General features: G+C 38.2%; 2 protein-coding genes across 4 annotated transcripts; one reads left to right on the top strand and one right to left on the bottom strand.

The window, feature by feature from the left end:
* Nucleotides 1-1,247: 1,247 nt before the first annotated feature.
* LOC136875698 (zinc finger protein 501) lies at nucleotides 1,248-64,913 on the bottom strand. Its single transcript, XM_067149259.2, has 5 exons — nucleotides 64,815-64,913; nucleotides 54,558-54,646; nucleotides 26,689-26,817; nucleotides 3,640-3,671; nucleotides 1,248-3,485 (listed from the first exon to the last, which is right to left on the bottom strand). Exons 2-5 carry the CDS (start codon nucleotides 54,624-54,626, stop codon nucleotides 2,684-2,686), a joined length of 1,032 nt encoding a protein of 343 aa, XP_067005360.1. The 5' UTR covers nucleotides 54,627-54,646; nucleotides 64,815-64,913; the 3' UTR covers nucleotides 1,248-2,683.
* Nucleotides 64,914-65,111: 198 nt separating this feature from the next.
* LOC136875699 (zinc finger protein 677) lies at nucleotides 65,112-114,099 on the top strand. Of its 3 annotated transcripts, none has more exons than XM_067149260.2 (5): nucleotides 65,112-65,201; nucleotides 101,667-101,749; nucleotides 101,877-101,978; nucleotides 106,553-106,611; nucleotides 112,109-114,099. In XM_067149260.2, the coding sequence occupies exons 2-5, from the start codon at nucleotides 101,681-101,683 to the stop codon at nucleotides 112,710-112,712; spliced, it is 834 nt and encodes a 277-aa protein (XP_067005361.2). In that variant the 5' UTR covers nucleotides 65,112-65,201; nucleotides 101,667-101,680; the 3' UTR covers nucleotides 112,713-114,099. The 3 variants fall into 3 exon arrangements, with proteins under 3 accessions (XP_067005361.2, XP_067005364.2, XP_067005362.2); XM_067149263.2 differs by having other exon boundaries at nucleotides 101,877-101,915; XM_067149261.2 differs by lacking the exon at nucleotides 65,112-65,201 and adding an exon at nucleotides 65,265-65,401.
* The last annotated feature ends 30,080 nt before the right edge of the window (nucleotides 114,100-144,179 follow it).

A 144,179-nucleotide genomic window follows, 5' to 3' on the forward strand; every position in this document is an offset into this window, starting at 1 on the left:
CGGCCAGTATCTTCCCATGCGCACACTAGCATTTCTTTGAATGGAAGATGTCAGAACTTAGGTTTTTGCCCTTCCTTCATTTTCAGGGTTTTCATCTCTTGAGGAAGTCCTTTGCGGCTACATCTCACTATCCCACAGGCACCTATGTTCTTCTCAGAAAGCTGGGTGAAAAGAGCTGGGCTTGAAAAAAGATTGTCCACGTACACAATTCTGCCAGTATTCTCAAAACCCTCTGTCAGGCTTCTTACCACATTCTCTCCCAAAGTTTCCCCCCCAGGGACTGATTCATCACTGTCCTTTCCTACACAAGTCTGAAACATGCAAAGGTAACCACTTTTACTGTCGCATAGTGACCACAATTTTACACCCCATTTTGTCGATAGCCTTGAAGGAAGGTATTGCTTACACCACAACCTTCCTGTAAACTTCAGCATAGACTCATCAACTGATAAGTATTTTAAAGGTGGAGAGTGCTCCAGGTACATATTTTCTGCAATAGAAATGGCAGGTCTTGAATAATGGATCATAACCTGGCAACCCCTCAGGAATGTGGTTTTCATTGTTATTGAATTGTATGAAGTTCAAAGAAGACAGTACTTGACTCATGACATCACTTGGCCAAAATTAGGCATAGCAGTAAGCCATTATTGTTTGGAAAAGCAAGTCTGTAATGTTGATTTACAGCACAATCCCATCCCAATATCAATAGCCACCATTGCCTGAATATCTTCTATTGTGCATTCAGTCCATCAATTATACCTTGAACGTGGAGGAAAATCAAATGTTTTATCTAAGCACTGCTCAGCATATCTATTTGTTTGCATTACTGTATGCTCAAAAACTGAACGCGGCATAAATTGAAGAAATGTCTTGTATGTGTCATCAACATTTGAAACTTCACTTTTCACTGTCATATCAAAATTAGCCCCAACATGTAATTTCAGTTTTGTAATTCTTATGTCATCACTAATGTCCCGCCAGTCCAATACAAAATTAAAATCTTCCTCGGCACTTTTTTCTGAACAATCACTATGCACATCATCACTTGTTTCATTGTCCAAATTTACTGAACAGTCTGAATCAGAACCGGCCACTAAAAGATTGAAGATTTCTTCACTGTCAATACTAATGTCGTTCTGCACGCTCATAGTTGCTGTGTGAAGCCTGCTCTCTGCCAGATAGCTGACAGGAATGTTGGCGGGTGGGCAGGTGAAGGATAAATAAACATAGGTCCAGTATTGGGGGCAACGTTTTCAAACAATGCTTCGTACATAGACAATACACAACTATAGATGTTTGTATTATTAAATGCACCTTTATTAAAGAAGCACACAGAAACTATAGCAGGAAAGTACCAAGTTGACAAAAGTAAACTTCCGCAACAAAAGAGTTAAGGAACATAATGTCACAATTAATTTTCCAACTTCTATTGTGGTATACTGTACCTAATGGTTAATCAGGTGGAGAATAAACACGGGTCAGAAATATATTTTTGCTTTGACTCAAAGCTGTACAACATGATCATTGGTGGCTCCTCTGAAAGATAAAGTATCTAACACATTCAGAAAAAAGTGCAGGGATTCTTTATGCATTAGACCCTGACATATATCCTAATCCAAGTCAAGATGACTACTGCTGAACCAGCATGATTAAAATCCTTGGGCAAGCTGGTAATTGAACTTCGGGATCTATCAAACTCATTAAATGTGTCTCTATAGAGACTATATTTTTATGTTACGACTCATTTTCTACCACTCTGAACAGTACATTAATCACAGTAAGCACACAGGAACAGAATGTACCAGCATACTACACAAAACCTGTTTTTACAGGAATTGTTCAAAATGCCCTCCATCAGCATTGATAAGTGCATCAAACCACTGTCACATCCAGGATTCAATGTGATGGCAGGTATGTGGCATGCTGGTACATTCCGTTCCTTGTGTTTCCCATGATTGATGTAAGAGTTGTTTTGAGATGGAAATAACATTTATGGACCCCATGTCCATATAACACATTTTCTTCATCTATATGTGAGGAATGTGTACTGAATGGCTGGCCATACCTCATTGTCACACACTGTATAAAGTCAGTGGGATTAATATATTTAACTGTTTGGTTCCGAGTACCTTTCAATAATATAACTTTGTTAAAACTTATTCTAAGCTATATATCAAAGATGAAAGGGTTGGTGGGAGAAGAGGATAAGTAATGTAACTGTAATAGCCAAGAAGTAACCAAAGGATAGGAAAGGGAAGACAAAAGTCTTGAGTGGAAAGACTGTGGGAATGCACTATTATAGACAATTCTTACACCAGCAACTGTTCAAATTAATATTAATCCATTTAATAGTTTGCATTTGAAACCAGAAATCTTCTGAAATGCCCAAGAGAGCATCTCAAACTCAACAGCTAAAATGCTAATGCTGGCTAAAATGTGCACACCTGCACGCAACCCTGCTTTTCTGAATCTAACCCAAACAGCGTATTTTATGGAACTGAGAGTAATGCTGCCAGGAAGATGAGTTGGGTCCACTGCAGACACTTCAATGTTAGCAATAACATTCTGCTAAACAATAACTCTGCACCTCTTGGAGACATCTGGAACATCCTCAAATACCTGTCCAAAGAACTAAACAATTTTAAGATTTATCAGAATGTACGGGGCAAACAACCTCAGCAAATTATGTGTTATGCATTTTCATATGTCTGTTTAAAGAGCTTTTTAGAGCAAATAATTTGTTACATGTTGGACAAGATAAAGAATCATTATTCTCTGTGTGCATTGACAAATGTTTTGTAAGTTTCTCCTCACGGTTGAAGGTCATCTTGCACATTGTGCACGGGAAAACATTGTGAATTAACATATGTCGCTTCATATGATCACGGGTGACAAATGACTTCTCACAGACAGGGCATGAATGAGGCCGCTCCCTTGTATGAACAGCAGCAATATGTTTCATCAGATTTCCTCTCTGAGCAAACGATCTTGCGCACATATTGCAGGAGTAACTTTTATCTCCACCATGAACTACCATATGGGATTTAAGACCAGAACTCTGAATGAAACCTTTACCACACAATTTGCATGAAAAAGGACGTTCACCATTATGTGTTAACATATGCCTTTTCAAATGATCGTGCTGGTTGAAATTTCTACCACATACCGTACAGCAATGTCGCTTTTCTCCAGTATGTATCACCACGTGTCGTTTCAAACTACATTTCTCTGTAAATGCCTTCTTACATACAAAGCATTCATATGGTTTCTCTCCAGTATGCACTACAAGATGTTTCCTTAGGTTACTACGAAAGCTGAACCTTCTACCACATACATCGCAAATATAGACGTGAACTAACATGTGCTTTTCCAAGTCTGCATACTGTGAGAATGATGCATTGCATATAATACATAATTGAGACTTTGGCGCATAGAGAGCAGTTGTGTGACCTTTAGCACTGGTGGAAAACGATGAATCTGGTCCACTGCAAAAGACAAACTGTAATAGGATTGCATTCAAATATCACTTCTAACTGATCCAAAAGAAATTTATAAATCAAATGTAAGTATATTTTTAAATGATATTGTTCTTATGTCCTCCTAACTATAAAATGTATATGTAGCACATGATTTGCTTACCTATTGCCAAGAGGAGATTCAATCATCACATCCTGGGGAAAATAAATATTATTTAGGGTTATCTTATACTGTTGGACAGATGCTGACATAATAAAGCAGGATGTGTCCAGAAATACACAGAACCATATAAACATCTACCAATCTAATTTGAAAAATTCTAATTCATTTAAACAAATTTTAATATTAAATCACCAACAGCAGAAAAATGAATACTTTCCATTTTGTGCCTCTATCAACTTCTGATGCTGACACATTGACAGAAAAAGTTCCTCAGAAATACAGAAGGTATCATAAGTAGAAACAAATCAAAATCAAGGTGATACGAAGAAAGTTGATGTAGAAGATAGGAAGATCAGATGGAAGAGTAAGGAAGAGATGGGAAGACAAACAGATGACGATGTTGGAAGGCATTATGACATTGTAAAAGTCTTCAGAGGATTGGTGGAAGAAGATGTAATTGATTAATGCCATCCTGCTAAGTTTTAGGACAGGTACAGCAGACGAAAAAGAAAGATAAGGGAACTAAATAATTGTGAATGAACTACGGTAACATGGTCAAAGAAAAATACCCACTAGCACTCAAGTAAGGTTATATTATTTCACAAATAGAAATTATTATCATGATGATGATGATGATAAGGTGCATTTATATTCAAAAATGATATTTCTCATTTCATGTTAAGCTAAGAAATCATAGGGTAAATTTGTTGCAGATAAAGTAAACATGTTATTAAATACTTGAAGCTATTTACATTCAATAACTGCAATGTTATTACAATCTGCATATCATACAGTGATGAAATGCAAAGTACTATTAAAGGGATTATCATTATTATTATTATTATTATTATTATTATTATTATTATTATTACTATTGTACCGGGCGGTACACCTCCAGGCCGCTAATTCAAACATTGCGCCAGTTGAAACTCCTCTATTGGAGGAAGCCTGAACTTTAACAACCACATTAATTCTAAGATTTCTCAGAAGATGTCCCTACTGTAAATTTTGAAGTGTTCTGAACTATGTCAGTTTCGATTCGTTTTTGTTTTCTCTGTAGCAAGAAATGTGAACATTCTCTTCTAGATGACACCACTTAAGAACTATAATTGTGACCCTAGTGCAAATTGAAGGAACTTCTTTTTTTTTTAAAGAAATTTTGTAGTCATAAGTTTGTTCTTTGTTAAATTTTTCTGTCATTGTTTGAGTTGGCAATGTTAATCCGTTCGTTCCGCCAGTTTCGAAATTAGCCAATCCCGAATTTCTTAAATTCATTTTCGACCAATCGAGGTTTTTTTCCCCAACCTGCTCTGTAACTGTGTTTGGTAACCAATAAAATTTTGTGGGCGGGTTGTAATCATTCATGAAACGTCTCGAATCTTCCACGAGGATATATAAACTGCTGATTTTTTGGTCTCGGGGCCACTTCAGTAACATCTTTCCTAGTGTGATTATATAGCAGGGGGCGGGAAGCGCCCCTTTCTTCAGGCGGCAGTGCATCCATCATGTAATGGCCTTTTAATAACTTCTTTGTTTGCTAGCTCAGCAGTTTAACCCTCAGGGCAGGTTCGAAACTTTTATCATGTAACCTTCCTTTAAAATGTAAAAGACACTTGGTATAAAGTTCTGTCTCTTTAACTACAAATTGGGATAGAGAGTGCCTTACCCTCTCGAGCTCCCACTCATATTGTTTTGAGGTGACTACATTTTTATAACAGTTTCCCATCTCTTCGTAATGTAATAAAGTTTTATTTTGTGTCACCTCCGTAGTATGGGATTAGCCCTTGCATATGCGGCCTAGGACCAAATTAGGTTTTAATAAAGTGTATTAGGAGTGCTGAGTACGCCTCCATTCAAGTTGGTATTTTGGGGCCATGTCATTGTCCTGTTTCTTTACTGAATAGGCCTCAGTAGGTTGGGTATTTTTACCCCTGTCTTTATGTGTCCGGAGGACAGCTTGAAGGTGGAGTTTGGTGTGGCCGTTGATGGGCTTGAACTTTGAGAGCGGGTTGGTCTTTCTTAAATTTGGGTTCTGTGTGCCTCGAGGAGGCTTTACTGGGTAATTAGGAGCTAGTGCTCCTTGGTATGATTGGGGTTTTCTGCCCCTTTGTTGAACCTTATACATAAGTAAAGATGGGCTAATTGCTCAAGAATTGTGAATCTGGGGCTCGAAGCCCAAAATCCATTAATAAACTGTAATTGTACTTTCTTAACTTGTTGATATACTACTGAGTTCCTGTTATACTTGTTATTTCTTGACCTTGAAAAGAAAATATAACCTTTGTTAAATTTTAAATTAACTTTAATTTCGTAAGTTGAGACCTGTTCATCCCAGCACCTTCTTTCACCTCTGACTACCACGGATAACTCCGTAACAATTATTATTATTATTATTATTATTATTATTATTATTATTATTATTATTATTATTATTATTATTATTATTATCATTTACACAGACATATTTAAATGCATGAAATGTAATTTTCTAAGGTTAATAAGACATTTTTCCAACTAACTCTCATGGAAAGGACAACACAACACCGTCTCTCTGGAAAGTTTTTTTATGAACTACTGAGGAAAAGGGCACATTTCATTGTAAAATTGTTGGATATTAGTCAAAATATGAATTCCTAAAAAAATTATATAACTCAGCCTTTATATTGGCCAAATAACAAAGCTGGGGCATTACTAATAGCATTTACAGCAAGATAGGGAAATACTACTGAAAAGAAAGCAGAAAAGAATTCACTTTTCCTTTCTGATAAATCTGTTTAACTACGCACCTACTACATTGACGCCTACCACATGGAGCAAAATATACCTTTTTTGCACTCTTCTTTATTTATATAACTACTCAGCTGTCAATATATCCAAAATAACAAGACTTGCTGTATTCTGATAAGGTGAATGGAAAATGATGTAAATAAATCAATAGCTACAAATGATATTTTCTTGAGTTGATATACACAAAAAATAAGAGGGGATATTTTGTTACTGGATATCATTTCAAAGCAAATCCATATGTATCTGCAGAATTTCTGCTTCCACTAATTCTTGCTATCTGAGAAAAGGAGACTTTTCCAAAAGAATGGAATAAAGGGCTGCTTATCAAACTTCCAAAGAGAGGGGACCTATCGTTTTGTGACAACTGGCATGGTATTACACTGCTCTCTGAGCCTAGCAAGGTTCTTTCATGAATCATCCTCACCAGAATTAAAGCTTATGTGGACAGTAAGCTGGGAAAAGAGCAGACTGGGTTCGGAGAAGGTCACTCCTGTATCAAACAGATCAATACTTTATGGATAATTGCAGAGCAATCAGCAGAATAACAGTCAGTTTTGTATCTCTTTATTGACTTTAAGAAGGCCTTCCATACCATTTTTAGGGCCAAGATCTGGAGAGTAACAAGGATCTTTGGCATTTCCAAGAAGATCATCACAATGATTAAGTGCGTGTTTGATAAATAAGGATTTTTAGGAGGTATAAACCTTTGTTTTACATTTCTTGTATGCTTAGCCAACGGCCGTAGCCGTGTTGAAACACTGGATCGCGTGAGATCTCCGAAGTTAAGCAATATTGGGCGTGGTCAGGAGTTGGATGGGTTGCCAAGCACTGTTGGTTGGGGGTAAGGGAATGGAGGAGCGGAAAGGAACTGGCCACCCTACCGCACGTAAACTCTGGCTCAGGAACACCTCTGCAGAGGTTCGGACCTGCCTTTGGGCAGAATAACCCTTACCTCTTGTATGCTTAAAATGGGTTTCTTTTAGGTTCCGCTTCATGGATGGGGCCAGTGATGTCTTCTAAGAATGTTTTCATGGTCGGGTTAGTTAGCACATACCACAAGACGTTTGCACGTCCCAACACCTGGCATAGTCATGAGTTATCTTTAGGATTGCCAACTGTGATATAAATGAGCATGCTGGCCCAGGTAGCCCAGGTGGTAGAGCACTGACCTTCTGAGTTCAAGTTGGCGAGTTCGATCCTGGCTCAGTCTGGTGGTATTTGAAGGTGCTGAGATACATGAACGGTTTGTCTGTAGATTTACTAGCACAGTAAAGATCTCCTGCGGGACAAAATTCTGGCAACTCGGTGTCTCTATAAACCGTAAAAGTTAGTTTTAGTTAGTAAATTAGTGGGACATAAATCCAATAACATCATTATTATTAGTAGTAGCAGGAGTAACAGAAGTGAGCATTTGCTTACTGTTGTTGCTGAACTTATTTATCCCAGCTACACTAGCAAAGTGTGCAGCTGCAGATTAATGCTGCTCAAGATGAGATTTCTGCTCATAGATAGAAATTGTACATATACTTCAGTAAGTATGCTAGGGAATTGCAGTGCAGTTTTTAGGTTAGTTATGGTAAACTTACTTACTTACTTACTTGGAGCAGAGGACTCGACAGAGGACTCAACAGAGGACTACTCAACCATCCATAGTAAAATTTAAATCTGTAGCAATCCCTTTTTTGATTTAGGCATTGTTTCACTGAGCAACAATTAAAGTTAGAAAAGTATTGCACCAACCATTCACCAAGCTATCTGCCCACTGTACTCTCTGTGGAAGACTGGATTAGTGGTGGAAATAGTTTTACGGTAAGTTTCAATGGGAAAAAATAATATTATTTATTAGAAGAAAGCAAAAGAGCTATTTAGGTTATTTTAGGTGTCAACCACCCTTTTAGGTATTCCTTGGAGCAATGAAATGCTCATATTCTGCTTCAGAAAGGGCAAAACAAACACGAGGGTTGGGGCAAAACTCACTGCAACTATTTTTTTTCTTGAACATACCAGTCCGGTTGGAAAATGTGACACATACAGATGAAAGGACAAGGTGTTAACTACATGTGTGGACAATGAATAGCACTGAAATATCGTAACACACTAATTTTGTTATGGTAGTATACAGGGCAATATGGCCTTCCCGGTGCAAAACAATAACAACACAGTACATAAATAAAGTTGACATGACAAACCTGGGCCTAAAGACCCTCAAAGTAGTCCCCTGCTACTAACACCACATGCTGCCAACGATGTGTGAGGCACTGAATACCATCTACCTCAGCATTTGCCGCACCATGTGTAAATCGGGTCACCTGTTTGCGCACAGCATTAGCAATGTCCTCTCGTGTTGCAAACCGCCTACCACGTAGTGATTCCTTAATCTTTCGAATGAAATCAAAGTCACAGGGCAAAATGTCAGGAGAGTACGGTGAGTGCTTCAATTCTTCCCATCCCCAACGTCGCAGTAGCTGCCTTACACAATCTGCTTTATGTAGTTTTGCATTGTTATGCAGGATTATTGCACTATCCCCAAGGTCCGGATGTTTCTCCCGAACGCAACATCGTACCTGTCGCACCAGGAAGTCCCTGTAGTACTGTGCAGTCACTGTTCTGCCATATGGAACAAAGTGGCAAGCAATGACACCCCTGACGTCATACACGATGATCACCATCAATTTGACTGGGGAAGGAATCTGATGGACCTCCTACCTCCTTGGTGATCCAGCATGTCGCCACTCTGCGGACTGACGTTTCAGTTCCGGTTCGTATGCCCTGGCCCAAAATTCATCGATGGCGATTATTCGTGACAAGAATTGATCACTGTCCTGTTGCCAGCGTGCAAGGTTGTCAGAGCATATTGCATATCGCACCCACCTTTGAACTTCCGCCAGTGCATGCAATACCCACCGCGATGCAATTTTGCGCAGTTACAGCTCATTACGCAATATCCTGCAGACGGTGCGTTTCTCGATGCCACTTGTCCTCTCTAACTCCAGTAGTGTACATCGTCTGTCTTCATCCAGGAGCTGCTCGATGACGGCAAGTGCCACATCGGTGTGCACAATAACAGGTCATCCCAAACGTTGCTCATCACTGGTTGACACACGTCCTTGCTGAAACTTTCCTACCCACCGTGCTAATGTACGGAGTGGTAGGACATTATTCCCAAGGGCTTCCACTAATTCACTGTGACATTCCATCGCATTTCTCCATTGGAGAATGGCTGTTTTGATGTAAGCGCGCTGCTCCACATGGATTACTTCCATCTTCCACGACACTCACCACCTGACTGATTTCACAGCCCTCGCTGCGCTACTACCAGCTATCACAGAGCCATCTGTTTTTCTGCATACACACTATGCCTGCAGAACTTCCACATGACCATATACGTTTGTGATCCATTCACATACCTACAAGAAAAAAAATAGTTGCCATGACTTTTGCCCCAATCCTTAAATATGACTTGAAATTTGTTCATTAAATAGCAAGGAAGAAAATAGGTTAAAACCTAAAAATCCAGACCGTAATGATGAGTACACATACAAGTGAAACATAAAGGACGTTTGAGGGAACCAACTGAAGTTATGACTGGTGTGAAACAAGGATGTCTACTTTCACTCTTACTGTTCCTTAAAACTCTTGAAGTTGTCATGAGAAGCGCAATGAATAAGCAACTGGGATCGTGGAATCTTACTCAATGACTGGAAGATTTCTACTTTGCTACTGACCTATGCTTACTTGCTCATAGTTGTAGACATATAGAAACTAAGCTTAAAGACCTGGAAAATGAAGCACAGGAAGTTCGACTTCTGACTGACATTAAGAAGACAAAGGAAATGAGATGGAGGAACCTAAATAATACACTGTTGCAACTGGATGGGCAGGTTATAGAGAGAGTGAATAGCTTCCACTACCTAAGCAGCATTGTAATGGTGAGGCAGACGTAAACATAACCAGCCATTTGAACAAAGTTAAGAGTAGGTTCACAACACTCCATCCCATATAGACCCAGTTCTATCAACGAGGGTTAAATAAACTATAACCCTGGGTTTGTTACCTAGGGTTAATATTTTAACTCGTTCTTACAAGTCACGCTTTTCACCAAGCAATCGGCAGAGGGTTGACTAACACCGTATTAACCCTCGCCAGAAACAGCTGCCCTTACCGATCAAGGAGGCAGTGACTAAAAATCAGAGATTATGAACACATTTCTTGCATGGTTCTTTCGTTTATTTCTTGTGCAGTATTCTGATTTCTACCTCATTTCTGTGGTAGATATTATTCTTTACTATTATTCTTTTGTGATCATGATAGAACTAATTGCAGTGAGCTAAAAATGAAGGAAGTTCAGAAGAGAAATAGGGGCACAAATATTTCTGCTTTAGAAAAACATTACTTACAGAATTATCCACCGAGTACCAAAGCATTATAAAATGCAAGAAGACTGACAAGATAAAACTAAAAGAAAAGGAGGACATATGGAAAAAAATAACAGGCAAATTTAACAGCACTGCCCATGTTACAGTCCACCTTGCAACTATATCAGAAATTTTGAGATTAGAATCACAGATTACTTGACAATTGACAGAAATATAACCCTTGTTGTCTCCGACCATTATATGAAATGACCCTGTGGTATAAAACTTTAGTGCAATCAATACCTTTAGCATATGAGAGAGAGACCTGTTTCGGTCTGTTGTGTACTGTAACCTCTCGCGAATTTCACCGACGACTTTACCGACAACGGTTTTTGACAGTTTATACCTCTTCAGAAATTGTTCCTCAGATAGATTTTGAAAGTCATTCCTTCTTATTATAGGCTTATTTCTGTTAGGAACACCATTTAACAAGTCTAAATAAATCAACTCTGCATCAAATGCATGATTCACAGTGGACATTTGCTTTTAACATCAAGTTCAACCTAGATGAAAAGAGGGGTCAAGTTAACTTCAGCCTCAACCTAAAGTTAGAATGAACCCTATTTGATGAAACAGAATGAATAGTCAAATTCAGAGTTAAAACTGTATAACACAGGGTTAAGGTTTATCCACATTGATGAAACCGGCCCACAGAGGTCTAAAGAACTCAGTATGAGAAGAAAACTGTGGATCTTCAATAGCAATGTTAAGTCTGTGCTGTTGTACACATGTAAAAATTGGAAAGTGACCAAATCTTTGAAACGGAAGATTCAGACATGTGTGAACAAATGTCTTAGAAACATCTTAGGGATATACCGGCCAGACGTGTTGTCAAATGAGGAATTGTGGAAGACAACGCAGCAATTACTGATGAACAGCAGATCAAGACAAGAAAATGGCAGTAGACTGGTCTTACAATGCGTAGACCTGATGACAACACAGCAAAACAAGCTTTCGAGTGGAATCCTCAGGGCCAGAGTAGGAGAAGACGACCTAGACCTAAGATGACATGGAGGAAAACAATGGAGATAGAGAGTGAGCAGCTTGGGTATACATGGGGAACGCTGAAACACATGCCACATCACAGAACCAGATGGTGAAACACCGTCATGGCCCTATGCTCCTCAACAGGAGTTTAAAGAATTAAGAACAGTTTCCTGTTTCAAATTTGTTGCTAAAGTTGTATTTTCTAATTAATATCCATTTACCTAGGTATATTTTAAATTTATTGATTTATTTATCCTTTTGTTTGTTGCATAATTAAGTCAATTAATTAAGAATGAATTGTATTAAATATATTTTGGAATTCATATTACTTTAGTATTACATCATCACGACCTGAAGCCTTGCCACTTCCCAACCCTCTGCACTGCTACAGAATATAATTTGCCAAAAATCAGCCTGAAATAGACAAGCTGATTTTCATAACACCAACTTTCAATGCATGCTCAGAGTGAAATGTTGTCACATCAAATAACACAAAGCTACAGAGAAGAACAGATATTTACACATTATTACAAATGGCATGTTGAATTTGGTTCAACCATAGTTCTAGGTAAATCAAGACCCCTCCACTGAAAAGTGAAATTACTTGTGATTTTTAACAATCATCGTAGTTGTCATCGACAGTTACTCGTTTCCGAGTTTACATACTTCCTGGATAATAGCTCGCTTCAGTTCACGGCAGTTTGTGTTTAAACTTCCAATGAATGTACAGGCCAATTCTTGCATAGAACATATGTCCACACATCGCGCAGCTGAGGAGCGGGGAAAATCTTGGCTGGGTTTGACGAAGTTTGTGTTCCTGTTGCTTAATATATTCATGCCTGTGGCTTTCTTGTTTGAAGTGTTGAACTGAGGCACAGACAATGTGCTGCCAAATAAATGGTCCTTGGCAAGTGTTTCCCAGGTTTCTGGGTTTATTTCTGACATTTTTAAGGATTGTTTCAGTTAGTCTTTGAAACGTCTCAGGGGGCCACCCTGTGGTCTTAAACCGGAAGTAAGATCACCATATAGAGGACCTGGCGCGGTAGTCTATGGTGTAATTCATACAGCACACATGTCCTGCTCATCTGAAGTGATGGCCAATGACCAATGCTTCTGCACTCTTAGCGCAAGCTTTCTTGAGAACTTCAATATTAGAGATGTAGTTTTCCAACTTTATGTTCATAATGGAGTGTAGTTTTTGCTGGTGAAAGGGCTCCAGCTTTTCGATCTCACAGTCGTATAAGGTCCACGTTTCACAGCCTTAGAGAAGTGTAGATATGACTACAGCATGGTACACCATTAGTTTTCTGCGTGAATTGTAAGGTTTTTATTCCTGAAGACTCTGTGTGATAGTCGGCCAAAGGCAACATGGGCAGCACGAAGCCGGTTTTCCACATCCTGTTCTGAAGTACAACTCTTTGACAAGATACTCCCAAGGTAAGTGAAGTGGTCTACTTGTTCTAGTTTGGTGTTTGAGATGGGAATGTTAAATTCTGGAATGATAGTCCCTGGTGGACAGCCTCCGTGGCTCAGATGGCAGCGCGTCGGCCTCTCACCGCTGGATACCATGGTTCAAATCCCGGTCACTCCATGTGAGATTTGTGCTGGACAAAGTGGAGGCGGGACAGGTTTTTCTCCGGGTACTCCGATTTTCCCTGTCATCTTTCATTCCAGCAACACTCTCCATTCTCATTTCAACGCAATCTATCAGTCATTAATAAATCACTTTGGGAGTGGCGACCCCATTGTACTAACAGCCTATTTATGATTCATTCATCACATCCCTGACCCGGTCAAAGACTGGAAAACAGGTTGTAGGTTTTCATTTTCAGTCCCTGGTGGAGGCTGAGCAAGTACCTGGATTTTTTGGCATTGATGGTGAGGCCAAAAAGGTCATATGAATCCTTCAAACTGTTCACTGACTGTTGCAGTTCCTCAGGTGTAAGAGCCGGTGATGCGGTATCATCAGCATACTACATTTCAGTTATAGTTCCGTTTTTATGAGTTTCGACTTGACAGTTAACCGGAAACTGCTACGAATACAAATACAAATACAAATACAAACGAATACAAACAGCTGATTTACGATACACAACACGAACGGAAATATATATACTGGAATATGTCCATAATCAATTATTCTTTGTAGCAACATACATAATTCACATAAGATGAACAACAATACAGAACACATTTAGGATAAGACTACAAGACAAACATATATCAATGCTCGAAAAGATAAAGATAAAACATGAGTAAATTAAATTAAATTTCTACTCACCATGTAGAAGAGCTTGCGTTGCTGTTAGATTCAATTTCCCCTAATGAAGGAAATAATCCTACAAAGGGAACACACCACTCATTTTTGAGTCACTATCGGCATTGTAATCGTCTGTTGAGGTGTCACTCTCGCCTGACCCTAAAGAGATAATAAACTCTTCAACATAATCGTCTGTAAGACTTTCTTTCTCCCAAGCTTTAATCATCTCTGATTTCGTGTGTCTCACAACGTTGCTCCAGTCCTCCGCACTTATACGGCCTATGGCTTCTAAAATAAGTCTTTCAACTTCCGAAACTGTGAAGAGTCGGTTATTTTCAGCTACATAATCCTTCACTTGGGCCCAAATCAGTTCTATCGCATTAAAGTGGCAATGTATGGTGGAAGGCGAACTACTTTATGGCCATGCCTCTTAGCTATTTCATCCACCACATAAACTGGGCGCTGGGGCTTGTTTTGTTTCACAAGTTGCATGAGATCCCCCTTCCTCATGTCATCGCGAACCGAAATATCGTGCTCCTTCAACCAATTAATCAGCTCATTCTTTCTAGCCGCCATTGTTGGTGCTTTGTCAAGAATGACGGAGTGGTAGGGGGCATTGTCCATGATTATAATGCTCTTTTCAAGCAAGTTGCTCAGCAGCCTTTCCTCAAACCATTTCTGGAATGTGCCACTATTCATTTCTTCGTGGTAATCTCCGGTTTTCTTAGATCGGAACATGTACAAGCAATTTGGCACAAAACCTTGCGAAGTACCGGCGTGAATCTGACTCTGCCCCCCTTTTCAACAGGTACTGGCATAGTGCCTTCTACTGAATCATCTGTCCAGCCTTTGCTCTGGGAATGAGAAGCATTAACCCAAGTTTCGTCCAATCATACAATAGAATCAAAATTCTCCTTTATAATCTCTCTCAGAAATCTACACCGCCACATCACGATATCGCTTCTCTCCATCAGCACTCTTCGCCTGTTAAATTTCTTGTACCTAAAACCCAGATTTTTAACTACTTTTCTAAGAGAAGATTTGCTCCCACTAAAAAGTTCACTGCTTTCAAGAGAACGACCCAATTTCTCACGAGTAGGATATTCTTTCCTACGGTAATAGGCGTAAATATGCCGGCGAATAGCATCTTGTTGAAAAGAGTCTAATTCCGTTACAGATTTAGGCTTCTTCCTATTCTTCCCTGGAGTTTCAAGTTTGGACGGCCCCGCTGTCTGGTAATCGGCAGAGTACTTCTCCTTCCCTATGCTTATAACTGTGCTCCTGTTGATTTTGGTCGCATCAGCTGTTCTCTGAACTGCTTTCGCAACAGGCAAGAGAGGCGCGCCGTTATCTTTCTCCTTCTAGAAATACTCCCTAACATTGCAAACAATTTCCCGGGCCTGGCTCCTTAGTGGAGTACCACGTCCGAAAGGCTTTCTTCTCTTGGGAGTTTCATCCTTAGACGTAGGCGTCGACATGACAGAATATCAAATTCACACACGGGCCTAAAATTAACCTACAATATAACTACCGAACAAAATATTAAACTAAGCTACTATATAAATTAGATCACTTGTTACACACTATTCACTACAATATAACGCGCTATACTATTAAAAATACTAAACAATACTTTTATAAACTCTACACTACGAAATATAAACGAACAACAGCCTAGCACAAAGACACACAAAGACCGCGAAAAGAACGGAGCTCAATACAACACACAGCTGATAGCTTCGGTTTAAAAGAGTGGAGAAGTGATCCTTCCAGCACTTGCATAAGGACCACAAAATGCTCAAGACAGCCAAAGCGTTTCAGAACTGCCCACACAACGAGTCTTGGAACACTGATACCAATATAGTTTGTCTGTTATTGGACATTATAAATTTTACAGCTAAATCATTCCTGGTTGCCAGCGTTTTGCCCCAGTGTGCTAAGTTGGGTTCATCAGTTGGTAAATAGCACACCCACCAAGACACATGACTAGTGCATACCGTAGAGGCCACTGTGTAGGCTACTTCGAGCCACCGGCAGTGCCAATGCACTATGAGAACTTTGTCTCATTTTCAAAAATTGATGCCTGCCTGTCCATCAGATGATGAAGATGTTGATTCCCATAGGAAACCTGAAATATTTGTTCTGAATGAGTAAATTTATAATACCAATATAGTTGGTCCGTTAATGGACATTATAAATTTTCCAGCTAACTCATTTCTGGTTGCCAGCTTTTCGCCCAGTGTGCTAAGTTGTGCTCATCATGTGGTAAATAGTACACCCACCAAGACGCATGGCTAGTGCATACTGTGGAGGCCGCTGCGTAGGCTACTTCGAGCCACCGGCAGTACCAATGCACTATGAGAACTTTGTCTCATTTTCAAAAATTCATGCCTGAACCTTTTTACTCTTATTTAATCATAATGTTATAATATTTTGTGTAATGATATGTTTATATCTATGTACTTATGCTCATTTCTCACATTTTGGCTGAAGATGACGCTAAATAGCGCTGAAACTAGTTCCAAGTAAACATGTTATAACTTAACCATTATAACATTTATTTGCATTGAAAAGGTGGACCTCCTAAGTTACCTCTCTTACATTCTCAGTTCAATATGGATATAAGATGAAATTCTTAAATTTAAATTCCTCAGCTGACTCAATGATAGCCCTTTGGAGTGTTGACCAATCTTTGTCCACTTGATTTGTGCATACTGGATTGCTTGCCAATCAGCTCATGATCGCATTTTGGAAGTCTGATGATGTGGATTTATCTGAGAGCTTGAAAGTGGCAATCTTGCATCGGGGCTTACTGGGGTAATGCAGTTGGTTTCCAATGGAAGGATATTCTGAGTCGACAGATCAGAAGTTTGTGATCTGTCCAACAATCATCAATATTGCTTGCAGTCTTAGTGATGAGAACATCCTTCTTGCCACACTGTCGGTTGATGATGAAGTGAAAGATGTGCAGATGCTTAGATCATGGGTGTATCCATGTAGTCTTGTGGCAGTTAGGTAGGCAAAACTGATTGTTAGTGATGAACAGCTCATATTCTGCAAACAGGCCGAAAAGTAGCAGACCACAGGCATTGCAATTAGCAATACCATGTTTGCCTGTTACACTTACCCACAACCGATTATCCCTTCCCACTCTGGCATTGCAGTCTCCAGGCATTGGCAGTTTGTCTGATGGTGCAATCTTGGTGATGATGGAGTTCAGCTGGTGGTAGAAATGGTTCTTAGTTTCATCATCAGCTCTTAGGGTGGGGGCATATGCAGAGATGAGTGTGAGGAACCTATCTCCGGAGAGTGGTATACGGAGTGTAATTAGCGTTTCAATGAATGCAATGGTTGTGAGCTGATGATCATTTACCAGTTTTGCCTTAACTGCGAATCCAACCCCATGAATATGGTTCTCTCCATTCTCCTTCCCTTTCCAAAAGATGGTATAAACTAATCCAGACTCAATGATCCTCCCTTTATCTGATAGTCTGGTTTCGCTCAGTGCAGTGACGTCTATGTTTAGTCTAACAAGCTCATGAGTGATGAGAGCTGTTCTTCTCTCCGGTCTGTCACTGTTGTTGTTATCAAGCAATGTTCTAACATTTCAGGATCAATTATAATTTTATATTCGTCTGCCATATTTCAACCGCTTGTGGGGTTACCCGCTGTGTGCGGCTGCCCAGCCAGGCGAAAGGGTGTGCGATGCTTAGCCCACATTTTCTAGGGCCTTCACCATTTGGGGTGGGCAGTGATGGTCCTAAATAGGCCTTCCCAGACATAGACGCAGGACTGAATTCTTGATTGGCCACCAGGTCTCGTGAAGATGACCATCACACATCTGCAGCCAACGAGCAGGTCCGGACTAGAGGCTCCCAGTTCACCCTAAACCTGCCTCAACCATCCTTGCCCCATCCCCGCTGGACTTGATCGAAGTGATGAAAGTAGCAGGAAAAGTGCCACTGGTGTGGATTTGTTCAAGCAGGATCCCAACTTGCCAGGAAGTGACAATCACACTATGGTCTGGAAGCCATATCCTGCAGCACATGTGAGATGAGATGTGCAGGGTTATGCACAGAGATTGCAACAGACTGCTGCAGACTCCAGTTATGAGTGAGTAGCGCCTTCACAGCCAGTAATCTCATCCACCTCTACAACTGTTGGGAACGGAAGTGAGCGGTTCCTCTTGGGTCTTCCACTGATGGATTCCAGTGTCATTTCCTCCACTAAGGGGACCATCACCCCACCTAAGGGAGATCATCTGCCCGAAGCTGTTGGCCCCTTTAGGGGGTCAGGTTACTTACCGCCTCCCAACACTCAGTGTTAGCAGTTTTACAGCTGGGTGCCAGACCAAAACCCTCCTTCTTTCTCATTCCAGACTTGTGAAGCTGATTCCTGCTTCGGAATTGAATTTCCGTTACTGAACTGAACATCAGCATTCCAAAGGCATCATTAAAGTACTATCCGAAATGATTCATTCTAGTAGGGAAAGGCTCTTATAGAGTCCAATTTAAAAATTATTTCCCTTAACAAAGAAGGACTGACTTCTTGTAAAGATCTTTTATATGAAATATGCCCAAAACATAATTGTGAAGTTTTATGTATACAAGAAACTCATAGAGATGTTAATCAACGATGTCCTAAAATCCCTGGAATGAGATTGGCAGTCGAACATCCTCATGGCCATTATGGAAGTGCCATCTTCACTAAACCAGATATCAGGATTATTGCAACCTCCATCACAGATGAAAATGACACAGAGATTATTGCAATAGAATTGAGTAACTCTATCGTTTTTTTCCCATTTCTAAACCCCCAAAAGTAAGCTTTTCATTCAGACAACCTGATAATCTGCATTTGCAGAATGTGTCCATCTTCGTGGATGATTTCAACAGCCACAGCATTACATGGGGTTATCCATATGATGAGAATGGAGAAGCTGTTATGTATTGGGCAGAATCACACTAACTGTCCCTCATTCATGATAACAAACTTTGTTCATCCTTCAACAGAGAAAGGTGCAAACGTGGATACAATCCAGACCTTATTTTTGTTAGTGAGCAGATTGCCCATCAGTGTGTTAAATCTCTCTGCCTTCCTATTCCTAACACACAGCATCGTCCCATAATGTGCCAGATATTAGCCGCAATTAGACCACACAGTGTTTACTTTAAGAGAAGATATCATTTCAAAAAGGCAAACTGGGAATGTTTCACTTCCTCTTTGGATAAATTTATGAGTATGATCAGTCCCATACCAGAGGCACATGACCAATTTATTGATGCCATTAGATTGTGTTCTAAAGAAACCATTCCAAAAGGATGCAGAACTAATTACATATATGGTCTTTGCCAGGAAACATCTGTCCCACTGAAAAACTACTTCAATTTGTATGAAAGGGATCCTTTTAGTGCTGAAACTATTGCAAGCAGACAACAACTTCTCTCTGCTATTTCAGAGACTAAACGAGAACAGTGGTTAAAATTGATGGAAGAGGTTAACATGGATAGGAGTAGTCAGAAGGCCTGGAGGCTAGTCAGGCATCTCAGTAATGATCCTAATAAAGCATTATCGCTTTGTAACGTATCTGCAAACCAAATTGCTCACCAACTCGTCCAAAATGGCAAGTCTGTAAACTCCAGTTCTAAAACAAAAGTGGATGTTACTAAGTCAGAATTCATACCAGAGATCAGTATGTTTTCTAATCCCTTTACCATAGCAGAACTGAACGAGGCTATAAATATCAGTAAAAATGGAAGGGCTCCTGGTGTAGATAAAATCTGTATTCAACAAATCAAGAATTTTGAACCTGTTACCAGAGAATGGGTACTAAATCTACTTAACAATTGCATTTAAACATGCAGAATACCCAAAATTTGGAGGAAATGTAGAGTTATAGCACTCCTTAAATCAGGAAAAGATCCACATGATCATAAAAATTACAGACCAATTCCTTGCTCTGTCATTTATTCAAGATCTTAGAACAAATGATTCTGGTAAGGCTTACAAAAATAGTTGAACCACATTTGATCCCAGAACAAGCTGGTTTTAGAAGAGGGAAGAACTGTACATCACAAATCATCCATTTGCCCCAATATATTGAAGATGGTTTTGAAAATCGGATAATAACCGGAGCAGTCTTCATCAACCTAACTACAGTGTATGACACAGTTAGTCACCAAATTCTGTTGAGTAAACTTAATAAGATGGCAAAGGACAACAAGCTGACTGAATTTCTTTGATGTCTTCTTGAAAATCGAAGATTCCTTGTATATTTCAAAGGGTGACATAGTCGTTGGAAGAACCTCAGGAATGGTCTAACCCAAGGTAGTGTTTTGTCTCCAATATTATTTAATATTTACACGAATGATCAACCCTTCCCAAAAGGAACAAAAGGCTTCATTTATGCAGATGATCAAGCTATTGTCATCCAGCGTGATCAGTTTGAGAGTGTTGAACAGGGACTAATCGAAGCCTTAGATGAAGTAAGTCCATAGTCCATACTACGGAGAAAACCATCTAAAGCCTAACGACTCAAAGATGCAAGTTTGCGCTTTTCACTTAAAGAATATGAAAGCAAGAAGAAAACTGAAGATTTTCTGGGAAGGTGTTCTCTTGAATCACTGCCCAAGACCTAAATATCTAGAAGTAACTCTGGATCGGCACTCTGGTATGAACAACATTGTGTTAACACGAAACACAGAGTATCTACGCAAAATTCCATTCTTCGCAAGTTATGCAGTACTAGCTGGGGAATGCAAGGTCAAACAATGACAACTACTGCTTTAGCACTGAGATACTCTGCAGCAGAATATGCATGCTCTGTTTGGTATAGGTCATGTCATGCCAAACAGGTAGATAATGCTTCAAATGAAACTTGCCAGCTTATAACTGGTTGCCTAAGATCTACACCTTGTGATAAGGTATACTGCTTGGCTGGCATTGCTCCCCCCAGGCATTAGACGTGAAGTAGCTGCCAAACATGAAAGATCTAAAGTAGACATTTCCCAAACACATCCATTACATGATTATCAACCTGCTCAACAATGACTGAAATCGAGGAAAAGTTTTCTTCATTCTACTGAGTGCCTTTCGGGGTCAGCTCAATCATCAAGACTAACTTCCTGGAGATCCAGAAACCTTCATCTCAAGGGATGGACCGAACCATCTGAAACTCTTCCAGCCAGTTATGAAGAGTCGTGGTCTACATGGAAGAGTCTGAACAGGCTGTGGTCTGGGGTCGGTCGATTAAGAACAATATGAAGAAGTGGGGTCTATTTGATGATCTGATGAGTCAACCCTCTGTGCCTGCGGAGGAGAACAAACCATGGCACACCTCCTTAATTGCAACTCTTGCCCTCTCGTTTGCACCATGCAAGATTTAGTTAAGGCCACACCAAATGATCCAGATCTAGCCAAAGTCTAGTCCAATATGATATAATTGCTACTCTGAATGTACCTCTAGTATGTTTTTACCAGTTAGGCCTATCTAATTATTTCTCATTCTAAACTAATAATTTATATGATATATTGCTTCTGATACGAATAAATAAAATTCCGGACTTGGGACCGGACAATGGCAGAGTTACGGAAAAATTACAATTTAACAAAATAGTAAATGAAATAAAAGGACTAGACAAATGGTTTAGATATATAGATGACATATTTGTGATCATCAATGAACAAGTAAAACCTATTGCAAGCTGTCCACTTCATGGCCGTATCGATGAGTTTAATCAACAAATTAATATAAAAAGCCACCTAATCGATACTTTATTTCTTTTGCCTTTGGCAAACTTAAAAATACATTAACAAACACAGTACATGTTTCGACCACTCAGTGGTCATCTTCAGCTGTATATAAAAAATCTTAGATGATAACATTTAAAAAGCAAGCACATTGGATCTTAAAACTATATCCCATGGGAATCCAAAAACTATTGTTCTAGATGCTTTAAATGAAATGGAAGATGGGGAGGGGGGTTGGGGGTGAGGAGATTTATGTGAATGATACTTAAATTACAGTATCGTTTACAATTGTGTTTAAAAACTTAAATGATGAAAAACATATTTAAAATATTTAAAAGTGTCTATGGAAAAATTCTTTTTGATAACATTAGGTGGCGTGAATAAAAAGTTCGTGTTTGTAATAATCTTCAGGCATTTGTGAGAAAATAATAACTTAATTAAAATTCGCGTCTGTGGTGCTGTTAAACACTTTGTTTTTAATAAACATACTTTAAAATATTCTAAAGTGTCTATGGTAAGGCACTTATTCAAAAACACGTGTGCTTGAATGAAAGTTTATGTCAGATGCACCAGTCTTCAGGTATTTATTGTTTATATTTAATAACTTCCTTGAGTGATATTCTTGTGGTTAAAAGGCCGTGTTGACTGTTTAACTTCCGAGAATTGCTCTTCGGAATGTGATAAAAGAAATTGTGTTAGTCGTTTAACTTGTTAAAACCCTGTGGTGGCTTCTGTTATACAAAATGGCGATCTGATTCGGGCACCTTGCCTCGCGATCTGTAACCAGCAGGAGATCGTAATATATTAAAATATGACATATGATAAAAGTAAAAAGCTCCAAATTCTAAATAGATAGCGGGAAGATATTTGAATTCGAGATTGCGTGGCCCTGACTTATCTTATCTGGCAAATGTTTAATCCGCCACAAGAATATCACTCAAGGAAGTTATTAAATATAAACAATAAATACCTGAGGACTGGTGCATCTGACATAAACTTTCATTCAAGCACAAGTGTTTTTGAATAAGTGCCTTACCATAGACACTTTAGAATATTTTAAAGTATGTTTATTAAAAACAAAGTGTTTAACAGCACCACAGACGCGAATTTTAATTAAGTTATTATTTTCTCACAAATGCCTGAAGATTATTACAAACACGAACTTTTTATTCACGCCACCTAATGTTATCAAAAAGAATTTTACCATAGACGCTTTTAAATATTTTAAATATGTTTTTCATCATTTAAGTTTTTAAACACAATTGTAAACGATACTGTAATTTAAGTATCATTCACATAAATCTCCTCACCCCCAACCCCCCTCCCCATCTTCCATTTCATTTAAAGCATCTAGAACAATAGTTTTTGGATTCCCATGGGATATAGTTTTAAGATCCAATGTGCTTGCTTTTTAAATGTTATCATCTAAGATTTTTTATATACAGCTGAAGATGACCACTGAGTGGTCGAAACATGTACTGTGTTTGTTAATGTATTTTTAAGTTTGCCAAAGGCAAAAGGCAAGTAAAACCTGACAAACATTTAAAACAGCTGAACGCTCTAGATAAACATATTCAGTTCACGTTAGAATTGGAAGATAATCAAACTTTAAATTATTTTGATTTAACAGTCATTAGATGTAATAACCAGTTTCAATACCAAGTAAACAGTAAAAAACAAGTCTTACAGTACTGGTCAGCCTGAGGAGGTTAACACTGAAAAGAATAACATCTAAACATCTACAATCGAATTTTACCAGGGTACAATTTAGAAGAAGTGGAAGTATTGGGTTTAATGGTAGGGGCATGTGGCAGTATAAGTAGGTTTTTAATGAACTTCTGGTACAGATTCGGCTTACAGAAGCGCAGAATCAATCTTTTGGTAATCGCCACTTTACACGGATCTTTATCAATTTGAAAATCACACCTGTATTCACAGTAGTTCCATTTAATGTCCTAAGTGTATTGTTCCTTAATTTTTGTTTTGTTGTTAACAATCATGTTTCTTGAAAAGTCATGCAATTCTAGCACAATAGAGGCAAGCACAATGAAGTGGGAAAAGAAAGTAGTTAGACTTCAGTCAATGATGATCCAGCTGTGGTTCCAGAATTAATGCATAAGTTATGATAATGTTAATTAACAGTTTATGATCATATTTAATAGTTAATAAGACTCGCACTAAGGAAGGCCTTAAAGAGGGCAAAAGATGAATACATAATATTGTAATAAAACTTTAAAATATTGACTGGCTGATAATGTGTTAATTTTATTTTAAGTTTTACTGATCAATATGGATTAATAAGACTTTCTTCTATAATATTTGTGTGACATGAATTAAAGCTACCCTCATTTATTGGACCTATGTATTTGTGTACGGGGAATTTAGCTTCAACTATCATCCCTTGTTTGAATTGCCGATAATTAGTGTGACCAAACACATCTGCATATCTAAGACTGTTATCTGCTATTGTTATGTCAATAGCTTCGTTTATTCTCATTCGCTCATTAAGCGAGTTGATTGTGCGCGCGTGTGCAGATCTTTCTTGAACTGTGTGGTGTGCTGCTCTTTGCTCACAGCAAGTGAGTCTTGACGCAGCCAACCTCCATGATGGATGCAACTACTCGTACCCGTTGAAAGACCTTATGGAAGACACGATTGAGAGTTGGTGGGATGGAGTCTGATACTCCAGGCTAAGAGCCATGTAAATTACGGCTTTTGCCTTAATTTCAGTATGATTCGTATTTTACTATTTTACTATTTGCCATTCATTTATAATAAGTGTGATCTCTGAGTTACTGGGAGCATGTGCTTCATTTCAAAAATGACCTAAGAATGTAAGCTATGGGATTATATTAAATTGGACACTCAAGGATGTAAGTACAAATATCTTTTTAATTGTTTCGAAACTGTTCTACTGCCAGATTATTTGGAGAAGAAGAATCTGAGTAACACGCTATCATTGACATTAATATTGTGGGAAGTTTTGGCAATGCTGTCAGAATTTTATCAGGCCAACCTCGCAACTGTAATTTGTAATTACGCCTACTTTTTCATAGACCTGTCAGCGATGGTTTATTTATTAAATTAAACTGGAATTCATTCTGCATCTGACATTTTAATAATATAATTTGAATCCTCAAGATATTTAAAATGTAATAAGATTTTGCAAAATTCAACATTCCAATTGTAATTGATAATGGGGTAATTCTGGAACTCAGTATATGCACCTATGAGAAATAACTTATTCTATTAGTTTTATTTAATTGTGATTATCACTGCATTAACTTTTCTGTTTCTTAATGTTGTTGGGATTATTATAATTATTAATATTATTAATTTTGGTAGGTTGATTTCTTTCTATTTTTCCTGGTTCATGTTTGCAGTCTCTATTGCACTGCTGTTAATGTATTGACTGATGCTGTGTGCTAGTTTAATTTTCATGATGGAATCATTCTTTTACTCCTTTCAGGGATGGTTTATTTTCTGTCTCATTCGCACACTATCGTATTTCCAGGGCCTCCTAAAATTTAAATTAAATAACTGGCATTTTGGTCCTCTATTAATATGTTGATAGACGAAATGACAAATTAAAAAACTATACATTATTATTGTAATATCGTGGTTGTAGGGAACTGAAATTTGTTTCTCCCATTCCTTAAAGATACTTCCGTTTACGTTTCTCAATCTATTCATGTCCGTGTTTTCTTTTCTTTTTTTCTTTCTTTATTGTGTTACATTTATTTTATCTTATCTCCCGTGTATGCTATATTTAGTTGGCTTTGCCGGTTAATGAATTATGTTAGTTTGGGTTTGAAGCTGTAGGCTTCATTGTGTGTACCATTGTTCAGTTACTTGTGGAATATTAATATTGTTTTCCCTTCGTAATTTGTAACTTATTTGGGGAATATTATTTTTTGGTCTCCTGCAATTCTCTTGTCTGTTCATCTAATTATTTATGCGTGTAAAATTTTATTTGCTGTTGTTGCATTTTAAATTTTGTGTGTTACCATGTTTCTGGGATGATTGAAATGTTTATGTAGAGGGACTGGAAACAAACTTCAGTTTAGTCAGATTAATTGTGGACTACCTAGTTAAACTTACTGGCCAGTGGTATGATTAACTCTTAATTTATGGATCTGTTTAACATTTGTTGGTTCTGATGCGAGCTGCAGACTTCGCTTATTTTTCGATACACTGTAAGAATTACAGTAGCTTGTTATCTGAGTTTGTGTTCATAATTTTAATTATTTTAATAATAGACAATTGTCTCTTATTTGAATGAATTCATTTAACAAGAATAATTTTTGGGTGTAAGTTCCTCAACTTGCTTATTTTTGTTACATTGTAAGAATTATTTTAGGTTGCTATCTGAGTGTACAGTCATAATTTTAATCATTTTAAAAATAGATATTTAATACCTATTTCAAAGAATTAATTTTAACATCAAATTATTTGTTCTTGATTTTGTTGATTTTTCAACATATTGTAAGAAATCTTAAATCTTATTTCAGTATCATTGATTTTTTCTTTCCTAATTTTTTAAGTAAAGTTTGATTTATTGATTTTTTAATTTCATCTCTAACTTGGTAGCTCGCGATATTGACCTGGCAACCCTTCAAGTAGTAATTTAAGATCCTGTCCTCTAATTCTTTATTGTTCTCCACGTGGAAAATTTAATGCTACTGCCTCCAAGGTAAGTAATTTTGTGCCTTGTGCTCATATTGCCATATCATGTGTGTTTATTGTTGTGACTGTGTACCTTGGGTGTTGCAATTTGTGCTTTTGGTGATAGTAGGCCATCATTAAACTTGAAATTTTAGACTGAAAACAAGCAGTTACAAGAGCAATTACCTCAATTTCAACTTCCTCTTCCTTTTTGCTAAGTTCTTCATCTTCATTTGATTTTGGGTCTTGAGTTATATCAAGCAATTCAGTCTTAACCTCTCCCAGGTCATCAGTATGTAGTTGCACATCTGGCTCCTGGAAAACCGTCATCCAATTACTAATAAATAAAGCAAGTCAATATGAAATGAGCTATGAAGTTCTGCAAAAGGAGCTAATGTCCCAAACTATGGTAAGTATATTTACTCATTTCTACTCTGTACAGATCTGAGTAAAAAATCAGTGCATGCATTACAATGGATGGTACACAGGGTCAGAACAAAAGTTTTTCTAAGTATAATATCAATTCAGACTGCACTGCTGTGCAATGCTGTACTTTGACTTCATTATGATTACCAGTACTACTTCAGTCATGGTTTAATCATATAATTTCTATTCGATAAAAATAATTGTGTATCGCTCCTATCATAACAAACCACTTGACCTGGCTGCTTCAATATACATCAGTCAATCAACTGAAGAAGATTACTCAACTACAAATCAATCCTCAATAGACCTATACTTCACAGAATGTGCACAATTGCAACTGTTATGAGAACTGGATATCAGGATACTGTTCTATAAAATGATTTCCTTATTCTATTCAGTTTTTCATTTCAAACAGCTAATAAATTAACAAAGGTTATTTACAATAGGTACAAACATCATATCACAGTCTTTACAGCAGTGATGCCCAAACATTTCTGTTTTGGGAAAATTAGAAATATTTAACTTAACCTGAGAGTGGTGGCGCTGGGTATTTTGTGACCTGGCACAAATTTATTTTGTTTGATTGTGCTTATTTTTAAACTTAGAGAACTTGGCTGCCGCATATCTCTCCCCACATTAATTGCCTTTTATTTGAGGTCAGTGGCATTGTAGTGAAGGGTGTTCATTCTTAGAAAAAGGGATTATTGTCTAGCAATGCAATGAAGTTTCTCTTTAGAATCCGCGTCACCAGTCCCGTACACCAGCAGCAGTGTTGAGTGTATCCAATGACTTATTTTGTAACCATGTTAGGAATTCATTCAGTCAATCCCTAATCACCGAAATGATTTATCAAGAGTAGAGGCAAGGGTGTTATGTCTTTTACAGACTGTGGAGGAGAAAGAAGAAGTTTTAGTGAGAGTGAGAACGAATTTATTAGAAGTAGACTCTAACCGATACGGGACAGAGCGCTAATGAACTAGCAGAAAATATTAGTGATGATGATTTATCTCTTTCTCAACGGGTTTGGACCACAACAGGAAAGGACGATATTACAAACTGGACAAAAGATCCTCCTGCTAAAAACTCACGTACTCGAACCCACAACATTGTCACTCATTAACCATGAGTGAAACTTGCAGCAAGAAGATCCTGTCCTCTAATTCTTTATTGTTCTCCACGTGGAAAATTTAATGCTACTGCCTGAAGAAGCCTTGAGCATTTTTTTCATGAACGATAATATGTTACAACTCATTGCAAACTGTACGAACCTGGAAATTGAAAGAGTCAGGGGAAATTGTACTCACAAACGAATAACTTCTCAAGATATTGATTGTCATAAAGAGGATAATTATTTCCAGTAGCATAATTATTTTGGATGGACCCCTCCCCACCACCCAGGGATATACTGCAGCAAAAACATTACGTAGTTAGCAGGATCTAAGCCTGTCAGCTGAATTATGCAAGATAATGTGTTTAATAAAAATTATTCCTAACCATGACAAGTTTTTACTTTTATATGCTGTGAAGCTTATTAGTATTGGATATTTACATTTATTTTCGATAAAATATCATGCTATTGAGTTAATAAATCTAACACATCAATATATAATGGATAAAAATTCATAATTTTGTTATCGAAGCTAGTTCAATCATAGTAGACAGCATGTACCCCACGCCACCTCTCACATTGCACTGAGCGCCACCTGTCCAAGGTTAACACCGGGGAACCCTTGCTGTATGGCAAATATTTTAACCTAGGGCAATATATAAAATGGTGTTGTACGAAAACAAACCAAATTACCATCTATATATTTTGAAAGAGTCCTTATTTAACACCCTTCAAAGCAAGGTACTCAATTTTTTACTACTTGCAAAATTTGTTATTAACAGAAGCAGTAATTTTTATATTTATACAAAAGCATTTTCAATAATGATATTTATATTAATACCGTCTCTGCAAAGCACTTTTCAAGGACTCACTCTGAGCCAAAAATATAAACAGTTCTTCAAATATATAGTTCTTAATACTGGCAGTTCAATGTGATATTTGGGTTTATCTCTGGGAATATGAGAATTTGTTTCCTGGTCACAACTTTGATAGACAAACATGAAGTTGTTCTTCAATGGACAAAAGGTTATTTTGTTGTTTAGTTTGAATGTATCTCAAACATAAAAACACTTGTTCACATAAGATACAGAGAAATCAGAGGAATATATTTCGTAGACCACCAATTGGAAACACTGACATATGAATACAAAAGAGAAGTGTTTATCCAGAAAGCAGAGGGGCAGAGATACACCCTATGCATTTCAGTTTAGTACATATAAGAACAGGGAGTAAAGGAAATTTAGCATACATTTACAACAGGAGTCACAGTTTATGTGGAAGAAATTAAAATACCATAAAATCAATGATAATATCATATTATCAAAGTCTGTAGAAGAACCAGTCCTGTGAAGTAGGGATAGTGTGCCTGCCCCTTATCCAGACACCCTGAGTTTTATCCTGGCCCGTCCAAAGAATTTAACTCTGCAATGAGGTCTGAAACAGAGCATACTTAGCCCCAAGAGGCCTCCTGAGGAGCAGGCTGATATGACAGGCAGAGAACCTGATTAATGAATCCAAGCAATATGGGCTAAAGATGTTGACACATTGACTAAGAGATATTCCAATATCTGCAGGCCATCCAGTAAGTCAAGGTACCTTAACTCTCAAATTAGCAAGTACCTAATATCAGGCTTTTGTTCCATTGGTCCACTGGCACAGCCTTATATCAGGCATTTGGAAAGGCTCTTTATTCAATCACAATAATCAAACTTTTATATACAGTATCAAATTTATTGTACTGATTTGTGAAACACTGTCAAAAAAGTATAACACTTCTGCCCTTGTGCACTGCTTTCCCCTGTTGACACTGTGCTCTATAATGTTTCATGTTTTGTCTCTCTTTCTACATCTTGCTGTAATAGAGTTATACACAGTTTAGAGTTTCTGAGTGTGAAAGTACCTTTACTATAACTGATTATTTGTGAGATTGTATCACTGCTATTCGAGAAATATTCAATGCCAATTTCAGTGATGATGAGAGGCCAGATTTTGAGATCAACTGGAGAATATATCTTCAGGAATAGGTGAAGAATATATATTTTCTGCGGTGTAAATTGGTATTCAACAGCACTATTATCACAAACTAGAACAGTTCTGAAGGTTTGACATACGAGGAAGAAAAAGAATGACTCTCCCAACAGATTTCGAGTGAAGTGTAAAAGTAGGAACACAGTTGCTGTATACATTAAATGTTTTTCAGCTCAGAATGGTACTATACAGTGTATATAAGCTATGTTTAATACAAAACAATGCTCCTTTTATAAGCCACTTTTTTATTATATAAATATACACATGTAAAGTGCAGTGGATTTTTTAAAAGAATAAATCATTTAAACAAATTCAACTGTTTTTAGACAAGCTTTTTGGAAGACAGATAATTTTTTAGTAAAGTAAAGTAAATTATTACACAATTTTATAAATACAATTATTTATATGTATATATGTTAATGTCTTTTGGCAGAATTTGCACTAAGAATCTGCACTTAGAATGTGCAATGTCTGTAAAAGATCACTACCACTACAGGATAAATGACCACTAGCTTGAAGGTTAAAGCCAGTATGCACCTTATTTCTTTTTGGTGAAGACTGGAGAAATTATTGCAAAGTTCTCGAATGATATGGACAAAAATATCAGTTGAGGATCTCACGGCTGGTGTTAAGAAGAATGTCTGTATTTTCCAGGCTTACAGGCCGTGGTCTAGGAGCACGTGTTGGTCTCGACGTTTCACCACAGATTGCGTTCAGCATCTTCAAGGGTTCTGAATGACTTTGATGGCTACAAAGCTCTCAGAGAAATTCTAGTGAATCGCCAAAGTCACAAGGTCTATAAGAGACTATATCATAACTGACTTCGAATTCAGAAAATTCATTAACAATGTACGGGTATGTCAAGGATTTTTCGATGATACAGATCTGATCTGTAATGACCTAAATATCATTAAGCTTAGAAGACATACAGACAGACAGATAAGGGTAGAAAATCTGCAGGATGAGAAAATTAGAAATATATGCAGAATATTAGTGAAAAGTTCCAAAGAGTAGACAGTAAGTAGGTTCAGGACACAGAAAGAGAATGAGTGCAGAAATGCTGTAGTAGGTCAGCCTCATAATGCCCAAGAACACCTGTGTGCAAAGATAGGAAGAAGTAAACACTGCAGGTGGTTGGTGAATTGTTAGAAGAAGGTGTATCAAAACTTAATCCAAAGAAGAACTGATGCAGGTGGAAAACTGTATGTAGATGAAAGAAATAGAGCAAAACAAGTACTATAATAATAACAGGAATCAGAAGAAATCAGGGGAATATTTAGGAAGTAATTTGGAAAGCAGAAGATTTTTCCAAAATTAAACACACATTCTGCTGCACAAACAAATCCATTCAGAAGTTTAATTTGCAAATAGTTTGGAGAGTTCTCTAAAGCATAATAATTGTCAGAGACTAATAGGTATAATATAATTTAGTAGCTAGGGCTTTGTTCCTCATACTTATATGAACAAAACTGATATATCTTTGCTGAGATGAGTGGCACTGGCTTTTTGATCATAAATTCATGGGTTCGATCCCTGCTCAGCACACTGGAATTTGAAGGTGCTTAACTGGTTCGGTGGGTGATGTGGCAAGATCCACGGCTAAAAGTTGCATGCTCGGCAGGGAACAGGGACATATCCGCTGAATCAAAATTTTTTTTCAGTTGCCTGCCTCCAGAGGTTTATTTCTTTTTCAGCTATGTGTTCTGGATGTGTCTGACCTCTGATGTGAATTTTTTCAACTATGTTCTTTCAATATCAACACATAGCTGCCAACTTTTAGAAATCAAAAATAGGAAGATTTTTAATTCTTGGATTTCATCACATATATTGCGTCAAGGTCTAAGTGAAAAAAGGATAGGATAAAAGGCACGCAGACATACAGTTATAATGTGATTTGATCATTAAATTTAAAACCTTAAACTAAAAAAACATTAAAATGGTTACAAGAAAATGTACCTAATCACTCTCATTTATGACACATGCATACGAACATACAGTCGAACCTTGATATCTCGAAAATCCACGACTCGAATTTTCAATATCTCGAACTAACTTAGATTTTCCGGCCGTTTGTCCTATTCTTCATGTGTATTTATTTCTCTACTCTCTATACAGTTATACGAATTTCTAGATTTCTAGAAGCAAATAGTTCCTCCATTGAAGCAAAAAATACACAGTAATTCAAATTTTGTGCAACATTAACTGTGCAATACGGCATTTGCGGTTTGTGAGGAACAGTTAACAAGTAAAGAAAGGGTTCCAGTGGAGCTGGAAACTAATATGACGGGAACCAAAAAACTCGAACTTCTAGTGATCGGCAAATCGGCCAAGCCTCGCAGTTTCCCGGGTGTCAATTCCCGGTCACATAAGGAAGCAAGCCCAGAAGTCAAGGATAACAAGCTCCATTTACGAAACTCGCCTGCGTGGTATTGACGAAAAGTTTCAACGTGAAGGGAGGAAAGGTTAGCCGCAACAAGTAGAAGAGACTAATGGATTTTTTCCAAACGTGTTAACGGAGCTGTTTCTTATTTCACTACTGTGTGTACTGTATCCTGTCTTTTAAAAAAATTACTATAATAAGGATTATAATTTATAATTAAAGTGATGCCTAAAATAGAGTTTCTTTGTATATTTTAAGTACCGGTACCATTAAAAATTATGTGCTAAACGTGCACATAAACGGTATTCTCTATATCTCGAAATTTCAATAATTGAAATAAAATTTATCTCCCGAAGTGATTCGCATAATAGTTTCCTTTATTAGACCGTAAAATAAACAGAAATAGAATTTTATAGGTATCTCTGAACACTTGGAGGTAACGTTTGTTATGTTTTTGGGCCATAACGTGAAGAGAAAATACCAGAAACTGTCTGTCACCGACACAACTCCCTGAAATATATTCAACTCATTAAAATTATGAAGTAAGAATAAACAAAAATGCAGTGAAATACGCGAAACTAGCACATACAAAACAGATAGGTATTTCTAATACATTATTAACATATGACTTTGACACGGAGAAAAGCACAGAACTGCTAGAAAAAACACGTGGCATATAATTCCAACGAAATTATGCACAGAAACGATGTCAATCGTGCGCGAACCACACAATATGAAATGAATCGTCCCGATTAACTGAGTCTCTAGCCTCTCTTGCTTGTAGGACAATTGCCGTCCCGAATCCCCAGCCGTAAAGCACACATGCTGCTGTAGCGAGCAGGAAACACGATACACAAAGGCGACGGACGATACACTCGCGAAATAAAGCATCCAATAAAAACGCTTGAAAATGAGCTTGGGTAAATTACACAAGCACATAAGAATTTATCCTTTATCCTAGAGGAAGAGTATTGACTGTACTGGAGGTTATATTGGTCAAAAATAGGAAGAATTAAAAATAAATCGGAAAATCGGAAGACAAGTTAAAAAACGGAAAGTTTCAGGGTAAACTGGAAGGGTTGGCAGGTATGTCAACTTGTCATCCACGAGATGCATCATAAGGAATGCAACTTACCTCCGGGCAAGAATGACCTAAAGCCTATTAACCTCGTGCTGAAGGTTTAGCTCATCCCTTGGATGCAATAATATTGTTGTAGAAGGGATTTCTGGTGATACGATACTATATAAACAGACTTCTCTGATGCCACATTAGAACTCTGACCTAATTTATAATTCTCAGTCTTGAGTTCTGCCTTCATGACAGGAGTGTGTGTTTTCCGTGAATCATGAAAGTTAAATGGCATTTATTACCATACGCGTGTGTTCTGTAGTCCAAGCACAATTCATTATTTCCTTCTAAACTGAAGGGACCAGGGTTCAATTCGATTGTTTTCTTTTTCTTACATTCTTTCCTCCAAAATGTCTAAAAGGAATTACCGGCCCCCACCGTTACAGGAGTTTGATTTATGGGCTTATGGTAAATGAAATGTGGGAATTTAGTGGGGAGGATAGCGATCTTAGTGAAGTAAGTTCTGCCAAAGGGGAATTCGTAAGTGACAGGAATTTACCTGGAACAAATAATGCAGGCTTGAATGTACAGGGTTCGGGCCCAGCAAATGCGAATGTTCAGCAGTCACGAAAGAGACAACACGTGTTTGAGTCCAGTTCAAGTAGCGATCATGACAGTGACAGTAGAGATGAAATGAAATGGCATATGGCTTTTAGTGCCGGGAGATCCCAGGACAGGTTCGGCTCGCCAGGTGCAGGTCTTTTGATTTGACTCCCGTAGGTGACCTGCGCATCATGATGAGGATGAAATGATGATGAAGACAACACATACACCCAGCCCCCATGCCAGGGAAATTAATCAAAGGTGGTTAAAATTCCCGACCCTGCCGGGAATCAAACTCGGGATCCCTGTGACCAAAGGCCAGCAAGCTAACCATTTAGCAAAGGAGCCAGACGTAGTGATGATAATACTGATAATATGCCAACCAATGCTACTTCTTCATCAATCTGGACTGAAAAGGAACTGAGAAGATCCTACTTTGAACCAAAATTCCATCATGGTGTAAAGGGAGAGTTTTTAGGGTAAACAGAACCGAGCAAAAAATTTGCATTATTTTTTGATGACAAGATATACCACAACATAGCTGAGCAGGCAAATCTTTATTCCCTGCAGAAAATCGCACATAAAACCCACCTTAGTAAGAGGAAATGAAGAAGTCGAGACCAAGACTGGGTCACAGAAAATAAGGACGAGATAAAGCTTCTTATGGACATATTGCTGTTGCAGGGGACTGTACAGAAACCTAAATTACGACATTATTTTTCTCGCAATCGCCTGTTGGCCACATCTATTTTCTATGAGCTGATCGCAGAGAAGAGATTTTTGCTCCTACTCTGCTTTGTACATTTCTCTAATAATGAGGCATATAATGGACGAAACACTGGCAACCATGAATGAGTTAGCTGGAAAATTTATAATGCCCAATAATGGAGCAACTATATTCATATTATAAATTTATTCATTCAGAACAAATATTTCAGGTTCCCTATGGGAATCAACATCTTTATCATACTCCTTGCCATTGGACAATGATGTAGATATCTATATAATGTGCCATTTCACTGTGTACAAAGGTTTATCCGGAGCAAAAATGGCGGCTATGTCGTACGAACACCAGACATAGAACGTCAACATGTGCCTGAATGATAAGAGAATGATACTCCCGTCAGGTAAAAGAAGGGAAGAAATTACAGAAGGCGGTGAGAAAAGATGACATCAACATACCTGCCAACTTTACAAAACCAAAAATCAGGAGATTTTGATTTTTAAATCAGGAGAAATCAGGAGATACAATTGGTCAAAATTGCTTATTCTACATATCTTGCGCAACACAGTACTACGATATATTTATAACACTTATTGTCTCAAAGCCCGACTGTTGCTATACGAGGCTACAAGGCTAAAAATTACACATCTCTATTCCCTCACAGGAAGTGCGTGAGTGGGATGATCGGTCTCTGATAAGCCTACCGAAAATAGTATGAACTCATGCTCCAGATGTGTGAATCAGTCATGCACTTAGATGCCATTACTTAGCAAATGCATAGATTAATATATTGCATCAAGCACCCGCGCAATTATGCGAAGCGCAATGCTATTTGGATCAAATAACTAGCTGATGTACCCGTGCTTCACTACGGAATTCTCAGGAAGACTGTCCTTATAGTTTTCCCAACTGAAGTCAACATCTCATTACAACGACGCCAGTATGAATGTCGTGATTAAAAGCTATGATTTCATACGAAATATTCGATAAAATGAAAACAGTACATTTTCTCAATTTTTGCGAAAGGTACTACAGTGTCAATCTAACAGTTCAAAGTTTCAGAGCTAGAATGACCAGGCTGCAGACAGCCGCAAACACTCTTGTGTAATTATTCTGTTTAAGTGTGCACACTGCTCATTCAAATCACTACCTCCGAGTAGGGATCGAATAGCTGGAATACTATGATGATCCAGTGTGTAACGTACCAGTAGTATCAGAAAATTTATGAACCAGAAGAATGGCATGCTAAAGAAGAGAGATATAACTCCCCACTCCCCAGCTTCTTCCCGCCAGTATTCAGGCAGGCTGTTATACTTGAAACCCAGCAGTAATCCCGTCTATCGTAGATAAATGGCAGCAGAATACACAAAGCACATCACAACAAACAATGGTCAATGTAATGCTATTGTTGATCAATTTTATGAACTTTCTATATTGGAGGCCTTCACATTTAGTTTTCTTCTGAATCTGTGATATTAGAGCATCTAATGTAAAGTGAGTCGTCCTTTCTTTCATGACTCCCTCTTGTGGTATTATTCAAGCGATCGTTCCTTCATGACTTTCTTCATTATTATAATCTTCAAAATTTAATCACCATCACCACCAATATTATTGTAGTCAGAACAGTAAAACTGAATAAGCAAATTATCACAAAAATAATTTATTCTATTATTACCACCTATTCAATACAAGCCACGTGCTTCGTGGATGAAATCTACATAATACTATATACACTTCTCAGGGACATGTTTTGCCCCTTGTTAACGGCATCATCAGCCTGTAGGTAACCTTAAGGTCAAATGTCTGAAACATTATCTATTCATATATGGATTACAATGAAAAGTATGTTACACATTAATCCATGTATGAATAGATAATGTTTCAGACATATGAACTTAAGGTTACCTAAAGGTTGATGATGCCCTTAACAAGGGGCAAAAAATGTACCTGAGAAGTGTAAGTTATACGAATCAATCATGAGAAGTGTCTCTTGCAAAACTGAGTAAGACAAATAATCGGAAATTGCATTCTCTGTAACTTTTGTTATGTAGTATTTTTCAATATGACCACTAAGATAGGTAATTTTAAAAAAAAATTGGCACCTTCCCCTAAACTACCATTTCGAACAGAGTGAATAAAATTATTTATAGCATAGACTGTAGTTCCTTATTCCGTGACTTTACATACAATTCTGTTCACCCATTTTCTCGTACATCGGCGCTGATATGGACTAAGCAAAATAATAATAATAATAATAATAATAATAATAATAATAATAATAATAATAATAATAAAATAAAAAATCTAAATTCATAAATATCTCTGTTATTACAGGCGGTACGGTAAAAATGTATAAGACATAAATGATAGGAAATTGAATAATATATAACTTTAGTTATGTAGTATTTATCATTAGGGCCAATAATAACAAATATTTGAGAATTAAATTTTAGGCCTTCCCCTAAACTACCATTTCACTCAGCGCGAATAACATTATTTATGGCAACTTATTCCCCGACGTTATATACCGATTTTCATTAAATTCTCTTCAGCCGTTTTCTCGTGATGAGCCTGCGCACGTACAGACAGACAGACAGACAGACAGACAGACAGACAGACAGACAGACAGACAGACAGACAGACAGACAGAAATTACGGAAAATTAAAACTTATTTCTCCTCGTTAATATGGCCACGACCGGTACGGAAATATCATTCTTTTTAAATTCTGAGCAATGTACAGACAAAACATTTTATTTATATTGAGATAAATTAAAATTAGTCAGAATTGTCTCCAAATGGCTTCTAAAATCTCTAGAAGTCACCCGTCGTTATCATCGAAATTATGTCACTATATTACTAAGAAAGCGACTAGTCTCTAGAATCGACCAAAGAGGATGGAATCGACTAGACTGACGTGAACGAACACGAACATAGCACGCGAGAACGAGAGATTGACAATCGATATGCGCGTCGCGATATACAGGTTTCAATAAACATCGCACATTCGCGCACATTTCTCGCATTAATAAACTTCGATATTTCGTTTGAAAGTGGCCATTGAGCGAAGGACTTCCGGCCACTGACGTAAAAAAGCTGAAATGGAGGGATTTGAAAACAAATGTTTGAAGTTCACCAAAAAATCGGGAGAAAAGATATTCGGGAGGCGGGAAAAATGTCGAAAATCGGGAGTCTCCCGCCTGAATCGGGAAAGTTGGCAGGTATGCATCAATATATTGTTAAAATATACTTACTGAAAGGAAAAAATTTGTTGAGGAATACACAGGACTTTTGGAGGAAACTGACTGAGAAGAGTAAAATAGATAAGAGTCGGGATAACTAATAACAAACATCTTCACAAGCAATAGAAGCCATCGGCGAGATAGAATTTCTAACATTTCTTAATATAAAGCTACACAATTTAATTGGCAGAGTACCGTAGTACTACGTCACGGGAGACCAGCACGAAATTGTATACAACAAAAGGAATTCAATATTAAGAAGTCACCGAAGAATAATAATTGTTGCGCAAGGAATAGAAAGAATTATATTGCGGTTTAATGGAAGCTTTAACAGGCGTAGAGAAAGATTCTAAAATATCATAAGCCACATAAGAAGCAACAATCAGACTAATAAGTAGCTCATAGTAGGCTTTTTCCCAGCAGATGATGAAATTGACCATGTTGATATGTTTTTCCGTGTTCACCACACAAGAAACCAGCTACGTCATGTGCTAGACGTACAGAGGCAGAGGCTGCCTAGATTAAGGTATCACGATTGACAAGTCCAGCCCCATGAGAGTTGGAGATGAACGAAGACCATCCCAAAACATTCCCAACAGGCTAATGTGATGCCGTGAACCCGGAGACCACATGTCCTAATCAATTGGACATGTGACAGCAGCATCGAGAGCGGGAGGAAAAGATAAGTCTTGTCACTCTTTTAGTAAGTAGTTTAGATATTTGTTATTTGGAAAGTGCCATGTATGTTTGCATTCTTTACTCGAAAGTGCTATTTTTAAGTGTCCTATAAGAGTGATGTTACATGAATGATTATCTGAATTCACAGTATCAGAGACTAGTAGGTGATCTTCTAACATGCACGGCAAATCCATTCGTATAGGAAGTGATTATCCAGTGATAACTTATTTTCTTTTTGCATTCGTTATGTTGCCCTTGGTGAAGGAAAGCAGGTTAGTTCATGTAAATGCGATATTAAGCCATATTGTGTTTGACATTAGGTCTATTATAATGCATCTATAATCAAGCTGAGGTAAGATATGATCATGGAAAGGTTGTTATAACATCGTTGCAACACATAATGAGATAATTTATGGAATTCGAAGAAAGTTTGAGATTAAAATAGGATATTTGATGGATGAATAACGGCAAGGATGTAATGTGCATCAAGGTAAGGTGAACTGTGATGTTGTTACAGTATTAAGATGAGACATGAGGCGCGTTATATGAAATAAATGAATTGTATAGGAAGAATAGTAATATAGGAGTGATGATGATTATTATTATTACATCGCAAATGAAGAGATAGATGCTATTCGAGATAAATAATAACATAATTGGTTCTCAAACATATGTTAATCTTTCGGGAAGCTTTATACAATGTCCGTTACAATCCAAACATCGTAACTAACTTAGCAACTACTTAGATGATATTAGGAAGGCAACTGATGTCTGTAGAATTTCCTAGCCATAGGTACTTTTACGCTGGTAAACTAAGCTCAGAAGTTTATTTACTTACATGATATGATATCACTGGTGACATTCATAATTAATGGTTGATGATAACAGTTAGAGTCTTCTCACAAACCCGATTGCCTAGTACTTAATTGAATTAGTTTAGATGCTTGTTAGATGTGAGTGATGGTTTGAATATTAGGACACATATAACCTCTGAACTGGCACTTAAGGGTATATATATAAATATTCTTTTGAAATTAGTATTTCTTTAACGAGCAACTTAATAATTATAATAATATTTTGATTATTTGTGTTAAATAGAAGAATGACCATGAGTTATCTTTTCCTCAATGCCTACGAGATACTGTATCGAAAACCCAGGAAAGTTAGACAGGTGAAATGCTTGGGACACTTGGAAAGAATGTTTTCCCTGATAATTGATTTCCCTGATAATTGATATCCCTGATAACCGAATGTGATAATTACTAGCAAAATGAGTTTATCATACCGCGAATTAAGTTGGGAAATAATTAACTAAATCGAGTGAAAGTTTGTAGGAACAGATTATGTAATATTGGAAGAATATTGTAAACGTGATCTTAATTTTTTTTAATGTGAATATCTTGCGTCAGACTTTTTCAAATTACTCCCAATCAAAGATGTAATGTTTGATTTTCCTTTCTTGTTAATTACTTGGAGGCCTCCAAATTTAAAATACTTTAAAAAGCATTTGATGAGATGCAACATTGATGAATTATTGTTCATTACTTTAATGGTATTTCAACGCATTTAAAGTTCTTTTTCAAGATTTCATTCATTCTTGTTTTAATAAATAGTATTGTTTAAAACTGCTAATTCTTTCAATGACTTACTAGATTATGGACTTAGTTTGTAAGTAAACATAGATTAAGAATTGTGCTACTTTATTTGGATACGAACCGATTTCGCGATTTGGAGACTCCATTTGCGTAGGTTTGTTCATCCGATGGTTTACCACAACGGTGTTTTCTCTAGTTTCAGAACTCATAGCCCAGAATTTTTCATTATATTTCGGAAATTGACATTGTCTTCAAGCTAGCCTGGATCTCACACGACCCTACCTGGACGCGGGACGGTGCAGTATATTAAATAAGAGTTTTGTCAGTACATTGCTCAGAATATGAAAAAAATGGTATTTATGTATCGGTCATGTCCACAGAAACAAGGGAATGCACTTTTCCCTTTTCCGTAATTTCTGTCTGTCTGTCTGTCTGTCTGTCTGTCTGTCTGTCTGTCTGTCTGTCTGTCTGTCTGTCTGTCTGTCTGTCTGTACACGCATCACGAGAAAACGGCTGAAGAGAATTTAATGAAAATTGGTATGTAAAGTCAGGAGATGAGCCACTACAATCTAGGCTATATATCATTTCATTCACGCTGAGTGAATTGTATAGTCCTAGCCGCCTGAGCACAAGGAGCCAGTATGCACCTTATTTCTTTTTGGTGAAGACTGGAGAAATTATTGCAAAGTTGTCGAATGATATGGACAAAAATATCAGTTGAGGATCTCACGGCTGGTGTTAAGAAGAATGTCTGTATTTTCCAGGCTTACAGGCCGTGGTATAGGAGCACGTGTTGGTCTCGACGTTTCACCAAAGATTGCGTTCAGCATCTTCAAGAGTTCTGAATGACTTTGATGGCTACAAAGCTCTCAGAGAAATTCTAGTGAATCGCCAAAGTCACAAGGTCTATAAGAGACTATATCATAACTGACTTCGAATTCAGAAAATTCATGAACAATATACGGGTATGTCAAGGATTTTTCGATGATATAGATCTGATCTGTAATGACCTAAATATCATTAAGCTTAGAAGACATACAGACAGACAGATAAGGGTAGAAAATCTGCAGGATGAGAAAATTAGAAATATATACAGAATATTAGTGAAAAGTACCAAAGAGTAGACAGTAAGTAGGTTCAGGACACAGAAAGAGAATGAGTGCAGAAATGCTGTAGTAGGTCAGGCTCATAATGCCCAAAAACACCTGTGTGCAAAGATAGGAAGAAGTAAACACTACAGTTGGTTGGTGAATTGTTAGAAGAAGGTGTATCAAAACTTAATCCAAAGAAGACCAGATGGAGGTGGAAAACTGTATGTAGATGAAAGAAATAGAGCAAAACAAGTACTATAATAATAACAGGAATCAGAAGAAATCAGGGGAATATTTAGGAAGTAATCTGGAAAGCAGAAGATTTTTCCAAAATTAAACACACATTCTGCTGCACAATCAAATCCATTCAGAAGTTTAATTTGCAAATAGTTTGGAGAGTTCTCTAAAGCATAATAATTGTCAGAGACTAATAGGTATAATATAATTTAGTAGCTAGGGCTTTGTTCCTCATACTTATATGAACAAAACTGATATATCTTTGCTGAGATGAGTGGCACTGGCTTTTTGATCATAAATTCATGGGTTCACTCCTTGCTCAGCACACTGGAATTTGAAGATGCTTAACTGGTTCGGTGGGTGATGTGGCAAGATCCATGGCTAAAAGTTGCATGCTCGGCAGGGAACAGGGACATATCCGCTGAATCAAAATTTTTTTTCAGGTGCATGCCTCCAGAGGTTTATTTCTTTTTCAGCTATGTGTTCTGGATGTGTCTGACCTCTGATGTGAATTTTTTCAACTATGTTCTTTCAATATCAACACATAGCTGCCAACTTTTAGAAATCAAAAATAGGAAGATTTTTAATTCTTGGATTTCATCACATATATTGCGTCAAGGTCTAAGTGAAAAAAGGATAGGATAAAAGGCACGCAGACATACAGTTATAATGTGATTTGATCATTAAATTTAAAACCTTAAACTAAAAAAACATTAAAATGGTTACAAGAAAATGTACCTAATCACTCTCATTTATGACACATGCATACGAACATACAGTCGAACCTTGAAATCTCGAAAATCCACGACTCGAATTTTCAATATCTCGAACTAACTTAGATTTTCCGGCCGTTTGTCCTATTCTTCATGTGTATTTATTTCTCTACTCTCTATACGGTTATACGAATTTCTAGATTTCTAGAAGCAAATAGTTCCTCCATTGAAGCAAAAAATACACAGTAATTCAAATTTTGTGCAACATTAACTGTGCAATACGGCATTTGCGGTTTGTGAGGAACAGTTAACAAGTAAAGAAAGGGTTCCAGTGGAGCTGGAAACTAATATGACGGGAACCAAAAAACTCGAACTTCTAGTGATCGGCAAATCGGCCAAGCCTCGCAGTTTCCCGGGTGTCAATTCCCGGTCACATAAGGAAGCAAGCCCAGAAGTCAAGGATAACAAGCTCCATTTACGAAACTCGCCTGCGTGGTATTGACGAAAAGTTTCAACGTGAAGGGAGGAAAGGTTAGCCGCAACAAGTAGAAGAGACTAATGGATTTTTTCCAAACGTGTTAACGGAGCTGTTTCTTATTTCACTACTGTGTGTACTGTATCCTGTCTTTTAAAAAAATTACTATAATAAGGATTATAATTTATAATTAAAGTGATGCCGTAAAATAGAGTTTCTTTGTATATTTTAAGTACCGGTACCATTAAAAATTATGTGCTAAACGTGCACATAAACGGTATTCTCTATATCTCGAAATTTCAATAATTGAAATAAAATTTATCTCCCGAAGTGATTCGCATAACAGTTTCCTTTATTAGACCGTAAAATAAACAGAAATAGAATTTTATAGGTATCTCTGAACACTTGGAGGTAACGTTTGTTATGTTTTTGGGCCATAACGTGAAGAGAAAATACCAGAAACTGTCTGTCACCGACACAACTCCCTGAAATATATTCAACTCATTAAAATTATGAAGTAAGAATGAACAAAAATGCAGTGAAATACGCGAAACTAGCACATACAAAACAGATAGGTATTTCTAATACATTATTAACATATGACTTTGACACGGAGAAAAGCACAGAACTGCTAGAAAAAACACGTGGCATATAATTCCAACGAAATTATGCACAGAAACGATGTCAATCGTGCGCGAACCACACAATATGAAATGAATCGTCCCGATTAACTGAGTCTCTAGCCTCTCTTGCTTGTAGGACAATTGCCGTCCCGAATCCCCAGCCGTAAAGCACACATGCTGCTGTAGCGAGCAGGAAACACGATACACAAAGGCGACGGACGATACACTCGCGAAATAAAGCATCCAATAAAAACGCTTGAAAATGAGCTTGGGTAAATTACACAAGCACATAAGAATTTATCCTTTATCCTAGAGGAAGAGTATTGACTGTACTGGAGGTTATATTGGTCAAAAATAGGAAGAATTAAATATAAATCGGAAAATCGGAAGACAAGTTAAAAAACGGAAAGTTTCAGGGTAAACTGGAAGGGTTGGCAGGTATGTCAACTTGTCATCCACGAGATGCATCATAAGGAATGCAACTTACCTCCGGGCAAGAATGACCTAAAGCCTATTAACCTCGTGCTGAAGGTTTAGCTCATCCCTTGGATGCAATAATATTGTTGTAAAAGGGATTTCTGGTGATACGATACTATATAAACAGACTTCTCTGATGACACATTAGAACTCTGACCTAATTTATAATTCTCAGTCTTGAGTTCTGCCTTCATGACAGGAGTGTGTGTTTTCCGTGAATCATGAAAGTTAAATGGCATTTATTACCATACGCGTGTGTTCTGTAGTCCAAGCACAATTCATTATTTCCTTCTAAACTGAAGGGACCAGGGTTCAATTCGATTGTTTTCTTTTTCTTACATTCTTTCCTCCAAAATGTCTAAAAGGAATTACCGGCCCCCACCGTTACAGGAGTTTGATTTATGGGCTATGGTAAATGAAATGTGGGAATTTAGTGGGGAGGATAGCGATCTTAGTGAAGTAAGTTCTGCCAAAGGGGAATTCGTAAGTGACAGGAATTTACCTGGAACAAATAATGCAGGCTTGAATGTACAGGGTTCGGGCCCAGCAAATGCGAATGTTCAGCAGTCACGAAAGAGACAACACGTGTTTGAGTCCAGTTCAAGTAGCGATCATGACAGTGACAGTAGAAATGAAATGAAATGGCATACGGCTTTTAGTGCCGGGAGATCCCAGGACAGGTTCGGCTCGCCAGGTGCAGGTCTTTTGATTTGACTCCCGTAGGTGACCTGCGCATCATGATGAGGATGAAATGATGATGAAGACAACACATACACCCAGCCCCCATGCCAGGGAAATTAATCAAAGGTGGTTAAAATTCCCGACCCTGCCGGGAATCAAACTCGGGATCCCTGTGACCAAAGGCCAGCAAGCTAACCATTTAGCAAAGGAGCCAGACGTAGTGATGATAATACTGATAATATGCCAACCAATGCTACTTCTTCATCAATCTGGACTGAAAAGGAACTGAGAAGATCCTACTTTGAACCAAAATTCCATCATGGTGTAAAGGGAGAGTTTTTAGGGTAAACAGAACCGAGCAAAAAATTTGCATTATTTTTTGATGACAAGATATACCACAACATAGCTGAGCAGGCAAATCTTTATTCCCTGCAGAAAATCGCACATAAAACCCACCTTAGTAAGAGGAAATGAAGAAGTCGAGACCAAGACTGGGTCACAGAAAATAAGGACGAGATAAAGCTTCTTATGGACATATTGCTGTTGCAGGGGACTGTACAGAAACCTAAATTACGACATTATTTTTCTCGCAATCGCCTGTTGGCCACATCTATTTTCTATGAGCTGATCGCAGAGAAGAGATTTTTGCTCCTACTCTGCTTTGTACATTTCTCTAATAATGAGGCATATAATGGACGAAACACTGGCAACCATGAATGAGTTAGCTGGAAAATTTATAATGCCCAATAATGGAGCAACTATATTCATATTATAAATTTATTCATTCAGAACAAATATTTCAGGTTCCCTATGGGAATCAACATCTTTATCATACTCCTTGCCATTGGACAATGATGTAGATATCTTATAATGTGCCATTTCACTGTGTACAAAGGTTTATCCGGAGCAAAAATGGCGGCTATGTCGAACGAACACCAGACATAGAACGTCAACATGTGCCTGAATGATAAGAGAATGATACTCCCGTCAGGTAAAAGAAGGGAAGAAATTACAGAAGGCGGTGAGAAAAGATGACATCAACATACCTGCCAACTTTACAAAACCAAAAATCAGGAGATTTTGATTTTTAAATCAGGAGAAATCAGGAGATACAATTGGTCAAAATTGCTTATTCTACATATCTTGCGCAACACAGTACTACGATATATTTATAACACTTATTGTCTCAAAGCCCGACTGTTGCTATACGAGGCTACAAGGCTAAAAATTACACATCTCTATTCCCTCACAGGAAGTGCGTGAGTGGGATGATCGGTCTCTGATAAGCCTACCGAAAATAGTATGAACTCATGCTCCAGATGTGTGAATCAGTCATGCACTTAGATGCCATTACTTAGTAAATGCATAGATTAATATATTGCATCAAGCACCCGCGCAATTATGCGAAGCGCAATGCTATTTGGATCAAATAACTAGCTGATGTACCCGTGCTTCACTACGGAATTCTCAGGAAGACTGTCCTTATAGTTTTCCCAACTGAAGTCAACATCTCATTACAACGACGCCAGTATGAATGTCGTGATTAAAAGCTATGATTTCATACGAAATATTCGATAAAATGAAAACAGTACATTTTCTCAATTTTTGCGAAAGGTACTACAGTGTCAATCTAACAGTTCAAAGTTTCAGAGCTAGAATGACCAGGCTGCAGACAGCCGCAAACACTCTTGTGTAATTATTCTGTTTAAGTGTGCACACTGCTCATTCAAATCACTACCTCCGAGTAGGGATCGAATAGCTGGAATACTATGATGATCCAGTGTGTAACGTACCAGTAGTATCAGAAAATTTATGAACCAGAAGAATGGCATGCTAAAGAAGAGAGATATAACTCCCCACTCCCCAGCTTCTTCCCGCCAGTATTCAGGCAGGCTGTTATACTTGAAACCCAGCAGTAATCCCGTCTATCGTAGATAAATGGCAGCAGAATACACAAAGCACATCACAACAAACAATGGTCAATGTAATGCTATTGTTGATCAATTTTATGAACTTTCTATATTGGAGGCCTTCACATTTAGTTTTCTTCTGAATCTGTGATATTAGAGCATCTAATGTAAAGTGAGTCGTCCTTTCTTTCATGACTCCCTCTTGTGGTATTATTCAAGCGATCGTTCCTTCATGACTTTCTTCATTATTATAATCTTCAAAATTTAATCACCATCACCACCAATATTATTGTAGTCAGAACAGTAAAACTGAATAAGCAAATTATCACAAAAATAATTTATTCTATTATTACCACCTATTCAATACAAGCCACGTGCTTCGTGGATGAAATCTACATAATACTATATACACTTCTCAGGGACATGTTTTGCCCCTTGTTAACGGCATCATCAGCCTGTAGGTAACCTTAAGGTCAAATGTCTGAAACATTATCTATTCATATATGGATTACAATGAAAAGTATGTTACACATTAATCCATGTATGAATAGATAATGTTTCAGACATATGAACTTAAGGTTACCTAAAGGTTGATGATGCCCTTAACAAGGGGCAAAAAATGTACCTGAGAAGTGTAAGTTATACGAATCAATCATGAGAAGTGTCTCTTGCAAAACTGAGTAAGACAAATAATCGGAAATTGCATTCTCTGTAACTTTTGTTATGTAGTATTTTTCAATATGACCACTAAGATAGGTAATTTTAAAAAAAAATTGGCACCTTCCCCTAAACTACCATTTCGAACAGAGTGAATAAAATTATTTATAGCATAGACTGTAGTTCCTTATTCCGTGACTTTACATACAATTCTGTTCACCCATTTTCTCGTACATCGGCGCTGATATGGACTAAGCAAAATAATAATAATAATAATAATAATAATAATAAAATAAAAAATCTAAATTCATGAATATCTCTGTTATTACAGGCGGTACGGTAAAAATGTATAAGACATAAATGATAGGAAATTGAATAATATATAACTTTAGTTATGTAGTATTTATCATTAGGGCCAATAATAACAAATATTTGAGAATTAAATTTTAGGCCTTCCCCTAAACTACCATTTCACTCAGCGCGAATAACATTATTTATGGCAACTTATTCCCCGACGTTATATACCGATTTTCATTAAATTCTCTTCAGCCGTTTTCTCGTGATGAGCCTGCGCACGTACAGACAGACAGACAGACAGACAGACAGACAGACAGACAGACAGACAGAAATTACGGAAAATTAAAACTTATTTCTCCTCGTTAATATGGCCACGACCGGTACGGAAATATCATTCTTTTTAAATTCTGAGCAATGTACAGACAAAACATTTTATTTATATTGAGATAAATTAAAATTAGTCAGAATTGTCTCCAAATGGCTTCTAAAATCTCTAGAAGTCACCCGTCGTTATCATCGAAATTATGTCACTATATTACTAAGAAAGCGACTAGTCTCTAGAATCGACCAAAGAGGATGGAATCGACTAGACTGACGTGAACGAACACGAACATAGCACGCGAGAACGAGAGATTGACAATCGATATGCGCGTCGCGATATACAGGTTTCAATAAACATCGCACATTCGCGCACATTTCTCGCATTAATAAACTTCGATATTTCGTTTGAAAGTGGCCATTGAGCGAAGGACTTCCGGCCACTGACGTAAAAAAGCTGAAATGGAGGGATTTGAAAACAAATGTTTGAAGTTCACCAAAAAATCGGGAGAAAAGATAGAATATTCGGGAGGCGGGAAAAATGTCGAAAATCGGGAGTCTCCCGCCTGAATCGGGAAAGTTGGCAGGTATGCATCAATATATTGTTAAAATATACTTACTGAAAGGAAAAAATTTGTTGAGGAATACACAGGACTTTTGGAGGAAACTGACTGAGAAGAGTAAAATAGATAAGAGTCGGGATAACTAATAACAAACATCTTCACAAGCAATAGAAGCCATCGGCGAGATAGAATTTCTAACATTTCTTAATATAAAGCTACACAATTTAATTGGCAGAGTACCGTAGTACTACGTCACGGGAGACCAGCACGAAATTGTATACAACAAAAGGAATTCAATATTAAGAAGTCACCGAAGAATAATAATTGTTGCGCAAGGAATAGAAAGAATTATATTGCGGTTTAATGGAAGCTTTAACAGGCGTAGAGAAAGATTCTAAAATATCATAAGCCACATAAGAAGCAACAATCAGACTAATAAGTAGCTCATAGTAGGCTTTTTCCCAGCAGATGATGAAATTGACCATGTTGATATGTTTTTCCGTGTTCACCACACAAGAAACCAGCTACGTCATGTGCTAGACGTACAGAGGCAGAGGCTGCCTAGATTAAGGTATCACGATTGACAAGTCCAGCCCCATGAGAGTTGGAGATGAACGAAGACCATCCCAAAACATTCCCAACAGGCTAATGTGATGCCGTGAACCCGGAGACCACATGTCCTAATCAATTGGACATGTGACAGCAGCATCGAGAGCGGGAGGAAAAGATAAGTCTTGTCACTCTTTTAGTAAGTAGTTTAGATATTTGTTATTTGGAAAGTGCCATGTATGTTTGCATTCTTTACTCGAAAGTGCTATTTTTAAGTGTCCTATAAGAGTGATGTTACATGAATGGTTATCTGAATTCACAGTATCAGAGGCTAGTAGGTGATCTTCTAACATACACGGCAAATCCATTCGTATAGGAAGTGATTATCCAGTGATAACTTATTTTCTTTTTGCATTCGTTATGTTGCCCTTGGTGAAGGAAAGGAAATTAGTTCATGTAAATGCGATATTAAGGCATATTGTGTTTGACATTAGGTCTATCATAATGCATCTATAATCAAGCTGAGGTAAGATATGATCATGGAAAGGTTGTTATAACATCGTTGCAACACATAATGAGATAATTTATGGAATTCGAAGAAAGTTTGAGATTAAAATAGGATATTTGATGGATGAATAACGGCGAGGATGTAATGTGCATCAAGGTAAGGTGAACTGTGATGTTGTTACAGTATTAAGATGAGACATGAGGCGTGTTATATGAAATAAATGAACTGTATAGGAAGAATAGTAATAAGGTAGGAGTGATGATGATTATTATTATTACATCGCAAATGAAGAGATAGATGCTATTCGAGATAAATAATAATATAATTGGTTCTCAAACATATGTTAATCTTTCGGGAAGCTTTATACAATGTCCGTTACAATCCAAATATCGCAACTAACTTAGCAACTACTTAGATGATATTAGGAAGGCAACTTATGTCTGTAGAATTTCCTAGCCATAGGTACTTTTACGCTGGTAAACTAAGCTCAGAAGTTTATTTACTTACATGATATGATATCACTGGTGACATTCATAATTAATGGTTGATGATAACAGTTAGAGTCTTCTCACAAACCCGATTGCCTAGTACTTAATTGAATTAGTTTAGATGCTTGTTAGATGTGAGTGATGGTTTGAATATTAGGACACATATAACCTCTGAACTGGCACTTAAGGGTATATATATAAATATTCTTTTGAAATTAGTATTTCTTTAACGAGCAACTTAATAATTATAATAATATTTTGATTATTTGTGTTAAATAGAAGAATGACCATGAGTTATCTTTTCCTCAATGCCTACGAGATACTGTATCGAAAACCCAGGAAAGTTAGACAGGTGAAATGCTTGGGACACTTGGAAAGAATGTTTTCCCTGATAATTGATTTCCCTGATAATTGATATCCCTGATAACCGAATGTGATAATTACTAGCAAAATGAGTTTATCATACCGCGAATTAAGTTGGGAAATAATTAACTAAATCGAGTGAAAGTTTGTAGGAACAGATTATGTAATATTGGAAGAATGTTGTAAACGTGATCTTAATTTTTTTTAATGTGAATATCTTGCGTCAGACTTTTTCAAACTACTCCCAATCAAAGATGTAATGTTTGATTTTCCTTTCTTGTTAATTACTTGGAGGCCTCCAAATTTAAAAAACTTTAAAAAGCATTTGATGAGATGCAACATTGATGAATTATTGTTCATTACTTTAATGGTATTTCAACGCATTTAAAGTTCTTTTTCAAGATTTCATTCATTCTTGTTTTAATAAATAGTATTGTTTAAAACTGCTAATTCTTTCAATGACTTACTAGATTATGGACTTAGTTTGTAAGTAAACATAGATTAAGAATTGTGCTACTTTATTTGGATACGAACCGATTTCGCGATTTGGAGACTCCATTTGCGTAGGTTTGTTCATCCGATGGTTTACCACAACGGTGTTTTCTCTAGTTTCAGAACTCATAGCCCAGAATTTTTCATTATATTTCGGAAATTGACATTGTCTTCAAGCTAGCCTGGATCTCACACGACCCTACCTGGACGCGGGACGGTGCAGTATATTAAATAAGAGTTTTGTCAGTACATTGCTCAGAATATGAAAAAAATGGTATTTATGTATCGGTCATGTCCACAGAAACAAGGGAATGCACTTTTCCCTTTCCGGTAATTTCTGTCTGTCTGTCTGTCTGTCTGTCTGTCTGTCTGTACACGCATCACGAGAAAACGGCTGAAGAGAATTTAATGAAAATCGGTATGTAAAGTCAGGAGATGAGCCACTACAATCTAGGCTATATATCATTTCATTCACGCTGAGTGAAATGGTAGTTTAGGGGAAGGCCTAAAATTTAATTCTCAAATATTTATATCATTTGTGGTCCTATCGGTAAATACTACATAACTGAAGTTATATAGAATTAAATTTCCGATCACTTATGCCTTATATATTTTTAATCATACCAGCTATGATACCACAGATATTAATGAATTTGTATTTTTGTTATTAAGTCCATATCAACGTCGAGCCACGAGAAAATGTGTTAACAGAATTTAATGACAATCAGTATATAGAGTACGGAAATAAGAAACTACAATCTAAGCTATAAACAACTGTATTTACCCTGGATGAAAATGTAGTTTTGGGGAAGGCGCCTAAAATTTAATTTTTAAATACATATGTTATTCGTCCTATTGAATATTACTACATAACAAAAGTTATAGAGGATACAATTTCCAATCATTTATGTTTTATTCAGTTTTACCGTACCAACTATGATTAGAGTGATATTTCAGATTCGGAAGAAAACTAAATGTGAAGCCTACAATATCGAAAGCGTATAACACTGATCAACAATAACATTACATTCACCATTGTTTGTTGTGATGTTCTTTGTCTCTTATGCTGCCACTCTACTCCGATAGATGGGATTACTGCTGCATACCGAGTATAACAGCCTGCCTGAATATTGGCGGGGAGTTAGAAAACTTTCTTCTTTAGCATGCCATTCCTCTGGTTCATACATTTTCTGGTACGTAACACACTGGTTCATCACAGTATTCCGGCTATTCGATCCCTACTCTGACGTGCTGTTTTGAACACTTACGGCAGAGGCTCACTTAGAGTAGTAGTAGTAGTATGACCTGGACTAGAATAACAATTTAGACCTATTCCAAATTATAGTACAACAATTCACTAAATAACTCAAAATTCAACCCTGAAAAGAGTCGTTTCTTAAGAAAAGCTTCTTCTTATTCACTTTTATTACATTCTAAATTCATTTTATTACCAGTGAAGCGAAAATTTGCCTTCAAATCAGATAGATTTTTCTGCCGCCAGTGCAGAGAATTTAGATTTTGGGACTCATCGGGTACTCCTAGGAAAGAGATTAGTAAAAGGGCATAGTTTTTGCCCTGGGACTCTCCAATATTCGACCCCCAAACGCTGTACCCCCACTGCTGAAAAATAGACAAAGAGTGTTCACGGATCACGGCTGTCTGCGGCTTGGTCATTCCAGCTCTGGAACTTTGGAGTGTTAGATCAGTAGCATAATACCGTTCATTAAAAGTGAGAAATTGTGTGGTTTTTCATTTTTTCGAGTATTTCATATGAAAGCATTGCTTTTAATCACACCATTCCTACTGATGTCATTATAATGACCCATGTTCATTTCAGTTTGGAAAACCACTAAGTCAGTCTTTCTGAGGATGTATAAAGGCTGGTGGAGAGTGACTGTCTGCCATTGTAATGAAAACTCCCCCAACCTGATTGTGACTGATGGTAGGCAAGTGGGCCTACCATTATGATGAAAATTCCCTAACTTAGCCTTCATATGAGAAAAGACATTTGGTGACTTCCCCATCGCATTCTGGGGTAACGTTAAGAGCTATGCAATTTAATACAATCTTGCTCACAACGTGTAACTACCTAACCTAGAATTCTGCATACAAGCAAAGCACGGGTACATCAGCTAGTTTCTAATAAGATACTGAAGTTCAACAAATCCATAGGCACACTGAACTCAATAATGAAGCCATCCTAGTACAGAGAGACACAAGACTTTGAGTCTACAAATCACTAGCTAGACCAATTCTCACATATGAAAACGAAGCGTGGACAATCAGGAGACAAGATGAAACCAGGATCACAGCTGCTGAAATGAAATTCATGAGATGCACAGCAGGATATACCCAATGGGATCACAAAAGGAACGAAGATATGATAAAAGAACTAAAATTAGAACCTTTATTAAATTACATAGAAACCTACAGGAAAAAATGGCAAGACCACATCAACAGAATGCCAAAACAGATAGTATGATACCAACCTACGGGGGACACAATCTATTAGTGATTCAGTTAAAAGATTGATTGAGACCATAACAGGCCACCTGGCCTAATAACTGACTGGCAAATGATGATGATGATGATTATTATTATATTATTGTTATTATTATTGACTAGCATTTATAGCCGTACTTCGATACTGTATTCTACCTTGTATACGTAGTTCTACGTAAATTACTGTACACGCAGTGAGTAAGATTATATTAATTTGCATGTCTCTTAGCGCTATCCAAGAAAGAAAACAGGAGGACCCCATACTTTGTTTCCAATGTAAGATGCACGTTGGGGAAATTTTGATGGTAATGGCAGGCCATGTTTCCCTTTAGTATCCACAATTGAGTTCAGGAGTTTCTTACAATAACGGCAGGCACACATGCCAACTGCCATTCACAATAGAGATGGATAGTTGCCATTATAATGACAGATCCCCTTTTCTAATGCCAGTCACAATAGAGTAGGAGAGATCTGATTATAGTCAAGAAATGTAGTGCTATCTAAAGCATAAAGAATCGAGCTACGAAAATAAAGCATAGGACAAAAGTTGAAGATCTCTCCAAATTGAGCAGCGATTGTGTAATCTGCTTTATGAAATGACTTAACATTTAAAATGCAGTTACCACGAAATGAAGGTCTGCACTGTCATTGAAATTGCCTCCATATTTTGATATTTTCTGGGGCCTAAAAGTAATAAATTTCAACAGCCTGGAATTTTCCCTCAAAGAAAATAGTGTCCAGTGACCAAGCGAAATTATGTACATAACAAAAGTTGTTTAATATGAAGCAATGTTTCACATATAGCCCACGGATTTTACAGAAAATCAATAGTAAAAGACAAAATGGAAGCAAACTGTTCTGGTTTCCCTTAAACCCCCAGTCTATTCAAGGACTTTTAAATCATTTCCTTATCTAAACCTTCCCCAGGATGCGCATATTCTATATATGAAGTTTTGTCGAGATCTATCCAGCCGTTTTGCCATGATGGTAGAACAGACAGACAAAGAGACATGAAAGCTAAAATATTGCTGATTCAGTCTTGAGTTGACCTAAATCAAATAAATATCTGAGAAATTGGCAAAACAAACAAAATTACAGACAGCGGACCCCCTACAGCTTTATTTATATAAATCTATCTTAAACCTTTCACAATGATACCAAATTGAATGAAACAGCATTCAGGTCTATAACATGCACAGAAACCTGTAACATATAACTGACATATGTGTATCATGCAGAATAAAAGAAGTACCACCTACAAAATTTGAGGATTCTTCTTCATCAGGTATCAGTCCTGGTTCACACTTGATGAAATGTGGTTCTTCCATACTCTTGAACAAAGACAGATCTGTAAAATGAAAGAAAAGCAAAAGTTAAAACACACAGTACCACATAACATTTTCTGGTCTGGACTTTGAAATCTGCACCATTCACTCTGGTCTGAGGTTTCTGAGAGGTATTTCAAACATTTTTTTTCTTTGCAACTATCATAATTATTTGTGAGCTTGTTTATGCGGTAGATTGGGTTGGCTCTCTGTAATAATTTGGAATATAAAGGTCAAACACAGTTTGCACAGTTTACCAGTATAAGCTGTTTTTTAATAATGATCATGAGTGTTTCGTTGCAAAAAGAAAATGCCAGCTAAACTGGGCATTTTAATGACAAACACTACAAATAAACAATACAATTGATAATTACTTGGCTGTAAGGATTTCTTGAGTGCAATTTTACAATTTTATCTTGCATATCTCCACATTGCACAGCCATGTTTCAAAAGCAATGTTAGAGATGATTTAAGATGGAAAATCTCAGACAATTTCACAAATCATTGGCTTAAGCAACATTACTGTTATCTGGTGAATTATAACCCTACCTAAAACTTCATGGAATCCTATACAACATTCTAATGGCACGGCTTGTTACCTATTTTTAATGTCTTGTCAAAGCCCACTATGGGCTACATTCGCACTTAGACCAGAATGAGTTAATGAGGTGTGTCTTTCGTAATAGACTACATCCAGTCAATAATTCTGAAACAAAACTATATAGCCTGGATTAATTTTTTAATATTCACCACAACAATATAAACATTTACATATAATAAATCTCATGATGTTTCCATATTGACTTACAAATCACATGCTTCTAAAAGAAGAATTTACTTGGTCCACCTTTCAATACAACATTGAGAAAAACTCTACATGATGGATATATAATGAAAAAACATTTTCTGTTATTACACCAGTACATGTTTCAATGCCTATTGTTGGTTCATAGTCACATTGATCAAAGACAGTCCATAAAATTACTGAAAGCAAATACTACCTAAAAGAGATAATGTGTTGTGAGTAAATATACATTAAAATGTGGTGCTACATTATAAAAAACACTTGTGATATATCTTAATACTAATGTAATAATAATTTTGTGTGGCTATTTCTAGCCGTATGCAGCCCTTGTAAGGCAGACCCTCCGATTAGGGTGGGCGGCATCTGCCATGTGTAGGTAACTGCGTGTTATTGTGGTGGAGAATAGTATTATTTGTGGTGTATGAGTTGAAGGGATGTTGCGGCAGCACAAACACCCAGTCCCTGAACCAAGGGAATTAACAATTTAAGGTTAAAATCTCCGACCTGGCTGGGAATCGAACCCGGGACCCTCTGGACCACAGGCCAGCATGCTAACCATTTAGCCATGGAGCCGGACAATACTAATGTAACTGTATAACATTTGGTGATGCTAATTGAGGATACAACCAGCCTCTGGGATTAGGACTTGACTTACTAGTTACCCCTTCAAACTGTTATTTACTTCACAATTATTTTGCAGTAATCTAATATTTTGTAACATAGGTCTACCCATAAAAATAAAGGCACTCCTTCATATATACACTCTTATTCATAAAAATCCTAGCACCATAACGGAATCATGAGAAATGCTGAGTTTTGAACAACTGGTTTGCTATTAAATTGTTAAACACTCTCAACTGTACAAGTATAATAGTTCTAAGCCTATGAGATGATGCAATGTCATATGATGTAAAGTACCCTCTTTTGTGGCAGCTCTACTCAAGGAGTGGTGACCCACCCATGCAACTCCCAGAGCATACTGACCCGGTGTGCAGCATCTGGTAAGGGTCCCAGCTCAGGGTTACGAGTAAAGACCTCAACGGTACCTACAGCAGAGAAGAAGGGCTTTGGTATGGTGTCAGTGGCAGAAGAGGCAGCCCAGTGCTCAGGTTAATTGAGTGAAAGGTTATCTGTATGCAAATTAGAAGCACATACCAGCCGTAGTGTCTGTTCTTCAAAGAGGTGGCTACAACAGTGACTGTTCCCTATGATAAGGGCAGCTGATGAACGGTCCAAAATGGCATTGAGGAAGGCAACGGAAAACCACTTAAATTAATTTTCCCCAGGATATCACCAGTATGGCTGGACAAACAAATAACTCGGCTCCCAGCCCCTGGAAGGCCTTCAGTGGCCAGGGGTTACTAAGAATCTCCAGGTCGGACATAATGAAGAAGTACTGTATGTATGAAGGAGGAAAGAAAGAGAAATGGAAAGACTCCAAATAAACATCTTGGGAATAAGCGAAATGCAATGGCCAGGATCAGGTAGTTGCAGAATCAAAGATCATTTTGTCTATTACTCAGGAAACAATGAACCAAATAATTTAAATGGAGCTGGCATCATATTGGGTAAGCAAAAAAAATAATGCAGTCAAAACCGTCATTCCATCATCGGACAGATTTTTATTGATCAAGTTTAACTCAAAACCTTCTGATATAAACATCATACAAGTATATGCTCCCACATGTGATGGGAGAGATGCTGACATTGAATGTTTTATGGAGACATGGATGAAACCCTAAAAATAACCAAAAATTCAGAAATGACCATGTTAATGAGAGACTGCAATACAAAAGTGGGAAAAGGTGTGTGTGAGGACATAACTGACAATTACAGCTTGGGTGAGAGAAATGATCGCAGGAAGAGGTTTGTTCAATTTTGTCAACAGGATAGCTTTGTTGTGACAAATACCTTCCATAAGTTACCAGCATGGAGATTGTACACCTGGAAATCAAATACTGAAACTGAGTCAAGAATAGTGAGGAATCAGATTGATTGCATTTTGATTAAAAAGATATTCAGAAACTGCATTAAGTCAGTGAGGACTTATCCTAGTGCTGATGTTTCATTGGATCATAATCCATTAGTTGCTAAAATAAAGCTGAAATTAAAAAGAAGATTTTTTAAAAAATGTTTGTCAGTCCTAAATTTGATACTGCTAAACTCCAAGGTGCAAACATTATGAGTAAGTGAACAGCTATCCAACCAGACTGAAATGCTTAAGGGCAACGAAATTATTTGGAGTCAATTCAAAACAACTGTAATAGATACAGGAAATTGTCATCTAATACAAGACAAAAGAGTTAGAAAAAGCACATGGATGACTGATGAAATCCTTGATTTGATGGACCAATGGAGGATGGTAAAGAATAAGAACTGGGATAAGTATAAAGAACTCAAGACCAAAATCTGCCAAATGATTAGAAGGGGAAAAAATTGAATGGCTGGATAATCAGTGTAAGGACATAGAATAATGTGAATCTAAGCATGACACTTTTAACATGCACAAAAAGATTAAAGAAGCTATAGGATTATATACCAGGGGACAAATGAACTGTTATATAACAATCAAGGGAAGGTCATCATCGAACATGAAGAAATTCTATGGAAAGTCTATGTGACTGATCTTTTCATGATAATAGGGGAGCATGTCCTTCTGTTTATGATACAGATGAAGGACCATTAATAACTTGCCAGGAAGTAGAATATGCCCTCAATAACTAGACCAATCACTAGATATCCTAATAGAGCTATTCAATCTGGTATACACCAATGAATCAATCCTTTCTGACTGGTTGACATCAATTATCATCCCTATTCCAAAGGAACCAATGGCTAAATCTCGTGGAGATTACAGAATCATGAGCCTAATGGGCCGTGCTCAAAATCTTCCTAAAAGTAATACATGCAAGAATATACAGCAAATGTGAATCCTACATAGGAGGCACCGGTTTTCATAATGGATCTGGCAGCAGAAAGGCATTACTGAGGATGCAGATTTTGGTAGAAAGATGTGTATATATGTCTATGAATGTATATGCTTGTTTTATTGATTATGAAACAGCTTTCAACCATGTGAAACATAAAACATTGCAGCATATCCTACATGATATTGGCATAGATCAAAAACAATAAAGGTGTTTTTTAATCCACCTATTCAATACTTTTATTTTCACTTATAATGGTTATATAAACAGACTATCAGTTAAATGGGACATGTTTTGCCCTCAATTTAGGGCATCTTCACCCTGAAAACAATCTTCATGAGTACGTGTAATATTAAATATGGAAGTAAAAAGTTTAGCTAGTTACTAAAATTCGGGACATAAAAATGTGAAAAATGATACATTATACAAACATGTTAATGGGAACACTGTCAATGATTAAACTATAATCTTCTAATTAAAATAGTTCGTATAAAATGGAAGAAGTTTTAGTCTTCGACAAGATTATGATTTAATCATTGACAATGTTTCCATTAACATGTTTGTATAATGTATCATTTTTCACATTTTTATGTCCCGAATTTTAGTACCTAGCTAAACATTTAACTTCCATATTTAATATTAAATGTACACTTGAAGATTGTTTTTAGGCTGAAGATGCCCTAAATTGAGGGCGAAACATGTCCCATTTAACTGATAGTCTGTTTATGTAACCACTATAAGTAAAAATAAAAGTACTGAATAGGTGGATTAAAAAACACCTTTATTGCTTTTGAACTGTAAATTTTCAATAAGGACCAAAAATGAGATTTATAACTTGTAATAATAATTGGCATAGATGGTAGAGATATCCAAATTATTGCCAACCTGTATTGGGATAGGACTGCATGAGTTAAGGTTGACAGCACAAACACATGTGCTATTGAAATAAAGCAAGGAGTGAGGCAAGGCTGCGTTCTATCTCCACTCCTCTTCAATATTTACTCTAAAAAGGTATTTTCTGAAGCACCAGAAAGAAAACAGGAGGGCATTGTTATTAATAGGATCACAATAAATAATCTGCAATATGCAGATGATACCGTTCTCCTTGCAATAAGTGCTGAAGATCTGCAGACGTTACTAAACCGTGTGTTTAAACATGAAAGGCCAAAGTAATGATCATAAGCAAAATATCATTCAACCTGGTAACTTGACAGTAGCTGGCACATCACCGGAACAAGTCCATATCTCGGCAGCATACTTGATCCCACCTGGAACAATGCTGCTGAAATTAGATCCCAGATTGAACAGGCAAGGACTGCATTCAAGAGAATGGCAAACTTCTCTGTAACACAGACTTTAAGATCAATCTATGTCTCCACTTACTTCAGCGTTATGTATTTTCTATCTCATTTTATGGTGCCAAGACTTGCCCTAACACAGAACACCACCAAAAAACTTTGATCTTTTGAGATGCGGTAATACCACCACCTGCTCAAAATATCACGGATTGACAGAATTTGTTACACTGAAGAACTCCAATATCTGAACAAAGAGCTAGAGGTCATGCACAACATCAGAAAGGAGAAACTTTAGTACTTTTGGCCATATAATTCGAAATGTTAAATATTGACTCCTTAAGCTTATCTTAAAGGTAAAATTGACGGAAGAAGAAGTAGGGGAAGGAGGAGAACATTATGCCTATGGAATCTACGAGAATGGTATGGGCTCAGTACCCCCATTCTTTCTGAGTTGCTGAGAACAAGAACCAGATCACCCTGATGACAGCCAACATCGAATGAGGATATGGTACAAGAAGATGTATATATAAGAAAAATATATACATATATACTGCAGATTTTGGTCAAACTTACAGAGCCTATTTAATAATTATATTACAATAACATTTCTCCTTACAGATAACCACAATGTGAGCTCACAGCAGAGTAAAGGTTCAAATAAATTATGTAAACACTGACTGTAAAGATATTTTCATAGAAGTTCCCCATTCTGGTCTGGAAAAAAGTGACAAGTACTGAGCAAGTTGGCTGTGCAGTTCATGTCACCTGTACTTGGGAGATGCTAGTTCAAACCCCACTAATAACAGCCCTGAAATATGTTTCCTTTGGTTTCCCACTATCACAACAGGCAAATGCTGGAGGTTTGTATAAATTAAGGCCATGGATTCTTATGGAAAGCTGATAGAAATATGGCTGTGTGCAGAGTATTTGTACAGTAGTAGAAGTTACAAGAGATCATACCCCGAATATCTAAGCAAATCTCATAGCAAAACTGCCAAGCAGACATGAGGATACTTAATACTCATTTGCATTCCAATTTGTTTCTGCATGAAATCCTTACCTCTAATAAATAAGGGAGACAGTTGATTATTGTTAATTATATGTGAGCAGTCAACCATTATAAGAACAAGCATCATTTCTGTCTTTGTTTTATTATTTTAAATTTAAAGCCAGTTAGGGCATGACAAGAAAACATGCTAAACACACTGCAAAATATGCTAAGAATTTCAACAACATACACAGCACACTACTGCATACTACTGCTTTTATAGCTTACAATTATTTAACAAACAAGTTGCAATTCATAAACACACCTGTATGTAATACTTACGAATGCTTGACAATACAGAGATTCTTCCTAGAGACCGTCAAACTAGGTCCTTCCAATTCAGAGTTCAGGGGTTAAGAGCACAGATGCTGCCCATTGTCAGCTCATGCCTGACATCCACACTGCGTTGCTGACATTGCCCTTTACTTCTCGAAAAAATATTATGTATTCAAACATCCTTCATTTGCCAGCTGGGGACTAATCCGTTCGATTCGTGCTACGTTTGAAACATGAGCTAGCTGTTGACATAGAGAGATTCTAGGCAGGTATTCTTTCTACTGTGCACATAAATACACTATGATACAATGTATGATTCAAAGCCTTTAACCCTGGAGTGGTCGCATGGGTTTTGTCAATATTAATGGTCGCACTGGGTCTCTCAGACCCATTTTTATACTTTATTTCCAATTACGGTATTATAGGACATTATTCAGTTTATTTTAATGCAGTTTACATGACTACAATATTTCACTATCCTGTTTCTTAATTCGAAAGGTGTATTTTTATAATTACACTGAAAAACCGATTGTTTTCCGTTAACTTGTGAAAGGTAAAACATGGTAAGAGTAAAATGTATTTTAAATTATTTTTCTAACTTTTTCCTGCATTTACATGCACAGAGCAACACTTTAATCTATTTTCTACACAGTCATAATAAAACATATTTTTGAGAATTTCACACTTGAACTATTGGTACAAAAATATGGATTTTTTTTAGGTATGTGTGATTTATGTGTCATAATTCGTAAAATAAAAATCAAATTAGTTTTAGAAACACATCCAAGTACAGGGAAACATTACTTTAATCAATTTCTATGCACATCCTAGTTGTCCATGTTCTCTGCAAATGAAATTTTGGCACTTGGGGCAGATGAAGGATGTCTTCCTGTCTTTGTTTGTTGTGCAGAAATGGCATCTCTTTCTTACAATATTCCTCTACTTGCTTCAAGCCTTAATTTCCCAACCTGGTATAGCCTGCGTTTAATTTTTTTTTTAAGTTTTTATTCCCCACCCTGAAGGGGTGGGGCGGGCCACCTTACGCCCTTTCTCTGGCCAAGAGATGTGAGCGGGTCGAGGAGATGCGATGGAGAAGGAAGATGGGTAGACAAAGTGGGAAATGACAGGAGATGTGTGCATGCAATGGGAGAAGTTTAGAAGAGAACGCCAGGGGGAAGATGTATAAAGAGCAGGTGGAGAGTAGCGGTGATGTTATTAAGAGTTGTGGTGAGAAGGCGGATTATATCTAAGTTGGTAGGGGTAGGAGGAAGTGACTAGATTGGGGAGGGGGTGGACCAAGGGGTTGAGGGGGTGGAACAGGAGGAGGGCCAGGCCGGGGGCGACGATGTGGGTTGTTGTGGGCTTGGCGAACTGCTGAGGGTGGGGAGCGAGAAGGCTCCACTCGGTATCGATGTCCTTGGATTCAGGCGCCAGTGCTAATGAGGTTGTGGACGTCATCTGGAGTGGGAAGATGGAGTCGCACCATATATGTGGGGCCGTTAACGTTGTGAATCTGGAATGCGTGTCAAGCTGGAACGCCTTCTGCTTGTAGTTACTGTATGATGTCCCGTTCAGAGATGTCCGGTGCTATCCCACGGAGAACACAACTTGGCATGGTGTGGAAGGCTGGTGGTGGTTGCTGGGGCGAAGATGACATGGCGGCGGCTGTGATGTTGTCCTGTGTAGGTGGTAGTGGCGGAGCGGTGGCGGTCGAAGTCGCAGGCACTGAGGTGGTAGGGAGTTGCTGGGGTGCAGGAGTCGAGGAAATTGGGAGGGAAGATGACATTACGGGCGAAGGGTGACAGATCGTGACAGTAGTAACTGGAAGTGGGGAGGGGGTGTAGGCGGACGTTGTGGTGGTCGTGGTGGTTGTAGTTGTAGAGAAGGAAAGCAATGATTGCTGGTATGATGTCCACGGTTGAGACACGTTGGCGAAGGGAACAATAGAGGGGTTTGCGGATAGCTGGGCTAGGATATATGAAGGAGTGGGCACCACTGCATAGGTTCTATCGTTAATAGTCGCTCCGGAGGCTTGTAGTCGTCGCAGGTCGTCATCGTTGCCTGGATATACTAGAATCTGCGATGATGGTGTGGAAGTTGCACCATCCTCCAGTCTATAGATGTTGTCAACTGGAACGCCGGATGTGCGGAGGTCGATGAAAATGTCGTCTTCAGAGAGCTCCAGATCCACATCGGGGATTAGACAGGTATGCATGTTTGTAGGGGAGGTCGACTACCGACTTGGTGTCAGGCCGTTATGCTTTATTACGTCGGCTAGGTAGCGAGATAAGAGATGAGGGCCACCCGGCCGGGCAAAAATATTTGGAGCTGCTGCGGAGTTTCGTAGTCCGGAATGGAGAGTGAGAGCGCTGCGTTTGACTACATTCCACGTTTTTATTTTGTAACAATCTCTACAGTACGTTCATAAAATGCATATCTCGACTATAGACAGGTCAGCGTCATCGAGAAGAACGTATCTTTCATGACAAATTTTGATACGACTATACCGTAAAGTTAAAAGGTGGATAGGAAACGAAATAAAATATGATAGAGTTACTTGTCGTTTTCATAGTGGAGTATGTTTTATCAAGAAAATCATCACCCATGCATTTATATCATGAAGATTAAAAGAAAATACTCCTTACCTTGAAAGGAACTTCCTCTCGGGCTAGTCTCGTTATTTTCAATCGGTTTAATGCTTAACGCCCAGATGATTAACGAGCTTGCACCTTGATCACAATATAAAGCACACAGGGGTTTGCCTTAAATCCATTTAACCTTTCAATAATTGCACTATTCACTTACAAGTATTAACTGCATACCACAACAATCCATTGTACAGTAAATTCGAAGATATCAAGGAAGTTAACAGCTATTGCTTGGTCTGGAATATTTTCTTTCTTTTTAGGGGTCCATTGTCATACGTATTAATTCGAATTATCATCTACGATACCCAATTTGAAATTTGCCGAATTCTACGCTTCAAATTTCCGTATAATACAGAATATATCACTACCACATCAATAGTTATATTATTTAATTCCCATTGTTTACGGCACACTTCAAGAACAAATCAAATAACTATCATAGAAAGATGATACTTCATGGGTAGAAAAGAAGTGCAGTCAGTCAGAATGTGAAAAATATTTTTGCTTAGAGTGGATAACTTCTGTTCTGGGGAAGTGAATTTCCCCTCCAAGACCCTCCAAATAGTATTTCTGCTCATTTTCATAGCTCTGGAAGTATGTCCCTCTACTTTGTTGAGTGGGAAATTCTACAGCTAGCCACTGCTTACATAACAAAATTAATATTTCGAAAACAAACACATAAAGTACCGGTAATCAGAACTAACGCAGTACCGCTCCGAATATCACAAAAGCGATTATCCGAAAACTGTAAAAGTAGTTAATGGGACGTAAAGCAAATAACATTAACAAAAGCGATTGAGAGCAAGCAAAGCCACGCGCACGTGGGGATAGCATCGCGTCGTTGCGCCCAGAAAACCCGTTATGTGATAATATGTCAGAGAACTCTCACCAGAATGGTATTGCGTGCAGTATTGCATAAACTGTATCAACGAATTTTCGTTAGTATTTGTCCCCTCAACATTTCATATGGTATGAAATTAAAATGAAAATCCACAGCCTGTTTCCAGTCATTCGACCGAGTCAGGAATGGAATGAGTGAAGCCACATCTAGCGGCGAAGATAGGAATTGTGCCGGCTGCCGAAGCCTGTCGCACTCCTCTGGGGCAATGCTTAATAAAAGACATGAAATGAAATTATATTGGAGAGTGTTGCTGGAATGAATGATGACAGGGAAAACCTGAGTACCTACCCGGTGGAAAACCAGCCCCGCCTTCGCTTTGTCCAGCACAAATCTCACATGGAGTGACCGGGATTTGAACCACGGAACCCAGCAATGAGAGGCCGGCGCGCTGCCGCCTGAGCCACGGAGGCTCTGCTCGAGGCGCAAAGACGGGTCCCTAAAATAGCATCGCTTGGTTCGTTGCCATGGCAACAGACAATTCTCGAGGGCAAAGCTATGTACAGTAATCCTTGCGGAGCGGACTCATTTCTTCCTTTCGACATTTTCGAGAAGCGTTAGTCAATTTTTCTTGTCTTAGTTCTAAACGTCAGACTCCAACTCTAGTGCGTAATATGTTTAGCTTGAAAAATATTTAAATCCATCCCCACAGCTCGGTTCAGTATCCGGCTTCGAAGTGTAAGTTTCTCCTCATACTTTGGTTTCCTATCAGAATTAATAATAGTTTTATTGCAGCCAAATGGCCATTTGACACAGGTTTGAAAGAGAGGGCAGTGTTCAAATAAGGCTGGACGGTGAAGGAATTACTGCTTCTAAAAGCAACATGATTTTTTTTTTTTTTTTTCCAAAATTTATTATATCAAGTTATTTGGTACAAGGTGAGTTAAATATTTTTGTGGATTTTGCACATTTACTAACAATCGACAGGACAGTGATACTTATTATCCAGTTTTTAAAATGTGACATATTGGTACCTATAGAGAGTAAAGTATATTCGCAGTTATCACTGAAAATGTTACTGGACAGAAAGCCTTACTCGCCTTGTAGAAAAATCTGAACGGATGAAAAATATGCGATTACGTGGTCATGACACTACTTTCTATTATAGAGTAATCCTACTTGGATACAAGGTACTGTACTATGGCAGTTTAGACGTTTTTGTGGCAGGAAATGCAACACGAACTACTGTATGGGCGAGGAAATGTTGTTTTATTCTTTATAGGCTCTCGTGCCACATCGAAATGAAAGGTAAGTCTTAGTCTTGAACTGTGCGTTTTGAAAAACATATATATACTAGCTGATGTACCCGTGCTTCGCTACGGAATTCTGCATTGTATACAGAATTCTAGGTTAGGTAGTGTACACGTTGTGAGCAAGATTGTATGAAATTTCATAGCTCTTAACGTTACCCTGGAAACGCGACGGGGAAGTCACCAAACATCTTTTCTCATACGAAGACTGAGTTAGGGAATTTTCACTGTAATGCAGTGGCGGCTCGTGGATATCAGCAGTGGGGGGCGCGCCTTAGTTTCATAATTCCACAAATATCTCAAGTTCTTCAAACTATTTTATCAAGATACACACTTCGAACACTATACGGTGCAATGCATATGCAATTATGATGATTATGATGATGTTGATTATTATTATTATTATTATTATTATTATTATTGTATGTATGTTCAGTCTTCAGCCCTAAGGATGGTTGGATCCTCAACAGCTCCGCAATCAGCTGTCACAGATAGCCTAGGCATCACTGAAGAGGCGTACTAGGGAAATGAGGAGTGAGGTAGTTTCCCGTTGCTTTCCTCACCGAGCCAGAAGTTGCTATTACATATCAGTCTGCCAAGCCCACTGAAATGTATGCACCAACCGACCCTATGAGCAACATTTTCACACCATTCATAGCAGGGACTGGCTGCAGAAGGAATGGCATTACTTGCATCGCTCATACCTCAGTCACTTTCATATTGTCAAATCCAAGGACAAGACAGACACAGATCAATGAAAGTAACAAAATTACTCTAGCCCATACCAGAACACATAGTGCACTGTAAACAATAGGTCCTGCTGGCAAAGGCAATACGGTATTATTATTATTATTATTATTATTATTATTATTATTATTAATGCAATTTAGTACAATATAGTGCATACCTTCATCTTCTGATCACGTTCTGGTCCAGCGGTTACCGTTTTTGGTTGCTCTACAGGAGGTCCCGGGTTTGATGCCCAACTCAGCCAGAGAAATATGAAGCATTGATAGCATTTGGTTCCTACTACCCCATCCTCGACATAAAAAGTAGAAAATCACCTAATGCTGTGGGTGGAAGAGCGTAGAAGAACTGACCACCCTGCCGCAAATAAAGTCCTGCACAGGCTGCCTGTTCTCTGCATGTTTCTTGTTCCGATTCCTGGCGCTCAGTATGAAGATACTTGCCGAGAAATTTCCAACGTCTCGCGAAGAGGTTATTTCTATTTCACAATTTCACAATAAAATCACGACACTTTTTCCTAACATAATTAACGTGAACAGATGGTTTGATATTTAATTAAATTATTTACACAGACCTAATAAACTAACCCTAATTTCTATAGGAAAAATCCATTCGCCGCTCTTTCAATTTCACAAATTTGTCCAACACTTTCTTGTCAAAGTCTGGAGTTGATTGTATCATATCTTTGCTTATAGACATCATTGCCAAAGCGTTCAACCTCTCGTTTTTCATTGTGTTCCTAAGAAACGATTTTATGCGTTTCAACGTGGAGAAACATCTTTCTGATTCAGCCGTTGTCATGGGGCTGGTAATGATAATTTTGAGAAGTTTATGAACTTCACTAAAAACAATAGACAATCTATTTTTCCTCAGAAAATTAAACAAATTAATTGCTCCTCTAATACTCCGGAAATCTTCTCTTCGGTACATAACTTGAAGTTCTGTTTTGAGTTTTTCTCTTTCAAGCATGGGATAAAATGAACAGACGTGGTTAAAAGATTCCTGTGGGAACTTGGTAGAATGTGCCTCGAAGTGAACATCATTCAATAAAACAGAAACTTCCAAATGGCCAGTAAATGAAAATCTCTCTCTTACTTGCATAGAAACCACGTCGCATATTTCTTTGGCCGACACTATTCGTCTACTATGTGGAGAAATATCATCCTTTTTCCTCTTTCGATCCGGTTCTGGAAAGTTTTGTTCAATTTCCCTGTGAATTACATCAACTTGTGCTCTTTCTCTCATTACGTGTTTTTCGAAAGAATCAATGTAATTTCTTATTTGAACACTGTCTTTGTTTCGGGACTGAATTTGATTATATAGAAGATCAACGTGAGGAAATAGACTATGGAACACATATAGCCAGAAAACAAATTCAGGATCACAAAGAATACGTCTTAAGCCACTTGCTTCATTTAATGTGATCTTGTTTGTACATTTCTCTTCAATTTCTTCAAGGCAATCTATTAGATTTTCTCTGTTTTCGTACACCACGTTCACAGTTCTTATGTTATAATTCCAGCGCGTGGGTACAACTTTCGGCATTTTCTTCTTAACGATATTTTCGAGGAAATCCGATCTCTGAGACGAATTCGAAAAGAATGCAGGTATCTCTGATAAATTTGAAAAGAAAATCCTCACTTTAGGAATATGATTTGTTGATTGTTCCATGATAAGATTAAACTTATGGGCATAGCAATGCACATAATATGCGTACGGATAGTGCTCACGAACCTTTGCCTGAACTCCACCAAGAGAGCCGCTAAAAACATGAGCTCCATCATAGCTCTGTGCAATCAACTTATCGCGAGAATGGCCTACCAGGGGATTAATCTGTTCCAGTAAGGTTTCTGTTATTCCATTCGCCGATTTGTCAGAAGGATAAAAGAATCCCCAGAATCTTTCATGTACCGAGCCGTCGTGAAGGTATCTTAAAACAATGACCAACTGACAATGGTTCGAGATGTCGGTTGTTTCATCACACTGTATACCAAGAAATTCAGCCTCTTTAATCTGTTGAGATATTTCCTCCCTACACACTGCCAGCATGCAACTTAAAATGTCATTTTGAGTTATCTTTGACGTTCCTTTAAATACACTAGCTGTTTCTAAGTGTTGCTTCATTACGCTATCCAGATCAGCCGTGAAGTTAACTAATCCCTTAAATACACCTGGATTTAAAGAATTATCTTCTTCATTGTGGCCTCGGAGCGGCAATTCAAATTCCGCACAAAAACGTACGCAAGTGATGAGTCTCTTTAATATTTGCCTGTTCTTGTCCACGATCGAATTATGTTTACGAATAGTTTCACTGTAGTGATCACTTAAACAAGACACGACATTGACTTTACCAAGCATTTCAAAGTCCATAGTACTAGTGATATGTTCTTGGGATCTTTCATGCTTTTTAATTTTCTCATTAATATGCTTGATATCACTTACCCCTGTGGTGATCCATTTATCTCCTTTCCTAGAGCGGGAGAATAGCAGGCAAGGAAAGCAGTAAAAGGTTTCTGAGATATCACTTCCACATATCCACGGGTTCTTGTTATATACGTCAGGAGAATTAATTTGTCTTTGGAAAGCCCTATTTTCATTTTTCTTGGTCTCCGATTTTTTCAACGAGAAGTCTGGTGTCGGCCTACCACACTCCTTCAGTTCGACTTTCTTCTCGATAGAAAGAGAAGAAAACGTAAGTTCTTTAATATGTTCGACGGTAATCATACTGTACGAAGTGCAAACACAACACTACGCCTACATATAAATAACAACCTTTCTCCTAATTTCACCTCGTCACAGTCACCTCACGAGATCATTCATCAACACAAAGCTAAACATCGCGCTCTCCAGTGAGTATGGCCAACATGAGTCAAGTGCGAAGAGACAGTAGTTACAGTCATTACTCGTTTCGTTAGTTAATAATCCTAAAAATTACAAGACTATTTTAAATATTTACCGGCATATTTAACTCAGATAAGTGCTTCAGTAAAATAGTTCCTAGTTTTAGGAGAGAAATGACACAAATTGACCCCTGTTAAATAGAAATCAAATCACCAATGTTTCGGGTAGGTTGGCTGTAACGATGGGCCGCGGCAGAAACGCGCCGGATTCTCCGTTAGAACAGCACATCTCTACCGTGCCTCTGATTGGCTCCCTCAAGGCCAGTCAAGCGAGACTCGGAGCTTTTGGTCCGCTATGAGAGAGCGCCCTCATGCGCAGGGCCAGCATGATCCTTGGCCAGCAGCGTATCGAGCCGCAGTACAGTTCAACTCGCGCCCTTGATAATAATCTTATAGTAAAATATTTCCCTTGTTAACATTTAAGATTAAAATTCCCCATTTTAATGGAACCCCGTGGGGGGCGCGCGCCTTAGCGCCTCCCGCTCGCATAACATCAGTCACAATCAGATTGTTGAGCTTTCATTATAATTAGTGATGGGCTAGCGACGGAATTGAGTTGAATCGAGTAATGTACTCTTAATAGGGTGGCGTGCACCATATTGGAGTAAATTACTACGGAAGTAGCATTTACTAAAGAAGTCCATACTGCAGAAGGAAATTACTACGGGAGTTATTTACTCCGAAAGTAACGTCGGAGAGTTAAAGTACAATTTACTCTTTTAGTTACTACTATAGAAGTAGCGTTCGTTACTCGCGGAGTAGTGTTGTGTTTGTGTATCTTCTTTAAAGAAATCTAAATGGATAAGGTTATATGCGCATAGGAAACGGGGGAAAAACGGAAGCGAAAAAGATAAATGCTTGTTAATAAAGATAATGACGATCTATGCACGATCAAGCAACTAAGCTATTATTAACCCAATTTATGGCGGCAGTGAGTGTGTGATATATTAAGTGAAGTGACGAAAAAACAAATTTATGTGAGTAATATCCACAATTCTTCAGGAATATACTGCAGATCAGTAACATCAATAGCTCACGAAACCATTAAAACAAAATCTAATTAGCACTCAAACAGCTACAACTAAATAAATAAGATAAACAACATCATGGTGTTCGTGTGCTCCCCGTGTGGCAAGAAAATAAAAAAACAATCAACAGCCTGTAGGCTGTGATGGTAAATGCGAACGTTGGTTCCACGTAACATGTGTAAAAATGAACAAAGAAACTCTCCAAAACTTCCGTAAGGAAGAACAATTCCAATGGTCGTGTAAACGTGAAGACTGCATTGCACAACCTAACATAAATGAGGTTATGGCGAACTTCTCCAAACAACTGGAAGAGTCCCTCAAAGTACTAACGGAAGAAAACAAAGAATTACGGAAATTAGCGACCTTTCTTTCCGAAAAATATGATGACCTCAAGAAAGAACTAGACACTTTGAGGAAAGATAAGAAAAATGCGGAAATTGCGACAACGGCAGCCGTGAACCAGCTAGAAGGCTTGAAGCAGTATCAACGCAAAAACAATTTACTAGTGTATGGAGTTCCTGCTGAAAAGGATGAAAAAGTGTTCCAGAAAGTAACTGAAGTTGACAAGGCGCTGGGAGTCGATATAAAGCCCGAAGATATTGACGCTGCACACAGACTTCCATCCACGAAACCTGGACCACAACCTATCATCGTGAAGTTTGTTAATCGATGGAAGAAAGAAGAAATCCTCAGTAGCAGACGACAAAAAAAAGACACTAAAAACGAACGAAATCGGATATAGCTCGGTAAATACCATCTATATCAACGAGCACTTAACGCCTAGGAATGAGACCCTCGCCAAAAAATGCCGCGAGCTACGGCAACAGGGGAAAATATTTGGCACATGGGTCAGGGACTGTAAAGTGTATATCCGTAAGTTCCAGGACGGTCCTTCGAGGTTAGTGGCAAACCCTGAAGTTCTGCATGAACTTGCTCACTCCAGCTGATCTGGAAACAACGAGGTAACCTTTCCTTGTGTTGTGCCCGCTTCAATTCCAAGCTTTCTTTTCTTAATTTCAAATTTTTGTCCTTACATAACCAAACCTGGATCCTGAAAACAAATTTCTTAAAGTACACGAATTTAAATGTGAAACCCTATATAATTATATTAAAGATAGAGTTTCAGAAAGTAGATCATGTGAATTGAAAGGCCTACACATAGGCTAAATGCACAAAGCATGAAAAATAAATTTAATAACATACAAATTATCGTAGATCAGATTAAAGAAGTAGCTATTCTTGCAATCTCCGAAAATTGGTTAACCAACAAACTAACCCATGCTTTTGAAATTAAAAACTACACTTCTCATCATGTGGTAAGAGAGCAGATAGGTGGGGGTGTTTCGCTTTATGTTTCAAACAAATGGAAAAGCAATGTCATAAATGAAATAAATAAATCTCATAGCATACTGCAAGTCATGATTACAAAAGGAAATCAAAGATATGAAATTATTACCATTTATAACCCACAGGATAGTAACTCGCCAAGTTTTTTGTTTGATCTAGAAAATATCCTAAATAGCAGTTCAGGGCATACTTCAATAATACTTGGAGATACAAATATAGACTTGCTTTCTACCTCCAGAAACAGAACTTTGTATGACAATTTAATAACAACTTACGGCTATATAACATGTAATAACAAATACCCAACTAGAGTAACGAAAACAACCTCCACATTAATTGATCACATACTTGTCACAAATAGTAGTAAAAATGTCATGTATTCAATATAACAAATAACTTAAGTGATCACTACCTACTGGTATGTGAAATTTCTAGTGAAAAATCAGTTCCAGTAGTACCAATAATCAAAGATAGTGGTAAGCAATTTGTAAATTACAACAAATTAAATCAGTATATCCTACAAAATAAATTTAAATGTGAGGAAATGGATATAAACACTTATTATAATAAATTTATTGAGTATATTAGCACAGGAATTGAAACCAGCTCAATTTCAGTAAAAAGAAAGAACCCCAAAGACATTCCCCTAAAACCTTGGGTTACCCAAGAATTACTAACACTGATTCACATCAAAGACTCACTGTTTTCAAAAACTAAAGTAAAAAACCCCTCTGCAGACGTAATTGAAGAATACAAAAGAATCAGTAATAAAATAACCAAATTGAAGAGAGAGTTACAAAAAAAAAATATGAACACAGATTACAGAATTACAAAAACCAAAAAGAAACATAGTATGTAGTCAATGAAGTGTTAAATAGGAAGCTTGGACATAAACATGAAATTAGCCATCTGGTGGTAAATGAACTATACGTTAATGTAGCTGAAAATATAAGAAAAGGTCTTCCTGAAGATGAGCAAGTTCATGGCAGCACAACAGCTGAAAGTCAAACTAATAGTATTTTCATGTCTCCTACTGATGAATGTGAAGTGCTCAAAATTATCACTTCTCTAAAAAATAAAAATAATTTAACTGAAGATAAAATAACCAATGTCATGTTAAAAACCTGTGTTGAAAGTTTAGTGCCATATATTGTGGAAATTATTAACCGTTCAATTCTCAGTGGAGAAATACCCCAATTACTCAAATGTGCCAGAATTGTACCTATCTTTAAATCAGGAGATAACACAGATCCATCCAATTACAGACCAATTAGTATATTATCTGCAATTGGAAAACTCATAGAAATGGTAGTAAAAATTAGATTGGTAAATTTTCTGTGTAAAACTAATTACTTTTCCAATAATCAATATGGGTTTCTCCGAAATAGAGGAACTGATAATGCTGTATTTGATACAGTGATAGATGTTCAAAAGACCTTAGATGAAAATAAATTAGCAGCAGGGCTACTCATAGATCTTAAAAAAGCATTTGACCTGGTTGACCGCAAAATACTTCTGAACAAGTTAAAATTAGCAGGAATTAGGGGTTTAGCACACAAATGGTTCCAAAATGATTTATCAAATCGAACACAATATGTGATGATTAACGATACTAAAAGTTTTAAGCAGCAGACAAAAACGGGAATACCGCAGGGCTCAGTACTAGGTCCAATTCTATTTCTGATTTATATTAATGACATACAATCTCTAACACTAAAGGGGAAATGTAAAGTATTTGCTGATGATATCTTAATAACTTACAAAGGACTATGTGAAACGCAAATTATGGAAGACATAAATTGTGACTTGGACAAGTTATCGGACTGGGCTTTATCTAAAAAAATGATCATAAATGTGACTAAAACAAAATACCTAATCTTTAATAAAACAGCTCATAAGATAACAGTGGCTAACACTGTTATCCTTAAGGACCAAGTAATAGAGCGAGTCAACTCAGCTAAGTATCTTGGTATAATATTAGACTCAACACTTTCCTGGAAAAGCCATATTGATTATGTAATCAGCAAAATTACCCCTTTGATAGGAATAATGCACAGATTAAGATACAGTAATTTTTCTCATCAACAATTGAAGTGTATATATTATGCAATGATGCACCCACATCTAACATACGCAAGCTTTATTTGGGGAAGATGTAGGAAAGATTACATTAATAATTTGGAAATCCTACAAAAAAGAGCCATCAAAATCATGTATGGATTCCCCTTCCTCAAACCATCACATGAAGTTTTTTCAGAGTCAAATATTCTGCCATTCCATAAACAAATTGCATTTTCATCAGCAGTCTTTATGTATAAGCTAGACAGGAAATTAACCCATTCTACTGTTAACTTCTCCCATTTTAGTGAAATTCATGGATATGAAACTAGAGGATCATTAAGGATATATCCCTCTCATTCTAATTCAGTAAAGTACGGAGTGAAAGGCATAGAATCATCAATGTTGAGGGAATATAATGTGTTGCCTCCTGTTATAAAGAACTGTAAATCAGTTATATGTTTTAAGAAAAAACTGAAGGAATATTACTCTTTTACAGATATCTTAATATAATCTCTATATAACTTGCTTTAATTAATACAATAATATATGTATATTGTCCATATTTAGTATATTACAGCCATGCAATTTCTGAATATACTTCTGAAAAACTATGATCCTAACATGTAAAAAAAATGTACTTGTCACTTTACAGAAAAGCCATTGTATATGAAATGTAATTATTGTGTTGCCTTAAAAAAGTATATACTGTATTGTCCCTATCACGAGCCAGAGGCTCATGGGACCTTTTGTCACCAATAAATAAAATAAAATAAAAATAATAATAAATATAGGATGTAAGAAACACAACATAACACAACACAACATAAAGGTTCGAGTGACGGAATTCGCATTGAAGACGTGGCGTGCATCATATTGGAGTAAATTACTACGGAAGTAGCGTTTACTAAAGAAGTCCATACTGCAGAAGGAAATTACTACGGGAGTTATTTACTCCGAAAGTAACGTCGGAGAGTTAAAGTACAATTTACTCTTTTAGTTACTACTATAGAAGTAGCGTTCGTTACTCGCGGAGTAGTGTTGTGTTTGTGTATCTTCTTTAAAGAAATCTAAATGGATAAGGTTATATGCGCATAGGAAACGGGGGAAAAACGGAAGCGAAAAAGATAAATGCTTGTTAATAAAGATAATGACGATCTATGCAAAGGATATAGGGTGTAAGAAACAACATAAAGGTACAATTAAAGAAATTCATGGAAAGTCGTGACAGCAGAATTCAATGCTTCGAGTGACGGAATTCGCATTGAAGACCAAGTGATTCTGTGGAAGCGAAGACGGAAGCAAAGCAGAAAGTCATGGACACGCGGGAAAAATTAAAACTGATGGTGGTTTCTTCATACAGAACGCCTACATCCACACCGAAATTTTCCCATTTTCACACCATGCAAATGCTGGGTCTGTACCTTAAGGCCACGGCCGCTTCCCAGTCCCTAGGCCTTTCCTACCCTATCGTCATAAGACCTATCTGTGCCGGTGCAACGTTAAGCAAATTGAAAAAAAAAATATATACCTCTTTCGATTTCTGAAAAGTTCACCGTTGTCACCGAGAGGGCAAAAAATGGGAATATGCGTGCAGTCACAGTCAGTTGCACCCACGATGTATGGAAACCTGCCAACATGAAGAATATCCTTTTATTTTCCGAACAATCATCATTTGCAGGCGTGCCTCCCTCGTAGCCTCAACTAGTGCTCTAACCACGCGATGAAAAATACGGCCAGCAGTTGTGCGGTAAACGTTAATTAGATCACCGGCAACTGTACTGAAATGTTCCGGTACGAAACACTCGTAGAGCACACAGTAACTGTAATTTGAGAGATACAACAAAATTAAGACAGGAATTCAGCTGTAAGTGATCTCCAAGTAGATTTAGAAGAAAAGTAAAGGATTCTTTCCTAAGACAAAAAAACGTTCCTGTAACTCTCCGTGTGCACATTATACGGCTCTCGCCTTTCACGCGCTGTAGTCCTATGCACTATTACATTTCCCATCGTTTTCTGCTTCGAGATCATCAGTATAATCAAAGTAATCCAGAAACACGTTTGAAACGTCTTTCCTCTCATATATGGCACGATATTATCATTAGTCAACAAATCTAAACTTAGCTTACTCCATACATGATGTGAGAGTAAATTCTAACCTATATTCGTGCGTTATTTACTTCTTTAGTAATATACTACAAGATGGTGCTCTTCAACATTTTACTCTTGTAGTAATTTAGTCCAGGAGTATCTGAAAGGACTAAAATGCTTCGGAAGTAATTTACTCTTGTATGGAAGTCGCCGAATGCTGACTTCGAGAGTACTTTACTGCGGAAGTAGAACTTACTCTTGGTTGGTGCACGCCACCCTTCAAGCATTCTAGTGTCGCTATCTGTGGACATGTCTTAGAACTATAATACATTGTCCTGTACTGGATTGCACGGCATTCAGGGTCACTCACAGAATATTTTTGTGATGTGGATTGCAATATGTTTGCTGCTGATGATTGGTTTTATTGAGTCATCGGTCGTCAATCATTTGATTGTTACGAAAATTATTATCATCATAGGCAAAATATTTATGACTTACTAACAAACAGTCAACTTGAAAGATAGACACGTAGGACCGAAGATGAGCGTGGGATGGGGACAATTTCCACACTGTGGTGGGGACCAGTGGCGTATACTGAGGGCTACCAAGGCTATCAGTGAAGCCCAAACCTCAAATGCGAGCGATGGAAATCTAAAGCACATTATATTGTAAACATCTGACACATTGTTCCATTTGCAAACCTTGAAAGCAATGAGAAAACACGCCGCACGTATTTCTGAGAACAAGGCTTCGGAGACTGATATTGCAACCCAGACTCTCGTCCCTTCCCATCGACTCGCCTCACGCGGCTTGCTGCTGTCTGCCTACAGGTGTGGGGACCGGCGGAGGATAGCTGTGCTAGGCTTCGGTCCGTCAGATCGCCACTGCTAACTATCACCATGCGTTACTCATCGTATATACTTCCTCACACCTCATCCTTCTGTCTTAAATATATAGATAACGGAGTGCTGGTATTTCACTCCCGTTTACTTTTACATCCTTGTAGGAAGACACTGCAGGGCTGCTGTTATAGGAGTAATATAGTTTTCTTTTTATTGGTAGATCTACTAAAATGAAACGCAATCTTTCAGGTTTAGTGTTCTCTTTTGTTGGTTGGAATCAAACCCGTGATCATGGGTCGGACACCACCACTGATCTTCCGAGGAAGATAATTAACCATTGAACGATGGGTACGACCGCTGTAAAATTCAACATTGTTATTTAACGATTATGATGATGATGATGATGATGATAATAATAATAATGATGATAATAATGGTGCATGGCATCTACATAGGCTTGGTGGTGACCTAATAAGGATAAAATGAATGGCGAAGACGTCATAAACACCCAGTTCCCAAGCCAGGGGAATTAACAGTATGAGGGGGTTGATTCTGAAAATTGAACTGGGGCCGTCGGACCAAAGGCAAGCTTTCTATCCATTTAGCCTCAAAGCTGGACTTCAGTTTGCTAAACCTTAGGCTATCAACTCGATTGATCAGGTGTTGAGTATTGGCGGTGGCAGAGGCCAGGGTAGTAGCTTGTGAAGCAGCCTTGACAACATAGCGGGCAGCTCCGTTGGCTGTTGGATGCAGCTCAAAATGCTTAAGGCTTGATGTTCCCTAAACCAGCTATCGAAAAGGGGTAGCCTAAGTCTAGTGGTAGCCCACGTTTTGATACCAGCATACGCCACTGGTGGGGACCTTTTCTAATGTCGATAACGGCAGCGTTCTATTATTATTATTATTATTATTATTATTATTATTATTATTATTAATGTGCAGCCTGGTATTAGCCACCGGGGATTTGTTGATAGCTGTGAAATATTATTCCCGCGACGTCCTTGTAGGAAAACCTGTAATAATATTGTGTGAAATAATGACAATATTACTGCCAGAGAATTTATTGCAAAGATCAGTACAGGAAATATAGGAACAAACTAAATGATCTAATTATGAAAACGAAAACTGAGTACTAGGGGAATCTGATCAATCGCAATTCAAATAACCGGGGTAAGGTCTGGGGCATAGTCAATGAAATAACACAAAGGTCAGTTAGAAAAGAAGAGATCAAGGAAATCAGATATAAAGGTGAAATCTGGAAAGATGACATAAATATTTCTAATAAATTTAACAATTATTTCATTAACGAAACCACTGAAAAATCAAAGCATCACAGACAGATTTCCGACTCCACATTAAATATCGCTCGCAACCCTCATACTTGCTTCCTTGCACCGGTAACAGAATACGATCTGAAGAGATGTTTGAGTGAAGTACATGAAAACAAAGCTGTAGGAATAGACAATATTTTGGCTCGAATTATTAAAGAAAATATAGAGTCATTAAAGGAACCGTTGCTGAATATTATCAATGATTCCTTCACCTTAGGTTACTTTCCAAAACAGCTTAAAACAACAATAGTAAAACCTCGTCAAAAGCCTGGAAATATTTATGACATTAGAAATTACAGACCCATTTCGATAACTACAACAATATAAAAAATATTCGAGAAATGCTTAAAGAACAATATCTACCAATTTTTTGAAAAACACCAAATACTTTCGCCCAGACAGTTTGGATTCATTAAAAATCTCGGAACGACTGATGCTATATCCGCCTTAACAAAGAGCGTATACAAAAATCTTAATTCTTCTCTGCTCTCCACAGGAATATTTCTCCACCTTGAAAAGGCATTCGATAGTGTGTCACACCGCTTGCTCCTCCAGAAATTGGAAAAATACGGCTTTAGGGGTAATGTGCTGGATTTGCTTGCGAGTTACTTGACAGATCGAGTACAGTGTGTCAAAATTAATCAACATCTAAGCACACCGATGAGGATAATAAAGGGTGTCCCACAAGGCACAGTATTAGGTCCGTTATTGTTTATTTTATTTATTAATGATCTAGAGAAAACAATAGCAAATGCTGAACATACACACATCGTAACATATGCAAATGATACAGTCATTTATGTTGAAGGTGATAGCTGGAATCTCGTCAGACAGAGAGCAACTCGAGCACTGCTTAAAGTTAAAGCATGGTTAGATAATAATGAATTATTTCTAAACATTAAAAAGACAAAATTTATAAATTTTTCTGTAACAGATACACGAAACGATTTTAATGAATTAATTGTACACATCAACTGTAAATTTAATTGTAACTGCTACAAAATTTATAAAGTAAGTAATGTTAAGTATTTGGGATTATTAATTGATTCGAACATGAAATGGAAAAGTCACATTACCGATATAAGAAAGAAAATCAGAAGAACTGTTTATATATTTCATAATTTAAAATACATATCCAGTATGAAATTGTTACGAGAGGTTTATTACGGTTTAGTTCAGTCTATTCTTAGCTGCGGAATTTTGGCATGGGGAGGAGCCTACAAAAATGTAATCAATAAAATACAGGTTGTTCAAAACCTTATATTACGAATAATGTACCAGAAAGGAAGATCATACCCAAGTAGTCAATTATATGCTGAAGCAAATATATATAAGATAAAACAGATGTATGTCCTTGTAATATACAAATATATTGACAAAAACAAAAATATAATTGAGAACATTAAACATGAATATTCAACATGCAGTAAGATGTATCACCGTTGTATGTTATACAAACCCAAACTTAGCATAACAAAGCGCAATTTCTTGTACTTCATTCCAGAATTCTGTAATGTCCTTCCCGGTTCTTTACAAACTACTTCATTAGGTCAGAAAATGAATCTGAAGTGTCTTAAATCCTTTGTCAGGGATAATAAAACTGTTATGGAAGAAATAACTAAATGAGAATATCACGTCACCCTATCCAATTTCTATTCAATGCTCCACCATGTGCTGTTGATCATATCCGTCATTCACTCATACCCATACTCGTACTTCAGGCATCATTTTAAAATATATTTCTCTCTATGTAATTAATATTCTAAATTACCACATACAAGGTTTCACCTTACGCGATATTTTACTGATATCTACTCAACTCTGTTGAGGTTGGTGTGATTTTGTATAATAATAATAATTTATTTAATGTGTGCAAGAGATAGTTACAAGTTCAATTTATTTTAAGTATGAATATGTTAATAATAATACTACTACTTCTGTAATATATGTGGTTTAGTTACAAGGTTAATATTTCTCAAGTAATAATGTTATTAGAAGAGTTATGTATATATAAAACAGAGTCCCGTAAATATGTAAACGACATGAAGAATGAATAAATACTACTACTACTACTACTACTACTACTACTACAATTACAATGACTCACATTCACAGAAACTGACGTAAAACAAGAGTATTACTGACCAAGGGACTGCTTCTATAGCTGAATATAAAGTTTGGTTCAAATATCTTCAGTAGTTTTCAAGTTGTAAGAAATACGCTTTACACTCACCGGCTCTTGCGTTAAGTCCGGTGGGACATGTACCGAAAAACAGTCCGTTAATGATATCTCCCTTATTAACCCTGGTATCGAATTGATGCACATGAGAAAAAAGGTTTCGAAATTAATTTCCATTAAGGCAGGTAGATTTCCATTACGTTTGGTTGTGTATATTTTGAGGGAGTGCAAAATCACAGTTTTGGTTTCATATAAACCCCCAGTCACTTCAAGGATTTAGAAACAATATTTGCCCTAAAACCTACCCTAGGACAGGTGGATTCTAAATATGAAGTTTGTTGGAAATATATCCAGTAGTTTTCCAGTTATAAAAGGACAGACAAACAGACACCAATGCAAAAAATTATGCAGATGGTCATTATTACACCTGAAACGTATAACTGTATGGAAATTTCACCAAAATAGTCAATGTACAGACACACGGTTGTTACGATTTTATTTATATAGATTAAAATTAACCTGAGATAAATTATTCCCCAAGGGAATAAATCTAGTGGAACATTAATTAAAATTGGAGTAAATATATAACATTAAACTTTAAACAATATAATACAGCTTGGATTTGTTGTTAGGGAACCAACATCCAATTAAACGGTCTACAGTGCATTTATGGATTGTCCATCTTTAAAATAAAATAGTACATTCCTATGAAATAAGTGAAATCATGTGTAACAAGAATACTTTACCACATTGTCTACTTTCAAAATACGGGAGAGAACCACTTTAGTTAACTTGACGTTACAAACAGTTTACATTTTACAAAATGTTTTGGTTATGTTTTATTATTAAACTAGCAAGATACCCGTGCTTCGCTACGGTATTATACTGAAATTTATAATTGAATGCTTATTGTTTTAGATATATAATCCGCCGAAATTCGCGATCTGACCGTTTTCTGCGAGAATCCGCCAAATTTCGCGATCTGACTCGTATTCTAATAGATTACGGCAAGTTTCCTCCCATTTTTCAATCTTTCTTTCCAGCAAACGATTTCGTACTTCCCGGGCTAGGTCCAGGTATTCCACCCAGTTAGTTGGGTCCCTAAATCTTTGCCATCTTTTCCTATAAGCATTTTTAATATGGATCAAATCCTTCAGGGGATCTGTCGTGGTGTCGTCTTGGGTGCCTTGGCGGTAGCCTACTGAACCCGCGGCCGGACTGCATTCTTAGTCATTAGCCGTCCAGGACCCGTTTCCAGCGTGGTCCGCACATGTGACGACGGTCCAGAACATTATTATTATTATTATTATTATTATTATTATTATTATTATTATTATTATTATTATTATTATTATTATTATTATTATTATTATTATTATTATTATTATTATTATTATTATTATATGTTCTGGACCCCACAGCAATATGCAAGACCGCTACTTGGCGGTAAATTACATCTGCTGCCATTGTCATTGTTGACAATGTGGCCAGCACCATTGTCGCGCGTAGGCAAGTGTGCGGGATTTCTGGCGATACGAATGACACACCTCCGTGTATTAGTGACCTTATTATAGAGGTGAACAATTTGACGGTCAATATCATTCCTATCGTTTATTTCAAATGTGTTTAAATTTTTATTTATATGCCAGGAGAATCTACTCTAATCTAAGAACGTTCTCCGAAGGAAAAGATGGCTGTTGAAAAAGAACCCAGGAAAGATTAAAATGATCGGTTTATGATCAGAATAAGTACATCGAAAGTCAACAGCCTGTTTCCTATCATTCGACAGGATCAGGGATGGAATGAATAAAGCCCCATCTAGCGGCGACAATATGAATTGTGCCGGCTGCCGAAGCTTCCCTCTGGGGCAATGATCGATGAGTGACAAATGAAATGAAATATTGGACAGTGTTGCTGGAATGAATGATGACAGGAAAAGCCGGAGTATCTGGAGAAAAACCTGTCCCGCCGCCATTTTGTCCAGCACGAATGTCATATGGAGTGACCGGGATTTGAAACACGGAACCCAGCTGTGAGAGGCTGGCGCGCTGCCGCCTGAGCAACGGAGGCTCCTTATAAGTACATTATGAACAGTAAAATCAATTGGTCTCACCGCCTTTTACACCCCACTGCCGTTAAGTTTATTTACCCCACCCCCCAAAAATTGAAAAGAAGGTGTGTTTCTTTATGTTTAAAGGAGGTTCCAAAAACCAATGTTCACCGGGCGAGTTGGCCGTGCGTGTAGAGGCGCGCGGCTGTGAGCTTGCATCCGGGAGATAGTAGGTTCAAATCCCACTATCGGCAGCCCTGAAGATGGTTTTCCGTGGTTTCCCATTTTCACACCAGGCAAATGCTGGGACTGTACCTTAATTAAGGCCACGGCCGCTTCCTTCCAACTCCTCGGCCTTTCCCATCCCATCGTCGTCATAAGACCTATCTGTGTCGGTACGACGTAAAGCCCCTAGCAAAAAAAAAATACCAATGTTCACGTTTATTACCTTCAGTTTTGAGATATAAGTATCCCCTTAAAAATAATTCACTTTTTTTAACTTCCTTTCATACTCCCCCCCCCCCTCGCAAAGTGATATTAAGGCAAAAAAAATCTTGTTCCTTTAATAGTAAATGATCTAAGTACCAATTATCACCACTCTAACCTCTTTAGTTTTTGATTTATGTGTCCTCATGAAAGGAATTCAGCTCCTTTTCTCTCCCGCCCCCCCCAAGATTGTTCCCCCTCAAAACGCGCTTTTCTTTGTTTTTAAAAGAGATCAAAATACCAATTTTCACGTCTGTAACAACTTTAGTTTTTATTAGATGTATGTATTCCCATACAATTAAGTCAATTAATTTTTTCAATCCTTTAACCCCCCAAACCCCCTTCATTGGATTTTCCGAGAATACGTGTTTGTTTACGTTTAAAGCAGATTCCAAAAATCAAATTTCACGTGTGTAACATCTTCATTTTTGAGATATCAGTAGCCTAATTAAAAGAATTCAACACCATTTTCAGTCACTTTTACCCCCCCCCCCCCACTTCCCAAGTGGTATTTCCGAAAACTAAAAATACACGTTTCTTTATTTTTAATAGAATTAAAAAAATACCATTTCTCACTTCTGTAACATGTTAAGATTTTTGAGATATACTGTAGAAATTCTCATTTTAAAATTTCACCCCTTTTTAGTTCCCCTTAAGTGGAGTTTCCAAAGACAAATCACCTATGTTTCTTTACACTTACAGGAGATTCCAAATACCCACTTTTTACGTCTGTAACATTTTACGCTTCTCAGATATTCTGTAGACATAGTCTTTCAAAAAATTCACCCCAATTTGCCACTCCTGTTTAACCGCCATTAATTGAATTTTCCAAAAGCAAAAATATACGTGTTTCTTTACTTTTAAAGGAGATCCCATTTACAAATTTTCAGTTCTGTAATATCTTCAGTTTCTGAGATATATGTATCCTCATTAAAGGCATTCTACCCATTATTCACCCTTTTACACCCCTCCTATTGGGATTTAGAGAAAACAAAGAAATACGTGTTCCTTTATTTTTAAGGGAGATTCTAAACACCAATTTTTACATCCGTAAACGTTTAGAGTTTTAAGATGTAGACACACTCATTTTAAAAATTCCCCCCCCCCCTTTTCACCCCCCATGATTTGGATTTTCCTAAAACGAAAACATACCTGTTTCTTTATATTTAAAGTAGATCCCAAATACCAATTTTCAGGTCTGTAATATCTTCTGGTTCTGAAATATAAGTAGCCTCATTAAAGGCATTCAACCTCCTTTTCACCCTTTTCCACCCTTCCTATTAGGATTTTCCGAAAACAAACAATACGTGTTTCTTTATTTTTAAAGGAGATTCTAAATACCAAATTTTTCATCTATAAACTTTAAAAGTTTTGAGATATAGATACACTCATTTTATAAATTTCATCCCCCTTTTCACCCCCCATTATTTGGATTTTCCCAAAACGTAAAAATACCTGTTTCTTTATTTTTAAAGTAGATCCCAAATACCAATTTTCAGGTCTGTAATATATTCAGCTTCTAAGACATAAGTATTTTCTTTAAAGGCATTCAACCCAATTTTCACCCCCTTTTCACCCCTCCTATTGGGATTTTCCGAAAACAAAAAACTACGTGTTCCTTGGTTTATAATGAAGATTCTACATACCAATTTTTACATCTCCAAACTTTAAAACTTTTGAGATATAGATGCACTCATTCTAAAAATTCACCCCCTTTTTCACCCTCGCATTAATTGGATTTTCCAAAAACAAAAAAATATGTGTTACTTTATTTTTGAAAGCGATCAAAAGTACCAATTTTGAGGTCTGTAATATCTTCAGTTTCTGAGATATAAGTATTCTCTTTAAAGGCATTCAACCCATTTTCACCCCTTTTTACCCCTCCTATTGGGATTTTCAGAAAACAAAAAAATACGTGTTCCTTTATTTTTAATGAAGATTCTAAATACCAATTTTTACATCTCTAAACTTTAAAACTTTTGAGATATAGATGCACTCATTTTAAAAATTCACCCCCCCTTTCACCCTCGCATTAATCGGATTTTCCAAAAACAAAAAAATATATGTTTCTTTATTTTTGACAGCGATCGAAAGTACCAATTTTGAGGTCTGTAATATCTTCTGTTTCTGAGATATAAGTAGCGGAATCCTGATTAAGGGCATTCAACCCCTTTTTCACCCTTTTTCACCCCTCCTATTGGGATTGTCTGAAAACAAAAAAGTACGTGTTTCCTTATTTTTAAAGAAGATTCTAAATACCAATTTTCACATCTGTAAACTTTTCAAGTTTTGAGATATAGACACACTCATTTTAAAATTTCACCCCCCTTTTCACCCCCTTAGCGACAGAATATCCAAAAATCCCCTCTTAGCGAGCACCTACATTACAATATGAATATATCCCCAAAATTTCATTTCTTTATGTCCAGTAGTTTTGGCTCGGCGATGATGAATCTGTCAGTCAGTCAGGACAAGCTACTTTATATATATATATATAGATATGAGAACACCCATATTACACCACTGATATCAAAGAGAAATATATCCTAAACATGAAATGGTTAGTCCTTTTAAGCTTAGAAACGTATCCATAGTTCATTGGTAAACTACGTATGTCCCTACAATGGCAGTTGCCCATGGAGAGAAGAAAGTCCTAAAGCAATGCTACAATTAAAGCCATTATAAAGGAAAATGAAGGCCTTAGAATTATATCATGTTGCTCTCGAGGTAGCAGAGTAAGCAACACAAATAATCACTGCAGTTTCTGATGACATACTTTCCAGTAAACTGTAATTTAGAAATCAGGTACTCTCAGAATAGTAGGTCAAAATTTAAAGATGCTAACACACGTGTTAATACAGCATTGGTACACAACCAAATTACAACACCCGAGAACAGCAACACTATTAGATAGTTTCTTGAGTTTTATTTAAGATACTGAGCAAGTTGTCTGTGCAGTTAGGGTCATGCAGCTGTGACCTTGCATTCAGGGGATAGTGGCTTTGAACCCCAGTGACGGCAGCACTTAAGATGCCTTTCCCCGGTTTCCCATTTTCACACCAGGCAAATACTCTACCTTAATTAATTAAGGCCAGGGCTGCATCCTACCCACTCATAGCCCTTTCCGTTGCCATAAGACCTATCTGTGTCAGTGTGACATAAAGAAAATTGTAAAAATAAGAAAAAAATATTCAAGATGATTCCTGGACCAAATCTGATCCTCTTGAAGGTGGTCTTGGAGCATAATCTGGAGATTGGTAGTGCATCCATCTTAATAGTTCAGGATGCTTGGCTTCGCTACTTCCAACCAGACAACAGATGCACAGAGCCGCACTCTAGCACAGGAAATCATTTGTAAATAATACAGACGAAAGTTCATTGTTGAATTATGATTTAACATGTTAATTAATAAAGTCTTTCCATAGATGATAATAAATTACCATGAATGCCTGTAGTATATTAACTTGGCCATGTGGTCGGAGTCACACAGCTGTGAGATTACATTCAGGAGATAGTGGGGTCGAATCCCTCCGGCGGCAGCCCTGAAGATGGTTTGCCCATTTCCAAAGCAAGCAGATACTGTGTCTGTACCTTAACTATGGTCATTACCATCCCATCCTAGCCCTTTCTCTTCCCTCCATTGCCAAAAACCTTTGATGTATTAGTAGGACATTTAACAAGTAACAAAACTGTACATGAAGTCCATTCTTTAAATGACTTATATGTCAAATGTGATGCTTTTGTACTGCCACAACAGAAAGGAGTGTTCCATCACTACTGCATTCAAACATGAGGGCCATGGATCATTGCTTGGTATGCCATCAGCATCTTTTATTGTAGAAGTTTTATATCGAATGAAAAATTAATTACAGGTAAAGGGATGAGGTAGAACTATGTACGGTAACTAAGTCGGTAAAGGCGTGCTTAGTTCATGTTAGTGAAGTCACAAATTTAGAAATGAAATACAGCACAGTGGTTCATTCAGCTTACACCAAAACTGAATACCTACTTTAATTCCATGAGGGCAGTCACTCTATTAAAACATGGCAAGCTGAAGTAAGACCCTCGAAACTAAATGATATAAGAGCTAGTTCCATGAGCTGGTGTGACAGGGAGAGTATGAGAGAGTAGACCATGAATGTGCTGTTGCTATATCTCTCCCTTCACTGTGAACAAGTTTGCCACTGCTTGACACACTACTTAACTTCCGGTAGGATAAAGTATTGTGGCGGCATCTAGTATCAATATATGTGTATAAACTCATATATATGTTATAAACTCCTTGAACTTTGTTAGGGCTTCGAAGACTTTTATACATTGATGTTCTGTGCTTCTAATATTATCTTTATTCTCTCTGATTATTATTCATGTTGTTATTTCGCCCCTACGATAGTTGGAGTGTTAATTAAACACATTAATACACCATCCCTGTTCTATTATTCAAGTACGTAATCATCATCAATAACTACATTGGTGACTCCCGACGTGATATTAAAATACGGCGCGGAACACATTTTGTGGTTAGTCAAGTGTGAAAATGACCGATGCCAGCAACGAAACAAATCCACCGCCAACAACAGTATGGAACGAAGCGGGTATTGCTCGCATTTCAGTGAAGATTCCACCCATCTGGAAGAAAAACATAAAGGTATGGTTTCTTCAAGTTGAAACACAGTTTACTATGTTGGGTATCACTAACGAAACCACGAAATTTAATCATGTTGTTGCGTCATTAGAAGCGGATATTGTAGAATTAATTTCCGACTTTTTATCTCGACCACTATCTACCACTCCGTTCACAGAGCTTAAAGCACGACTAATTCAGGAATTTGAAGAGTCAGAGAATAGGAAAGTGACGAAATTATTACCAGAATTAGAATTAGTTGATAAGAAGCCAACTCAGCTCTTGCGTGAGATGCGAACTTTAGCCGGTACGCAAGTCAAGGACGATTTCTTGAAAACCATATTTATGCAGCGGCTTCCTGTTACCGCACGTTCTATATTAGCTACGAGTAAAGATGATCTGGACACCATAGCCACTATGGCTGACAAAATTGTTGAAATTTCACAACCGGGATTAAATGTTTGTGCTCAAACCGCGCAGGCACCATCCACCATTGCAGTCGATAAAATAAATGATGTCAGTAACGATCGTATCTCAAGACTAGAAATGCAGATCGCTGAATTAACACTGAAAATCAATGAATTGAAAACGTTGTCACGTTCTTCAAGAAGTAGCTCACGATCATCTCGTTCCTCACCAAGAAGGTCACGAGACAGGTCCCGATCAGTCCATTCTTTTAATCTTAATAGAGCACTATGTTGGTATCACTTTAAATATCGCAGCAGGGCAAAGAAATGTCAGAGCCCATGCTCATATCAACCACCTTCCGCTCAGAATCCTAACCTGCAGTCAAACTAAAACGCTCCACACTAGCGGCGGCAGGTGATCGGAGTCATTTTTCACGCCGCCTATTTCTCACAGACAGAAGTAGCGGAAGTCGTTTCCTGGTCGATACCGGAGCTGATATTTCTGTTATTCCACCTTCGAATAGTGATCGTCCAAAAAAGACAGATCGTAAACTTTATGCAGCAAACGGCACTGGTATTAACATTTACGCAAAGCGTCTACTAGTACTCAGTTTGGGTTTACGGTGCAATTTCACATGGACATTCGTAATTGCAGATGTGCAATCACCGATTATTGGAGCCGACTTCATTCACCATTACAACCTTATCGTAGATCTAAAGAACAGGCGACTCATTGACCCATTAACATCAGCAGAGACACCTGGCACATTGATTAAAGTCTCGGGCATAGAAACAGTTTATCTAATGCCACCAGATCAAAAACATGGTGACATTCTAAAGAAATTTCCCAACTTGCTCCATGAAAACGTCCATTTCGACATCCCAGATACCTCTGTTTATCATACCATTGTCACAGAAGGACATCCTGTAGCAGCAAAGGCACGACGACTACCACCAGATAAACTCAAAGCAGCTAAAGCAGAGTTCCAACAAATGATCGATATGAAAATCTGCCAGCCATCAAAGAGCGCCTGGGCAAGTCCCCTCCACTTAGTTCCCAAGAAAGACGGATCCTGGAGACCTTGCGGAGACTACCGTGCTCTCAACAACATCACCAAGCCTGACAGGTATCCTATTCCTAACCTTCAAGATTTTAACAGCCAACTACATGGAAAACGAATATTTTCAAAAATAGATCTGATCAAAGCTTATCATCACATCCCTGTACATCCGGGCGATGTACCTAAGACAACAGTGATAACTCCATTTGGTTTGTTCGAATTTTTGCGCACCCCGTTTGGACTCCGTAATGCGGCTCAAACTTTTCAAAGATATATCGACAGTATACTCAGAGACCTCGATTTCGTGTACTGTTATATAGATGACATCCTAGTGGCATCACAAGATGAAGAAGAGCACAAGAAGCATCTTCAAATGCTTTTCGAACGACTCAGTAAGTTCAACATCAGAATCAATCTGAACAAGTGCATTTTCAGTTCAACAGAAGTACCTTTCCTGGGATATGTGATATCTGCAGAAGGAATCAGACCACTACCAGAGCGAGTGCAAACCATTGTTGACTATCCGCTACCCACAACAGTAAAAGAACTGCGCCGGTTTCTTGGCCTCATTAACTTTTACCGAAGAGCACTGCGAAATTCAGCCAGTAAACAAGCAGAGCTTTTGAACCTTCTCCACGGGACTAAGAAAAATGACAACAGAAAAATTAATTGGACAGAAAACCTTCGACAAGCCTTTAATGACCTAAAAAATAGCTTGGCCGATTCAGCATTTCTAGCTCATCTATCTTCAAATTTACCACTAATTTTAATGGTAGATGCCTCAGATTATGCTATTGGCGCATCATTGCAACAAATCAAAGACAATAATCTGCAACCATTAGCATTCTTCTCCAAGAAACTGACAAATGCAGAGAGGAATTACTCAACCTACGACAGAGAACTCCTCGCTGCCTACTCAGCTGTGAAGCACTTTCAGTACATGCTTGAAGGACGTGATTTTCCGATTTACACCGACCACAAGCCACTCACCTTCATGTTCATGTTCATGTTCAGACAAAGCTTCTCCACGTCAGATCCGACACATCAGTTTCATCGGACAGTTCACCACAGACATACGTTACACTACTGGAAAGGAGAACATCGCAGCTGATGTTTGTTCACGAATTGCTTCAATCACTATACCTCCAAATGTCACCATGGAAGAAATAGCAGAAAGCCAACAATGTGACGAAGAACTTCCACACATTAAGAATACGTCACTTGTACTTCGAACAATAATGTTGCCCAATGGTAAAGAACTCGTTTGCGACATGACTGAAGATATGATTCGCCCATATGTACCTCGACAACTACGACAGGCAATTTTCAACTCGCTACACAATCTAGCTCACCCTGGTATTCAAGCAACCATTAATTTAGTAAAAAAAAATAAAGCACTTCATTTGGCCATCTCTAAGAAAGGACGTAAAGACCTGGACATCAGCATGTATTTCTTGCCAACGAAGTCTGGAGACACACCAACAGTGCAGTGGGACAGTATCCTCCAACGACAGCAAGATTCAGTCACATTAACGTGGACATACTTGGACCACTACCTCCATCACAAGGATATCGCTACTTACTAACAATTATTGATCGTTTCTCCCGATGGCCAGAAGCAGTTCCATTAGCTGACATCACAGCAGAAGCAGTTTCATTTGCCATAGTCTCAACATCTCGTTTTGGCGTGCCTCATATCATAACTACTGACCGCGGAAGGCAGTTTGAATGTCAACTTTCCAAATGCCTCACAAGCACACTGGGCATCGTCCACATTAAAACGACAGCATATCATCCGGCAGCAAATGGAAAAATTGAACGATGGCACCGTCAATTAAAATCTGCTTTGAAGGCACAGATGTCTGATGATTGGGTTTCGAAGCTTCCCCTCGTCTTGTTAGGACTTCGTTCCTACATAATTCCGCAAGTCAATACCTCGCCAGTGGAAATGACTTATGGCTCAACAATTAGGTTACCAGGAGCATTTCTCAATGAACAGAAACTAGTAACTGACATCCCAACCTTCGTTTTCAAATTGAAGGAACAGTTGAGGAACCTAAGACCAGTCCCAACAGAACATCACGACCGCAAAAAGATCTTTATACACCCACAGCTGATGACGAGCAAGTTCGTTTTCGTTCGACATGATGCGGTCAGAACACCTCTTCAATCACCATATGACGGGCCATATCCAGTCCTGTCTCGCAGTGACAAACACTTCGAGGTGGAGATGCCAACAGGGAAACAAACTATTAGCATTGACCAACGAGCTAGAATAACATAGAGAGGCGGAAGCGCTGCCTGGGTGAAGCTAATAGAACGAGAGTCCGCCATGTTTCCTGTTGTCACACAAGCAAGGGGGCATGGCCTTTAAATGACGAAAAGTGTAGAAAATACGCATTTTAGAATCACTGGGGGAGAATTAAAGACCGTTGCCGATAGCTTGAAGCATTAAAGCGAATACCGCCGCTTCATCATATTGCGGCACGAGGCCAACATCACGATCAGTTGATTGTAGGGTACCGGTAGTTCGAAATCATCGCAGTGACATACGAATAGGCCTCGAAATCGGAATAAGAGCGTTACCCTGCTTGGTTGTTGTGGTTAAGCGTAAATTAGAATAAAAACGATGGACATAAATATTTATGACAGGAAGCCTTAAAATCATAGGGACCTACAATAATAGGTTACAACCTCATTCTGTTCATATTTTTAAAATTATTGCATCCTCATGAGTACTGTGTTCCTTTCTTAATCTGTTTACCCTCCAGGGTTGGTTTTTCCCACGGACTCAGCGACGGATCCCACCTCTACCACCTCAAGGACAGTGTTCTGGAGCGTGAGACATTGGGTCGGGGGATACAAATGTGAGGGAGGGCTGCACCTGCTATGTTGAACAGGGGCCTTGTGGGGGGGAGAGGAAGCGGCCGTGGCCTTAAGTTAGGTACCATCCCGGCATTTGCCTGGATGAGAAGTGGGAAACCACGGAAAATCACTTCGAGGATGGCTGAGGTGGGAGTCGAACCCACTTCTACTCAGTTGACCTCCCCAGGCTGATAGAATCCCGTTCCAGCCCTCGTGCCCCTTTTCAAATTTCGTGGCGGAGCCGGGAATCGAACCCGGCTTCCACGGGTGGCAGCTGCTCACGCTAACCAGTACACCACAGAGGCGGCCCATGAATACTTTACCACAATAATCGTTTAGTGTAATTATTTATTATGGGATTACAGGAAATTAGAAACACTGACCAGGATGCCTTGGAATCTCAAGGGTACAGACTTTATAAAGGTATACCCGGGAAGAGAGTGATGAAGAATGTCCCACAATTTGGAACAGGATTTTTGGTCAGCCTTAAAATAATAAACTCAGTTCAAGAATTCAGATCACAGTCTCCACGACTCTCAACGCTCACCTTAAAGGCATCTAATAAAATCTATACTATAATAAATGCCCATGCTCCCACTAATGATAAAAACAACTCCTCAAAAGACCAGGAGGAAACAGGAGAATTTTGGGACCTATTGGACCAGACCATAGATAACATCCCCAAACACCATATAAAATTATTAATAGGTGACTTCAACGCTCAACTAGGCAGAGAAAGAAAATACCGTGACATCATCGGAAAATGGCCAGCACACAAGAAAACAAATAAAAATGGAGAGAGACTAGTTGACCTGTGTAGAAACCATAATTTAATCTCAAAATCTACATGTTTTAAGAGGAAACCTCAAAAACTCAAAACATGGAAACACCCTGACTACACTAAAGGAGAATGGCAACTGGACCACGTCTGCATGGACAAATACCACCACAAAGAGATCTATAACGTCAAAGTCCTCCGAGGAATAGACACAGGTTCAGATCACTACGTAGTTAAAATTAAAATTAAACTCACTCCCCAGAGGAGACAACAAAAGCAAGCCCTTAAAACTAAAAGAAAAATAGATCCTACCCAGCTAATCAACAACAAAAATTACCAGAAAGCAACTGAAAAAATAAAAATCACAGACAAACTTGAAGACTTAGTACACAACCTTAAACAAATTGCAGAAGACCTAGCTCCAATTAAACCACGTAAAAAACACCAATGGTGGAACAGTGAATGTGATGAAACAGTGGAGAAAAGACATCAGGCATGGCTATTACATCAGTCCCAAAAGACAGAAATATCCTATCAAAAGCTAGTAAAACAGAGAAAAGAAACTACCCAAGTCTTAAGAAGAATAAAAAGACAACATCATAAGGACACCCTGCAGTTAATTGAAGAACAGTTCAGTAAAACTAAATCAAGGGACTACTATAAAACCTTCAGAAAGCAGCTCCAAAAATATGAACCCCCGACCCTACTGATGAAGGATGAAGATGGTAAGCTGGCCCATAACAATAAAGACAATGCAGAAATTCTGGCTAAACATTTCAACAAGCTTTTAAATTGTGAGGAACCTACAGAACTCCTTCATTTGGACACCAACACCCCGATAAAAACATCACCAGAAAACATCAATCCCCCCACAATAAAGGAAGTCTACCAAGCTCTGAATAAATTAAAAAACTACAAAGCGCCAGGAGAAGATCAGACCTTTGCGGAAATCTGGAAATATGCAGGAACCTCAGCAAAAGTTGCCCTCCATCAACAACTTGTCTCTATCTGGATTAAAGAAGAACTACCAGAACACTGGACAACAGCCCTCATTCATCCTCTGCACAAAAAAGGGGACAAAACCGACCCTAATAACTACAGGGGAATCTCTCTCCTAGACATAACATACAAAATATTTTCAATAATCATCCTTAATAGGATAAGTTTACAACTTGAGAAAGAACTAGGAGAATATCAAGGAGGTTTCAGACCCTGGAGGAGCTGTCCTGATCAGATCATGAGTCTTAAGTTGATAATGGACTATAACAGGAGAAGAAACAGAGATATGGTGATAACATTTGTAGATTTCAAGAAAGCTTATGATTGCATCCATAGAGAATCTCTGTTTAAAATTTTAAGACACCTTGGACTACACCCCAAATTAATAAACATGATAAAATTGACTCTCACCAATACCAAGTCAAAAGTGAAGTTTAGGGGTGAAACATCAGAGACATTTGAAATTAAAACTGGACTGCGGCAGGGAGATGGGCTCTCACCACTATTATTTAACTGTGCTCTAGAAATGGTAATGAGGGAATGGTTTAGAAAATGTCCCCCCAAAATAAAGATTGGCTGAAAAATCAAAACAAATTGCCTGGGTTTTGCTGACGATTTAGCATTACTAGCAGTGGACATAAAAGAAGCAAAAATCCAGATATCAGAACTTCAAAACATTGCAAATAAAATTGGCCTCAAAATATCATTTGAAAAAACAGAAATTATGCCCCAAAAACCAACACAGCTAAAAGAAGTCACCATAAATGGTAATAAAATCAAAATAGTAACTCAGTTTAAATATCTTGGAGAAGTAATAACACATAACTTAAATGAAAAAATCTCAATCCAAGTAAGAACAAATAGATTAGCTAAAGCACAAAAATTAACATGGGATATCTACAAAAAGAAATGTCTATCAATAAATTCAAAAATAAAACACTACAACACAGTTATAAAACCGGAAGCTACATATGCAGCAGAAACACTCTTTTACCTGAATAAACAATCAAAGACTGACAGACTTCAGAAAATTGAAAGGAGGATTGGAAGAACCTGTATCAACAAAAAATATCAGAAAGATGGACAGTGGCGGTTAATACCTAACAAAGTCGTGTACAAAGAGCTAGAACCCATTACAGATACTATGCGTAAGAGGAGACTGGGATTCTTTGGACATATCATGAGGATGCAGGACTCAAGACTTCTGAAACAACTAGTACAACACAATCTCGTCTCAAAAAATACCACAACAGGATGTAAATGGATCAGAGAAGTAAGAGAGGATCTGAAGGAAATAGGCCTTACAACAGAAGACACCAAAAATAAGATAAAATTGAATACAAAACTCAAGAATACAAACCTCCGCTTTACCCTTACACAAAACAAACCAACAACACGCACATTTTCAACTGAGGAAAGGGCACGAAGATCGGAGCGTCTGAAGAAGTACTGGGAGGACCGCAAAGCCCGAACAATCCCTTCAAAGAGACCTGAACGACGGACTGACTAAAGTGATCCTATGTGGTCATAAAAGAAGAAGAAGAAGAAGAAGAAGAAGAAGAAGAAGAAGAAGAAGAAGAAGAATATAGGAGGGATATCATGTTTCTCCCATTACCATATCATACTGGGATTACTAGCTGAAAGGTAAGCTTGAAAGTTGTCCATTATGAAGTGTGGCATAGTTTTAAAAACCAGGGCAACAGACATCTACAATAAAGACTGTATACATTTAAAAAAATTGCAGTAAAATTCTGTATTTACCATACTTAGTGTACGTTTGAATGAAATAAGTATTTTTTTGTGGTTACGTTTCCTTGCTTGTGGGCGCTCCATTTCCTTTATTTGCAAATGAGAATGAAAATTAAATAGGGCTGGAAATGTACAGAGCATAAGCAGCCGAATTGAGTGGGATACCATTTATCTCTTTTCGCCCTCACAACGCATTGTTCCGTTCATTCCTTGTTCTTTAAACGAAATCTGAAACAAAATTCGACAAATACTTACCGTGGCTATCCGTACTTTCGCTAAGTAAACAATAAAATGGATTTAATTACAAACAGAAATTACAAAAAGGAATCTCGGCTATAATTCAGTAATACTTAAAGTACGATACATCCTTGGTTTTATTACTCCGATTAGAACAACCATATGTTGAGCTTACGGCTGGCATTCTTGAAAGCGAGAATCTATGTTTTCACTTCTTAAAACTTAGGGAATTAAATTGGCATGCACGATCTCTCTGTCACCTCAACATATGCTCTCGCGCCAATTCGCTTTGTTTTGACAACCGTTAACATGGCTGCCCCTTATCAACTTGCTTCAAGCAGGGAGCGCTGATGACAGGCTTACAGCCCCTCTATGTTATTCTAGCTCGTTGGCATTGACAGATTGAAACCTGCCTTCCTTCTGGCAGACCAATCATCGGACAACAAGGAAGACATACCTGGAGAAACTACTCTGGACATTCCGTCGAGTTCCATTCCAAAGACTGTCAACCTTCAGAAGAAGACAGGCAGCACTCCATCCAATACACCCGCACCACGGATCACCAGATCAGGTCGAAGGGTCACCTTCCCTCGAAAATACATGGACGCTGTCACTGCGGAGGGAGTGTGTGGCGGCCTCTAGTATCAATATATGTGTATAAACTCATATATGTGTTATAAACTCCTTGAACTTTGTTGTGGCTTCGAAGATTTTTATATATTGATGTTCTGTGCTTCTAATATTATCTTTATTCTCTCTGATTATTATTCATGTTGTTCTTTCGTCCCCACGATAGTTGGAGTGTTAATTAAACACATTAATACACCATCCCTGTTCTATTATTCAAGTACATAATCTTCATCACTAACTACAGTATCATGTTCGAGCAAAGATGTCATAAAAAATTTCACACATATTACACTGCAAAAACAGCATACGAGAGCACCGGCTATTTAGATCTGGTTCTCGCCAGCACAGACCTCGGTGTTGCCAAGCCATGCGCAGTGACAGACAAAGTACAGATCTAGAGCACTTCAATACTGGCTTAATGGAAACATCTGCCATAAGAGCTAGGCAAGCACTGACCTGGAGTCATTATTCAGAAACATTGAACAAAGTTCAATTCGATTGGCTCTTGACAGGACACAGAGAGGTAGGTGCGAGTTATTCAAAGTTTGCATTTTTTATGGGGTTTCACTTGGAATTGCTGAACTCTACAATTATTGCCAAGATTAAGTGTAGAGGAACTTGGTAACGGAAAGAAAAATCTCAATATGAAGAAAACAAACATACATAATGCAATGCAGAGTGTATATTGTTACTCTTACTATTAACAGTGTCAAAAATTCTCTTCATAAAATAATTGTGATGCATGAGATACATTTGTTCTATTGACCTGATAGTTCTGCTTCAAAGTGCAGATGTTGGATTTAGTGAAGGGCTAAAGCAAAATGGAAGAGAACAACATTGTAATATTTAGGCAGGTGGATGAATGAACACACAATTGGTAGCATTTACTGTAAGAATTCTTAACTAATACTAATTGCTATACAATTACACAGGCACACTAGTTATTTCTCTCTCTCTCTGTTCAGTAATACATGTTACCCACTCTGCCACTTTTATAAGCTACAACAATTACACTACACACATCTCTGCAACTGTCACTAGGACCCTAGGGCAGTTCACGATTAAACTCACTGTCCAGCTATAGCAGCCACAAACTTCACAGTTTATGTACACATAACACGGTCTCATAAGTCTGTACGTGATACAAATTTTGCTCAGTTATGGTGGTCTACATTCACTGCCCATTGTCTCTCAACTTGACTTTCGTTAGTTCACACGCAGCACTAACAACACAGTTAAATGTTTTCTGATATTCCCACCTAATCAATACCATGCACGAGGCATGTTTTTAAAGTAAGTACCGTTTTGATATAGGAAAAAGTAATGCTGTTTTTAAACAATCCTTTTTTTTTTCATGTAAGCCTGTACCTTAAACTACTTCTCAGCATAAGTTACAAGCATATTAAGGCACTAGTCATATCGTGAAACCAGCTTCTGAAATCTGCCGCCTGATGTGCCAGCCATTGTCGTGCGGTCATTTTTAGATCATCGTTGTGGCACTGACCTCCTAAATGCTTTTTCAAGTGCAGGAACAAGTGGCAGTCACTAGTCACTAGGCACTGGGTTACGACTATATGGAGGATGATCAACCAAATTGTTCCCAACCAAATGAAGCGATGAGGTCTGGGGTTTGATTAGCCGTGTGAGGTTGCGCATTGTCATGAAGCAAAAGAATGCTCCCTTGTGAGCATCCCATGCTGTTTATTTTAGATTGCGTGAGCACAACTTCTGATGATCTAAGCATCCTGAGACAATTTTGTAAAGAACACTCCTTGAAATTTCAGGCAACTTAAGATTTCTGCCACCTTTCTGACAGTCATAAATGCAAATCAATGGTGATTGTTTGATTGAGTTCAATTTTTAATTTGGTCCAGATTAGATTTAAGATCACTCTTAAGTCCATCTTGACTGGATTTAAGTTCATTCTTGAATTCACTTGTAATCTTGCTGAGAAAAGCCAGGAGCTGTTCAGTATCCATTTTGTTAACTTGCTAGAAAATTTGTACAGACTACTATGCATGCTACCAGTTTATCTCACTTCTGACACCAGTTGCAATGTGTAGGCAGGTTGATAAATGATCACACAACTGGTAGTGTTTATTCTAAAATTTATTAACTATTACTAATTCCTATACAATTGCACAGGTCTCCGTAAACCGTAAAAGTAGTTAGGATGATGTAAAAACCAATAACATTACAATTACACACACAATCACACTAGTTAGCACTCTCTCCCTCTTCTCAATAAGTCACACAAGTTATTTGCTGTGACACTTGCAAAAACAAATATTCTGCAGTTATTGTCACTTTCACCCTAGGGCGGTTTAACAATGAAAATAGGAGGAAAAAATTTAGTTTGGAGTTGAAAAATTGGTTTGAAGTCCTTTCAAATCTTAAAGAAGAGGAAGAGTTGAGTGTGGAAAGAACTTGGGAAAATGTTAAGAACACTTACATGCAAGTGTGTGAAAGAGTAATTGGTTATCGGAGCTATCAACAGAAAGACTGGATGTCTGAGGAAAAACATGGGACTTAATTGAAGAAAAGAGGAAAAAGCTGTAGTAAATCAAACCAGAACAAGGCAACAGAAGTCAGAAGCCCAAAGGAAATATTCAGAAATTGACAAAATGGTTAAAAGGAGTGTGAGAAGCAATAAAAGAAGATGGATTGACAAGCAGGCACAAATTACAGAGGGCCATGCGGTTAGAGGAGCGCGGCTGTGAGCTTGCATCTCAGAGATAGTGGGTTCAAATCCCACTGTTGGCAACCCTGAAGATGGTTTTCCATAGTCTCCCATTTTCACACCAGGCAAATGCTGGGGCTGTACCTTAATTAGGGCCATGGCTGCTTCCTTCCAACTCCTAGGCCTTTCCTATCCCATCGTGGCCATAAGACCTATCTGTGCTGCTGCAACGTAAAGCCACTAGCAAAAATAAAAAATAAAAAAATGCAAAATGCAGAGGAAGCTGAAAAGAAGGGTAATATGAAACAATTACAAGGAAGTTGTCAAGAGGAGGTTATAAGAATAGTAAACCAGTGAGGGATAAAGAAGGGTAATATGAAACAATTACAAGGAAGTTGTCAAGAGGAGGTTATAAGAATAGTAAACCAGTGAGGGATAAGCTAGGAAATATGTTATCACATGAAGAACAATTGAGAAGATGGGAAGAGTATTTTTCAGAAATTTTGAACAAAGATGATGGAAATGAGCAGGAAATGCAAGAAGTAAATGAAGGCTTAGAGAGTGAAGTCTCAAGAATAAAGCTAGATCCCCCAACAAGGCATGAAGGTAGGTTAGCATTGGAACAATTAAAAAATGGTAAAGCAGCAGGTATAGAAAATATAGATCCAGAAATACTAAAAGTGGATGAAGAGGCCACCTTAATTTGTTCCTTCCATTATTAAGGAAAACAGGGATAGAAGAGAGAATTCCATCTAATTGGAAAGAAGGCTTGATTGTGAAACTTCAAAAAAAAAAGGTGATACCGCATTGTGTAAGAATTTGAGAGCAATAACACTAATGAGGATACCAAGTAAAATTCTCTCTAGAATAATTCAAGACAGAGTAAAAGACTCAATTGAGCAGCATCTTCGAAAAGAACAAGCTGGTTTCTGTGCACAGTGCAGATGCGTTGATCTAATAAATATGCTAAAAATAATTCTAGAACAAAGTAATTAATGGCAGCCCACTTTGTACTCGACATTCATAGACTTTGAAAGAGCATGTGATTCAGTAAATAGGACTGTAATGTGGAAGACTTTGGTGAAATACGGAGTACCGCATAACATCTTGAATCTCATGAAGGAATTGTATGAAGGGTATAGATGCAAAGTAGTTCATATGGGAAAGCTCACAGATTATATGAATGTCACAAGTAGAGTTTTCCAGGGATGCATTGTTTCACCAACAATCTTTTTAGTGTTGCTCGATAATGTCATGAGAAAAATGTTGGGTAGAAGGAAAAGAGGAGGGGCGGAAGAGGATGTGAGAGCCAGAATTAGGAAAGTAAATGGAGCCTTTATACAGCTGTATGCAGTGTGGAAGAATAACAACTCTTCAAGGAAGACAAAAATAAAAGTTTTCAATAAAAATGTTAAATCAGTCCTTCTATATGCTTATGAAACTTGGAAGGTTACACGAACTCTCACTAATCCCTTGCAGACGTTTATAAACCGTTGCTTATGATGCATCATAAACATTAGATAGCCTGAAATTATATCCAATGAAGAGCTACAGAGAACAACAAACCAAGTTCCAGTCACAGTGGAAACCAAGAGGAGGAAATTGAATTGGATAGGCCATACTTTGGGATAGCTAGCGGGATCTATAGATCGCACAACATTGCAATGGAATGTGCAAGGCGCACAGGGGAGAGGTCATCCTAGGAAGACCTGGAGGAGGTCTGTATAGGAGGAGGCCCTTGAAGTAGGGAAGACTTGGAAGGAAGTTAAAGCATTGGCAAGTCGACAACCACAATGGAGATGTTTCACGGATGCCCTATGTTCCAGTGGGAATGAGAGGAATTAAGTAAGTAAGTAAGTCACCCTAGGGGAGTTCATGTTTAAATTCTGTGCAGAACTAGTGTCCGCATACTTCACAGTTTATCCATATGTAACACAGTCTCCCAGCTGTACATGGTACAGAGTTCGCTCACTCACAGCAGTCTTACATCCACCATTCGCCAGATTGCATATAAATGAGTGTTGCCGGGCTGAGTGGCTCAGACGGTTAAGGCGCTGGCCTTCTGACCCCAACTCGGCAGGTTCGATCCTGGCTCAGTCCGGTGGTATTTGAAGGTGCTCAAATACGACAGCCTCGTGTCGGTAGATTTACTGGCACATAAAGGAACTCCTGCGGGACTAAATTCCGGCACCTCAGCGTCTCCGAAGACCGTAAAAGTAGTTAGTGGGACGTGAAACAAATAACATTATTATTATTAAATGAGTGTCATAGTATTTGTTTTCAATCCAACTTAGGAATAAATGTGCAATCTGCCTCATAAATTTATACCATACATTTAATTGGCTGTCATATTACAGGCCCTTAAAGATTCTATTTGCGTATAAGAGCCATGTTGTTGGGCCTAAACATATGTTGTTATATATTGACTTCATCACAGTTTCATTGTTTGATTAGTAAATACCATTATGTTATTGTATGTACTAACTAGATTTTGTAGGTACTCTTTATCTTCATAGTAACCTATATATGCTGCAGGAAGATTTTCAAATAATAATACATAAACTATGGATTGTGTCATGTAGGTCTACTAATAAGTGAATATTTAAATAATTAAAATAAATGGTCTGCATGTTGTGTTTAAGCTAATACATCACAAAACAAAACATTTTCTTCTTATTTCTTTCTTCAGAGACTGTATTGTAAAGATAGGTAACAAAAAATTCTTAGAGTAAGATAAAATTCTTTCAAACATTGTAAATTTTTGTATATTTTTATTTCTGTTATATTTCTGTATGTTATTGTAGATTCTTGACAAATTATGGAGGAACCACAGTTCATTAAATGTGAGCCAGGATGGCTGTCAGATACAGAAGATTCTTCAAATTTTGTAAGTATTATTTGTTTCATTATTCACACTTGTATTACAAATAAAACTTTGATCAAATTCTGTAGTTTTAATATCTCCTGAAAAATGTATTTGTACTCTAATTATTAATATTGCAATTCTTTTCCAGGAACCCAATGTGCAATTGGCCAGTGATCACCTGGTGGAGGTAAAGGTTGAACCAGATTTTATATTTGTTGATTACAGTGAAGACGAAAAATATGAAAGTCGGGTGAGTATTATATTTCTTTCATGCCAGGGAGTAAGAGTTTAAGTTATGTTATATCAGGCCTTCATAGTACAAGTAACTGATTTAATTTTCAACAGTTAAAAGAAAAAAAACATTATGAAAAAATGAAAATATAATTTTCTGAAATATAATGATGTTGGCCTCTTCATTTTAAACCCTGTCTCCGTTTTTAAAACTTCAAACTTATGTCCTGAAATATAGCTACTTTTGACTTATACACTTTACCTCCTGCACAAAAGATTTATTTGTATGACTTTTATGTGCAGTACTACACTATTTATACCAGCCTGGAAGATGAAAAAAGTACCTTATATCCATAAATACACATGATAAGAAACAACGTATCTATATTTTAAAATCCAAACTATCCAGCCACTGTATCATAAAAGGTGTGGCTTGAACAAAGTCCAATGGTTCACATTCGTAGGCCTGCAGTCTGCACTAGAATGTGATTTGTTGTATAGGCTGGGAAGGAGCACAACAGTCACACTGGAGACACAGGACTTTCCCTCATCTGAACAGTGACAGTGCACAGATTCCGGTATTTGTGCAGGTCTTATTTAGAGCAGACAGTGTTCTACTTGGGAGATGAAATCCTGTAACAGGGTCTTTTTACTGAGCAGAGGCCAAAGCAGATGGCTGGTATTGGTAGTCCACCCCCTTTCCATTCATTGAATGGATTAAAGTGGTTCTCAGTCACTTCTTTGGTATAAACATTAGGTGGTAGTCCGGACTTCATTCTGCCCCTCTGAAGCTCTAGGATATAGTCGTGAATGGGAAGGTCCAAATTAGCCCTGATCTTTTCATATTCTCTGACAAGAACACTTTTCTCTGGTGGTGAAGTGGCATAATGTGGCTGAGAATAGGAAGACAATAAATAGGAGTGGGTCTGATGACTCCGCTAATCTTCCGCATGGTATTGTTGAGCTGGGAATCAATTAGCTTCATGTGAGGCTGTTTAGCCATGCTGTGACACAGTATTCAGCCACAGAAGACAAGACTCGTAGCAGAGCTCTTTAGGGTTTCTGCACAGGCACCCCACGATATACAACATAGTTTGTTGAAGATGTTGTTGTGACTATTTTAGCTGCTGTATTCTTAAGGTGTTTCCTGAAAAACAAAAGGGTGTGATCTAGGATTACTCCCAAGTATTTAGAAAATTTACTGTTCATGAGGATTTTTCCTCCAAAGGGTACTTTAATTACATTGTTTGCCATTGTTTTGTTGAGATGGAAAACCAGATGAGGCACCTCAGTTTCTGTTGAGCTTGGTTTAAGTTTCCACTTGAAGAAATAGCTTTCAGAAATGGCCAGGTCATCTCCAAGCATTTTTTTCATTTTCATTGTTGCTGCTATGTCTTGTAGCAAGACCTATATCGTCAGCATAGCAGAACTTTTTTGACCGAGTTTCCAGTAGACCTGATATCTATAGGTTAAAGAGGAGAGAAGCCAGTACTGATCCTTGTGGAAGGCCATTGTTAAGTTTCCTTTGTTTCTCATTTGAGTCCCCATGATCACATGGAAGAGTCTGTCACTGAGCATTTTCATGATGAGCTTGACTGTAGTTTTACAAGAAATCAGTCATTGTAATTTGTATATTAATCATTCTTCCTAAACTGTATCATAAGTAGCTGAGACGTCTAAAAACACGACAGAAGTTGTCAGTTGCAATTGGAAACCAGCCTCTATATATGAGGTAAGGGCAAAAATTTGGTCACAGCAGCTGCATTTTGGTCTGAAGCCTGTTTCTTCAATAGGAATATGTTGAGTGATAATGATAGTGCAGATTCTGTTATAAATAGTCATTCTAGGAGTTATAACAGCAGCTCATTAAGGCTATTGGTCTATAGTTTTGGGCTTGTTCTTTCACTTTTCTAGGTTTCAAAATAGCAATAATCTTACTTTTCCAAAATTATTTAGGTATGGTCCCTGTTTTCAAGATATCACTGAAAACCCAAACATGCCATCAAAGCATGGAGCATCTGTGAATTAATAAATACCTTTGCAGTGAGTTATCGCATTTGATGGTTCTAGTAACAGGAAATTTCCCCAAGAACTCGGTAGCCTCTGGAGCAGAGGTGCTCAGCCGGGCGCCCGTTGTGGCTAGCCCAGTGCGGCCAGGCTGGCGTGACGTAAATGCGGGCAGCTTACGCAATAAGCATACATCACAGTGAAGCGAGAGAGCAAACACACTTTGTAGGAAAGGGAGGGAGCATTGACGTTCGATTGTGATTACGAAGCTCTGTTCCACTACTCACCGAAGAGCTGATTGGGCTTCATTATTTAAAATAAAACTCTATAATCGCATTTTAAAAAACCTGATCCTTTCAAGATATTCGGGTTTGATTTATAATGTGCTCAATATAAACAGTCAGTTTTACTTTCTTATATTTATTTATTCATTCAAAGAAAACTGACATGTTAAAATGTTTGTGTTACCATCTACAAAGGTACAGGGTTCATGCATACAAGCTATGATTTACAATTCCTTGGATGAGCATGACATTATTTCCATTTAAAAAAAGTAAAATTCCTGTTATTCATGAAGCTAAAAGTAATATAATTACATAATGCAACAATTATTTTGCACAGTGTTGTAGAGTTGTGTGACTTTCCCTGTTCACTGAATTTCTGAAAAGTATTTAAAATTTAACAGGTGATAATAGTTAGGCTCTAAATGGCGACAGGGGGTTACATCACGAGTTTGGACATAGATATTTACTATCCAAGATTAAAGTACGACGACAGTGCAAATATATCTACCAGGTAGATGCACAGTATGCCTTCAAATAAATAACCTCATTGATGTTATTCCTGGTAAGCATGATAGGATTGTTGGTGAGTTTATCAGATAATTTAAACCCAAACGACAACAAGCTACAGCTTATCCACCTTAACTCCATATTAAATTGAAACCGTTTGTAAAGAATCTCTTAAAATGTAATAGTGAAGACTGTAATTCATTAGTACATTATAAAAATATTTGAGGTTGTGGGCCTAACTCTTTATTGTATCAGGTCAAAACATATAAACTGCAATGAACATAAATAACTTTTTTCTTATAACGCAAATTGAAAATGATGTGAATTTCTGCCCTCTTTCTTTCATTCTTTTCTGCCTCCATTTCAAACTCTGCGTGCATCACCTGCCAGCCCGCCCACTTACAGTGCTGGGGCTCGCAGACCAGAATGCCCACCCGTGGGCACCTCTGGTCTAGAGTGTGAGTTACCTAAACTCATAACAGCCTCTCAACTTCAGCTTTATTATCCCATAAAAGTGCATAGCTATCGAGGAACAGTTGGAGAATCAATGAACGATAGTATAACATAGGTCCAGTTTTATTGTTGCTCAGTTTGTCTCTAAGACTGATTCATTTTAGAGATTATGCACTGCACTTATTCCAGCAGTGAACACATCTGAAACAAGATGTATGGTGTTAAGCTATAGGCTCTGCAATGTATACTAAAATCTGCTGGTTAATTCTAACTAACCAGCTCTGGTGGAGTAAACTTGCAGCATAGAACATCCTTTAGCAGATGTTGCAGAAGTTTGATATTGGAATCAATTGGTTTTCCTTTGAATTTTTGTAATAAAAATTAATTAAATTAAAATTATCGACGGTGAGAAATTGAGAATGTTCTATGTCATTACTGAGTTCTATTAGCTGCAGTATAATCAATTTCATTGGTTATGTGAGAGCTGCATCCATTATAAATATGTATCTTAGTCACTTCTTCCTGGCTTGATAATTAATAGGCATAGATATTGACCTCATATGATAGACATCTGATGGTAACCATGTATTTGTTTTCTATTTTCATTCAGATATTTTTGTATGAACTGGTGCAAAGCAAAGGTGGTATTGTCAGTAGTTTGAAGGAAAATCATATCTTCAAGGGTTATTTTAGTAAAGTGTGACTGGCTGCAGCTATGTAAATTTCTATGTTTATGAGAAACATGCATACACAATCGGACTCTATTGTTCGAACCCCACTGTCGGCAGCCCTGAAGATGGTTTTCCATGGTTTCCCATTTTCACACCAGGCTAATGCTGGGGCTGTACCTCAATTAAAGCCACAGTCGTTTCCTTCCCACTCCTAGCCCTTTCCTATCCCATCGTCGCCATAAGACCTATCTGTGTTGGTGCGACATAAAACAACTTCCAAAACAAAAAAAATACTCTATTTGCAATCCTGGCATCACATTATGTTGTATTTACTATGAGGTTAAAATGTTTAAGACAATTCAACAGTCCACCAACTGCGCAGTATGTTCTGTGATACGATTTCTGACAGCAAAGAACTTGTCAGCCACAGACATTTACCCCCAGATATGTGAGATGTACGGCCCCAATGCAATGAGTGACAGCAGAGTGCATAAACGGGCAAGGTTGTTCAAGGACTTACTTGTACCTTGGGGATATAGTATGCTTTGCTCAGTGTTTGCAGAGATCATATGTTTTATATTTTAGTACAACCTAATTGGTTACTGTATTTTGTGTACTTAAGTTAATTTTAAAACCATTCTTGATTTATTCACATGTCTTATTTTCTGTAGCTCATGAAGAATGAAGATGGCAGTGAGCAGTGTGACATTGGTGCAGCAGTATCACAAGAGTAAGAGACCATTTTATTCCACTTTAATGTCAGTAATGAAGCTCATGTTCTCTCTCAGGGGTGTCATATGTGAGTTTATTTAGCCAGCAAATTGCTGCCAGGTGGCATTTCTATTTGTCCACCTTTATTTAACATTGGGGTGCTCCTATGACTTACTTATTTAGTGTTGTGTGGTTAACTTCAGCATCACTGAATCATCTAGTAAGACTTGATCACAGAGATTCTAATTATTTGTCAGGCTCCTTTGTTTCATAATTTCTATACAACTTTCCTGGAGAATATTTGTTCTTTACCAAAGCTTATGGAAAATATTTACATTCCTAATGGCCTTACTGGCATTACCTCTCTGACTGAATAATCAACCATCATTTACTCCTAAGTACTTTTCTCCATTTCTCTTTGGATTGTTCATTCCAGATAAATGGCACTTGTGAATCATGCACGCTAGTTTATGACCTGCTGGGCTGAGTGGCTCTGACGGTTGAGGTGCTGGCCTTCTGACCCCAACATGGCAGGTTCAATCCTGGCTCAGTTCGGTGGTATTTGAAGATGCTCAGATACATCAGGCTCATGTTGGTAGATTTACTGGCATGTAAAAGAACTCCTGTGGGACTAAATTCCGGCACCTCGGCGGCAGCAGCAGCAGCAGCAGCAGCAGTAGTAGTAGTAGTAGTAATAGTAGTAGTAGTAGTAGTTAATGTCTTCTCCTCTGATGTGCTTGCCTCTACATCAATACACTTCTTCTGCTTTTATAAAATGTTCTGTGCTCAAGTGACCATCAGCCCATTCATAGCCCCCCTTCAGTATTTCCTGAAGGTGATGAGTGTGTTTGGCTGGGAATCACCCTGGCGGTCTCTCCTTGTATTGTTCTTTCGTATTGTTTCCCTGAGGAACTTTTGGAACATGAAACACAATCTTCCTCCTCTAGCCACATCAGGAAGTGCCCAGTACTTCTTAAGCAGGGATATGAAAATGAGGCTAGCCGTGAGTTGGAGTGACAGTAGTAGTGTTGGTTGTTGTCGTTATGTTGTGGAGTGTGACAGCAGTATTTGTTGTTGGAATGAGTGAGCAGTAGTAGCAATTGTTGCTGAAGGTATTGGAGAAGTACGATGGAAAGTAATGCTTAACCTTAGTCGAGCATTACACATGTTTATCAGGAACTCATCTGCTCCTCCAGGAGTGAAAGACGTCTTTATCCGGAATTTTTATTTGTGTGCTTTTGTGACTGTATATTTTAGATTATGTTTGTAATATTAGCCAATAGCTGTCAGGAGTGTATACACAGGGCCCTTAGGTAGACCTAACAGAGGGATTTGGCATGAAAAAGAAGAAGGCTTTTGCTTCTGTGTGCAATTTCCATGGTGATCTTATCAGAAGTTTGTTGACATTGTGAATGTTCATGTTTTAGCTCTTGTAGACATTATGCCTTGAAAAAATTACTCAAAATGATTATAAAATAGGGTCATAATAATTAAATCGTTTTCATGAATACTAAGAAAATAGCGATAATGGGTGAAGAAAGTGGAAAATTTGAAATTGATGCAAGTGAGTGTGAGAGCAACATAAGTGACAAAGCAAATTCAGATTATGAAATACGTAGGTACTATCGGTAGGATTAAACATCAGAATTTGACAGAAAGTCGATGATAATAATAAGGAAAGCAGGGAATGGTATGAGGTTACAAATCAGGATTCTCGGCCATAAACATTTCTAGTTTACAACATAAATAAACGTTTCAGTTTGCTTCCCATTTCAACACATATGCTGTACTGTGCATATCAATTAATGAATTTCTTAATTTCAATCATTATGCTCTAGTAGTACTGTTAATGAGTTGTGAAGTAGGCAAGAAAGTGAATTATAACCAAGTTTCGTGGATGTAAAATAAATACGGTGTTCGTGATGTTAGTCAAAACTACCGTGCGGTGTGCCTTGTGCCACTTTTGCAAGAAAACAGGCACTTCAGCATTTTATTTCTTCAAGAATAAGTGGAAACCTGCAATCTATTCTGATGCAATTAGGTATGAATGACCTATTTGATTTAAATTTTCTTATGCCACAGCACCTCAAAAAGGATAATCTTTTAAGTAATACATTCTCTTTTTAATTAATTATTGAATAAATTAATTGATTAAGTATCCTATACCAAGAAAATAAGAACCACTACATATTGCTTGTCAGTTCCTTTATGCCATCCGAGTTTCCCACTGCAAAACTAAATTGAAAATTTTATCGAGGCCTGGTGTAACTAGGTTCGGGACAAAGAGATAAAGTTTGATTTTAGGTTAAAAATTACAATACTATAAATTATAGAAATAAAACTAGATTCAAAGTTAAAAGGAAAAACATAAGTTGTTTCAGTGGATTGTCGTTGCATAATATATTGACAATTGAGAGCAACCCCTCGAAGGAAATCCTAAGATTCTAATATGAATTAAATATGTATTAACAAAAATTATACATATGTCTACTTATAAAAAATAGTTTTAAATTAATTATAATTGTTTAAAACACAAAAGATGTGTTATACTTGATGCCGAGTGTATGCAGACTTCCTTACAGTTATTCTTAGATGTGTCATTGATGTCCCATGTATATGATCATAATTGTTTGATGATCTCGCAGTTTTCCTATAGTTTTCAATATATATTCATTTATAGGTTTTCCTTATAATTCGTATTATGAATTCCAGTCGTACATGAATTGTTTCCCTGACTTCCTTGCTCTACCTTTTTCTCAGTCTCAAAAAATTCCAATATGTCTCTTTTGATCTCTCTTTTCTTTTAAATTATTATTGAAGAGGTTCTACTGTTATGAATCACAGAAAAGTGAGTGGAAGGATATAATATTACATATCAAAATTAATAAAAAGTTATTAAATATTAAGGTGGCAATAGAAATACACATACCAAAAAAGCTAACCAGAATAACCTCGATAATCATGCACACCTGAAAGATTCCTCACTCTTCTTTCTCCTGAATTAAATCACATATCAGTAAAGCTCAACAGTTCCAATACCATTCCATTGCAAAATTTATTAATTCACAATTAATTTGCTAAATCACTTCCAAAACAATTTTGAAATGCGGTAAAAATAGTCACAAGAAATAGCGATAATAATATTATTATTATTATTATTAATAAGAGACGAATAGTACAGTCTGACAAATGATCATAATGTTACTGGAGTATGATGTAACAGGAAATTACCAGCAGACAAAACAGCTGGTGTAATTCCAGCAATGGCATATATCACTAATTCCAGTCCAAGCTGGACCAGTGACAAGGAAGTAAGCACAAGAGGAATACTTCATTAATATAAGTTGCAACAATTCAACCATTAAGAAAAGGATGTACACAGTATTTAACAAAAATGATTTTAGACTTTTTAATGTTCATAAATTTATTGTAATAAAAATTATTAATAATAATTAAAAGTGTCATTTTGTAGAATCTGATGAAGTTTCTGCAAGAATGAAATGTAAAGTTCTGATTTTAATTAAAAGTGTTCTTCCTGGTATAATCTGGTCTTGCTTGTTCTCTTTTCCAGGTATTTTATATTGAATTATTATTGATAGATTGAAGAACCTCATATTTCTAGACAAAGTAAGTCAAAATGGAATAGAAATGGCTTCCACTATAACAGAACATGATCTGTCATAAACACTCTCCCAACGATCCTTGAATAACCTTATCTACTCATGAACCTTGCCCTCTTTCATAACAACTTGTCTGTAAACAACACAGAACTGGCAATGAATCTCCTCTGGTGGTGGTAATTGTTGTTGTAAGAGGAAGTACAACTAGACAACCCTACTCTATACAACACTAATCAGAGAGAAAAATGCACGGAATTCCTTCACTTTGAAAAATGAAAGCATTGACTAAATGAAGACAAGGGCTATGAAGAGTGTGAAAATGAAAGACTCTCTGGCCTCGAGTGCTCTAATACCATGGGTTCGGAAAAGAACAAGTGTTTAACAAGAAACATCGCAACATTATTTTACTCTTAAGAACTGTATAACGGATCTAATTTCACATGCTGCTCGATTGTCTTAAACATTTCCAAGTCCCAGTCTGAAGCACATATGCTGCCTACATGGCTCACAATTATGCCTGAATGGGGCAAGCAATGCTGGAAGTCAGTGTGGATGTGCAGAAGTAGAGCCATGTGTTATTTCGGAAATATTGGCAAATGGTCTACAATTAAAATATAGGTTTCCTGTTAATATTTGATTTTTTAATTGGTCATATAAGAATAAATAGTTTGGTATTCTAAAAATTAAATTGATCCCTGCAAACAGAACAAAAATGACCTACACCACTGTAGATCAGCTGGAGAACAACGAACTCAAAATCTGAATGATTAGGTTCCCACTGGTGTCTTTTTGTCTGTTTTTGTTCTGTACTTAAATCTTTGGCATACATTGTATTTAGTGAACATGAAAGTCTGTATCAAGTTCTAAAAGTTATTGGTCAAGGTATTCACAACAGAGATACTTCCACCTTCACTGTCAAACGCTCCCCCATCCCTACACCAATCCATGCAAATTTCCATCTGTTGGATACAGTATTGTATGTCCTGAAATGGAAGGTTGTACATAAGCCACACTACTTATGCTTTTACGCATTCACAGACCCCGATCAGGTTTCTTGTAATGAAGACTTCATCTTTGACCATTGAAAGCCATCCAGAGCTAGATGAGCTATGTTTGGTAAATATCCCAATGTGGGAAGGGAATCTTATGCTTTTCGAACCATATATTGACAGGCAGAATGTTGTGTAAAGAATTTATGGGTCATCCTTCCGTATTTCAGGTTACTTTCTGCCCTCTCAGTCATGAAAAGTAGTCAAAATCTCCTTATAATGTAATTCTGCTTCTTGCAGTGAACCTGTGGCCAAAGCCTGGCTTGGGCTCACAGAACAGATCCATAATCCATTCTGAATTCTGAGGTACTAATATTAACCTCCCATAACTATATTTGAGGTGGAGGTTTTAATATTAAAAACATCTGCAACTTCCTTCCGATTGTCTTCAAATAGTAGTTGATACCAATTTTATTAATCATTCTTCAGTCTTAACATACTCTAATTTTCCTACAGCCTTGTTATTTTAGATTCACCAGGCGAGTGGGCCTGTGGTCAAGAGCACGCGGCTGTGAGCTTGAATCCGGGTGATGGTGGTTTTGAATCCCACTATTGGCAGCCCTGAAGATGGTTTTCCGTGGTTTCCCATTTTCACACCGGGGGCTGTACCTTAATTAAGACCACGGCCACTTCCTTCTGACTTCTAGTCCTTTCCTGTCCCATCGTCGCCATAAGACCTACCTGTCTCGGTGCGCCATAAAGTAACTAGCAAAAATATATATATTCTACAATATGCAACTTTTTGAACATTTTAAATGTACATACTTAAGCTATAGGAGAATTATTTTGAGATTTTGATTTGCATATCAAACAGAAATTCATGGATTTGTTAATTTTCTTGTTTTAGTGTTTGGAGAACCGAACTGTCAATGACCAACTCTGATAAAAATCAGCAGAGAGCAAATGATGATTGGGATAAAAATGCGGGATCCTACTCCTGCACTACTTGTGGAAAGGAATTTGCGCTGCGTTCGTCTCTGAAAAATCATCTTGTAGTTCACTCAGGAGAAAGACGCTATTGTTGTCCGACATGTGGAAAGCTATTTTATCGTAGAGAACATCTTACAAGACATCAAAGGACACATTCTGGTGAGAAACCGCATTTGTGTACTTTGTGCGGGAAGACGTTTACACGCGGGGAATATTTAAAGACTCATCGTTTAATACACCTGGGTCAGAAAGATCATTGTTGTTCTATATGTGGAAAGTCGTTTATATTGAAGGTTCAACTCAATCGCCATCGGTTGGTACACTCTTCACACCGTCCTTATTGTTGTCCGTGTGGAAAGGCGTTTACACGCAGTGCTCATCTTAAGACTCATTTGACTGTCCACTTAGCTGAAAAGCCATATTCGTGTGATACATGTGGAAAATCATTTACTCAGGTTGCTAATCTTAGGCGGCACCAAGTACTTCATGTACGAAAAGACTCTCATATAGAAGTTACGTAATGTTGGACACATTTAATTTACTGTAAACCTTTCTGTGAAAGATTATTACTGAGAACAACTGAACTGTTCACAGGTTGGTTTTCTTGTTTAAATATGCATTCTTTGATAGTTTAATATTTAGGATGAATTAAAGTATTATTTTGTATTCATGGTATTTTCCTATAATAGAATTTGATAGTACCTAAAATTAGCCTAATTATAAATTAGAACTGCGCCATAATTGCTTTAAACACTGATTTCTCTCAGTAGGAGGACATATGAAGATTTGATGAATGTCTATCATCCCACTCAATGAGAGCATCTTATGTTTAAGTGTGGCCAGTGTCCAGTATTCGGGAGATAGTAGGTTCGAACCCCACTGTCGGCAGCCCTGAAAATGGTTTTCCGTGGTTTCCCATTTTCACACCAGGCAAATGCTGGGGCTGTACCTTCATTAAGGCGACGGCCACTTCCTTCCCACTCCTAGCCCCTTCCTGTCCCATCGTCGCCATGAGACCTATCTGTGTTGGTGCGACGTAAAGCAACTAGCAAAAAAAAAAATAGCATCTTATGTTTTGTGATCTCCAAGGAGAATTTGTAATCATTAACATCTATCAGGGCAGCATAAACAGCCTTGATTTCAGAAGGTGCTGGTGTGATTCTTAATTGTGCCAGGGATTTTAGGCTCATCTGGTTAATTCCTATGGCTCAGAGACTGGATGTCATGTTGGTTCTTGTTCACATCTCTTCATGAACACACATCAGCCTGCCAAGAGGCATTCAATAGTGTACACATCCCCTGTATAGGTTTGGTCTCAGGAAGTGCATACAGGTGTATTACTGGACAAAATTTATATGCACTGCCAGCTCCAAGTAATTGGGGAAATGACAGAATTAAAAAGAACTGATTTAGAGTGGTATTTCTTTTAAATCCAATAGCATTTTTATATGTACAGATTAACATACACTGAAGCCTTCATGATGTGTGTAGACCGAATCAATTTATTCAGTATAATATTATAGGGCTCATTTTACATACACATTTTTTTTACTTCTTGTTTAGATATATCAAAATAGCACAGAATGACATTAGCATATGTGAAAAGCAACAAAGTCCTCGGGTCATGATAGTCAGTCACAAGCACAGTGACTAGAGAGAGACTTACATATATACAGTAGTAAGTATTCACCCAACATAGAAGTTAGATATGTCAGGAATGATGTGTATAGGAATGCTTTCCATATATGAGACCCATCCAGGAGCCCACTGTTGGCAGCCCTGAAGATGGTTTTTCATGTTTTCTCCATTTTCACACAAGGAAAATGAACGGGCTATACCTTAATGAAGGCTGCAGTTGCTTGCTCCTGACTCCAAGCATTTTCTTATTGAATTGTAGCCATAAGACCTATCTCTGTCGTTGCAACATAAATCAAATTGTAAAAAAATGAACATACTCTGTCTTTTTTCCTACCTCTATTCCCATAAGAGTTTTCCTAAGACATTCTCATTGTTTGTCAAAATCACTTCCACTTGACATTATCAGTTATGTCTCTCTGTCTGTCTGGTCATGAGTTCAGAGGCGGGTTGGTTCCTCACCACCAAATATTTTGTGGTTTTAGGGAAACAACAAAAATAATGATGGTACCAAAATAAGGCATACTAGTCAAGATAAAGAATGAGATAATTTGCCATTGCTTTCCTCAGTGTCCTGCTCAAATGACCATGGATGAGACTGGGATTTTGATAGAAGCTACATTTTGATCAGGCCTGTGCCAAGAGACAAACACAAGAGTTCTACATCAATCAAGAAATGACAACAGGCAGTCATCAGTCATGATGTACCCATCAATTTTGGTAATTAATTAACATTTATTTACATGCCCGCAACAGCCAACATAAGTTATATTATTGAGTGAGAAGGGCTATTTTATTATCAGCGAGCTGTGCTAGCATGCAACAAACAACTTGATGAGTTCTTAGTGAGGCAAAGTATTGATCAGTGTGCCATCCCTTCCATCGAGACCAGATTATAGTCACGTGGCAGACTGGATTTCCCAAGGCTAAATACTGCGCATGTGCATATCTGCTTGCTCACTAAGGGTTTCTGGATTAGTCTCAACCAATGAATGTGGCCAGCCATGAACCAGTGTTAAAATAAATGACACACCTCTGAACCAGAGGCTATAAAACCTGCAGCATACTGTAAATTGTTCTCTTATTGTGTCTTTCTTCTTTATCTGAAGGAATATTACCTTGCTATCACCTCTACAAGCATCAAGCCCAGACGTGTTGTTTTCAGCAAATCAGTGAAGTTCGCCAGGCTTGTGCACTTTCTAAAATTTTGTTGTGTCAGTTGCAGCTAATTCCAACTTAGCATGAGAAGAGTACCACAGACCCACTGGAAATCATCACCTAATTCAGGATCTGTCTTCCAACATCAAGAGGATAAACCTATTCAACGTGGGACTTCAACTTCCCGGCCATCATGAGTTGCTAGACATGTGAGGCAATTCTAGCTTCAAGAGGGTGAACAAGATGGACGAGCTGGGAGAATGAAGACAGCTACCGAGGATCGAATTCCATCACAAAATTTGAGTACCATTGTATGTAATCTATCTCTCCATCTGTGTAGAAAACTGGATGATCTTCTCTTAGCCAGTATTTCTATTACTTTTGCAATATTAACCATATTTCATACTTCCAATCTTGGTGGTGTCATGGTAAACTTGTTACATGTGTGAACAAGAGTTGGAATTCTATTAGTGTAGCTAACTGTAGTTTGTCATCAGAGTGTTTTTCCAATCTTATGCTAGTATTTAAAATAATACCTAATAACAATGAACCTCTTAATTAATAATGGATTAATAACAGTTAACTTCTCGATTAATAATGGATTTAAATAATGATTTTGACTTCTGGAAACATTGTGAGGTAGAATTGGGTAATGTTTCATTTTACTAGATTGAGTTAAGTTTCATCTTATGCACATATCTGATGATTATTTAGGATTTTGTCGTCATGTTTTCAGATTAATCTGGATATTGTTGATAGACCTAATAATCACTGATAATAATAATAATAATAATAATAATAATAATAATAATAATAATAATAATAAATTACAAGATCATGTTAAACATGAAATTAAAGGTCATGAATAATGGCACCTATTTGTGTTGCAAATTATTGCCTAATTTCATCATTTTTTAACAGTTATTTCAGTATATTTTTAGCTTTTTTATCTTATTTTGTCAATAATTTGGCTAAATTTCATTTCCACTTTTCAGCAATAACAGGTAAACCAAGAACTTAGTTAATAACACATTTGCAATATAACAACATTGTATTTTTGCATAAGTATATATACATGAGTTATACTTTTGCTTAGAACCCATACAGTATTACACATTATATCAAAGCATGGAAATTCGAAAAAATTGTATCAGCTGTCACTTACACATCAGTCTGAAAAAGACAGAGATACTATGAGTTCCATATTACTGGGAGTCAGAGCTGTTTTCCTGTCAGACATTACATTACAATACATTGAGAAGGCCCTCTCACTATCAACATTACTGACTGATCACGAAGATATTCTCCAAGGTCCTTGACACTTTTAAACCATGAGTTCCACCTGGTGATCACAGGAATAGAAAAGAGTTTAGCTTTAGCTTTACATTTCTATTTCAAGAATTGAATGTATACATGCTTTCTCTTCTGTGTATTAAACAAGATATGTTTTACCTGTACAACACATTGGTTCAAAGCACTAAATTCCACAGCCTGCACACTGCCCACCAAATTCAGTTTATGAGCCCAGCACTGTGTGTGTACTAACACTTCTGAAATTAAAACCCTAACTGTGTTTATGCACTTGCCTATGTAACATGCTGAATCTGAAGTTATAGAAACTACATTCTGGTACTGAATTTCAAGTTTGTGAATTACATTCCTAATTACCTGTGAACATGCTGTAGCATTAGCATTTGCAATAACTTTCACTCCCCCTACAAACAACTTCTTAACTGTTCTATTGCCACAACTAAGTACTTTTACCAGAACCATAAACATGCATTACCTTTTTTCATCACTCATTTCATCACACAGAATTGAAACTCCCTCATCTTTCACAGCTTCTTTTAATTTTGCTCCTCCTCTTTGATTATTTGAGGTACATACAGAACCTTCCCGCAGTCTTCCAGCTATGGGCAGATCTCCAGCACCTTAAAAAATCAATAGGTCTAATATTAGAGGGTTCTCTAACATCATTTGACTGAATTAAAAGATTTATAATTTTAATTAAATGAGGGATCCAGCATACATTATCTAGGCCTAAATGTCATTAAACGAGAAAACCAGCATAAACACATGAAGTTATTAGAAAAACATAACCTCAGATTTCTTCCTCAGAAAAATTGTATTGTATTGTACAAACCTGGTATATATTTCTCCATCCATTCTCTCATCTTCGGGTAAGCAACTTTTTCCATTGGAATATTTGCCTCCATAAAAACTTAAGTTGAAGATAAAATGAATTTGTCTCTATCGTATTTTGCTCGTTTTGCCGCTGAATTAGTGTCTGTGAGACTAGCAAAGATAATGGAGAGTAGCTTGTCTTCTGATGCCTGTCATTAGCGCCTTTTCCTTGCTCTTCTTATGTGAAACTTTGTTATTAATGTGTTTCAGGCATGTGTCCTTTCTCTGGCATTCAATTCGCACATTACTGTATTTGCATATCAGTATCTTTCTAGTTTTGTGCAACACGTAAAATCCTTCCGATGCAAGTCTTTTTTGTCAATCAAAGACTGCCACGACCATTTTAATAAACTAAGCAAAAAATAGGAAATTAAACCCACCAATCAGCAGCGATGTTCAACAGGCATGAGGACACTATCACTCCCTCACGCAATTATGAATACGATAAATTTCTCACTTTACAGGAAGCTAATTTATCGATAATCAATATACTATATCTTAGCTTTCGATATATATCAGATGGGTATAAAGTTGATTGTGGCATTGATTACACTAGCCAACATGATTTTGCGGTAAAATAGAAAATATGTAATTCTTATGGAAGTCACTGCCCTGATTCCGAAAATGATGCTATTTTATTCCTATCATGTCTAGTTTTGACGCAATTCAATGTTTTAGTACCTGCATGAATTCGTAAGATATAATGTTGGGAAATGTTCTCATGCGACTTTTTTTTTAGAATACAATTATGTGATTTGATTTGTTATTGTTTGCATTTTATATAGGTTTATTGCTGTCTAAAATTTCATTTTGTAGTTGGGGTTTCCTGGTAAATTCATAACAAACTCTCCCAGATACGCAATAGACCGGGAGGTATGTAGGATTGAAGATAAGACAGTTGAGCGTTTGTCTTTCATCTTAGACCACTTGAATAAACAGACGTGTTAAAAGCCCCAGCCCTTATGCAATGTTTATGATGGACTGATAAAGCAGTGTCCTTGCAAAGATAACAGTCCGAGAGTATTATACTCACGAAGATGAACTTGTATTTTGTACGGATGTTTCAAATCTTCTACGTCAATTGGGAGTGAAAGAGTGTGATCCTAGTAACTGGCGTGTTTTTATTGACTCTTCCAAAAGAAGTTTAAAGACTGTTTAGCTTCATAATCAAAATTTTCTGGCATCCGTACTACTTGCACACTCCACAAAAATGTCTGAAACATACGAGACCTTAAAGTTGGTGCTTGAAAAATTAAATATCACGAGTTTGGGTGGCAAATTTGCGGTGATTTGAAGATCGGTGGATTGTTGCCGGGACAACAAAAAGGCTATACAAATTTTCCTGTTTTCTATGCGAATGGGATAGCAGGGTATGGGATGAACATTGGGATACAGTGAATTGGCCAGAAAGGAAACAACTACAACCAGGATCCAAAAATGTCTTGAATGTAAGTCTTTTTGACTGTGAAAAAATTCTACTTCCACCCTTGCAAAAATTAGGATTGATGAAACAGTATGTCAAGGCATTAGATAAAAGTAGCTTATGCTTCCAATATTTATCCACTAAATTTCCCTCATTATCAGTTGCAAAAATCGAAGAAGGCGTATTTGATGGACCACAGATTCGTAGGCCTAAACTGATGAAGGAAAATAATTTCACGGACACGATGAAAATTATGAAAGAGGCATGGAACGCATTCAAAGATGTAATGACTAAATTCCTTGGCAACATTAAGGACCTTCAGTACAAAGAAATTGTTAGGAAAATGTTGGTAAAGTTTAAGGAACTCAGTTGTAATATGAGCCTTAAGCTTCATTTCTTAGCTTCGCATCTGGATTATTTCCCTCCAAATTTAGGAGCTGTCAGTGAAGAACAAGATAAAAAGTTTCACCGGGATCTCAAAGATGCAGAACGGCGCTATCAGGGACGTTGGGATGTGAATAACATGGCGGATTACTGTTGGTCGATTGCACGAGACGACCCTTCTAGAGATCATTTGGGAACTTCAAAAACCAGGAAATTCCACGGAAAACGGGAAAAGACGGAGATGTGAATCTAATCTGCACATAATGTAAGTAAAAATTTTATGCATGTTTAACCATGTAATTTTTATTCAAGGTACGGTTATATTAATTTAAAAGCAACTGTACAGCCGAAACTAAATAGGCGCTTTATGCTTCAGTTTCACGAATTTCAATATACAGTACATTAAAAATACAACACAAACCATCTACTTGTTTACAAAGCAGCATTTATGTGTATTTAATGCATGCAAAATATGATTACGTTTTGCAAGCTGAAATTTACATTAATACATCAAATTGAATCAATACTAAGTATCAACAATTTTACGTAAGAAGAAAATAACATTTTGTAAAATTGCCACTAAACCAGACGTTTTTTCGAATCCTGCATTAATAAATTCATAAAACCCACCCATTTTCGTTTTTACCGCACAAAAAAGTTTTTTGCAGGCTAGTGTTATCGGATTTTATTGCCACAACTTGCCTTGAATCTCCGTTGTTAACTTCAAATGATGCAATACCAAATAATTTTGTAAATTATTTTGCAATTTTGCATAAACGTAAATAGTTTCATGTTTTTGAACCAAATTCGTAAAATTTCGCACAAATTTCACGATTTTGCACTTTGCAAAAAACAGGTGCCTCTAGTCATGAGCAATAAATAAGAGTATGTTATTCTTATGGATGAGATGAAATGAAATGGCGTATGGCTTTTAGTGCCGGGAGATCCCAGGACGGGTTCGGCTCACTAGGTGCAGGTCTCTTGATTTGACACCCATAGGCAACCTGCGCGTCGTGATGAGGATGAAATGATAATGAAGACAACACATACACCCAGCCCCTGTGCCAGGGAAATTAACCAATGATGGTTAAAATTCCCAACGCTGTCGGGAATCGAACCTGAGACCCCTGTAACCAAAGGCCAGCACGCTAACCCTATGGCCATGGAGCCGGACATTCTTATAGATGATTTATGGTGTGCTCTATATTTTTCATATTTGCCTAGAATATTGGTGATCCTGCGGGATAATTATAGTAATTTGGAAGCTTGTGTCTTGGTAACACAACATTTTAATGAAATTGTGGAGCACGTCGTGAGTCACATTTCTATTTTTTTTAGAATAATGATAAATTAATTGGTGCTTATCGACCATGTGTTTGACGATTTTAAGATGATAACCCATATGATGTGCTCGATGATTGTTTTCTATCAGATCTTTGGATAATAACGTTCAGTTCTATTCAATCATCACTGCCATGTAATTATTACGTTCGTTCATGTGATAACTCAAATTCAATCATGTACCACATACTATGTCGAGCATGTTTTATGAATAAAGGCTCATCTGTCTGATCCAATCAACTCTAAGTATGATAAAAATCATGAACTAATAATCAATTACTCAGAATTTGAGTGTAAATAGTATTAAAAAATTTTGTTTACCCACTGTGTGTGTGGTTTGTGTGAATGTCGTAGCTAGATATATTTTTTATGTGATTTTGAATATTGTCTTTTAGTCTGGCTTTGTGTTCACCAAGATGGTCCAGATTATTTCAGCGTTGTATTTGTTGATCTATTCCTTTGGAAGTGTTTATTGAAGTTATGTCTAGTTAGAGATAAAGTTAAAATTTCTATGCTTTTGAAATTAAAGATGAATAAGATCATCTAGTTTCGAAGGCAAAAGCAAATATTGAGAATTTTGACACGGATTGTTAATTTACACTAGGATTGTGAAATTTTAACGGCAAGAAGTGTTTAATTTTGGAAGGATTATTCCATGTTGAGATAATTTTATAACACAAAATCACGTGACGACAGGAATAAATTCCGAATGAAGGCATTTAATAATTTCAAATAGGAGTATTGTTTTAAGATATAACAGTATCCTAACATCATGTGATCACATAATTTAACACCAATTACGCAAGTTAATAATTTCAGGTGCTTAAATCAATTAATTGATTCATTTAACTGTACATAAATTTATCAGAGACATTTTCATTGATGAAGGGAGCAAGGATAAAATGAATTCTGTAAATAACATAAAATAATTATTGGAAGTGTAAGATATAAAGTTATACGCCACGTGGTGGAGTAGAATTTTTTATTTTTTATTTTGTTAGAGGTGAAGTAAATGAAGTTCATTTTCAGTTATGATGTTAATTCAGGATTGAGTTAGAAAGAGGTTCATCCTCCTTTAATTTATGTTTTGAAGCCACTGAAGGCCTAATTTTTGTTCATTTTTATTTTAAGAACATAACATTTTGTCTACGTGAATGAAGAAGATAAACCAGTTACATTTGTAAATTGAATTAAAAATAGTTACACCGTGAAGATATTTGTTTGAAAAACAGCAAGAATAAAATGTTACGATTTATTTAAATTAATGCTCATGGAATAAATGTCAAACCTGAATTGTGATTTGTTTTCTTTATGGTCGTCAATCCTATCCTTTTAAATGCCTCTGAAAGAAGGACAGTCCGTTAACGAACGATTCACCTTGGGATCTCTTATGTACTGGCTGGGCTGGACCGGGAAATAGGGGGCATTTAAATGGCTTACCCATATGTGGGGTTCAATTTAAAAGCTACTTGCTAGTTTTTAAATGCCTTCCCGAACCTAGAATTTGATCTTCTGCTGTCCAGTGTTTCTGACATTGATAAAATCTGATGACCATTTATTTCAGGTTGATTTGGTGACATTTATTCGCACAGATTTTTGTGGTTGATGATGATGATAAAATCCTTGCTGTTGATTAGGAATTTTTTTACTTAGTTGCGATGCTACATTTTAGATTCAGTTAGGTAGATATTCATGAGTATTGTTATGATTAAAAATTCACGAGGTTAACGAATCATTCCTTTTGCTATTTGATGGGCTCGATCCTCGATATCCCCACGTCTCAATCGGAATCCCTCTTGAGCTAGTAGCGCCGTTTACGTATACATAATTATTAACATGGAAGGATTACAACTGATGTTGGCTGAGATGGAGAGGAGAAACCAGGAGGCTATGACCACCCTACAGGCTAATCTTAATGACCATCTTAATGTGAATCAGGCCAACTTAATGGCAAGTCAAGTGGATTTGGAGAAGTGACTTAGCGACCATCTCAATGCTAGTCAGGCGGATCTAGAGAAAACTCTCAGCGAGAGATTTAATGATATTTTAATTGCAAATCAGGCAAATCAAGTGAATCTAGAGAAAACCCTTAATGGTACTTTAAATGCAAATCAGGTTCATTTAGAAAAATCGCGTAGTGAAAAATTTTGTGAGACTCTTAATGCAAAGTTAAACGATACCCAGGTCAGGTTAGAGGAACAATTTACCCAAACATTTGGAGGTATCCAACAACAGACTAATGAGAACATAGAAAAACTTCACACAGATATTAAACTTTTTAGTGGGAAACTAGCTTCGGTGCAGGCCGTACTTGTTGTAGTAAAATGTGACTTTGCTAACATGAAATGGGAGGTCCAAAGAAACATCGCCAAATCTATGGCTGACATGTCGAATGAGTTCAGCGAATGGTTAGCGCACGTTCTACAAGACATCATGTATGGACTGGACAAGTATATGCCACCACGTCAAAACCTGATTAAAAGTGAACTTAAGCTAATGAATAATATAATTGTAATTCCGGCTGACAAGGGGTAATTTTCAGTCATCATGAATACAGCTGATTACGAAACAAAAATGAACAACCTACTAGAAGAAGAAACATCTAAAAAAGTAAGAAACTCCACCAAAAAATAAATACACAAGTCACCCGACTAGTGAAGAGCTCAACACTTGCAGAAGATCTTACTAAATTCAGACCCGGTACCTCCAGTCAATTATGGCCTCCCAAAACTACACAAGAATGACGTGCCACTAAGACCAATCGTGAGTGCAATTGGTTCTGCGACCCATGAGTTAGCCCGCTGTATTTCATCACTGTTAATCAGAAACAGGTAAGACAGAACATCACGTTAAAGATTTGAAACGCTTCTTGCAGAAGTTACGTGAGCTCCGAGTGGACGAAGGTGACATCCTGGTAAGCTTTGATGTTACGTCACTTTTTACTAATATAGCAGTAGAAGAAACGCTTGCTCATATCAGACAATACCTGTCTGGGGACTTGACCAATCTGACAGCAGTTTCTTTAAAATCTACTTCCACTATAAAGGGGATTATTACGAACAGACAGGTGCAGAAATGGCTTCACCTCTGTCACCAGTGGCTGCTAATATTTTTATGGAACACTTTGAATCTGCTGCATTAACCACAGCGCCATTGAAACTTAAGTGCTTCTATCGTTACGTGGATGATACATTTTTGGTCTGGCCAAATGGAAGGGAAACATTAAATGAAATTTGGAACACCTAAATTCCATTAACAGTAAGATCAAATTCATGATGGAAGTAGAAAATGAAGGTAAATTACCTTTTCTTGATGTGCTAGTATACAAGAAGAATGATGGTACACTAGGTCATGCAATGTACAGGAATCCTACACATTCTGAAAGATACTTTCGTAAGTCCTCACATCACCACCCGTGCCAAAAAGCAGCTCTCCTTCGAACGCTATTTACTACAGTGAATAACGTTGCAGACACTGATAACCGCTCAAGTGCATTAAGAGAACTGACAACATCCATGAAGAAAAACGGCTATACGTCAGCAGACATAGTACGAGCTGTGAAGATCAAGGAGCCTAACAGGGATAATACCAACCAGGACTACAGTAAAAAGAAGAAAGTATTCCTTCCTTACATGGCAGGTATAACTGACGGAATACTGCGCATTCTTAGGAAGCACAATATAATTACAGTTTTCACCACAGACTGGAAGCTCAAATCCCTGTTTCGACCATTCAAAGAAAAACCACATCTTGAAACACCGGACGTGTATGAAGTTCCATGTGGTTATGGTTGCTCATAAACTGGCATGACAAAAAGGCTTGTCAGCACCAGGGAGAAAGAACGCATTAGGTCGGTAAAGAATGTCGCTCTTTTATCCTCCACGGAGAATGCCATAAACCAGCCTGCCATAGCAGAACATTTCTATAGTACAGACCATGAAATCCTCTTTGACCAGGCGAAGGTCATCGCGCCTGTATAACATCTATGCTCGACTGGTAAGAGAAGCCATAGAGATAGAGCTGCACCCAAATAACATCAACAGGGAAAACGGCTTCAAGTTATCAAATACATGGAGACCTGTACTGCAGAAATACATGCATAACACCACCATTTACAGCCGGACGTACTCATGAAACCATCGACAGAGGGCGGTGAATCACAGCGCGACGATCCTTGCGTCCAATGAGTGGGGTAGGCCGTGGATAGTAGCCTACGGTCATGACTTCCACGTTTCTTTGAATTTCTTTGCTCACTGTCGGAAACAGAACTTAACATACCCTGATGAAGGTCAATGCAATTTGGCTGATAGTTCGGCTTCATTATATATATAGTGGCTTTAATACAGTATTCATTTATTTATTTACGTCAATGCTATGAACCACGGAAACCTACGTTCGTTGCATATAATTTTATTCGCACAGCTACTCATGTTGTTTTATAATCAGACAATTCATTGTTTTAACAACAATTTAATTTGTGATTTTATCGGGATTCATTCTTCATATCATGTTCATGCCGCACCATTATAACATTCAAGATTGACAAGACGCCATCACGCCGCGTCACAGGATCCAACGACTTTTTATTTACTTATTTCACCGTGACCTCACCTTATTTTTAATATTTTGCATTTGTGACTGAAGATGTCCCATAAGAGGGTGAAACATGTATCACGAGTATAATCTAGTGTAGTATTTTTAAAGACAATTACAGTATTGTAAAAGTGGAATTATAAATTCATATAATCACAAGTTGATACTGTGACAATACGGGCTATAATATGAAATTTACAACGTGCAATGTTGATGCCAACCAGGCAGGTAGATAGGCTACTAAAAATATTTAAATCTTAAGACCAAAATTGCGAAAATAGGTAAGGACATTCTATTCTTGAAAAACTGTCTCAAGGAGGGACTCCTCCCTATTTTTTTTAATCTGTTCGAAACAAGTATGTCTTGTCGTAATGGCGTAGAAAGACACAGGATAAATCCAACATTCTATGGATCAGGAACGAAATTAAATTTCTTTACAGGAAAAAAGCATTACTTAACACTCAGTTATACGAGGCCCATCTCGTTGCGTCTTTCTCCATCGTCCCATTAGAACGGAATTCATTTCAAAATTACGTAAATGATAAAATCGCATACCTACTTGTAGAAAAACAGAACAAAATAGTCAACAAAACTAATACACTTAGGCGCAATAGTAAGAGAACTGAGACTGATTTTCCCCCGTCTGCGGATCATAACAATCGGACTCATTCAACCATTGCTGTGTTTCAAGAACCTGTTATTAATCTTTCAAAGACCCGTATTGATAAGCCCAAAATAAATATTATGGAGAAAGGTCCCACATTCAATTGGCCCATTCAATTCAAACTCAAAGACGCGATCACGATTACGGCCGAAGCCGAAAACGCAATACAAAAGTCATCGATAGAGAACCAAACAGAGACTAGATTTAATATTAAGAACAAACTTTCTAATTTAATAAATAATAACAAAGAGTTACACATCATAACCAAACATTAGCTTAATTCAAACAGAAAATTAAGGATAATGGTTTGATTGTAACTAAGGCGGACAAGGGGAATGCGACGGTCAGTTTGAATAAAGAATCATACGTACAGAAAACCGAAACTTTTTTACAGATAATTCTTTCAAAATTATAAAAAAAGACCCAACGAATATTATCCAGAGAAACTTAAAGCAACTTCTTAAATGATCTTCTTCAATCCTTAATGAAAGGGAGTCCCAAAAACTTCTTAATATGAACCCGGGTATTCCGGCGGCTATTTCACTGCCGACCCAGACTATGCCGATTAAGATTGAGAGGGAGATTTGCCAACATATCACTAATTAGTGTCCATGCACCAACAGAGGATGCCGATGAGGAAGATAAAGAACATTTCTATGAAAAAAATGGAGCAAGTATATGACAAGTTGCCCAAGTATGATGTTAAAGTTGTCCTAGGGGATTATAATGCCAAAGTAGGCAAAGAGAAAGAAAACCACCCAATGGCAGGATATCATAGTAAACACCAAGAATCAAATGAAAACGGGTGAAAATTGATTGACTTTGCCTTTAGCAAGGAGCTGGTGATTAAGAGCACATGTTTTCCCCATAAGGAGATCCATAAAGAGACATGGATATCACCGGATGGTCTGACAAAGAACCAGATAGACCATGTGCTGATAGATGCGCGACATGCCTCCAATATAATGGATGTGAGAAGCATGCGTGGTGCAGACAGTGATTCAGATCACATACTAGTGAGGATCAAGTTCCGAGAAAGACTGGCAATTAAACCCAGGGACAGAGCTGAGCAGAGCAAGATCTATAATGTAGAACTGTTAAGGGATGAGAAGAAGGAGGAGGAGTATAGAGACCGGCTGCAAAGAAAGCTACAGATGGGCAGAAACGGAGATGTGGACATCAACACAATGTGGGAGGAAACCAAGCTAGCAATAAGTACAACAGCGCAGGAAGTTCTTGGAGAGAGATGGAAACAGAGTAGAAATAAATGGTATGACGAAGAAGTGGATAAGGTTCTGGAAGAGAGAAATCTTGCCCGACAAAAAATGCTACAGAGACCCACTCGAAATAATATTGCAGTTTTTAAAGAGAAACGGAGAATAGCAAAGACATTGATAAGGAACAAGAAAAGAATAGAAGAAAAGGAGAGAGTGGATGAAATGAAGAAGAATTTTGAAAACAAACAAGGCAGAAAATTCTTCCATGGGGTTGGACAAGTAAAGAAGGGATATCAACCCAGAGTGAATATGCTTAAGGATGAGACTGATAGACTCATTGTTGGGAAAGAACGAATTCTGGAAAATTGGGCAAAACATTTTGGAACATTACTTTCTGTCAGACCAATAAATGAAGAAAAAGAAGGATCAGACCGTATGGAAACTTCAGAGAGAGATGAGGAGGGTGAATATGGAGATGAGTGTGAGGAGGAAGATATGGATGAGGAGAATGGAGATGAGGATGAAGATGATATGGGATCACCATCGATTGAAGAAATAAGAGATATTATAAAACAGTTGAAGAGCAGTAAAGCCCCAGGGAATGACCTCATAACAGCAGAAATGGTAAAACATGGAGGAGAAGTGTTGGTGAAGAAAATACATGAGATAATTAAAAAGGTATGGGAAACAGGTACAATGCCGGAGGACTGGACACTAGCAAATATATGTCCTATACATAAGAAGGGGTCACGCATGCAATGCAAGAATTATCGAGGTATATCCTTACTGAGTATAGTATACAAAATCCTCTCTACAGCCATAACAAAGAGAGTTAGTAGTAGAGCGGAAAGAATAGGGATGTAGGCAGAGAAAGTTCGCGCCAGATAGCGCTCGTGTACTACTGGGTAAGCGCAAGGCGATCGTCTTATGTTTCCCCCAGTCAGTTGCGATTAATGTATAGAATGTGACCGAGTTTTCTGAGCTAAAGCCGATTGTATCTTCTCTAATTTTACTCCAAGACTATATTAATTAATTGTATAGGTATATCTCCTAGAATATTACGGACGATTTTCAGCGTTTAAGCCTTAAACAGATGCAAAATGAGCTACGGAGCAGAGACGCTAAAACTAGCGAGAGGAAGAAAGAAATAGTACAGCGATAGTTAGAAAATTCTAACACGCTTTATTATTCAAATAATAAATATGATTCAGTACGCCTTTTTCTGAAGATTACAATTACTTGAGTATTGTACATTGATGAATATATAAATGTACCTCCACAAGACTTAAATCATAAATAGATATGTAAACACGCACTTGCTCCCGAGGCTTATAGACTTCGAATCATGCATTCTTTTAAGGCTGATGGCTTACATGAAACTGAAGATGCAGCCTTTGTCCACCACCAAAAGCATGTGAATATTCTTGAGTTTCCCAGTGCCCGTTCCTTTGAATATTTAACCATCAACCATAAGGTGAAGATCACTATCACAAATTTGCATCTGATGGATTATTTCGTATTCAGAAAATCGGAAATAGATGGAGCACCTGTTTCCAACTACAAATCATTATGTTATGCTAGATACAGACTTTTCAGTGAGAAGTTTGTTTTGTTTATAAAAGGTTAATTTCAATCGGGTGAAATTATAAAATGCAGTGCTGTGAAATCCGAGTACACAAAACATAAGACCTATAATGTGAAGCTTATTTTAGGAGTATCTGGTGACATTACAGGAGGAGAATGTGAACGTTTTTCTAGAGCAGGCCCCAAGGCATGTTGTAAGAATATTGCTGCTGTAAGCTACGCATTAGAGCACTTCCCCAAGACTGGTAATATTCAGTGTTCAGAAACATGCAGCCAAAATGTATAAACTTTTCAGCATCCCCCTGCCAAACGGTTTGGGGCCAGCCCTATGAAAGTGGAATGTTCGCCCTTGGAACAAGTTTTGCTATGTATAATCTCAGTTGCACCAGTTATAACTCTAGTCGAAGGGTATTTCTGTCTAAAAGCAAAGGGGCTGTTTTAGTCTAGGGGTATTTCTGTCTAAAAGCAAGGGGGCTGTTTTCAAGGACATTTTCTCTATCAGACCAAATGTTCAACTTTAAATTGGAAGTACATGAAATTAATCCAAACATTAAATATTATTCCAACAGTAGTTTTATTGATTCCGAAGTTAAGGCCTAGTTCTTCGTCAGATTTGTTGGTCCTTAGCTTCATAACTGTCAAGAAGAAACACAGTCTGTTTTCTCCCAGAACAGCAAACACCATATTACGATATTGGACGTCTACAAACCCTGTATAAAGCAATATAACATCACGATTACGCATTGTTTATTCAACAACCAAATTACCTGTAGTATTTTTTGATTGCTGATGTCTTTGAAAATGGTAGTCACAAATGTAACATTCACTTCTTTGGGTATATTTAATATTTCTTCCCGTGCTTCAAAGGAGGTTATTTCTGCATATTCTCATAGTTTAGGCCCATCGTGGTAATCCGGCAATTTTCTGGAGTATGGCCTCTTCTTTGTTTTTGTTGTGTTCGTGGTCCATGGATAAAGTGATGGAACAGCGCCCATTTTTAATCTTGCTCTCTCACCTTTAAATACAAACGCATAAATTTGCTGGTTATCAAAATGCCTAATCAATTTATAGGTAGGAAATAGGAATTATTTCCCTTCGTAAATCGCACTTACCCAACGAAGGTTTCGTGAAGTCACCGGGTTTAAAATAATGGGAACACATTTTAATATTTTCGGTCAGATTCTTCTCACCGAAATTTTTCCTTTTAATAGTATGTAACCATTTCTTCCTCATTTGTTTATTTTGTGGAAACTGGTGAAACGAAAAAAATGGGCTTTCCTAATTTTTTCAAAGAGGAACACTGCAACAGCTCCGCATAGTCACGAAAATAACAACTTAAGAAACTTAAATTCGTGGATATTTAGCGGCATGAGTACACAGGAGAGAAATGAAGAGCGCATTGCGCTTACTCAGTACAACAGCAGTGCGCTCTATCGGTGCTAGTTCTATACATCCCTATTATAGGGGAGTACCAAGCTGGTTTCAGACCTGGAAGTTCGAAGGTGGACCATATTTTCACCATGAGAATGACTCTGGAAAAGACATATGAATACAACGTTCGACTAGGGCATCTTTTTATAGATTTTAAACAAGCCTATGACAAAGTTAAGAGATCGACATTGTGGGAAACAATGAAGGAGTTTAAATTCCCACAGAAGTTAATACTAAGATGACCCTGGAGAACAGCAGAAGTCAGGTAAAAGTGCAGGGAAGTCTGTCAAGATCTTTCAGAACCGAAGAAGGCCTAAGGCAGGGAGACCCCTTATCACCAGTGTTATTTAATCTAGTGTTGGAGAAAGCTGTAAGATCAATAACTACTAATCCGGGTGGTAATATTTACAATAGACTGATCGAAATTTTGGCTTATGCAGATGATTACATGTAATAAATATCATTTTTGGTCCGTATTGATGATATTAGATTGAAATAATAACAATTGTTATTATTTCAATTTCAATTTATGCAGATGATGTGGTGATATCTGCTAGAAGTAACGAGGCACTTACAACTGCCTTGAGGGAGCTGAAAGATGCGGCTGGGTCCTTGGGCTTGAATATATGTGAGGCTAAATCTAAATATATGGTAACAGAGAGAAATGGAAGGAACACTGAAAAACTCCAAGTGGATGGTTACACCTTTGAAGCAGTAGATAGCTTCACATATCTTGGCTCAGTAATAACATCAGAAAATAAAGTTGAGACAGATATTGTAAATCGAATTAAGGCTGCCAACAGATCCTACAGGGCACTGAATCCCCTTCTGAGAAGTAAAAACTTAAGCAGGAAATTAAAACTGACTCTCTACAAAACAATAATTAAACCAGTGCTTATGTATGGGAGTGAGGCATGGGTATTGACTGAGGCCACAGAGAGGAGATTAAATGTGTGGGAAAGTAAAGTACTGAGGAAGATATTGGGACCGGTGAAGGAGAGAGATTTATGAAGAATCAGAACAAATGAAGAAATAAGATTATTGTATAAGGAGCCAGACTTGGTGACATCAATCAAAATGAGACGAATTGGATGGCTGGGGCATGTACAACGGGTGGAGGAGGGAAGACTTCCAAGGAAAGCACTGACAGGACACCCTGGGGGCAGGAGAAGGAGAGGTCGGCCCCGGATGAGATGGCTGGAGGATGTGGAGACTGATCTGAGGACCGTTGGAGACAGGAGGTGGCGTAGATTAAAGAAAAATAAATATCCCAGATACATAGGCAATTAACATTATCGAAAGGTCGATATATGTACAAAGACGTCTTGAATCTGTTAAAATATCTTTTATACGCCACAAAGGCGACTTGGAAATCCAATAGTTCCGTCTTCTCAAAGCAAAACCCCCACACAACCAACCAGAAATATAACCCAACAAGACGGGGCAGAAAAGAAATGCTTTGACTTATGCTAACGCATGAGTTGCCATTTACTGGAAGAAGGAAAGATTACGTAGTAGTAACAACACATGATGGGGAAGAGTAACAGTTTACAATAGATACAAGAGTTCGCTAGGACCGCGAAGTCTTCAGAACAGGCAAAGGTACCATAAAATGATATGCTGCGCTTGAAGTCCGACTCATTGGCTCAATTACCAGTGTTGAGACCTTCGGTTTAGAGGGTCCCGGGTTCGATACCCGACCGGGTCGGGGATTTTAATCGCGTCTGATTAATTCTTCTGGCTCGGGGACTGGGTATTTGTCACAACACTTTCCTCTTCATATTCAGACAACATACTATACTACCAACCACCAAAGAAGCAAACAACAGTGATTACATCCCTCCATATAGGGTTGGCGTCGCGAAGGACATCCGGCCGTAAAACAGGGCTAAATCCACATGTGCGGCACAGTTCGCACCCGCAACCCCACAGATGTGGGAAAAGCGGGGGAGGAAGAAGAAGAAGAAGATTACTATTAGCTTCCGGAATCCGCAGGAATCCACCACTCTTACTTGGATCCAAGGACACTCATTTCCTTTTTAGGTATTCTATAGCACCTAAACTCTGGAAGTTTGGACCCCTATCAAAATAAAATTTTGGATGAAGAACTACCTTAATGCCCCCCCCCCCCCCAATTGAAATCCTAGCTACGCTACTGTTCTAGGTGTACAAAATTTATCATGTGCTATGAGTGAACATTGTAGATTGTTATTAGTTTATTAATTACCGGTTATTTCGTGGTTATTTTTATGACAGTTTATTCTTTGCAATGTTTTCTTAAGGTGGCAAATTCACTTCTCTCTGTTGGAAGAATAAATACTGAAACTACTCAAGTAACATGAATGATACTTGTACACCTGCTTACCCACTGCATGTAAATGTAAAGCAGACTACAATCGTTATACAGTAGAACTCCGTTTATCCGAAATAAAGGGGGCGGAGCCACTTCGGTTGACGCGTTATTTCGGATGACACATGGAAAATATTTTCGGAAGTTAAATGTCGAAATAAAAATGCAAAAACTCTGTTAAACAAAGGTGCATACTGTATATTAAAATTAAAATACTTACATAATGTCACTCATAGTATAAAATCAGTGATTTTCTTCTGAATTTTCTTGGTGCAGCGCTGTTGTGCAGCTATGTCGCGCCACATCAGCTGGTGTAGATTCATTGCTTTGTTCAACAAAGCGCAAAGCAATCTAAAATAATTAAACTTTTTTTTGTTACTACTGAAATGAATACTGTATACAGTAATTTTATTATACTGTAATTAAAGCATGTGGTATTGTATTTTAATAAAAATTTGAAATCAGTCTTACCTCCAACGCATTAAATCCATCATCTCGATTATCAGAACTGCTGTTGCCAAGGTCGGAGTTGTCTGCATAATTTTCATGACGAATATTACAGTAATAATAATTCCTGCTTGTTCAAGAAGAAAATGCATCATGGAACGAACTAGAGGGTAAGAAACTGTTTCGTTTTATGCTACATGTGCATTCTGGCATAAGTCATAATAAAAATAGGATTTGCCTAGTAGCTCTCAGCACATATAGCAAGAGAATTACTAATGTCGACGGCTGAGAACGAGAGGGTAAAAACAAAATATTAAATACAATTTTGCCAGAGAATTTCGGTTAAGCCGGGTTTCGGTTAAGCGAAGTTCGGATAAGTGGGGTTCTACTGTATTTGGCAAAATATTTTTTGTCAGATAATTTCAAATATTTCTGTATATTGTTTCATAAATTTTGTGGAAAATGTTATTGCCCTTAATTTCATAAAAAAAAAGAGCTACACTCATGATTGTAGTTCGCGTTTAAGATAATTGTACGTTAAAATAGTGTGCCACATTTCATAAGACTGTCAACAATGGTAACAGATATATTGGACATACTTTTCTTTTACTTTTAATTGCTCTCCTGTAAAATTGTATTATTTAGAATATTTAATTCTAGAAAGTGAAAGGAACAGCAGAGAAGGTTTGGAAGTGGTGACAGGCCTACTAAAGGAAGTATTGTGCTTGTTCCCATGTAGATTCGGTATTAGGTTGCATGGTACTGGAAGTTGGTGGTAAAGGCCAGGAGAAAACCCCCATAAAGTGACAGTGCATCTTTATCGAGTTTGTTACAACCAGTTCACCCTTCGTTTCCTGTTTCCTGATCAACGGCTACGCACCGCCGAGGAAAAAGTCCCTAGAAGCTGCCAATGAATTTCAAGTAGATCCACTAGATACCTTTGTTCTTTATTTTACAGCAATTTTGGTTGCTGTTAAAACAGAAAAACGCTTATAAAGGAGTTTTAATTGAAAATGCATGCAACGTATTACACACAGAACTGAATTAATATAAAATACTCACCATCATCATCATCATCAGCTGTTGTCCGCGAATTTATAACACTAGACTCTCACTGCCTTATACCATGCACAACATTGTTGTTTGTCTACAGGATCAGGAGTGAGGTCGTATTAATTTATATGGCATGATTTTACGGTCGGATGCTCTTCCTGACGGCAACCTCAACAAGGAATTAATTATGGTGAATGAAATTGGGTAAGGGAGTGGCAGGAATAGGCTTGCTATTTGGAACTGATTGGGCGAAAATGGGAAGCCACAGAACTGCAGACGGTGGGTTCCGAACCCACGCCTCTCCATGGGCTCCATAGCCGTAGCGCGTTAGCACGCACCCACTTCCCTCGGCATGCACAAGGGACATTATTGACACCGCACCCGTCTTTCGACACGGACAGAAACATGCTTGAACGTATTTCTCGCATAGGCTGCTACTGCTAAGATGTTTTCATTCCGTATCATTAAGGAGTATTGCAGGCCTCTTAGAGGACGACGCTCTTTTTTTAGGTCAGGAGACGTATTGCGGTGATTTGAGGTGTGGAGAGACCAGCTCACTACCTCCCGAATCCGGAGTTATAGAGCCAAAGCTACCATTAAAATGTCTTCTTCATCTTCTCCGTCTTCCTCTTCTTCTTCCACTTCTTCTATCGTATTTTGCATACCTGTGGGTTTGGGGGTGTGAATTGCTTCGCACGTGTGTATTTGGCCATGTTTTACGGACGGGTGGCTTTCCTGACTCCAACACTGTATGGAGAGATGTAATTACTATTGCGTGTTTCTGTGGTGGTTGGTAGTGTGGTGTGTTCAGTTGTCTGAATATGAAGAAGAGAGTTTTGGGACAGACACAAACAGCCAGTCCCCGAACCAAAAAAATGTATCATAAGTAACTGGGAATAGAACCCGGGAGCCTCTAAACCGAAGGGCAGTACGCTGACCATTCAGCCAAGGAGTTGGACCCACCATGCATACATCTCGTGTTCTAACTTACTACTGGAAGATAGTCCGACTCCATGGCTGAATGATCAGTGTACTGGCCTTTGGTCACAGGGGTCCCGCGTTCGGGAATGTTAACCATCATCACTTTTAGTGCTGGGAGTGTCCGATGACATGTTCGGTTCACCATATGCAGGTCTTTTGATTTGACGTACGTAGGCGACCTGCGCGTCGTGATGAGGATGAAATGATGTTTAAGACAATACATACACCCGGCCCCCGTGCCAGCGAAGTTAACCAATGATGGTTAAAATTTCCGACACTGCCGGGAATCGAACACGGGACCCCTGTGACCAAACGCCAGCACGCTAACCATTTAATTGTGGAGCCGGGCTGCACGTTATGGTATCAGTGCAGTATCCGTTCCGTGACATTGCGTCGGCCTACTATCGGCAACGATAGTTTTTCTGTTTCACGGTCGCACACGGCAATTCTAAACAGCACCGACAATTCCTTTATTAATTACTTTCAATAAAAAATAAATAAATAATGATTTCAGTAAGCTTACTTTTGCTAGACTTTCTTCGTTACTACCTGTTCAATATATGAGGTTTTAACGGAGATATTAATCAAACCGCTAACTTTTCCCTTCGTATTATAGACTTTCTCCAGGGGAATCCTTCATATTTTAAATAAACTTCTAATTTACTCAGCAATGTGTTATTTCAGTTTTCCGTTATTGCGAAATATTCAAAATTATTCGTCTCGTATCAATTGGCTCCTTCAACACGGTAGCAAATTCTCCTTCATGTTCTCTACTCTCCCATGCCTCATGTCTCAAAATCCTTCGTCGACTGCAGAGACTCTGACGACAGTTTATACCACTGCATAAGTCTTCACGACCCTCGACATCCGCACACCAAACACTAACACGGCGATTTGTAGTCGCTTAAAACGTGTATAGACAGGTGGACTGAGTGGTGCACGAATTTAAGTTTCACCTCAGGATTGGTATTACTACTTCAGGGAATCCTATTTCCTGCTCCAATCTCGCCGAGAAGACAGTCTACGTTTCTGCCTTCTCCACCGAATATTACAGAGCAGAGAACTGGATCGTCATGTGTCATTACGCCGTCACCACCACCAGCGAGACCTGTACCACCACTACATCAACGAGTTCTGTTACGTCAGCCGCCCTCGACTCCGCCACCGTAGCCTACCATGCTGTCAACATGACCTCCTTCGCTGATCCCAACTACCAGGCGAGATTTCTACCACAAGTTCCAGCTCCAACGTGGGACACCAAAAGCTCTCAGTATAAAAGATCTGCCCCAACCACCGCTCCAGAAGATGCACAACCAACCCGACGCTTGGCGGTCGGACAGATAGGGTTGGGCAGACCGGAACATTCACTTGTTCCGCAACATTCGGAACTTGAGGCGGAGTGTTTCGGTACAGAGTGCCGAGACACGGGACACAGGACACAGGACTGTAACTGCGTCCTAGAGAGAACTTCGAGAGGCAACAGGACATGCTCCGCTCCAGCTGGAATGTGCCTGAACCGAACGTGCTGTGCCAAGGCCGCACTAAATAGATTAGTTGGCCTTGGCTGTCTGCCTGTCGATACCGGCTGTGTGCCGCCCTGTGTTGGAGTGTCAACATTTTTTCATCCAGTTATATCTTTAATTCCAAAGCGATGACCCGTATTTTTCTTGGGCTTAAAAGTTTCCTTAAAGTCGAAATTATTTTTTAACATCAATCCCAGAGAAAGTGTTGAGGGAAATTTTCGAGATATTGAAGAAAGTAAATGGAAAATGGAAGTTGAGAGGGAAGGAATTCGAAGTGCAGAGAGCATAAGGCGTGGGGCGCACATTGGGATGCAGAAGAAGCAGCTAAAGCAGTGCAGCGAAGAGCAGATTTTTGTAATCCACACAAATCATTGCACCATCGCAAGTTGACAGACAGGGCAGGACAGAGCAGAGCAGGCCGGTTCTGCACCTACTTCCGCCTACCACGCGCAGTCTTCGAAATACAATTTCCTGCGCACGTGTCACGCAGTTAAGAAATGGAGGAGAAAATTACCACAGCCATTCAGTCTCACCATGTTTTGTAGGTACTATGTGAATCATGTGGACTGCAATGCAGTATGTATGTATGTATGTATGTATGTATGTATGTATGTATGTATGTATGTATGTATGTATGTTCGTGAGAAAATGGCTGAACAGAATTTAATGAAAATCGGTATGTAAATTCGGGGAATAAGGCACTACAGTCTAGGCTATAAATCATTTTATTCACGCTGCGTAACAGGGTAGTTTAGAGAAAGGCCTAAAATGTAATCCACCGAGCAAGTGGCCGTGCGGTTAGGGTCGCGCCTCTGTGAGCTTGCATTCGGGAGATAGTGGGTTCGAGCCCCAATGTCGGCAGCCCTGAAGATGGTTTTCCGTGGTTTCCTATTTTCACACTAGGCAAATGCTGGGGCTGTACCTTAATTAAGGCCACGCCCGCTACCTTCCCAATCTTCCACTCTTCTTCCGTCGCCGAAAACCTTCGATATGTTGGTGCGACGTTAAACAAACAGCAAACAAAAGAATGTAATCCTCATATATCTATGAAACAATCCGTGACCCAAGTTCTCGCAACATATAGAATTTAAGACAAAGATCTAATGCTGATTATGGAGAGCATCATCGCCGACTCCGTCGCCGTCATCCATCATCACATTTATGTAAAGAGATAAATACGGAAAAATCACTTACCATGTCTTGTCAAATATAAATGCAACCGCGTTCACAACAGATTGTCAATGTTGATTGATTTTAGTATCTTGTGTCTTGTGACAACTAGATGAAAATCTAGCAGTACATTTGTAAATACATATTTTTCCCTCTCCCCCACTGTGATCCTATTAATGAATTTACCATGCAAGTTGGTCGTGCGGTTAGGATCGCCTTGCTATGAGCTTGCATTCGGGAGATAGGGGGTTCGAACCCCACTGTCGGCAACCGTGAAGATAGTTTTCCGTGGTTTCCCATTTTCACACCAGGCTAATGCTGGGGGGCTGTACCTTAATTAAGGCCTCGGTCACTTCCTTCCCATTCCTAGCCCTTTCCTATTCCATCGTTGCCATAAGACCTATCTGTGTCGGTGCGACGTAAAAAATATAAAAAATAATCATGAATTAAAATCTTTGCTTAGTCAATATGAACGCCGAACATCGGTAACATAGAAATATTGTTCAGTCTTGTAAACTGGCGAAGGTGGTTGTTTTTACTGCGATTGTCTTAAGCTGAATAGCCGCGTTGCCATCAGCACAAGGGAAATTGTGAAGATGACTAACAAAATGAGAAAAATCGCGAATGCTTGAAAAAAATGAGCCTCTTTATACTGGATGCCCCAGTATCACAGAATCTAAAGAAAACATGTTATTTCTGAAAACCGACGAGACCCTGCGTGCAATGTGCGCACACGTCAACTTCGCAATTTCGTAAGCTTCGCGCTGTTCTGCTCTGCTCTTCCCTGCTCTGCGGCCAACTGCTTCTCAATGTGCGCCCGGCCTAACAGCACGAAAGTACAACAATGTATTCATCCAGTTATATTTTTAATTCCAAAGCGACGACCCATATTTTTCTTGGGCTTAAAAGTTTCCTTAAAGTCCCAATTAATGTTTAACGTCGATCCCCGAGAAAGTGTTGAGGGAAATTTTCGAGATATTAATTACTCACTAATTACTCACAATACAGGCCAATACATTCAACTGGTGAAAATATTCTTGAATTGGTTACTTTTAAACACCTGCACTGCCACTGTAACCGTGTTATGTGTATTTTATATTGACTGGAAAAATCTTAACCTAAAAGCAGCCTTTAACGTGATTATTGGGCGCGAATTTCAGTGTTCCGACTGTTCGTTCACGTTCCCTGCAGCTTTATGCTGGACCATGGCCATTACTACACTCAGGCACACACCACACAGCACGTTCCGTACAGGCACACTCCCAGTTCCCACTGGCGCAGAGCATGTAATGTTGCCTCCCGAAGTTCTCTCTACACTGCGCAGTTACAGTCCCGCGTCCCGTGCGCCCGCTGCACAGTTCAGCTAGTAGGCGAAGGGCAGTACATAGTGGCGCTTCTGATGGGACAGCGAGTCAGTGTCTCCGGCTCGCTTGAGAATGTTTCGGAACAATTGACACTCGGTGTTCTGGAACAGCGGAACATAACTGTGCACTGGCACCTTGTGCCGAAACAGGGACATAGTGCCCAACCCTACAGACAGATAGATACTCGTCAGGTCAATCTGGGTCAATCTCCAAGTATCCCTACGGAAATTGCATCTGAACTTCCTCTTCCTCCCACCAGCGACTCGCTTCCAGTCTCAGGAACCCGCTGTCCTCTCAACAATTCACGCTCTCTTCAGACCCCACCTACAGGGACCCACGTCTATCTACTTGAAAATACAACTCAGCAATTCCGCTCCCCACGCAACATCCTTTCCACCCTCCTTAAGTTTAATATGTGCCGTAACGAGATTGCAGACATGTGGCCAACCACCAACGGCGTTATCATCAAATTGATCGGAGACCTCGCCGCCCAAAATCTCACTCTGTCAATTGGAGCAGGTCAACTTGGTTCCACCGCTAACTTCAAGCTTCAGTCACAACCAGCGCTCAAGACACCACCTCTGCCATCCAGACATAGCCTATTCAGCTGTGTGGTTCGTGGTATAGATCCAACTATCATCGAGGAGGAAATCGTCACCGAATGAAACTCCGAAGATATTTCAGCTCGTAAAGCCTACCGAATCCGGAATGCAACAGGCTCAACTTACATGGTGAGATTTCTACTGCCTACCACCTCAGATCTCGACAGGGTGTCGGCTTCAGGTGTGTCCATCTACCGACTTCAGTACAAAGTTGAATCTTCACGTGCACCGCCACCGCAACATACTCGCTGCAAAAGATGTCTGATATACAATTCATACACGACCAACAAGTGTCGAGCTACGAACCCTAAGTGCGGGCATTGTTCACAAGAACATCCAACCTAAAAGTGCCCTAACACTGCGCAACCTCCTGTCTGCAACTCCTGTGGAAAAGCACACCCAATCTACGCCCGCAGATGTAATGCTCGTCCCGCTCCTCCTCCTGATAACCCCGAACTCGTCGCACCTATCCGCACAGTCGATTCATCTACCATTCCCAGTCGCTCTCTTTTCCCATCTCCTTCCGTCGAGGATTTAATTCGATTCGTCACCATAGCCCTCTACAATATTGTCGTACCACCGTCCTCTCGTTCTAACGAACCTACAAGGTGCAGCAAACCAAACCCTCAATGTCCACTTTCAAACTTAATTTTCCGGCCTAAATCCTCACTTCCATTTCACCCCATTGGAAACTCTTGTCTGAACCCTGTCCCTCATTCCGCCCCCACTTTTCACTCTTCTCTTCAGTGAACACTGCAGCATCCAGTCAGCAAACAGAACAGTGATGGTGGAAGAAAGCTCCAGCAACACCGTTGACAAACTCCCATCGCTCTTCCAGTTCCAGAAGGATCATCTATAGATTTTCCTACTTTGTATTGAAACCGTACAGTGTCCTGTCCAGCTCATGGGAATAATATGTGCCTTTCTACTCCATTAAAATTACTCCTAAAGGTCGCGTCATTGATAGCAGTATGGGCGATGGGGATCGAGCGGCGTCCGGCCAGAACGGAACCCGCGAAAGAGCGCCTGCAAAACAAAGGGAAGACAGAGCAAGAGCCAAGCCCCCACGGAAATACCCTCTCAACTTGCAGAGAGAGATAGAAGAGGACGCGATACTGGAGTAGTCAGATACGCCCCGAGGTGTGGCTTAGTTTCCCAGAGTTCCAAACTAACATAAGGAACTTCCGGTTTTTTATGCACGTAAAAATGGGATGATATTTTGATCCAGACATAGGAAAATTATGTGAGACACACCATTGAATAGAGCGGAATTTTCTGCGTTTCCCAGACTAAAAATATGTAATAACTTATTCAGGGGAAGAAATGAGGTCACCAGCTGTCCAGATGTAACATATTGCTAACACATGTGAATACAACAGCGTCACCCAAGCTAAGAGTCGCGCTCAAAAGATGACTCCACCCCCCAAAGGACGCTATGAATTAATCAAAGGCGGGAAGCAAATTGCATAAAAACTGCCGATCGTAGGTCCAGCACGCCTTGCTCAAATGAAAGAGCAGATGGAGGGCCACAAGATGCACTATTTAAATTTTTTCAATTCTTGGTATGAAAGGAGCTCTTGTTCTTAATGAACCGTGAACGTTTACGCCCCCAGGCTTCCGGCGGGCAAGATAATATAGGCCGGGCTGGCCATCGGAGAAGACAGTTGTTCTTTGCGGGTCGTTGAGAAGGACACTGTGTCCCGCGGTGCTCCAGTTTACAGTCCGAAACCATTGACCGCTTGCTGAAAGTGCTATTGTGTCCATCGCCTTTGTGAAGTGTAACGGGAGGCCAAACGAGCCTAGGTGAATTGCCTCTGTGCTGCGTGTCAAACTAGTTAATCCGCGAGCATAATTTACAAACAAGTAGCAGAATACGGCTGAGACAGTGCCGGCTTTAATGAGTCAGTGAAATTCATAATTTGGTATCACCGAAAGTGTTACTCTGAATCAGGGGGCTCGAGTCTCGTGAGCCACCCGATCCCTGCTGTGAACGCGCCCGCCGTGATTTGAAAGACCGTCTTATTCGTGGTGTAAACTCTGGAAATAGAGGCCGTGTGATGAGTGTAAAGTGTCACCCATTTTGGATTACTGTAAGATTTCAGCTGTGAACGAGTTCCCCAGGATGTCGGACTTGTATGGACCAGGGATGAAGGACTGCACGCCCGCCACCAACCGCGTGGTCATGCAGTACTAAGAACTTCACCATGGGTCTCCCGTGGAAGGAGAAACAACGGCCACCAAACAGATGAGTGATGTCCAAATCTAATTTCTAAGCATGATAACATAACCGGGGGATAGGATTAGCTTTCTTTGTAAATATCAAAATGTTGTAAGATAATGCATGTCCTATATGGAAATTTTATTGATCTTTATAATGTTGGAGTAAATTCAAGGGAGCTAAATTCCCGGACGACTCATTTTTTTTCTTAATGATTAGCTTATCGTGAGGGTTATATTTTTAGTAAGATGTAGAATGTCCTAGCAAATATGGGAACAAGGTTAGGAGAATATTTGAGTTTCCCGCAGGGGTGGCTGGAACAATAATGCTGGCGAGCAGGGAAAACCATGTCAAAATGTTGGTAGTTACTGTCCCACGTGGCTGTTGTATATGCCAGGGAAACTCATGGGTCAGTCAGACAATGCATGCCTAGCGTACACATATAATCAGTACATGTACAGCAAGAGAGAAGAAATCCCGACCGGGAGAGGTATATGTTGTGTTATTTAGGTAGGTGTGAGGGACCATGTGCAAGTCTCCCGTGATTTTTGACTAATTGGCCAGAATGGTTTGGAGTGTTTTTTTTTCTAATCTATAGCCGGGGTGCGGCCCAGAGGCAGGAGTCCCTAATGTTTGGTCAGAAGATTTAAATATAAGTATATTTCCTGTGGCAGGAACGATATAGTCATGAGAGCCCTATGCCCAAGGGAAGAAGATACGCGATATGAGACGTAGTGAGAGGGCCGAATGCCCGAGTAATCTACGATGAGATGAGTTAGAAGTGATCGTGCCCACAGTCGGCGCTCAGCGATAATAATGAGAAGGGAGAGAATAAAAGAGTATTTCAGGGGAATTCCACGATAATATGCATAAACAAATGAAGTGGGCCATGGGTATGTGTCCCCGAGATGAGAGGGTGGACGTGTGAGGGAGAGAAGAATCTGGCGTGGCCAATGAATGAGAAATGGCCGTGCGAAGTGAATGGCCGCCCTCCTTTTTTTAGTGTGAATGTCTGGCTCTCGCCCTCGTGACAGAGGGATCCCGTTGCACCATTGTATTAAGACTTGGAGCCCTGGGTCTACCTCGTGCTCTTCTGTTTGGTTTAAATGGCTTAGCTAAGAATACTTGTATAATGATAATATCATGGTGATTTTAAAAGGTATTTAATAAATGAGTAGGGATCTCCCCCAGATATCCGGTGATATGAGACTGTAGCTATTCTAGGGATCTATAGAAACCCACAGTACCTCTCGGTCGGGAGTCGGCCAGTTCGACTCCGGATTATGATGGCGCCCTTGAGCGGGCTGCTCCAGGCTTGCGCCTTGGGCCGGAGACGGTGTTAACCATGCTGTTTCTTTCTAGGAGTGGCTCTACTTTAAGCATGAAGTGTATATATCCATATATCTGTGTATGTTTCGTAATTATGTGCATATATTTTTGAGTTCAAACAGAACCTATGTGCACGTTGTGTGGTCTTGGTGACAGATGAGGAGTCCGGGGTTTAGATAAATGGTATGTGTGTTTGTTTGTGTATCATGCAAATGTTTCTTTTAATATGATAATTATGTAGCGTAGGCCCCGGTTATGTTCGTGCTAAGAACAACAAGTAATTTGTGAATAGGGACATCAGATCATCTCACGGTGTGATCGACAGAATAATATAAAAATTTCATGAACGGTCTGAACTAATGAGGAAAGATGAACGATAGCAAGTCGCAAAACCTCAATCATACCGTTATGCAGACGACGCCCATGGGCGATTCATATTTTAAAGGGATCATTATTTGCTTTTCCTCCCATATGTGGAGAGTTCATTGTATAGAGCTGTGTCAACTTCTTTAATATGTTATATTTGAATAAATTCGTATTCGTAACCCCATCTTATGATTCTTGTCATTTGTAGCAGTGCTAAGCAGTATCCACTAGGCATTTGAACCCAGAGATCCTACTTTCATATTATAGACATAAGGCTCCATCTTAAGTATTTGGTTTTTTTTTCTTTCGAACGTACCACTCCCCAAGTGCTCAGGCTGCCCGGGCAAGCACAGAAAGTAGGAAGGGGAGCGGTCCGAAGCTCGTTAAGCAATTCGACCCGTTCTTCAATCCATCTCATCCGTAGGTGTTTACCCCGTTACGTGGAGGCATTCTTACGCGTGGGTCATCCATTCGAGGCCCGGAAGGGTGTATACTTGGCGCCCTTCGTGGCAGGCCATTGTTTATAGTTTACACTGGAGCATTTTTAGTAAGAGATAGGCCGCCCACAGGGCGGATAGTGTGCTGTGATGGAGTCAAAGTGCCAGGTTCGTGCCACAATCTGATTACATTTGGTATCGAACGGGTTGGCAGTTATTTGGAATGGAGTACCCGCCACGTAACCGAACGGATGGAGAGGTTAAGCACATGTCCGAAGTGCTAAGATTCATAATTATAGATTGGATACTGCATTGGTTGTTCAGATTGTGTGATACTCAGCAGGACTGCCATGGTCATCGTACGGGTGTGCGTAAGTCACAACTCGTGATGGTAACTCACACAAGATCAGCCATGAAAGGGAGCGACGTGAATAATAAATAGGATAGGAAAATGACAAGAACAGGAAAATCATGTGTCCAGTTTAAGTGGAAATCCGCATGAGTGTCGCTCATAAATTAAAATTGGTACCCGGG

Source organism: Anabrus simplex, chromosome 6, assembly GCF_040414725.1.
Source record: "Anabrus simplex isolate iqAnaSimp1 chromosome 6, ASM4041472v1, whole genome shotgun sequence".
Taxonomy (NCBI): Eukaryota; Metazoa; Arthropoda; class Insecta; order Orthoptera; family Tettigoniidae; genus Anabrus; species Anabrus simplex.

Excerpts from the sequence above, each read along its gene's own strand:
- LOC136875698 (XM_067149259.2), bottom strand. The coding sequence starts at position 54,626 with ATGGAAGAACCACATTTCATCAAGTGTGAACCAGGACTGATACCTGAT. Across the intron at positions 26,818-54,557 it reads AAGAAGAATCCTCAAATTTT|GAGCCAGATGTGCAACTACA; the intron begins GTAGGTGGTACT and ends ACGGTTTTCCAG. Across the intron at positions 3,672-26,688 it reads AAGAGGAAGTTGAAATTGAG|GATGTGATGATTGAATCTCC; the intron begins GTAATTGCTCTT and ends TATTTTCCCCAG.
- LOC136875699 (XM_067149260.2), top strand. The coding sequence starts at position 101,681 with ATGGAGGAACCACAGTTCATTAAATGTGAGCCAGGATGGCTGTCAGAT. Across the intron at positions 101,750-101,876 it reads CAGAAGATTCTTCAAATTTT|GAACCCAATGTGCAATTGGC; the intron begins GTAAGTATTATT and ends ATTCTTTTCCAG. Across the intron at positions 101,979-106,552 it reads ACGAAAAATATGAAAGTCGG|CTCATGAAGAATGAAGATGG; the intron begins GTGAGTATTATA and ends TATTTTCTGTAG.